The sequence below is a fragment of the Lepus europaeus genome, chromosome 3 (assembly GCF_033115175.1).
Source record: "Lepus europaeus isolate LE1 chromosome 3, mLepTim1.pri, whole genome shotgun sequence".
Lineage (NCBI taxonomy): Eukaryota > Metazoa > Chordata > Mammalia > Lagomorpha > Leporidae > Lepus > Lepus europaeus.
Genome location: NC_084829.1, coordinates 49,377,773 through 49,521,951, shown reverse-complemented (window position 1 = coordinate 49,521,951; position 144,179 = coordinate 49,377,773). Strand labels below are relative to the sequence as shown.

At 37.8% G+C, this 144,179-nt stretch overlaps 4 protein-coding genes and 1 pseudogene across 4 annotated transcripts; 3 read left to right on the top strand and 2 right to left on the bottom strand.

Moving 5' to 3' along the window:
* The first annotated feature begins 27,677 nt into the window (after nt 1-27,677).
* Nucleotides 27,678-28,931, top strand: PGK2 (phosphoglycerate kinase 2). Its single transcript, XM_062187524.1, has one exon. It carries the CDS (start codon nt 27,678-27,680, stop codon nt 28,929-28,931), a length of 1,254 nt encoding a protein of 417 aa, XP_062043508.1.
* A 6,759-nt stretch (nt 28,932-35,690) lies between these two features.
* LOC133756908 (tudor and KH domain-containing protein-like) lies at nt 35,691-37,309 on the bottom strand (annotated as a pseudogene).
* Nucleotides 37,310-49,262: 11,953 nt separating this feature from the next.
* Nucleotides 49,263-49,731, bottom strand: LOC133756907 (small ribosomal subunit protein uS15-like). The gene has a single exon (XM_062187523.1). The coding sequence runs from the start codon at nt 49,729-49,731 to the stop codon at nt 49,285-49,287; it is 447 nt and encodes a 148-aa protein (XP_062043507.1). The 3' UTR covers nt 49,263-49,284.
* A 7,484-nt stretch (nt 49,732-57,215) lies between these two features.
* LOC133756540 (cysteine-rich secretory protein 3-like) lies at nt 57,216-71,917 on the top strand. Its single transcript, XM_062187209.1, has 7 exons — nt 57,216-57,287; nt 60,687-60,803; nt 61,375-61,462; nt 63,411-63,556; nt 63,981-64,075; nt 66,632-66,720; nt 71,772-71,917. The coding sequence occupies exons 1-7, from the start codon at nt 57,216-57,218 to the stop codon at nt 71,915-71,917; spliced, it is 753 nt and encodes a 250-aa protein (XP_062043193.1).
* Nucleotides 71,918-78,501: 6,584 nt separating this feature from the next.
* LOC133756906 (cysteine-rich secretory protein 2) lies at nt 78,502-90,315 on the top strand. The gene is made up of 8 exons (XM_062187522.1): nt 78,502-78,532; nt 80,411-80,481; nt 82,020-82,136; nt 82,781-82,868; nt 84,960-85,105; nt 85,864-85,961; nt 88,733-88,821; nt 90,188-90,315. Exons 1-8 carry the CDS (start codon nt 78,520-78,522, stop codon nt 90,313-90,315), a joined length of 750 nt encoding a protein of 249 aa, XP_062043506.1. The 5' UTR covers nt 78,502-78,519.
* The last annotated feature ends 53,864 nt before the right edge of the window (nt 90,316-144,179 follow it).

The window sequence follows — 144,179 nt, the reverse complement described above, 5'->3', positions numbered from 1 at the left end:
TACAGGATAAGAGGAAAATGTCATCACCTGAACATGCTGTTGAGGAAAGAGTCCACAAAGCACAGCTTCTAGAGTCATTGTTTGGATTCAGTATTTATGCTCTCTTCCTATACCCTAAAACTGTTGACAATAACAACTTCTATACTCATATTTGAGGAAATATAGTGTTACAGTGTGTACAGTTGGAAACTGTGTTGTAATTGTAAGGAAACTGAGGGGGAAAGAGAAACTACTGATATTATGTACTTCATAGTTTTTCCACATTTGAAAAAAAGTAGGAAGCATATCATACACACAGCATTATACACACATACACATAAATTAATTAAATTAAAAGAATAACTCTGTTTTATATTTTCTTACATATGTGAATACAAATATTGGTGTTTGTTTTATATGAATAAGACAAAGAGGTGGACTTAGAGTTAATGACAGTTGAGTTTTTTTACTTAACAATGCTAACATCAGAATGTTTGTTCTGAAATCTTAACTTCCAAGGTAAAGGTATTAAGTGGGTAGATGGGGCAGGGAAGGAGTAGACTAGATCAAGAAGGTGAAGACCTTATTAATGCAAGTAGCACCTCTATAAAATAGAGTCCAAGGAGACTATTTTCCTCTTTCACTATGTAAGGACACAGAAAGGAGGCACCAACTGTGAGAGATGGGGGCCTCACCACACACAGAATCTGTTAGTACCTTAGCTTTTCAGAACTGTCTGAAATAAATATTTGTTGTTGGTAAACCACCTGAGCTATGATATTTCATTATAAAAACCAAAATGGACTGAGAAAATATCTTCAGACAAGGACTCGGTGCAAAAATCTCATTTGCAAAATGAGGTCCACATTTGTAGAAAACAGGGTAATGAGTCAAGAAGGGAAAGACACTCAGCCAAATGGGTGACAGCAAGATATCACCCACTGCAATGCACTGTCCCAAGTAAAAGGTGCTCTAATAGGACCAAAGTACTATATGCAAACCCTCTCACACAGTATCCAATGCATTAAAACTACCACTGAGAAATGGGTTCTAATAACTGAGATACCATAGATTTTAGCATGTTATATATTATTTTTATTTGATATAAACTATAGACTCTTATTGGCAATTGGCTGGCAAATAATATGCATAACAAATTCCACTTAAAATAAATAGCAAAAATTTATACTGCGCTGGTAACAGGCAAAACCAGATAGAGTTCTGTGTACCAAACTTTTAACCAAATCACCAGATGTCCAAGAAGAAAAGGTCTGTGTGCACAGCACCTTCAGGAGAGGAGTAGTTCTGTTGGGCAGCAACATGCTGGGCAACAAGGGCAACACGGGTGCTGACAACAGGAAGTTCTGTGTACTTTATTTTTAAGATTTATTTTCTTTATTTGAAAGACAGAGTTACACAGAGAGGAAGAGTCAATGAGAGAGAGGTCTTCCATTCCCCTAGCTCACTCCCCAAACGACCGCAATAGCCAGAGCTGAGCTGACCCGAAGCCAGAAGCCAGGAGCTTCCTCCTGGTCTCCCATGAGGGTCCAGGGGCCCAAGGACTTGGGCCATCCTCCACTGCTTTCCCAGGCCATAGCAGAGAGTGGAATTGGAAGTGGAGCAGCCGGGACTCAAACCGGCGCCCATATGGGCTGCTGGCACTGAGGGCTAGGGTTTTAACCCACTGTGCTACAGCACCAACCTCAGTGTGCTATTAATATAATAAAAGCTGGATGGTCACAACCAAGCTACACACAGCAGTAGAAGAAACCGAGACCCATGAAAGTGACTTTCCCACAATCATACAGTCAGAAACTGACAAAGCAACAATTCTGGCTCAGGCGGTCTAGTTCATCTGAAGTGCCCTGGGGCAGTGCTTCTCAAATTTCATGGGAAGCACAGGAAGAATTACATGTGTGGCAGTTTCCTGGACCCCATTCTCCAAGGAGCCTGGTTCTAGAGGTCCCAGCCTGTGTAGTTGCTGATAGCACACACAGCAAACAACTAACAAGTTATCCAGGCAATTCATGGCTGTCCTCATTGCCAGTAACCCAGAGGCTAAGCCACTCATCTGAGAATTCAGATGACCAGTTTCTAATCTGGTTGTTGCTTCCAGGTAAGCAAATATCGGCATGCCTCTTCAGAAGGGCCTGCATTCCATAAAACATCACATAAATTATCTTTCCACTGGAAACCTGGGTTGCTCTTCCACACTGCATATTTAGGGAAGACCCAGGCAGGCATTTGAGTGATAAGTCTCATATTTATTATCCAGCATTAACACTCAGGTGTTTGGTTAACCTCAGCCTGCTTCCATGAATCTTGGACTGGTCCACAGTAGCAAGGGTCAGAAATAGTGCAGGCTCTGGAGAAGATTCCCTTAGATGACGTTCTCTTGAAAGGATGGAGAGGAGAAAGCAAGGAAGTAGAAAATGAGGTTTTTAGCCTGGCGCCGCGGCTCAATAGGCTAATCCTCTGCCTTGCGGCGCTGGCACACCGGGTTCTAGTCCCGGTCGGGGCACCGATCCTGTCACGGTTGCCCCTCTTCCAGGCCAGCTCTCTGCTGTGGCCAGGGAGTGCAGTGGAGGATGGCCCAAGTGCTTGGGCCCTGCACCCCATGGGAGACCAGGATAAGCACCTGGCTCCTGCCATCGGATCAGCGTGGTGCGCCGGCCGCAGCGGCCATTGGAGGGTGAACCAACGGCAAAGGAAGACCCTTCTCTCTGTCTCTCTCTCACTGTCCACTCTGCCTGTCAAAAAAAAAAAAAAAAGAAAGAAAGAAAGAAAATGAGGTTTTTAAATTCGTTATTGATTTTTTTGTCTTTTTAACATTTCAAATAAAGTATAGAGAAGTCAATGAATACTGAGTCACATTTGATAATTTTTACAAATTTGATAATTTTTACAAATTTTACATATTTGCTTCATATGTAAGTATACACACACACTTTTTTGAAAGCTGAAGTAGATGCATTAAAATCATATAACATGTAATTCATGAAAAAGATCTTAAAATGAGGAATAAAGGATATGTTATTCTTCAAGGGATATAATTAGGTGAAGACAACATTTATAAGTACTTACATTTCAGGCCAGCACCATGGAGTAGTAGGTTAAGCCTCTGCCTGCAGCACTGGCATCCCATACGGGCACTGGTTCGAGTCCCAGCTGCTCCTCTTCCAATCCAGCTCTCTGTTCATGAGCCTGGGAAAGCTGTAGAAGATGGCCCAAGTGTTTGGATCCATGCACTCATCTCGGACATCTGGATGAAGCTCCTGGCTCGTTTCTTCAGTCTGACCCAGCCCTGTGACCATTTGGGGAGTGAACCAGCAGATGGAAGACTTCTCTCTCTCGGCTTCTGCTTCTTCCTCTCTGTAACTCTGGCATTCAAATAAATAAATAAATCTTTAAAAAAGGTACCTTCATATCAAAAATGGCATTTAGTTCAGTAGTTAAGATTCCACTTTAGTTCAGTAGTTAAGATTCCACACGCAGAGTCCTCCGGAGAAACAGAAGGGCTGGCCCGATGCAGGGGCCCAGAAGCCCTGGGCGCATCCCACAGAGCATCCACACGCTCAGCCACCGGCTCCCAGACATACGTGGCTGGGATCCCAGCACCAGCAGGTAGGTGCCGAGAACCAGCACCAGAGCTCCCCTGGCGCTTAGCTGCCAGCTCCTCAGGGGCCGGGCACAGCCTCTGACCTCTGGGACACGGACCAGCAAGGCCTGGGGATGCATCATCACAAATTGGAGTGCCAAGCTTTGAGTTTTGGCTTTGCTTTCTGTCAGTACACACCCTGGGAGACAGTGTAGATGGCTCAGCTAGTTAGGTCCCTGCTATGCATGAGGGAGACTGCTGGAATTCTCAGCTCCTAGCTTTATCCTGGCTCATTCCCAGTTGTTGCAGGCATTTGGAGAATGAAGCAGCTGATGGAAGATCTCTCTCTCTCTCTCTCTCTCTCTCTCTCCTTCTCTTCTCCCTTCCTCCTTCCTCCCCCCATATGCCTTTCAAAGAACTGGAAAAGTTTTACAGTATTTAAATAGAAAAATGATTTTGAAATTTGTCTCTTAGTTGCCTTATAATACAAGAAGTTACTTGAATAAAACAATAAAGCTAATAGCTTTTATAGAGATTCTCATGATATGAGTATTGTTAGTTACTTACATATGGTGCTTATTAATGACAGATGTTCTTCTACTTTCTTGTTATATCAACTTATTTCTTTCTCCCAATAACCCTGTGAACTGCGTAGCACTACTATACCTATTTAACAGATGATAACACCAAGATTCGGGCAATTTAAGTAGCATTTCGAAATTCCTAACTGCTGGAGCTCAGATCCAAAATCGATCAGGCCAGCTCCTGAGATCCTTCTTGTAATCACCTGCTTCCCTTCGCAGACAAGGTCTGAACGCCCGCCAAACGAGCAAGTCAGTGCAGCCAGTTGCTGACAACACAGCTGAAAACTATATGAAAAATACAGCCTCTCAGACAACTTCCGATTGCAGAACTAAGGCAGAAACAAAAGAAACAATAGAAAATTATGTAATAATGAATATATATATTCAAGTGCTAAGGTGTGAAGACACGCAGTAACAAGAAATATCAAGTATACCAGTAAAATTGAAAATATTTCAAAGGGAACAAAAAAATGTAGAAAGTTTACGATAAGCTTTTCTTAAAATTGGTGTTGATTTGTTTGTGGTGCAGTAAGGGTTACATACACAGAGGAGAGTTCCCTTCTACTGATTCACACCCCAAATGCCCCCAAGTGCTGAAGTATTGGTGAAGCCTTGGAGCTGACCACTAAGTCCAGGTCTCCCATGGAGGTGGCAGGAACCCACCTACCCGAGTCATCACCTCTGCCTCCCAAGATGTGCCTTATCAGGAAGCTGAAATCAGGCGATGCATCTGGGCATTGGACCAATGTACTCCGGTGTGGGACACGGACATCCTAATCAGTGGCTTAATCACTAATCCAAATGCCTGCCCCATTAAGCTGTCTTATAAGCACATGCTTGAGTGAGGCAAAACTGAAAGAATTACAGTGGGACTGAAGAGCCAAACACAACTGCTGGCAGAATGTCTGAAAAAAGAAGAAGAAGAAAAAAAAAAAAGGATCTGTACATACAGTGCGAATCTGATTCAGTGCAATCACTCCTTCAAGCCAGTCTTCATAACATTGCTGCAACGGTCATGCATACTTATGTGTTACTTTAACTGGGTGCATGCCATAGAAGGAAATACCTTACCCACATTAATCAGAGGCAGTGTCCTAGACAGCTTCCTCAAAGTGGTCTGGACTGCAGACTGTGTATACCACGTGTTGCAGGTATAGTTTCCACCAATCACATAAGCAGACCATGGGGTGGAGACGGGCAGGATGTTTGCTGCTACACCTACCTGTAGGGGCAGAGCAGGAGGAAGCCCAGGGAGAAACTGGTCTGTGATGCAATCACGGTGCAAGCCACGGCTTATCCCATGGAAAGCTATAACAGTAGGGCTGTTCTGAGTTGCCCTGATCTGTAGAACAGCAGCCTGCCCTCTGCATTCTACAGCTCTGGAATGTCGGCTGGCCAGGTAAGGGGCTGGACCCATACACCAGCGCCATTTTTCAGGGAGGGCAACAGAGCAAGATGTCTGTGGAGAAGACTCCGACCTGCCGGGAGAGTACGTCCTTCGGTGCGGAAAGAGACCGCCGCTCTCACCGCAAGTAGTCAGCTGTGATGTAGCTAGACATGCTCCAGTTTGCAGTGTTGGGTAATCTGGTCGTAGTAGTCAAATTTTCTTTACCAGTTCTTCACTAGTGAGAACAACTATATTCCTGCTTCAGGGAGAACCTATGATCTGACAGTATGTGTTAGGCTGCCTAGAATTTTTTATTGAGACATGACCATGAAATAAATGTGATTTTTTCATGCTTGAAAAACATTCAAAGTGTGTGTTTACTCAGAGGCGGTCTAATGAGTTACTTAATTCCTCTTCAGTTCAGTAAATTCCTTAGCGTAATGTGTAATTCTAGAATACTACCACGAGAGGGCAGCACATACACATCGTAGTTCTTGCTGGCTAGGAAAATACTGAACGCTAAAGTTAACCTGTCATCCTGAAGTTATTTTAAAGCCTAGCTAAACGATTCAAATGAAAATCTTTTTTAAAAAAAAGCAACCTCCACGCATATAGTGTGGTAGTCCTTTAAGAAGATGTAGAGAGAAGATGAAAGAATGCTCAGAGAGAGTATCCTATACCCACTGAAAAAGAGGTCCTACCCGTCACCTTATAGAAGAGCTGTTGTCGACATGCACCTGATAATGCATCTGTGCCTTAGTTTCCTAATTTCAAATTAGGGAAAATAATAGTATCTTCCTTGTGGAGTTGTTGTGAGGATAAAGAGAAATTGTGTACATGCTTAGATCCTCATATGTTGTGTTAGCTATTAATTTTTATTATTCATAATTTTAAATGTTGTTGCCCAACACCCTACTAGTTTCTAATTACAGCCCTCATTTATTTATTAAGAATATAGTATCCGACTTAGCATACAACAATCATAGCAGGGGTTATCACAATTAGCCTTTTCAACAAACTTTTGGTTGTGAATTATGGATCACATCTTACAGATGAAAGAACTGAGATACCATGAGATTAAGTAACATATCCTAGGCAAAATTGGGAATGAGTGACTGGTGTTTTCTATCTTGGATTGACCTAATGGAAGCATTTCCTTAGCTCATACTGTATGAGAAATAGAGGCTACATCTGAATGCTATTGTGGAATTTTGACTTTATGAATTGAAGAACTAATGCAGTAAATTGAAATTATTGTCTTATTCTTGCTTCAATAATATTTGAGAATAATCTCATTGTTTAGATTTTTAGATTAGAAGTTGAAGTATGCCAAGGCTTGAATTTTCAGAAAAAACTTAATGGAACTCTATTATGGAAAGTTCAGTAAGAATGCTTTGTTTTTACTCTTGCACAGCAGAACTGGAGTGAAGATGCTGCACAAAGTGCCAGGTGTTGTCAAAACAGAAAACAGGGAACAGCACTGGAACATACAGGTAGGTTTGCATCTCAATGGTTCATTTCTGGAGACAAAACTTCCAGGAAATTGTTAAGTAACCTGGAAAAACTAAAGACTCAAAGCTCTAATAATTTAATGGTTAAGAAATGCATTGATGGTGGGATAATCAACCAGATACTTAGGTTTTCATTCTGTGCAGCTCTCAGCTGGGAATATATTTATCTTTGGGTAATGTGTGATAAGCAATCTACTGAGCTTTTTCACAGGTAGAGTTATAGACAGTGAGAGAGAGAAACAGAGAGAAAGGTCTTCCTTCCATTGGTTCACTCCCCAAATGGCCATTATGGCCAGAACTATGCCCATCCGAAGCCAGGAGCCAGGAGCCAGGAGCTTCTTCCTGGTCTCTGATGCGGGTGCAGGGGCCCAAGCACTTGGGCCATCCTCCACTGCCTTTCCGGGCCACAGCAGAGAGCTGGACTGGAAGAGGAGCAACTGGGACTGGAAACCAGTGCCCATATGGGATGTCAACGCCGCAGGCAGAGGATTAACCAAATGAGCCACGACACTGGCCCCCCTGAGCTTCTTTTTTAATAAGAAGATTTATTTTTTACTTATTTGAAAGGCAGAGTTATGGAAAGAGAGGGAGAGACAGGGAGATAGGTCCTCCATCTGCTTGTTCACTCCCCAAATGGTCACAATGACCAGGGTGGGGCCAGGCCGAAGTCTGGAACCAGGAGCTTCTCCTGGGTCACCCATGTGGTTTCAGGGGCCCAAGCACTTGGATTATCCTCTGTTGCTCTCCCAGGCACATTAGCAGGGAGCTGGATTGGAAGTGGAGCTGCTGGGACTCAAACCAGCCTATATATGGGATACCAGCTCTGCAGACCACAGCTTAACCTGCTATGTCACAATGTGGGACCCTCTACTGAGCTTTTATAGAGAAAGTTCATGGTTTCGAAACAAATGTATCTCATGACAATATAATGACCATGTAAGTTAGGTTGTTTGCAGCTACTTTCCAGAAAAGCCATTAGTAGTCCACTACAAATAGACATCAAAAACATTTAATTGGAGCCGGCACTGCAGCGCAGTGGGTTAAAGCCCCAGCCTGCAGTGCTGGTATCCCATATGGTCGCTGGTTCAAGTCCCAGTTGCTCTACCTCCAATCCAGCTCTCTGTGGTGGCCTGGGAAAGCAGTAAAAGATGGCCCAAGTCCTTGGGCCCCTGCACCCACATAGGCATAGGAGACCTGGAGGAAGCTCCTGTCTCCTGGTTTCAGATTGGCTCAATTCCAGCCGTTGCAGCCATTTGAGGGGTGAACCAGTGGATGAAAGACCTCTCTCTCTCTCTCTCTGTATCTACCTCTCTCTGTAACTCTGTTTGTCAGATAAATAAAATAAATCTTAAAAAAATTTACAAGAATATTTTATTACAATATAAGAAAAAGTGGTGATGGCACTTCCATATCTATGGACTTTTGGCCATTTTAGACAATGGTTATTGAATATAATTTTTGCAGACAATTGAAGAAAACTAAGTTGTTTTAGTTACCCCAAAAAACTTTTGAAATGAAGATTTTCCCCATACTGAATAATTCTCAAGAAGGTAACTTGTTTAGTTTTTTATATAATATATTAATTCCAATTTTCCTCTATTTTTTTTTACCTGAAAAGAGAGAGACAGATGGAGAGCTCTTCCATCCTTTGGTTCATTTCCCAAATGTCTACACCAACCAATGATGGACAAGGTTGAGGCAAGAGAAGGACTTAATCCAAGTTTCTTATATGAGAAGCAGGAGCCCAATCACTTGCGCTATCATCCACTGTCTCCCAGAATATGCACTAGCCGGAAGCTGCATTGGATGTGGAATAGCTAGGACTCGTTCTAGGCTCTCCAATATAGGACTTGGGCATCGCAAGCAGTGACTTAATTTGAGGCTGGACCAGATGCCCACCCATGTTTCTTTTCTCAAAGTTTCATATATGAATTTCCCATTCTCCCATTTATCCACGTTACTTATAACTAGCAAGTATAAGTAACTATTAAAAGATCATTAGACAGCAGCATTGAGTGCAGGAGCAAAGAAAATTGGGGTGGTGTTTTTTGTAATTGCAGATGAGCAACAGCAGGACATGGGGCAGTTAACACAGCCAGCCTCTCCAGGTGGCTAAATGACTAGCAGTACATTGAAAAGTGTAGGGGAAATAATGACTCTTTTATCTTCTGTGAATTGATCTGACTTTCCTTACTAGTCTCTTTGCTAAATAGTGGAGAAAACACTTTTGAAACAATAATAAAAAAGCAAAAACAAATTGAAATCCAATCCAGTAACTGTGGTCTAATGTGTTACTGTATTTTTTTTAAAAGATCCTCTTTGCAAATAGAATTTTTAAATAAAATATCATTCCTTGGATTTCCTCTCCATCTTATTTATTTGCACCACACTTAGCATCTTTCTGTGCCATTTCTGGGGCACTTGGAGACTTCAGCAGTCCCAGCAACATACAAGCAGGGCATGGGTTCTAGAAAGTTGGTCTATCTGCCTAAAAGGAAGCATTGTAAGACCACTAACTCAGCTGGCACCATGGCTCACTAGGCTAATCCTCCGCCTGTGGCACCGGCACCCCGGGTTCTAGTCCCAGTTGGGGCGCCGGTTCTGTCCTGGTTGCTCCTCTTCCAGTCTAGCTCTCTGCTGTGGCCCGGGAGGGCAGTGGAGGATGGCCCAGGTCCTTGGGCCCTGCGCCTGCATGGGAGACCAGGAGGAAGCACCTGGCTCCTGGCTTCGGATTGGCGCAGTACGCCGGCCGCAACGCACCGGCCATAGCGGCCACTTCGGGGGTGAACCAAAGGATAAAGGAAGACCTTTCTCTCTGTCTGTCTCTCTCTCTCTAACTCAACACTTCTCTCAAAGTGTGATGACTCCCACTTGTTTCATTAGGGAAGCATAACAGTAGCCCCAATTTTCTATTTACCCCCCTTCCCTTCTGGATGTTTCTAAAGCTCACTATCCCATTGAGGATAGGTACTGCCATAAACAGGGAATGAACAGTTAGGGCAGGAAACCCTGAGGTTTTATTTCCTCTTCTTTATCTTCTCACTGCAATCCCTAATGAAAGGATGAGCTTATCTCAGGAGTTTGAATTACCCAATCAACACTGAATCACAGTAGAAACCTGGATGGCCTTAGTTATTGCACATTTATATTGCCTACTATAGAGAAGCATCTCTATGACATGAGTTGGGTACTATTGATGCTTGATGCATTAAAGGAAAGAAATGAATACACTTTTATATGTTTTCCTAAGCTCTATCCATTTATTTATTGTAAATAGTTAAGATATAAGTGGAGTGTTTTTGAAAGAAGAGCATCAGATACTGTGCAGAGGAAGGTGGGTGCCTTATTGAGTGTACTTCCTGGATTCAATTTCTATACACTTTGGAGCATCCTGCATTGGAAGACATGGCCACTCTATTATATGAACCTTAGATGTGGGAAGTAGATAGAGGTGGAATTTTGGATGAATGTGGAACTGGAAAATTATAATCCTGGGAGACAATGTGGGACTAGATCAATAAATTGGCAGTGCAGGTTTTTCCAAAAACAGGGAAAGTCAAATATCTTCTTTAAAAAAAAAGATTCATTTATACTTTGAAAGCAGAGTTACAGAGAAACGAAGGAGACAGAGCCAGAGTAACAGAGACAGAGCCCTTCCATCTACCGGTTTACTCCCTGAATGGCCACAACCAACTGGGGCTGGGTCAGGCAGAAGCCAAGAATCTGAAACTCAATGCTGATCTCCCACGTGCATAGCAGAGTCCGAGCATGTGGGCTATTTTCTGGTCCTTTTCCAGGCTCACTAACAGGGAGCTGGATAACAAGTGGAGTGGAGCAGCCAGGACATCAACTAGTGATAGTATAGGATGCTAGTGTCACAGGCAGCCGCTTAACCTACTATGCCACAACACTAGCCCCTAATTATCTCTTATATCCTCAACAAACCAAAAAGTACACCCAGAAACCCAATATATTAAAAAAATAGAATCCTGACAATAAAGAAAGAAAATGATGCTCTCTCATGTCAACTTCATTTTCTGTGCCTGACTTCTGTTGTTTGCCAGGCCCTGTGCACATGTATGTGTGTCATCTGGACACAGGGAACATTCCTGTTTCCTGATAACCCATACTGAAAGCATCCTAAAGACAGGTGTGTTTACTTTAATTGTGTCTAGTAATGTTGACTTTGTGTTTTTATGCAAACTATCAAATTTGTAATAAAGTCATCTTTTTATCTTTACAGATTGATTGGACCACTTCTTACCTCAGTGGTAGTTTTGTACCATGCACCAAAGAAAGTCATCTAAATGTCTCTACTTTTGTCACTTTTGTTAAATAGGCATTACAGATTCACTCAGAGCTTTTTGAAATATATTCCCATAAAGAAATATAATCTTTTTCAGAATTCTAGAATGAAAGTCAAATATTACTTCATTGAGACAAGCGTTATTGTCTTTAAAATGCCATTTAGCCAATACCTGAAAAACTACACATGCTTATTAATATTGTCTTTACATTATTATTACTAAGTATATCTGTATACCATCAGTAAAATGTCAAAATTCAGAAATATTTACCAATATTCTTTTATTAAATTTATTTATTTGAAAGTCAGAGCTATACAGAGAGAGGAGAGGCAGAGAGAGAGAGAGAGAGAAAGAGAGAGGTCTTCCATCCACTGATTCACTCCCCAGTTAGCTGCAATGGCTGGAGCTACACCGATCCGATGCCAGGAGCCAGGAGTTTCCTCCGGGTCTTCCCATGCAGGTACAGGGGCCCAAGCACCTGGGACATTTTCTACTGCTTTCCCAGGCCATAGCAGAGAGCTGGGTCAGAAGTGGAGCAGCTGAGACTTGAACTGCTGTCCATATGGGATGCCGGCACTGTAGGTGGCAGCTTTACCCACTATGCCACAGCGCCAGCCCCTACCAGTATTCTTGCCATGGCTGTAGGTTCTTCAGGCTGATACATAAGGGAAACAAACTTGAACTGGTGTGAGAAGAGAAAACACATTGTTTATTTTAATGGCATAAAAGTATTTTTTAAGAACTTAATGACAGAAAGACAAGATTTAAGAAGGAAACAAACAAGAAAATTTGTGTTTTTTTTCTATATTAACTTTGCAGTTAGTATATGTCTATCCTTAAAGTTAAATTTTACCTTTTTTAATTTAAGGCATGAGTCACAATTCCTACAAAATATCAACTGATTTCTTGGAGGAGGGGTAGATATACTCCTTTGTGCCATAATCTGTGGTTACTGAGCAAGATCAACTAAGGCGATGATGAACACATGGGACCATCCTGGGGCATCCATGTTGGCTATCGGAAAAGGAAAGATGTTTTCAGAGCTGCTCATATCTCTCTGGTAATTAACGACAAAAACAAGTCTGACATCACTTCCGCTGATAAAAGTTGATGGCAAGAAGGCACGTCTCCCTCAGCTGCATGTATTTTCTAGGTCAATACATTAGCCTTTCCTCCATATTATAAAATTCAATCATGGTTTTCAATCACTGCTTCTCACGTGTGTAGTATAATAAAATGTGTTCAATATGAAACAATGGACATGATGTATCTGATAATGTACCACCATACCTTAAATAAAGATTATATCCTTAAGAGTCTTTTTACTCAGTAAATGATTTTTTTCCTTTTTTTTTAACTTTTATTTAATAAATATAAATTTCCAAAGTACAGCTTTTGGATTACAGTGACTTCCCCCCACCATAACTTCCCTCCCACCCACAACCCTCCCCTCTCCCGCTCCCTCTCCCATCCCATTCACATCAAGATTCATTTTCAATTCTCTTTATAAACAGAAGATCAATTTAGTATATATTAAGTAAAGATTTCAACAGTTTGCACCCACACAGAAACACAAAGTGTAAAGTACTGTTTGAGTACTAGTTATACCATTAATTCACATAGTACAACACATTAAGGACAGAGATCCTACATGGGGAGTAAGTGCACAGTGACTGCTGTTGTTGAATTAACAATTGACACTCTTGTTTACAGCATCAGTAATCACCCTAGGCTCTTGTCATGAGTTGCCAAGGCTATGGAAGCCTTTTGAGTTCACCAACTCTGATCTTATTTAGACAAGGTCATAGTCAAAGTGGAAGTTCTCTCCTCCCTTCAGAGAAAGGTTCCTCCTTCTCTGATGGCCCATTCTTTCCACTGGGATCTCACTCACAGAGATCTTTCATTTAGGTGTTTTTTTTTTTTTTTTTTTTTTTTTTTTTTTGCCAGGGTGTCTTGGCTTTTCATGCCTGAAATACTCTCATGGGCTTTTTAGCTGGCTCCAAATGCCTTAAGGGCTGATTCTGAGGCTAGAGTGCTGTTTAGGACCTCTGCCATTCTATGAGTCTGCTGTGAATCCTGCTTCCAATGTTAGATGGTTCTCTCCTTTTTAATTCTTTCAGTTAGTATTAGCAGACACTAGTCTTGTTTAAATTATTCCTTTGACTCTTAATCCTTTGAGATACTGTTGCCTAACTATGCTAATTTCTTTCAACTAGCCTCTGCCCTAACACCAGTGAAATCCCTAATTACAATACTGCAACCTATGAGCTTGGATGCAATCACACAAAGTTGATACAACTTTGTAAATGTACTTGTCTCTTTTACTGAGATAAAATAACCTGTTGATTACTTGTTGTGTTGTGAAGATGGAGATGCCGGCTAGATCATGTTTTACCTTATTTTGTTTCACTAGCTCTTGATGAATTTCACTTGGTTTACCCTTACCCCAATCCAAATTTTTACTAATGAATAAGTGTTTCAGTTTACCACCCACTCCTGTCCTGATATAGCCTGAAGTAAATTGTTGTAATTTTTGCTAGTACTGAAGCTAAGTATCATGTTTAATATATTTTAATATTTAAATAATGTGATGTATAGTTTTCAGGCTAACAAAATTTAACTGAACAGCATCTTTGAGTCCTTGTGTTAGCTTAGGTCAGACAGCTCAGTTATAAGGGGCATTCCTTATAACATTCCTTGTTAAAAATGAGACTGGAACCCAAGTGTACCTCAAGGATGAAAATATTTGTATGAACCCAAATGCGATAAATACATTAAATATCTCCCAACTATGTGAGACAAAAAGAATATTCCCTGCCCCTTTTCTCAAGACCACAGCCATTTTAGCATAGAATGTTGTAGTCACAAAAGTGCAATCACTCACAATGTGAGTATTCTCATGGCAGATGCCAGAATCATTGTTGGGGAGGAGTGTCATGATTGGATGCATATGCTAAATCGCATTGTGTCATGAAAAGAGTATATGCATGTGAATGTGTGTGTATGTATAACTATGTTATGGAACAAAAATAGTAAAGAGCATTCACAATAAGCATACTAAAGAGCAACACTGAAGGTTGTTTGGTTCACAGTGGAAAGTATATAGTCTTAGAAATGGATCCAGTATACAGAGAAATTTGCAAGAACACCAAAACAAATGAGTTGGATTTGATGCTATGGGTGAACATATCACATCCTTGGTTATCAATTACAGAAGAAATGCAATAAAAGTCATGTTCTTCACAGATTAATATGGAGGCACATAAAATGGAATGATCCAAGATGGCTAGACTGATATCCACTCACCTTAGTGGTCACTGTGAATTTTCAAAATCTTCTCAGAGCCATCTCAGTTTCAGGTTTTCCCTAACTTGGAAAAAGACAATTGTTTCTTCATTGCTAAGACAATAGTGGCTCCAGGGCTCTTCTGGGACATTTTACCCCAAATACTTCTCATTAATGGGAAGCGGTTGTACATTGCCAATCGTAGGATCAGCTTGTAGTTTTCTGCATCTTTCTGTGGGATGAAGCAGATAAAACTGCACAAAATTTTTGCATGTGTAAAGTCAACGGTCTAATGTGAACTTAGCCTTCCCTCCTCCCATATTCCAGAATTCAACCATATTCCAGAATTCAACCATATTCTACCACTTTAATGCATTCTTTCAGAAAGGTTATTTGAAAATATGGCCAGAAGATGGCACAATATGTACACAGCATCTATGAAGGCTTCTGAGGAAAATAGTCACAACTACTCTTTTACTTAATCTAAATGTTGTTCTATCAAAAATTTATGTCATTCACTTTAGTTCTTCTGATGTATGTGAAAGTTCTACGTTCGTTGGCTAACGGATGCAGATAAGATCTTCTTTAAGTAGAAAAACTGACTAAAATTACAGAAAAGATGATATTAGTAGAGGATTTCTCAAAAGCATGTGTATTTTAAATAAAGCTCAATAATCTCAGCAAAAGCACTGAAATTAGTTCTCAGGTGCAACCTCCACTGAATTTAGTTTTCTGATCTGAAATTATGCCTCAGGGAAATCACTATTTCAAATAACTGCCTTCATGTGCTTAGTTTCGTGTAGAGTGCTTAGAATGCACTATGTAACCTTTATTATATTGCTTCACCTATACAATTGACATGGGATTCATTACCCCTGTTTTATGTATGAGGGTATCTAAGCTCAACAATTTTAAATGACTTTCTTATGATCATACAAAAAGAAACGAATCTTTAACAGATCTTTCATAAAGGGTATCTCCTTCCAAAGTGCAGATGCAATTAAATATTGTGCCACTAGAGGATGCACTAACAAGAAATTATGTAAAGATTCTGGGGCATACACTTGGCTTCTAATACTATATTGAATAAAAGTTGTGAAAGAGGCCTGCCTCTACTTAGTAGCAGATAAAGCTGCCTGTGATGCCAGCATTCCATATGGATGCCTGTTTGAGACCCAGCAGCTCCACTTCCAATGCAGCTCCCTGATAATGTGCCTGGAAATGCAGCAGAAGATGGCCCAAACATTTGGGATCCCTGCACCCATGTGGGAGCCCCAGCTTCTGGTTTCCATCTGGCCCAGCTCTGGCCAATGTGGACATTTGGGGAGTGGATAGTGGATCATCTAACAAAAGAGCTCTCTCTGTGTCTCTTCCTCTCTCTCTGTAACTCTGACTCTCAAATAAATAAATAAATAAATCTGCAAAGAAAAAAAAAGAGTGGTGAAAGTAGACATGCTGATCTTGTTCTGTATCTGAGGGGAAAGACTTGCATTTCCTCATTTAGCATGAAATTTCCTGTGGATTTTTTGTATGTTGCCTTTATTATTTTGAAGTATGTTACTTCATCCCTAATTTATTGAGAGTTTTCATAATGAAGAGATTTTAAATCTTATAAAATGTTTTATCTTCATCTATTAAGATGATATAGTTTTTGTTCTTTTACGTGTGGATTTATTATATATATTTTTATATTTATATATTAATATAATGTATAATTAATATATAGTATATGAATAATATATTCATAATTAATAATTAATATATGAATAATATATTATGTATTAATATGATATATTATTTTTGTGAGTATTGGATAATCATTGCATTACTGAGATAAATACTACTAGATCATGTTGTATGCTCTTTATGGTGTAATGTTGGATTCAGTTTGCTAATATTTTGTTGAGAGTTTTTGCATCTAATTCCTTCAAAGATATTGGTCTGTAGTTCTCTTTTTGTGTTCTTTGTTATGTATTTTTAAAACTTAACAACACATTGAGCTATTCTCAGATTTGTGGTTGTAGAATATCAACTGGCATTTGATAGCTAGGTTGGAGAAGTTGTCTCCCGGTGAGGAGTCTATTTCAGCCCTCAGACCAGAAGTATGGTCCCACCCTCAACACCACTCTTTTGTCTGATGCTTTCTGGACAATACATCCTTGTGTGTACCTAATTATAACTTTCTAGTTGACATTATATTAGAATAAGTCTCATTTTGTTCACACTTCAAGTTCACTATCCCATTGAACTGTCACAATCCTTCCTGAAATTCTCTGCTTCCCTCAAATGTACTTTGAAAAATTACTTACATTTTAGTCTTAATTTTCCCATCAAATTTTTATTTATTTATTTATTTTTTGACAGGCAGAGTGGACAGTGAGAGAGAGAGAGAGACAGAGAGAAAGGTCTTCCTTTGCCGTTGGTTCACCCTCCAATGGCCACCGTGGCCAGCATGCTGCGGCCGGCGCTCTGCGCTGATCCGAAGGCAGGAGCCAGGTGCTTATCCTGGTCTCCCATGGGGTACAGGGCCCAAGCACGTGGGCCATCCTCCACTGCACTCCCGGGCCACAGCAGAGAGCTGGCCTGGAAGAGGGGCAACCAGGACAGAATCTGGTGCCCCAACTGGGACTAGAACCCAGTGTGCCGGCGCCGCAGGCGGAGGATTAGCCAATTGAGCCCCGGCGCTGGCCAAATTATTTGTTTTATTTGGTTCTTATTTCCCTTGTCTCTTTCCTTGCCTTCCTCTGTGTTGTTTGAACTTCTTTTTAGTTTTCAACTTTTGTTTTATTCTATTTTAAAAGAAATCAGACTATTAGCATAGCATGGAAAATAAAGTTTTGAAAAACAAAATGGAAATAATATAAAACATCATTAAGGATTCCATCTCAATTTATTTTGAATCTTTTCATGTATATCTCTCTGTAAAATTTTCTTAGTGGCTTCTCTAGGCATTAAAGTATACAGATACACACATATATATTTTTACAATTTAGAGATGACAGTGTTTCAACATTAAGTAGAGTACAGAAAGCTCCCTCTTGTGGAAATCCCTTTACCCCTCATCCTTTAAAACAATAATTGTGTTAGGTATTTCCTCTAAACACACTAAACACCATCTCAGATAGTGTTCCAAGATTTCTTTCAAAAACCAAATTTAACTTAAGAAAATAATGAAAACTTTAGTGTATTCTGTTACCTTTATTTTATTCATTTTGAAAGATTTATTTATTTATTTGAAAGGCAGAGTTACAGAGAGGCAGAGGCTGAGAGAGAAAGAGAGATATTTTTCATCCGCTGATTCACTCCCCAAGATGGCCGCAACAGCCACAGCTACCTCCATCCAAAACCAGGAGCCACGAGTTTCTTCCAGGTCTCCCACGCTGGTGCAGGGGCCCAAGCATTTGGGCCATCTTCTACTGTTTCCCAAGCCATAGCAGAGTGCTGGACTGGATGTAGAGCAGATGGGACTTGAACCGGAGCCCATATGTTATGCCAGCACTGCAGGAGGTGGCCTTATCCACTATACCATGGCGCCAGTCCCATATTTTTATTTATTTTAATATCCTTGTTTTTGGGCACCAGTGCTATGACATAGTAGGCTAAGCTTCTGTCTGCTGCACCAACATCTGACACAGTTCGTGTCCTGGCCACACTTTTGATAGAGCTCTCTGCTTACGGACTGGAAAAGCAGTAGAAGAAGCCCCAAGTGCTTGGGCCCTGGCTCCCATATGGGAGACCCAGAAGAAACTCCTGGCTCCTGGCTTCGGATCAGCCCAGCTCTGGCCATTGTGGACACTGGGGGAGTGAACCAGTGGATAGAAGACCTTTCTCTCTGTCTCTCTGTCTCTCTGTCTCTCTCTCTGATAACTCTGCCCCAAATAAATAAATACAAATCTTTTTTTAAAAGAATCCTTATTTCTTTTCTGATATTCCAGATCTTATTTATAGATAACTTCTTTTAGTCATTCTTTAAGGGTAAGTTTACTATCAATAAATTGTTATTGTTTTCCTTCATCTGAGAATGCCTTCATTCTTTTATCAAGAATATTTTCTCTGAGTATTGCCTATCAGGAGACACTTTTTTTCTATGAACACTGGAGAAATGTTGTGTTACTTCTGTCTGGCCTCTATGGTTCAGATGATAAACTTCTTGTCATTGATTTGATGTTCCCCTTTAATTAATGTGTCACCTTTCAATACTCTTTCTTTGTCATTATTTTTATGACATTTTGTTATGATGTGTCATGGACTGCTCACTGAAACCAGGACTGAGTGTATAGTCTCTTTATTCTGAGGGCTGGTATTGGGCAGGTGTTGTCAAAATGTTTTCTGTTCAATCACTCTTACCCTGTTATTTAGTTTGGAGAATGTACTAGTCTTAGTGATTTTTTGACATCTGTTACATGATGATCTTCCTGCTTCAGGGAAGGAGGTTGGAGAATTCTTTCTATATTTTATTGTCTGGTTCTGTTATTTTCTCAAATTCCAGAATGACATATTTCCAGGAATTTCCAACTATCCCACATAGTAATCAATGAATTTCACTTTGGCTAATATTTCAGTATTTTCTACACTTGATCTTAGCCAAAAGGCAGAGAAGTGATTCAGTATTTTCTAATACAATAAGAAAGGAAGATCAATGATTAAACCTAGTAAACAGATCTTACAAATAAGTTGAAAAATGATGTAAAAACTTGAAACACTTTTATATATAAGGAAACATTAAATATGTCTGATATTAATATGTATTCAAGAATATAAGTACTTTTTTTTTGCCATGTAGTTAGATAGTGAGAGAGAAAGAGAGAGAGAGTTATAGACAGTGAGAAAGAGGCAGAGAGAAAGGTCTTCCTTCCATTGATTCACTCCCCTAATGGCCACTACGGCCAGCACTGCGCTGATCCAAAGCCAGGGCCAGGTACTTCTTCCTGGTCTCTCATGCGGGTGCAGGGACCTAAGCACATGGGCCATCCTCCACTGCCCTGCCCTCCCAGGCCACAGCAGAGAGCTGGACTGGAAGAGGAGCAACTGGGACAGAATCCGGCGCTCTGACCGGGACTAGAACCCTGTGTGCCAATGCCACAAGTGGAGGATTAGCCTAGTGAGCCACGGCGCCGGCCTGCATTTACTTTCAAATAGTTTGCTTCCTTCAGAGCATGTTGTTCTAACCTCTTATTTTTTCTTTAATGCTGGAACTACTCAGATATATTCATATTTTGTAATATCAATATATGCATTAACTTGGTTACTTATGTCCCTAGGGATAAGATGAACTAAGCTGTAGTTTGTTCTTTATGTTTTTAGGGGTTGGAAGAAAAATATAAACACAGAGAGTGTTTAAATTTGCAATCAGCAGCCACTTATTCTATAACCTCTCTCCCAACAGGTAAACGTTTCTATCTCCTTGGAGACGTCTGTATATTAAAACCTGTTACTCCTGATTGGCTGCATCCTTTCTAAATGACAAGGGTAAGAAACTGTCAGACCTATGTATTCTTTCTTCTTGGTTAGTATTATTCCAACATTACCCCCATAATTGATAAAGTAGGAAAAATACATATTTGCAATATGTTGATAACTCTTTTCATGATCCTGTTGCAGGTATATCTTTCTTTTGTTGCTTAATTCTTTTTTTATTTTGTCTCTCCTTTTCTTGGCATTGTATTTGCTGAGTTCTGAAACCAAAATCCTAAGCACAAAAGGTACATAACCTTACAAATTTCATAAATTTGCATGTATTGTACCCTCACATTACTGTTCCTATTAATTAAGCAATATTTTTGCACACACTGGCCTGATCACAAAGAGGGGTGGGGGAGAGAGAGAGAGAGAAACATGAATCCTATATAGTAGCCATAACCCAGTAGGCAACCTTTCTCCTTGGGATTTGTATATGTTCAATCCAGGGTCCACTTATTTATGTAGCCTATAAAATGCAAGAACTAAACTATATTACAGTCATATAAAAATTCTATAGGTTTTATGGTTGCTAAAAGGACTGTCTAATGTCCAGACTCACTAGTAGCACATGCATGCATAGATAAGGAACACAGAATTGGCATCTATTGCTTGGGTGATTATCGATGTCTTGCCTGTTTGTTGGAAAGTATATTCCCCTGAGAAGTTTTCTATTAAACTGGCTTATCAGAATTGAATGTAATTATCCTGTGTAATAACTCCCCTCAAAATCTCTAGTTAAGTCTTGAGGCACAAAGAAACACATTGTGAATCTTTTTCTTTCTTTTACTTAGACCAAATGCAGATAACTTTCATTTCACCAAACTTACCCACTTCTACAGTATAGAAATTTGAAGATATTGAAAATTAACCAATTGAGTGTAATTAATTATGAAATATTACCAAATCTATAAAAAATTACAAAACAATTTTTGTACACAGACTACTCTCAGATATATTACAAGTATGTTTACACAGTGTCTCTGGAATTTTAAGTTTTTTATTAAAGATTTATTTATTTACTTAAGAGGCAGAGTTACTTGAGAGACAGAGAGAGGAGTAACAGAGAAAGATCGTCTATCTGCTGGTTCACTCCCCAAATAGCCACAATGGCAGTAGAGCTGGGCTAATCCAAAGCCAGGATCCTGGAGCTTCTTCTGGATCTCCCATGTGGGTTCAGGGTCCCAAGCTCTTGGGCCATCTTCTACTGCTCTCCCAGGTCAGCTGCACTGATCTGAAGCTAGGAGCCAGGACCTTCTTCCAGGTGCCCATATGGTATGCTGGCACTGCAGCTGGGGGCATTACCCACTACGCCTCTGTGCCAGCCCCCTGTATTATTATTTAAATTAGAAAATATTTTTCATTGCTACTGCTGGATGTATCATAACTATGATTTAGCAGCCTTAAAAAATCAAAGCAAGGGAGGACATTTGGTAGAATTTCACTGCTTGGGATGGATGCCACCATCCCACACTGGACTGCCTGGTTTCAACTCTGTGCCCTCATTCCTGATTCCAGCTTCCTGCTAATGAACACCTGGAAGGCATCTGGTGATAGCTCAAGTACTTGAGTCCCTGATACTATATTAGGTAGAAGCGTGGATGACTAGATGGAGGGACAAATATGATCATATGCAAACAAATACTATAGTTTAATATCTCTGTGTAGGCAAATCTATACATATTACTGTGTGAATTGTTCAGCTTTTTCTAAATTGATTCTGCATTGTGTGAAAAGTTATACAACATTATACTGCCCTTAATTTACATTTTAGAGTAAACCTAAGTACTCATGGAAATTTTTTAGGCTGCAAAAATTAGTATTTCACTGTTAGTATCAGTAGGGAGATTTATCAATTCATAAATGATTAAAATACTCTAAAAGAGATTTTTTTTTAAATATTTTTAATGATAGAGTTACAGAGAGAGGTCTTTCATCTGCTGGTTCACTCCCCAGATGGCCGCAATGGCCAGAGCTGTGCTGATCCGAAGCCAGGAGCCAGGCGCTTCTTCCAGGTTTCCCCTGCAGTTGCAAGGGCCCAAGGACTTGGGCCATCTTCTACTGCTATCCCAGGCCATAGCAGAGAGCTGGATCAGAAGAGGAGCAGCCCAGACTAGAACTGGCACCCATATGATATGCTGGCACTTCAGGCCAGGGCTTTAACCTGCTGAGCCACAGTGCCAGCCCCAAGATTGATTTATTTTTAAGTCACAAAGGTTAGTGACTAAAATGACTGACATCACTATTTATGACTGGTCATTTTAACAACCACAACTCTATATATCACACTGGAATATATATTTTATGTTCATTGTCAACAGAAATGTGAATTAAAAGTTGTTCTATATTATTCAAAGACATTCTCATAAAAATAATAATAGATTATACCCATAGGATGCATTGATTTTAAAGGACTTCTTTCATGTATCTAAATATAATAATTTCTAGTGACATTGTCTCATCTTGGAGTTCAACCAGTCACCATTATGGGGATGGGCTAGAGAAGCAGTTGGAGGAAATTTACATAGTGAAATCTGGAATCCAGTTCAAGAACAATAGCAGGATGTAGAGGTGGCTACATTGTGGACACAGATGAAAACTGGATTTCATTAATAAGACACCTCTGGTTGCTCTATCTGTAGAGTGATACAGTAGGCTAAGACTCCACCTGGTGTGCAGGCATGCTATATGGACACCAGCTCCTCCTCTTTTGATCTAGCTGGCCTGGGAAAGCAGTAGAAGATGGCCCAAGTGCAGAAGAACTCCTGGCTCCTGGCTTCAGATTGGCCCAGCTCTGGCCATTGCAGCCATTTGGAGGGTGAATCAGTGGATGGAAGATCTTTCTGTCTGTCTGTCTGTCTCTCTCTCTCTCTCTGTAACTCTACCTCCCAAATAAATGAATAAAATCTTAAAAAGCAAAAAGGGCTTATCAAGAAATAAACATTCGTTATTCATTATAAAGTCATAAATAAAATTCAGTTTCATATTAATATTCTCTTCATTTTGTGACAAATTTTAAGATAGTGTAGAGTATGTCCATATATTCTTTACCCACATTTAACTGATATTAATTTCTTAATACATGTATCAAAACCAGAAGTCAGTTATAGTTTCTTAGTTTCCTCTGATCTGTGATGACTTCTCAGTATTTCCTTATTTTTAAAATTTTTTTAACAATTTTTAAAAACAGTGTTCATGTATTTTCAATTTCCTGTTTGGCTTGTCTGATGCTTTCTCATGATTAGACTGGTATTATAGGTTTTTTGAGGAAAAATATCACAGGAATAAAGCATAATGACATCTATCAAATTTCTCCATTGTAAACTTGCTATTACTCACCTTTCCATACTCCATACTTATTTCTACATTCAAGTCCACTAGTCCACATTCACGCATTGGATTCATTAAGCTCCATGTCCAAGAGAGGAGAGTATCTACTGAACATATACATATTACTCAGAATTCCTCTCTAAGAAATATTTGCCCTTTCTCCATCATAATTATTTATATATGCATAAACTCAAGTGAATTGATTTCATACATTGGATAATAATTCAATGCATATTTGTTTTTGCTCAGGTTCTGAGAATTTTATTTCTTTGCTTTTCTTTACTACAATATACTCTGTACTCAACTTACTTTTCCTTTCCTAGTGTTAGAAAAAGGCATTTATCTAAGGATCTTTGTTCTTTTTTTTTTTTTTTGAGAATGCTTTTTAGAAATTAAAATGTGAACACAGGGTGTATCTTTTGTGACGGAGATGGCCCTGCTTCTACGTCCTCCTATAGAAAAACTGGGGAATATTTATTTGTACACAAATCACATTTTGATAAGCAGAATAACGGTCCACCAAAAATGACTGTGCCAGGTTCCCCAATAATTTGTGAATATATTACGGAACATAGCAAAAGAGACTTTGCAAATATAATTAAGGCACATAACTTAAATAGGAGGTTCACACTATTTAGCTAATTGGGGCCAACTCATCAAATGAGTCCTTAATAGAAATTTTACTCTGGCTGAAGGTAGAAGTTCGATGCAGCACATAGGAATGTCTAGGATTCCGTGTGTAAGGAGGAGTTCATGTACTGTTGCTGGCTCTGAGCTACCAATGCTCATATGCATGAGCCTGAGAGGGATTGTAACAGATTATTAACAGTTTTCAAAGAAGCAGGAGGCTCATTGCCATAAATGCAAGGAGTCTACTAAGTAAAATACAACCACCAACACATTGAGCTTAGTCTTATAAAAACTAGAGCAGAGAAACCAGACAGGTCAACCTGGACATCCAACCTACAGTGCTGTTTAAAAGCAAAATTGTGTGAAATTAAGTCACTAAATTGTGAAAATTTGCTACAGTAGTGACAGAAAGTTAGCACAAATGTATATGCACATATCTATAACTTTTTTCCATATCTAGGTCCACATATATGTTGAACCGAATGTGACTTCATACTGATATCTCCAGCTCTAACTCCAATTTGACTCAGTTCATTCTTATCTCCTTCGTTGCTTATCTGTAATTCTTTTGATGATAAGGTGAAACCTTTTTTTTATGACTTATCATTATTTATTTCTTTGTTTATCTCTAACATACATGTAAAGTAGTTTCATAGTTGTTGACTATATGCCTGTGATTAAAAATAAACTTTCATTAGGGTATTATATGTATGTAAAATTATTATCATCTATTATCATCATTAGCCTTACAAACTGGAAGCTTAATTTTTAAAATTAGCTGTCATCTTTTCTTTTTCCATTTCAACTACAGTGATATTTTTTATATTTTATGATACTTTTAGGTTAATCCCTAATATCCTCCTTCATTTTCTTTTCTAACATCCTGCATCGTTCTGTTTTTTAGATTTATTTATTTATTTGAGGCAGCATTGCAGAGAGAAGGAGAGACAGACAAATAAAGAGAGATTGTCCATCCATTGGTTCACTCCAATATATCTGCAAGAACCGAGGCTGGACCAGGCTGAAGCCAGGAGCTAGGAACTTCTGCGTCTCCCACATGGGTGCAGGGGTTCAAGGACTTAAGCCATTCTCTGCTACTTTCCCAAGAAGCAGAGAGCAGGGAGTAGAATCAGAGGTAGAGTAGCTGGGACTTGAACCAACACCTATGGGATGCCAGTGCTGCAGGCTGTGCCTTTAACCTGTTAAGCCACAGTGTCAGCCCCCAGATCATTCTTCAAATTTGCTCTGTATAAAGTGAAACTCCATAGACTTGAGTAAATGCATAGAATCTTGTAGCCTCCACTCCTATATCATGTAGAAATATTCTATCATATTAGAAATTCCCACATGGATCTTAATTATTCTTGACCACCTACTCTTCCCCAGCATCAAAAAATTATTGATATGTTTTCCATCTATTTAATTTTATCTTCTGGGGCAGACGCTGTGGCACAGCAGGTAAAGCTGCCACCTGTGGAGTCAGCGTCCCATATTGGCACTGCTTCAAGTCCTGCTGCTCCGCTTCTGTTCCAGCTCCCTGCTAATGGCCTGGGAAAGTAGCAGAGGATGGCCCAACCAAGTTCTTGGGCCCCTGCACACATGTGGGAGACCTGGAAGAAACTCCTGGCTCCTGGCTTCAGAGCAGCCTAGCTCTGGTCATTGCAGCCATTTAGGGAGTGAAACAGCGGATGGGAAACACCCCCCTCTCTCTCTCTCTAACTCTGCCATTCAAATAAATAAATAAATCTTTAAAAAAGAAAGAAAAGTTCATGGAAAAATAGAATTAAAAGATAAGCTCATTCAAAAATTATTATTAATTTTATCTGTTTTCAAATGTGGTATAAATGGAGTTACACATAATCTGCATGTATCTGTGCCTAGTTTCTTTCAGTTAACAATGCAATTTAAGTTTCATTCAGGAGATCTATGTAGTAAATAACTTGCTCATTTTTGTGTTAGAATATTCCATTACTTGAGTTATTAATTATCCATTCATAGATTGAAGGATATCCAAGTTTTGGTAATTCTGAATAAAGTTGCTCTAGACATTTGTATACAGAATTTTGAAGGAATATTGGTTTTTGATGTACTTAAACAAATGCACAGGAGTTAGGTTGATATGTCTACATTTACATTTATAAGAAATTTCAAAGCTGTCAAATTGTCCATGGCATATCTTATTCCCAACAGCAACAAATGAGAATTTATTACTGTACATCTTAGTGACACTTGTTATTGCAAATTTTAAAAAACCCCAGCCATTACAATAAGAGTGTAGTGAAATCATTATAAAAAATGCCTAAGAGTTGGGTTGCAGGTTTATGTGAAAACTTCATTGTAAGATTTTTAGAAACTGCAAAAGTGTTTCCTAAAGTGAGTTGACAATCTTACTTTACTACCAAAAATATATGAGGATTCCAATTTTTCTACATCTTTATCAATATCTGTGGTCTTTTTTATCATGAGAATCCTTGGGTTGTCTCAAATATATTTCTCTCAAAGTTCTTATGCTAACATATTTATAGTTCATCCAATTTATAAAATGGATTGAATGAAAAAATTGCCGAACCAGTTTTCATTACTAAACCTATCAACGACATACACTTTCATTTTCAAAAAAAAATAAAATCTTTCATTCTTGTTACAATAGACATATGTTACAATAGACATATTTATGAAAACTGTAACTTTTCAATACAATTTTAAGTTACATGGGTAGTAAAATAAAGAGATAAGAAAGAAAAGGAGGCTCTTTATCAATTTGTAGACTGAAAGAAACATCAGCCTCACTTTCCGTGTTTTTTTTACCGTTGCTCTTCACAATGATCTCTATGGAATTGTCCTGAAAAAGCCACAAGCATTCTTTTATGGTAGTCTGAGAATCGGAGAAACAGGGTAATGGAAATATGACATCATCTCAACCCCACTCTTAAAATATATCTAAAGGAAAAAGCTAAAAATCAAGATATGCCTTTAACAGAATTATTTTACACAAGGGAAAAAGGAAAGAAAAAGGAAAAAAAAAAAAAAAAAAAAAAACAGAACCAGACTGCTACTTTGAATAAACAAGGTTTGCAGACCCATTATTTCAGATTTTCTCCTTTATTTGGCACCACAGAGATTTTTACATATTGCTAAGATTTGATATGGGGGCATATTATACCAGTTTGTTGGTTTTTTGTTGTTTTGATTTGCTCGTTTTGTAAGAGGAAGAGTAACTGTCAAAAGGAATGTAGGAGAAAAGGCTCAGCAGAAAGCTCCGATCTCAGGACTGTTCTTTCTCTCGCATTTCTTCACCTTCCTAACTCGCCTCAAGACGGGGACCCTGCTCCACCGCTTCCCTTTCTCCCCTGACAGTTTGAATCTGTGCCTAGCAACATAGTCCAAATCCAGAGTGACAGGACCAATGACCAATCACAGGGCGGGATTTCATACCCCACTCTAAGACTGGCTGCCAGGGTGGAGATTTCCGGCCTAAAAGGAAGGGGCGGGACAAGAAAAAAGGCGTTAAAAAATCACCACCTCCCAGCCTCCCAGCCTCCCAGCAGCAGTAAAGTGGTCCTTCAGCATCGGGATCCAGGTGTCATCCTATGTCTTTGTGTTATCAAGATGTCTCTTTCTAAGAAGTTGACTTTGGACAAAGTAGATGTTAAAGGAAAGCGAGTCATCATGAGAGTAGACTACAACGTTCCCATGAAGAAGAACCAGATCACAAACAATCAGAGAATCAAGGCTTCCATCCCAAGCATCAAGTACTGCCTGGATAACGGAGCCAAGGCGGTGATTCTTATGAGTCATCTCGGCCGGCCTGACGGTATTCCAATGCCTGACAAATACTCTTTAGAGCCGGTTGCTAGTGAGCTCAAATCCTTGCTGGGCAAAGACGTTCTGTTCCTGAAAGACTGTGTAGGTTCCGAAGTGGAGAAAGCCTGTGCCAACCCAGCTCCTGGTTCAGTCATCTTGCTGGAGAATCTGCGCTTTCATGTGGAGGAGGAAGGGAAAGGCCAGGATGCTTCTGGGAAGAAGCTGAAAGCTGAACCACATGAAATAGAAGCTTTTCGGGCATCACTCTCCAAACTAGGTGATGTCTATGTCAATGATGCTTTTGGCACTGCGCACCGGGCGCACAGTTCCATGGTGGGAGTGAATCTACCTCAGAAGGCATCTGGATTCCTGATGAAAAAGGAGCTAGAGTACTTTGCCAAAGCCTTGGAGAACCCAGAGAGACCTTTTCTGGCGATACTTGGTGGGGCCAAAGTGGCAGACAAGATACAACTCATCAAAAATATGCTGGACAAGGTCAATGAGATGATTATTGGTGGTGGAATGGCTTTCACCTTCCTGAAGGTACTCAACAACATGGAGATTGGTGCTTCCCTGTTTGACGAAGAAGGAGCCAAGATTGTCAAAGATATCATGGCCAAAGCAGATAAAAATGGTGTAAAGATTACCTTTCCTGTTGACTTTGTCACTGCTGATAAGTTTGATGAAAATGCTAATGTTGGGCAAGCCACTGTGGCATCTGGCATACCTTCTGGTTGGATGGCTTTGGACTGTGGTCCTGAGAGCAGTAAGAGGTTTGCTCAAGTGGTGGCCCAAGCAAAGTTAATTGTTTGGAATGGACCAGTAGGAGTATTTGAATGGGACTCCTTTGCTACTGGAACCAAAGCCCTCATGGATGAAATTGTAAAAGCCACGTCCAAGGGCTGCATCACTGTTATAGGGGGTGGAGATACTGCTACTTGTTGTGCCAAATGGAACACTGAAGATAAAGTCAGCCATGTGAGCACTGGAGGGGGTGCCAGTCTAGAGCTTCTGGAAGGTAAAATCCTTCCTGGAGTAGAGGCCCTCAGCAACTTATAGTTGACACAATAGTCCTACCTCCTGTTTCCTGTCTACAGTCTTTAAGTTAACTTACTGCTTTTACATCTCAACTTTCATTAAAATCTACCCACATATTAAGACCCAGGTAATGATCAAGTCGTGGGCCATCAGGAACTCTTTACATCAACCAACAATGCATATTACTTCTGTTATGCACTTGTCTACTTTCTTCAAGATCTCCTTGGAATTTCACCATTGTGCTGCATAGGGAGGATGTATTCTTAACTTGCCTATTAAAGAAAGTGAATTGAGTGAACTGAATTCCTCTCTTTTTCTATTTTTAATTCAGCTATTTGAAAAATGGAAACAGGACAAAATCCAAGTTAGGGAAGGTGGGACAGAAGTTAACAAAAAATAGTAACAGTGCCCAAACTGAGGAAAATAATTACATATAAAAATACATGAATAATGAATACAGCTCTGCTAAGATGAAATGTATTACTAAACAAAAAGAAATAGAAATCAAGGATAGCTATTAAATCCAGGAAATTTTTTAAAAGGGAAAGATACTAAGAAAAAAGAATTATTTCTGTGTTGTGGATACACAAAAGTGAGTATACAAATATCTCTGTCAGAAATCAAATTCAAATTATAAATGAAGAAGAAATTGTTTCATTTTAAGCCATTTTATTAATAAATATGTAGCTGATAAAAACTAAAACAGTTTTTGAGACATAAAAATATTTGACTTGTTTAATAAATGAGAAAATAGAAATGGAAAAACTGTACAGAAAACTGCAAAAAAATAGAAAAATACTAAGAACTGTAGAAGAAACAGAAATATTTATTGAAAAAAATTTCCCCTAACTCTATAGACAAAGAACTGTTACAGAGCACTAACATCAATAAATTAAGTTTAAAAATGTACAAATTTTCTCAGATATAATGTCCAACATCCCCAGCAGTCCAAGATTACAAATTCAATAACCTGAATAATGGAGCATCAAATATAAATTTAATGCACTCAAAATTTCAACATTTTAAGGATAATATTAATAGTTGATAATTCCAGAGAAAAGGCAGAAGTTAAGGTATAGAATTACAAGCATGTAGGGGGGAAGAGAACCAAAATTTTTATTGTTAAAATGAGTTTATGGGACCGGCGCTGTGGTGCAGCGGGTTAACTCCTTGGCCTGAAGCACCAGCATCCCATATGGGCAGTGGTTCTAGTCCTGGCTGCTTCTCTTCCGATCCAGCTCTCTGCCATGGCCTGGGATAGCAGTAGAAGATGGCCCAAGTGGTTGGGCCCCTACACCCACGTGGGAGACCTGGAGGAAGCTCTTGGCTCCTGGCTTCAGAGCAGCCTAGCTCTGGTCATTGCAGCCAGTTGGGGAGTGAACCAGCGGATGGAAGACCTCTCTCTCTCTGCCTCTACTCTCTCTGTGTAACTCTGAATTTCAAATAAATAAATAAATCTTTTTAAAAAATGAGATTAAAGCATATTGCTATCTTACAAAAAAGTGCAGGACAAAAAGATGAGCTATCATGTCATCTAGGAGATGAACCCAGTAGAATGAATCTGCTGTAATGCACAAATGGGTTCAGCCTGTGTGTGAGGTGTCTGAGGTTTTTTTACTGTGTAGCCAACCTAAAGGCGAAATCTTGTGAGACAATTTTTTCAAATAAATGACCCCAAATTTTCACTTATTCCATTAGCTGTTAGTCACATGTTGAGACTGATTTTGTGAGGAAGGCTTGGAATGCATTCTTTCTAGCTGGCTATCTTGAACCCAATTAAAAATCAAGCTAAACCCAACTAAAAAATTCAACTAAAAGGAAGTTTGAGGAAATAAGCCCTTAGGGAATATTAATGATTTCTGTTAGACTATCACTTACTCTGAGCACCCAAATAATCACTTTCAAGTATGTATCACTCCTACATATAAAAAAAAAAAATCTGTAAGAAGCTGAATCAAATGTGTTGTCCATTTTTGCATGCCATTCAAATGTGGGTATGCACAGTCCTTTTACGTGAACCTGAGAAGAGCCCAATGTTCTGGCAAACTAAAATGCACAGGCATTGTTCTCATGTTTCTTTATCTACTCCATGCACACCCATTAAGGGAACAAATAGGATAACCACCATAAAAATACTACCTTAAAAATCCATTGGTTCTTTAAAATTTTTAAATAAATCATTGCTGGATTAAAATTTCAAGGACTTTGTGACCTAGTGGTGGAAAATTTTTTTGGTTGGACTGGTTTTGTTCTGCAGGAACAATTTATTATTCCGTGCCATTTTTGGCCCTTCTTTCACACACTTAGACATCTTCCTTCTTTGCATAACTTCCATGGCATCTTCTAAAAGACATGTTGGAAAGGTGGGCCACAAGCTTGGCAGACTTCCTAAACTTCCGCTTGCTAGCAAAGTTTTAAGAAACCAAGGATGCCATTACGCATCACATAATGTAAAGCTTAGGAAAGCCAAGTTAGGGTTTTCTCAACTTTCTCAAGAATCAAGTTTTCTGTTCTTTTTAATTCCATGTAAAAGAATCTCACCCCCCAAATCTCTTTGCATTATAATTTTTAACCTCCAGATTCTTGCTTTTATTTAATTGGCTTCTTTCCTGAGCCCATTTTCTTCTCTTACATTTTTAGGTTGGGTAATAAATAGCCATCTGAAAAAGTTGGGAACATCTATAGGCTACCCTTTGCTCTGACTTCCTCGTACTTTTGGCTGAATGGTCCAAATGGGTGTTCTTTAAGAATGCCCTAGGTGATTATCTTTCTCCTGATGTTTGTGGTTTTGAGCTTTTTCAATTCTGAAAGAACTCACTTTCCAAGTCTATTAGCCAGTTGTGGGATGCCTCCCAAGAAAAGCTCTCATATGTATATCTGATTACAACTGTTCAGTTTTTCCTGGCAATGCATATTTTTTGTTATTGTATTTTGCTAAAACAGCATGTCACAACTAAAATATGCTGATATTTTGCATCTTTCAAAGCACTTGCCTTGCAGTTTCAGTTTCTGCAGGAACATATTCGGCCTATTACAATAGCACAGACAACACTTTTACTAAATGCCACTACCTTCCAGCCTTCCATATTTACTTTCTCTTACCAGACCCCTAATTGGATACTTATTTTGTGGATTTTTTAAGGGAACACCCACTACAGGGAGCAATTGCTGTGGTAATTAGTTTACAAACTTATGTCTAAGTCTGGAGACATTTTTGCTTGTCACAATCAGGGTTGCTATAGGCATCCAATAATAATGGCTAAGGACGCTACTCCACAGCCTACAATACTCCTTTGCTACCTCTCACAACAAAGAATTATGCAGCCCCAAATCTCAATTTTAAGGTCTAGAAATTTTCAACTACTCTGATCTACAGTAATAAATAGACTTAAATATATAGCTTCTCCATCAACATAGAAAGTCACTTCTTTTTCACCTAACATTCCAAGTGCGTACAGATATGTAAACATCTCTTGAGCTCATCTAAGGACCCACTGTTGCAAAATTGCTCTTTTATCACCTGTACATGGCTTGCATCTCTGAAAAGTAGAAAATCAACCAACACATGACCGCTTTCCAGACCACTGGGTAGGCAAAGAAGAATCCAGGTGGGTATCCTATCTTCAGGGAAAAGCATTGGAAGTCACACTATTTTACATTTACATATACCCCTTTGGCCTGAACTTAGTAATACGATTACAGTTTGCTGTTAGGAAATCTGAGAGATTTATCTCTGGCTGGGATATCATGGGATCAGTTAAAATCAACACTAAAATTATGAATAATAAAAGGTGAGTTTATGATATCAAAATAAGAAACATATAAAAATTTCAAACACTTTGGAAGAATCTAGAATACTAGTCTTGATGGTTTACCATAAGAGAAAGAAGGGAATTTAGAAAAGAAAACAAAAACTTCATGAAAGAAGTTAAAATAAATTAAGAAAGAAGACAATAACATGAGATGGAACATAAAATGTTAAGTGCAAGAAAATATGGCATTCTACTAACACTAGTACACAATATTAAATAGCATTAGAAGGAGAGATAAAATAATCAAAAGTTTAGCAAAAGGATCCAGTGTCTTAGATTAGAACATGGAAGGGTGTTGAGAATACAATACAGACTTAGAAAAGAAAAAGATGTCTGTGAATATATACGTGTATACATAGACACAAGAGTCTATCATTGACATGCATATATGATATAGGTGTACATTTTTATAGATATTTCATACAGTTTTAATGATGTTATAGTTATACATTATAATTGTATACATTGAAAATCTTTAGTTTTTGTCTATTAAAACCAATTGTTTTAACACATTTATAATTACGATAGTACCACAACGTTGTGGTTTTGCCTTGATGTTTTAGTTTAGAAGTATGGAGTTATTTGTTTTGCCCAAGGTTGCAATTTAGGTTACTTAATTCATGTGCTTCAACAGTGCATTTCATTCATTTTTATGTGTATTTTAATAAATATATCTGTTATGAAACAGCTAATTTCAAGTAGCATTAGCAAATAAAGCTTTGATTAAATATGTTTTAAAAGATAAGAGCAGGTGCTATTATTCATGGCTTTATGTTTCCCTTGACTTTGCTTTTATGGAATTTCAAATCTTAGCTTTTAAAAATATAGATATCATAGCATATTTTGTGTTGCCTAAATCAATGTGTGACAATGACAAATATGGAAAGGTAGAAATACCTGATAAAAATAGGAGTGATAAATGATAAATATGGAAGTCAGAGAGATGACAGATAGATGGATAGCTGGATGAGAGGGACAGAATGTTTTAATTTGCACCTTGTCATTTCAGAGCTCAGAAGATCCACCTGGGTTGCCCTTCCTTCTGTGTGGCCTGGAAACTCTCCAGACAGTAATTAGATTTGCTGTAAACTCATTTGTTTTCTAGCTCAAGTATTGTTTCAAAGATTTTATCTAGTTTTTCTGTTTTGTTTTTTTCCGAGAAGGCACCCTATCCTGTCTCTACTATTCTATCTTACTCTTAAGTGAAGAATCAAAATATATTTTTTAATTTGTATACCAACATTCTTTTTCAGATCTAGCTGGGTTGTTGCTATGTTATCTCAGTTTTAAGTTTGTCTTGTTTTCTTATATTGTTTTTAGAGTATTTTTTCACTGTATTAGAAAACCTTGCTGTGTGTGTGTGCATATGTGTTAAAAGACTTTCTTTTCTTAGAGCAGCTTGAAGTACACAGCAAATTGCGCAGAAAGTACAGAGTTTCCATATGCTCCTGTCACACTGTCCCACCCATAAAAACAACTTCAGCACTGGTATATTTAGATTGATATTTAAAGTGGTTATTTATACAATTGGATTGATATTTACCATATTTGTCACTTTTTTATTCATTATATTTTTATTCCATTTTTTTGTCTTTCATTCTGTGTCTGCATTTTTGTGGTTTTAAATGAGAGTTTTCTAAGATTTGATATTCTCCTTTCCTGGTATATAAATGTATTTTTTCTTGCTATTTTTGGTAGTTGCCTTCAAATTGTTATATATATTTAAAATTAATCAAGGTTGTTTTTCAAATAGCAAAACATCCATAATTCCTTCCATTATCCCTTATATTGTTCCTATTTTTTTCATTTCCCTTATGGGAAGGAACTTGAAAATGGCTGTGGAAAATGCAATTAAAAGATAAGAGTATTTTGATGCATTATCAGGAAACTGGAATCAAGAGTTATTGTCCAAGATTAATCTGCCAATACATATTGGCCTAGGTCTACACAAGGTCAGGATCACCAGTATCCTTGCATTTCCCATCTATATCTTCTCTCACTGGAAGGTTTCCAGAGTCAAAACCATCATGGGGCTGTCATCTACTATGATAACATTGCTTCATGGACACCTTCCAAAGACCTGCTTGAGGTTATTTTACAATTAGCTTTTTTTTTTAATAAGTAGAAAGGGTACACTCTAAAATAGTGGCAAAATAGTCTACAATAATACATAAACCAGTTATATAGTCTTTGATATTCATTATTAAATTTAATATTCATTATTAAGGTGCATGTGCTATAGTTTTTTAATCTTTCTTGGGAACTTTATTCAATAGAGAATCCCTCAAATGATTCACACAGAACTGTATGTGTCTTTTGGTACATATCTATACATATAGATATTACACTAGCAATTTATCATATTTCCTGAGTTTCCTCTCCTTTCTTTATTTTAACTAAACTAAATTTTGAAGAGAAATAACTGGACCACTCTTTCAAAGCCCCATTTCTAATAACATCAGCAACTGAGGCTTGGAGGCAGCATTCTCTTACTTCCTGAAACTTTTTCATGTATTCATGTTGCTTTTGTCTTCTGACTCAACTGCAGTATTTGAGTCCCCAGTTTTGAGTTCACTTAAATACTTCCTTTAACCAGAGTCACCTGATGAGGTGAATCAGGAATCTGCAGAATCATCACTTCTAATAACCAAACCTTGGCTGTTTCCCAACTTCAAAAAGGAAACAACCTAGCAGTAATGTGCATTATAGCTGGCAGAGGGACATAGCCTGACACTGAAGAGCCTGGTAGCAACACATTCATATTCACTGAGGGGGTGAAGAGGGGAGGAGGTATATTTGTATCCTTCCCCACACTATTTCTGGTGGTCCAATGGAAAGAGAAAATTAATTTGGTCCACAAAAAGACCATTTGTCCAATTAAGGAAGGCTGCCTGGATCTTTTTATAATAGACTTCTATTTCACCAGGAACCAAATCAAAGCTAAGCTGATGGCTGAGCCAATTGAAACTCAGACTTCATCTTCAAGTTTACCTTCACCAAACAGACAGGCAATCTCTGATAAGTTGAGGCAGAACAGAATATTGCCATCTCTCCAATGCTCTTGTTGGTCTCCATGAGCATGCCTCTTAGAGGGGCATCTGCTTCCAGGGTCCCATCCTTCAACATTTCTGAACAACTCTGATCTTTTCTGCATCATCAGGAAGTTCAATTGCAGATCCTTTCCAAACAAATGCTAGCCCAATAGCAAGTTTTTCCCATTGCTAGTCTCTTAAAGGTAGCTCTCTGGCCAAGCTGAGATTCCTGTCTGTTTATAGCCAGAGATCTTGGTCACCAGGAGCTTTCATTCAGATAAGTGAATGAGTTTGTCAAGCTCATCCGAAGCTCCTTTGTCCCATTATTCACCAGAGGGGACAATCTGTGCCAGATCATATCCTACTGTTTGGAATGGAATACTCAGGAAGTCATTTTTGAGAGCCCTGAGATCCCTCAGTTGACAGCTACCATAATTTCCTAAGTTCTCATTCTCCAAAGTACAAGATTCTGGGCTCAATGCCAGGAACCATGTTTTAGGTAAATGTGCTGTTACAATGTCTCCCACACACAGAGTCATGTCCTCAGGCCCACTGTTCTCATAGGGCTGGGTCATCTCATTGATACCCATATAAAACTGCAGGCTAAGGGAGCCAATGATTTGGATCCAGTAGTGGTGGGTCTATTCAGATGCAGAGAAATAGACTTCCAGGTACTCATAAGCATGGAAACTGAAGTCAGAACAGGAGATTTCAAACATGGACATCTCTGGACTGACCTGGACTCCAGACTTCTGAAAACTGCCATCATTATATTTCTCCCAGCTATCCCCTTTTGACCCTACGATAACCATGTCATCACTTCCTTTGTGGGGAGAAACCGCCAGGAGCACTGCTTGCTCCATGCTAGAATTGTTGCTATTCCACAAACTGACTCTCCACCTCTTCCTGTCTCTGTTACTTCCTCCCTTTTCACACTGATTGGCTGATTTCATGGGACTCTGGTTTCTTTAGAATAGACAATCCTCTTTCTAAGTTCTTTATCTTAATTTTTCTCTGGCTGGTTGCTGGCACTTCCCTCTGTGTTCCTGAGATTTTTATGTCTTGATAGTATTAACATCTCCTCTGATTCTTTGCCACAGTTAATTTTAGCTCCAGAGGCCTTCCAGACAGAACGAATGGTCTTGCCACCTCTCCCTATGACTCTGGCCACAGATCACTTGGGAACTGACAGCTGCTTAGGCATTGGGGTATTTTCTGTCAGAAACTTGTGGACTTTGGCCTTCACACCTGAAGAGGAAAACCACTGGTAAGCATCACTCGTTCATTGCTTACATCCTCTGTGTTCACATTGATCAGAGTACCTGTCTGTTTAGTATTGGCTCTTGCTTGCCAGTGATGAGCTTCATAGCCTCCTGGGGAACCTGTGTCTCAATCTCAATGTTATTCTCCCCAACAAATGTCAGCCGCTCTTCTCTGCTTTCTCTATACCTGTGGTAAAGGATGTAGGCAATTGCTGCTCTGACTGGGATCCCAAAGCCCAGGGCTATTTTCTGAATTCTGGACTGGTTGTACAGGACGTCCTTTCAGTGGGCATTTTCTGATGTACTCTGATTTACATTCTGACCTTGCCACAGTATCTCTCGTAGCTATTTTCCTCTTCTCTGAAAGACCTTCTCTTAGCTTCCCTGACGCTACACTCTCCTGGGTTTCCGCCTTCATTTCAGACTGCTCTTTCAGTCCCAGTTGCTAGTTCCTTCTTATCTTTCTAACCTCTGAATACTGGAGTGTCCAGGGATCTGTCCTTTATCCTCTGCTAGACCTTTTAAGTAACTTACTATACATAGGAATTTTTACAGCAGTGCCGTCACAAACATGAGTAATGCAATAACATTGCAAATTATGATGTCACTAGGCAATAGGAATGTTTTAGCTCCTTTATAATCTTATGTGACCACCATAAACTATGTGATCCTACCTTGACAGAAGCATAATTATATGGTGTATAACTGTAGTCAATTCCCCCAAGAGTTCAAAGATCTATGTGTATGAGAGAAAAATGAACAAATGTTGTTAATTCATTATAAGTATAAAATTCCCCCAGTATCCACAGGGGACTAGTACCAAGATCCCACAGATATCAAAATCTGAAGTTTCTCAAGTCCCTGGTATCAGATGGTATGGTATTTGCATATTACCTATATGCATCCTCTCATGTACTTTAAAACATCTTAGATCACTAACAATATTAAAACAAGGAGCTGGCATTGTGGCACCACATGTTAAACTGCCACTGGCATCCCTTATGAGTTATTGGTTTGAGCCTTAGCTGCTTTACTTCAGGTCTTGCTGAAAATAACACCTGGGAAGTCAACAGAGGATGGTCCCAGGACTTAGGCCCCTGAAAAACATACGGGAGACCCAAATGGTGTACCTGGCTCCTGGTTTTGGCCTAGTCCAGACCACGCTCTTGCGGCTTTTTTGGAGTTGAATCAACAGATGGAAGATTCTCTCTCTCTCTCTCTCTCTCTCTCTCTCTTTCTCTCTCTCTCTCTCTCTCTCTCTCTCTCCTCTGTGTATGTGTGTGTGTCACTCTTTCAAATAAATATTTAAAAATATTTCATACAATGTAAATTCTATATAGATAGTTGTTATGTTATTTAAAGAGTAATGACAAGAAAAAATTCTGTACATGTTTTGTACAGACCAATCTATTTTCAAATACATTTGACCAGCTAATAGTTGAATCTGCAGAACTCTTAGATGTGAGGGTTGACCATACTGCATAACATAGATGAGGTATGTTATGTCACGGTGACATATAATGGTCAATTTTGTGTTATTCCCTTCTTATTAGCAAAATGAGGGCCATGTAGTTCCAAAATATCTTGCTAGTTTTTTACTTTTGTAGAACCACACTTTGTTATTCTCGTTACTCTTTAAAGACTTCCATTACTCCAGCATCCTTCATTTCTCTCATATATATCATTTAACGTGCTTGATTACTAAAGATAAAAATAATGCTCCAAAGAACTGCAAAACCTTTATTCTTTAGTTCCTGCTCTGAACCCTTAGCTTCCATTCCTATGCAGATTAGAGCTTTGCAATCTTAAAAGAAACCTGAAGGTAGAGTCAACTTCATGGACATTTGACCTGTGTAGTCACACAGGTAGCATTCTAAGAAAAGCTCTGAATTTGATTTAATGCTCTATTCTTGATTCCTTGAAATAACTAATAATTTTGATTATGAGGCCTACCATTTACTGGACACTTCCTCCCACAATTAAGTAGCCAGTCCTTTTGAGGACTTCTCCACTGATCCTGGAGTTAGGAAAATAAAACCAAGCTTCAATTTTTCCCTTGGAAGTGCGCAAGTTTTGCTAACTCTTTATTTTAAAATATTGTTTTATTTATTTGAAAAACAGGGAGCAAGAGGAAGAGACAGAGAGAAAGTGATCTTCCATCTACTCATTCACTCCCCTAAAAGCCACAGCGGTTGGGACTGGACCAAGAATAAGCCAGGAGCCAAGAACTACATCTGAGTCCCCCAGTGGGTGGCAGGAGTCCAAGTACTTGGGCCATCGTCTCAGGCACATTAGTGGGGAGCTGGTTCAGAAGCAGAGAAGCCAAGATTCAAACCAGTACTCCAATATGGGGTATAGTGTCACAGGTGGCTGCTTAACTGCTATACCACAACACCAGCCCTCTCTAACTCACACCGAAGCCCTACAGACTTTCTGAAGAATTAAGGTTTTTAAAATGCTCTAAAAGATGAAACCTCCTACCCTTCACCCAAAAATTTTATTCAGAAACAAATCTGTATGAAATATGGCCCCTGAATACCTCAATAACAAAAATCATTTTTTTTTTTTTCATAATGCCTCCATGCTTGCTCAAAAAGAGGACCCATTTGGTCATTTGCTCTCTATCAAACCATGAAGAAAGGAGAGATTAAAGAAAGCATCATGGCCTTCGATATCCTGAGGTGGGTTACTTTAATACCTCATGGTGATCTTTTATTCTCTACAAGATTCTTATATCTATCCAGAGGTGAGAAAAATGGGTAGTTGATTTAGAAAAGTCTATCAAAATTGTGAATCAAATTTTGTCTAATGATAGTTATTTCCTCTAAAAATATATGTAATATTTTTAAAAGAAAGTAATGGTAATGAAAATTGAATGTTTTATTTATTGGTGATTGATTAGAAGATAGCAGTTTTAATAAAGCAAAAATGATATGTGATGTTAATTTTTTTAAACTGTAGCAATTATATTTGCTGAAAAAATTTAATGTTTATTTTGATATATTTATAAAAACTTGGAATTACTAGCCACTGTGATTTTCTTTTATTTTTAATATTTATTTATTTGAAAGGCAGAGTTACAGAGAGGCAGAGGTAGAGAGAGAGGTCTTCCATCTGCTTACCACTCCCCAGATGGTCACAACGGCCAGAGCTGGGACAATCCAAAGCCAGGACCAGGAGCTTCTTCTTTCAGGTCTCCCATGCTTGTGTAGGGGTCAAAGGACTTGGGCCGTCTTCCACTGCTTTTCTCAGGCCATAGCAGAGAGCTGGATTGTCAGTGGAGCAGCTGGGTCTCCAACCAGTGCTCATGAGGGATGCTGGCACTGCAGGGGGCAGCTTTACCTGCTACACCACAGTGCCGGTCCCATGATTTTCTTCAAAATGAGTGATTTTTTGTTAACTGTGTCTTTGGAGCTCAGCCTAGCCACAGCAGCCGTTTAAACTAGTAGATGGAAGATTCTCTCTCTCTCTCTCTCTTTCTATCTCTATCTCTATCTCTATGTCTCAATCTCTCTCCCTCTTTGACTTCCCTTCACTCTGCCTTTCAAATAAATAAATCTTTTTAACAAATCCATGCAAGTAAATACCTGGTTTGCTTTTCTTTCCCTGTTTGCTTGTTTCGACTTGTATGTTTAAAGTTGAGATTTGGTTGCTTTTGCAGATAGTAAAAAAAAAAAAAAAAAAAAAAAAGTGACCATTTGGAGAGTGAGCCATTGTGGCCATTTGGGGAGTGAACATGAAGATGGAGGATCTTTCTATCTGTCCCTTCTCCTCTCTGTCTGTAACTCTGTCTCTAAAACAAATAAATAAAATCTTAAAAAAGAAAATTAAAACAGAGAGTTAGCATCTGATAATGGAATTAGAAAGAGACAAAATTGAAATTAGCACTGTGTGTAATTTTTTAAAAAATTTGTATACAGCATGATTTACAGATTCAATGTAATCCCAATCAAAATACCAAGGAAATTCTTCACAGATCTAGGAAAAGCTATAGTAAAATTCATAGGAAACCTGAGAGACTCTGAATAGTCAAAACAATCTTGGAAAAAAAAAAAAAGCAAAGCCAGGGGCCGGCACTATGGTGTGATGGGTTAAAGCCCTGGCCTGAAGTGCTAGCATCCCATATGGGCACTGGTTCAAGACCCGGCTGCTCCTCTTCTAATCCAGCTCTCTGCATTGGCCTGGGAAAGCAGTAGAAGATTGCACCCACATGGGAGACCTGGAGGAAGCTCCTGGCTCCTGGCTTCATATCAGCACAGCTCCAGCTTTTGCAGCCATCTGGAGAATGAACCAGAGGATGGAAGACCTCTCTCTTTGTGTAACTCTGTCTTCTAAATAAATAAAATAAATCTTTAAAAAACAACAACAACAACAACAAAAGCAAAGCCAGAGGCAACACAATACCACATTTCAAGACATTCTACAAGGCCTGTTTCTGGCACAAAAATAGACATGATAGAATTGTTGGCCAATGGAACAGAGTGCAAACCCCAGAGAATAATCCAACTAATCTTTGACAAACAAGCTAAAATCACTCTATGGAGAAAGGAAAGTCTCTTCATAACATGCCGCTGGGAAAATTGAATCTCTGCATCCAGAACTGTGAAACAAGATCCCTATCTTACACCCTACACAAAAAATCAATTTATAATCATAGTTCAAGGATCTAAGCCTAATACCTGAAATCATCAAATTACTGGAGGAAACCATAAGAGAAACTCTACAAGACATTGGCCTAGTCAAAGACTTCTTGGATGGGCTGGCGCCATGGCTCACTTGGTTAATCCTCCGTCTGCAGTGCCGGCATCCCATATGGGCTCCGGGTTTTAGTCCTGGTTGCTCCTCTTCCAGTCCAGCTCTCTGCTGTGGCCCGGGAGTGCAGTGGAGGATGGCCCAAGTGCTTGGGCCCCTGTACCCGCATGGGAGACCAGGAGTAAGCACCCAGCTCCTGGCTTTGGATCAGCGTAGCTCCGGCTGTAGCTGCCATTTGGGGGGTGAACAAACGGAAGGAAGACCTTTCTCTCTGTCTTTCTCTCACTATCTATAAAATCTGTCCAATAAAAAAAATTAAAAAGACTTCTTGGATAAGACTTTAGATGCAAAATTATTAAAGACAAAAGAAGAAAAATAGGATTACATCAAGCTAAGAAGCTTCTGAAGAGCAAAGGAAGCACTTAAAGTGAAGAGGCAACTGACAGATTGGGAGAAAATATTTGCAAACTGTGCTTCTGATAAAGGGTTAATATCCAACAAAGATAAGGAGCTCAAGAAACTCAAAAACAACAAACCAGTTAATAAATGGGCAAATGACATGAACAGACTTTTTTCAAGGGAGGAAATCAAGTTAACAATAGAATCATGAAAAAAATGCTCAGGATCACTAGTCAACAAGGAAATGCAAATAAAAACCACAGTGAGTTTTTACCTCACCCCAGTTACAATGAGGATATGGAGAAAAAGGTACATACAAAATCCCTAAAGTAGGTGTGGTCTTTCACTGAGAAATATGAAAAGGCCCAGTGTGGTCGGAGAAGCATCACAAGGGAGGATGAGCATGACTGATTGAGCATCACAAGGTGCTATTAGTAGAAAAAAAAATATTTCTGGAGAGTAGTGGGTGAGTTAAAAGACAGCTCAGAACTAATGTTGAGAACCATGCTCACACATTTTGTGTTCTCCTTTCAAGTTTATCTCTGCCGAAAGGTACTATGGAAGTAGTGCAATCATGTGGATAAATAACCAGAATATATAAATATACAATGCAAGATAGAGGAGAGTTTGAAATTGGAAGTCAGCATGTGGAGGTTATATCTAAACCTTCCCCAAGCAGAAAAGAAGTGCTAATTACCCTTAGTTGATCATTACTCAATATGTAGATGAGTCAAAACATCACCTTATGCCTCATAATAAGTATAAATATTTTGTGTTGATCAAACCATTTTTAGAAAGAGAAGGTTCTTTGTACCATAAAAATAATAAATTTGCTAAGGACAATATAACTTGAATAAATAATATGATCTCACCCTACACAAACAGTTCAATACTTGTCAATCACATATACAAGTTTATCATTTGTTATGTAAACTCAGTTTTTAAAAAAAGTCTGCTTTTGTTTGAGTACAATGAAATGAACATAGGTCACTTTATTTTTGTGTACTTTGGAAGAAACAATAAACTTCTAGAATACATGTTAATAATCCAAAGAAGGCTAGCTTATTCTCACTCCATGAGTATTTTAAAGACAATTATTATCTTTAAGAAGTAGACAACTGCAGTTAATCCATAGGCTTCACATTAAAGGCAAACAAGATGTTATCTTGAAAGGCAGGCTAGACGGATTCGCAGTCACAAGAATTGGCTTATATTAAGTCATCCATAACCTTTGGACCCCAATGAATGATTAAAGCAAACATAAAAAGGTCACATATCAAAGTACAAGGAACCACAATGAGCTCTAATGACTTCCAGATAATGGATTTCTTTATTCCTTGAGTCTTAATTGGAAGAGAACTTCACATTTGGCCAAGATCTACAAGCTTTAAGAGATAATGAAGCAGGAGGCTAAAGCAGCCATCAGCTGACCTTTGAGAGAAGGAAGGCACATGCATGGAAAGATTAGGGAATACTTACCATGGATTTGCATTGTTCTGAGACACAGATGGTGCTATTGTCTGGAGCTGAAAGGAAGCCCAAAGAATAACAAAGTATCAGTTGTTACAAACCCGAGATTATAGTGAGGAACTAAAGCTTTCTTCTTACTGGTTTTAGAAGTGCAGCTCAAAACTCAACACATAGGCATAAAAGAATAAAACTGGAAGAATACTTTTCTTCCTTCTATCTCATTCACTTACTAACCCAATAATGTCATTTTCCAAGAACTAATGTATTTATTTCTTTTCCTGCGTTTTTCTTTTGCTATTACCTCATTGGGAGTATGAATCAACCTCATATTCACTCTAATCTTTCAATTTTGTTCAAAGTTCAGTTCACATTGTATCACATTCATTAACCCCATCTGACTAATCTTAACCACCTTTTTTCATAGTTATGTACTTTTTCAGAAGGTATTCACTTTTCATACAATCAATATACATACAGGAAAAGTATAAGGACCACTCATGAAAACATTTTGGCCTGGCAATCAAGAAAATAATCTAGAAGTGAGATGGACATATAAATTGAAAGCCATAATCCAAAAAATACTGAAAAGGAGAAATATGCTAAATGAAATTGAGAACAAGGAAAGCATTCAAATTGGCCTACATGAACTAGGGAAGACCATCATGAAAAAATGGAATTAAACTGAATTACAAATATTTAGCACACTCTTGGAAGAACAAAATTAAGGAAAGATAATGACCCAGGAAGCAGGTGTGAAAGGAAGGAGGTAAGGACTATACAAGAAACGTGGTAAGAAGGAGCCAAATTACAAAGCAATTGTACGTTCTAAAAAGGAGATTACTTATTCTCAAGGAAAATATTCAAAATACTACACAATCAGTGCAACATAGATATTTATTCTTAGAAAATGTTCAAATCATAGCACCTGAGCTTGTTCCAAGATGGAACTGGTATACCATGCATAGATTTATTTCTTTCCTGATTTTGGAAAAGTTCAAGGGAGTCCTGAGGGTAAGGGCCAAACTAGTTCTGCAGTAGGGGAAGGAGAGCAGTAAGGGGTGAGAGTAGTGGTAATTTGTCAACTAATATTTCTAAGACCTGTTTATAAAGTGAATATTAATGATAAAAGAACAAAGATGTTATTTAACAAGTGTGCAGCAGGTAAAGGAAGGTAATAGACATGAGACACAAGGGACCCAAACAGGAGAAAAGAGGAATATAGAGTTTCCCTGGATGAAAAAGGATAATGCTCTCTTATTCCTAAGACGGTCTCAGAACTTCAAATGACATTAAGGAGACCCCTGGGATCTCATAGTTATTGTAGAATATAGCTCTTTGTGTAACCCTGGGATTCCCTTCAGAATGATTAGAAATTAGTTGGACTAATATATACAAGCGGATGAATCTCAAACACACCACCTTGAGTAGATACTACAATACCATGCAATTCCATTTATATGAATTTAATCTTCAGATACAGAATACAATCAACACCACTTGTCTGGATCGGGAGTGAAGAAGGGAGCTTCCTGCAAAGAGGCATGAGGGAAAAATTAAGGGCAATGCAAATATTTTTTATTTTTATTGTGCTGGAATCACCAAACACATCTCAAACCTCATAGAACTGCCCAAGTAAATTTGGATCATTCTATCATGCATACATTTTACCTCAATACAATTGATTAAAAAAAAAAAGAAGTTAGTTGGATCTAAGAAGGATAAGATGGAGGTAAAAAGTCTTAACAGAAATGGCAGAATCAGGGACCTGTGCTATGGCGCAGTAGGTTAATCCTCTGCCTGAGGCGCTGGAATCCCATGTGGGCGCTGGTTGTAGTCCTGGCTTCCCCTCTTCGAATCCAGCTCTCTGCTATGGCCTGGGAAAGCAGTGGAAGACAGCCCAAGTCCTTGGGCCCCTGCACCCATATGGGAGACCAGGAAGAAGCACCTGGCTCCTGGCCTCCGATCAGCGCAGCTCCAGCTCCAGCCGTTGTGGCCATCTAGGGAGTGAATCAATGGAAGGAAGACCTTTCTATCTCTCCCTCTCACTGTCTGTAACTCTACCTCTCAAATAAATAAACAAAATCTTAAAAAAAAAAAAGAAAGAAATGGCAGAATCAAAACATCATCTCTCCTTAAAATTCTACAAAATGTGAGTATTACCCCTTGATAAAATAAGAGTATTACTCACTATAACATTTTTCTCTTATACCTCACTTTTTCTTTAAGGAAAAAGTCAATTATCTGTAATTTTTACTTTGAATAGAATTGTTTCCTGCTCTGTAGCTTTTTCCAGAAATATCTACATTATCTAATTTGAAACTACATGTTTATAAAACACCTCCTTCCCAAAGTGTTTTCCTACTTTGACAACAACCTGCTGAACTAGTTAAACTATTCATATAGGTAAATGACTCAACTAGTCAGAATCAAAGGATAAGCATGTATGTAAGTCCAATATTTTGACCCACCCACTACCCAGTGTATCTTTGTCATCCATTCTACACTAATCCACTTCCAGTAATGTGATGAATGTCTTTCTGTTGTGTATGGTATTTCAACCAAATGGAATGTCCAGTCTCAAAAAGTTAATGGATGAGTTACTTTTGAGGCCTCTGGGCCTGTCAGAGTTCTCCTGAAATCTCATCATAGAAGAAATTCTTTTATATTAGGAATGTACAAGCATGAAGGGCTTTATAAATAGATGGCTATTATGGTCTAGGAATGGATTTATATGTATAATAGAAGTTCTTTTCTTTTTTTATATACTTTTTTTTTTTTGACAGGCAGAGTGGATAGTGAGAGAGAGAGAGAGAGAAAGGTCTTCCTTTTTTTTTTTCTTTTTCTTTTTTTTTTTTTAATTTTTAGACAGGCAGAGTGGACAGAGAGAGAGAGACAGAGAGAAAGGTCTTCCTTTGCCGTTGGTTCACCCTCCAATGGCCGCCGCGGTAGGCGCACTGCAGCCGGCGCACCGCGCTGATCCGATGGCAGGAGCCAGGTGCTTCTCCTGGTCTCCCATGGGGTGCAGGGCCCAAGCACTTGGGCCATCCTCCACTGCACTCCCTGGCCACAGCAGAGAGCTGGCCTGGAAGAGGGGCAACCGGGAGAGGATCGGTGCCCCGACCGGGACTAGAACCCGGTGTGCCGGCGCCGCAAGGCGGAGGATTAGCCTAGTGAGCCGCGGCGCCGGCAAGGTCTTCCTTTTTGCCGTTGGTTCACCCTCCAATGGCCGCTGCGGCCGGCGCATCTCGCTGATCCGAAGCCAGGAGCCAGCTGCTTCTCCCGGTCTCCCACGCGGGTGCAGGGCCCAAGCACTTGGGCCATCCTCCACTGCACTCCCGGGCCATAGCAGAGAGCTGTCCTGGAAGAGGAGCAACCAGGACAGAATCTGGTGCCCCAAACGGGACTAGAACCCGGTGTGCCGGCACCACAAGGCGGAGGATTAGCCTGTTAAGCCACGGCGCTGGCCAATAGAAGTTCTTTTCTAACGTCAATAAACTTCATATTTCTCCCAATAAAATGTCATGATGAAAACAATAGGAATATGGTAAAGAAACAGAAATATAGTTCAGCAACTAGAAGATAGCATTTGAATTGTGGCTTAAGTGATAGAAAGTGATGGAGATAAAGAAATGGAACAAGCTAAAAAGAAAATAATTTAATGAAATGTGTCTATAATTCATTTAAAGAAACAAGTTGGTTTTTCACATTTATTCTGTTTAAACAAACACATCAACTTGTGACATCAAGGCTGTCTATCTATCTATATCTATAGATATAGATAGATATACATAGATATATATATCTATAGATATAAATATATCTAATATAGATATGTCTATATTAATATAAATATATAATATGGCTATATAAATATCTATATCTATATGAGATATATATAGATATAAATATATCTATATCTATATATATATCTCATATAGATATAGATATCTATAGATATAGATATCATTGCTTCTCGGCCTTTTGGCTAAGATCAAGTTTACACTTAGTGAAATAAGCAGGTCCCAAAGAGACAAATATCATATGTTCTCTTTGATCTGTGGCAACTAAGATAGTACCTAAAAGATAATCTATAGGAGTGCAATTGACACTTTGAGATATGATGATTTTGAACAGCCTTTGTCTTGACTGCTGAGGAATAATATTTTGTTGTTGTTGTTTTTGTTTTGCTTTCTTTTTCTTCATACTATCAGTTGAACTCTATGAGTATAAAGTTAACTGAAAATAGTTATTATTTTGTAAAAAATGAGAACGGAAATAGGACAGGGAAGAGGAAAAAGAGTGGGAGAGTGAGTGAGAAGGAGGGTGAGATGTGAAGAATTACTTTATTCCTAAATTTGTATATATGAAATGTATATACTTTGTATTCCTTATATAAAATAAAATTAAATACATTAATAAAAAAGAAAAAAACAAAAAGAAAAAAAAAGTCTATCCTCATTCACATACACCACCCCTAATATTTGAAGGCTAGTAATACAATTGGTTAGTATTTTCAATATAATATTTAATATTTGAATTTTTGAGAACTAGGCATGTGTAATCAGGCTTCTGAAATGATGTACAGCCAAGCTTTTAAAGAAATATTCTAATTTGCTTGTATAACTCTCATGGCATATATAAAATACTACTGATTACTCCAACAATTTTAGTTTATGGAAATAAATTAGTATTTTGTACAAATACAGAATTTGAGAATGTAATTAACATGTTTCATGATAAAAAAAATCTTGAAATGTCTAATAAAGAAGCAAAGATGAGTAAGAACAGAAAGCAACCATTTTGAGTCTCATCATTAACACAAACAGTTCTTATCCCTTGTGAGATAAAATGTATTTTCATGGTCAGGTTAATGATATTATCCTTGTTGGATAACGTTTGATTTTATACTTGGCATGATAGAAGATTGCACTAATACAAGCAGCTGTACACATTGGTTGTCCATTTACAGTCAACTTCACACTTGAAAATATTGCCAAGATTCATAGGGAAACATTACCAAAAAATATTATTTGCAAGTGATTCATTCTCAATTGTTGTCTTTATTTTTTCATACTTTTCTCACATGCAACCACTGTTCTGTTTATGCTGTACTTATTTGTGAAGGTACATATGTTGTTATTGATTATGCTACTGATCTTTTATTGCTCAAAAAATTCTCAAATTTTTTTCATCCAGCAACAAAAGATTAATCCTCCTTTCTCATAGTTTTTCCAGCAACACTGAATAATCTCTGAGATGTACAGATATATGTGTATATGTCTAAGCAAAGACACAAATACCCTTCTCCCAGATATTTGAAGATAACACAGTAGATGGTATTAATCTCTATATATCTAACCATGTGTTTCACAACTAATTCCAGTGACCCTATATCCATATCTAGATTATGGACACATTTCCTATGCAAAGGGCAAAATTAATGAAGAAATTATTAAATTAATTATCATTTGTCATAAATCTGAACTTTGGTATTTATTGCACCTCAGATGCTGCAGTTCTTAAGATTTTATTTCCAGCACTGGTTTAGTGCTAATATTTTTAAGGTTTGAATTAGAATATTGGGTGTAAATAAAATTCTAATTTTTTGTTTGTTTGTTTGTTTTATTGCTTGAGCACATAAACAAATTTATGCCACCAGGGCAGAGGCTGTGGATGACTCGTATTTCCAATTGGGGGGGAGGACCCACTTGGTTTTGTAGTATCGAGCCAACCGGTGAATTCGGCTCTCTATCAGAATCAGGCGGAATTTGGCATCTTTGTCCTTTCTGTTCCTCTCCAGGTGCTTCCGAACAGCAACAGCTTTCTTAATTAAATGATAGAGATCCTCGGGAAGGTCAGGAGCGAGCCCTTTGGACTTCAGGATCCTCAAGATCTTATTGCCGGTCACGAAGCTCACCTGCGCCAAGCCGTGGGAGTCCCTCAGGATCACACCGATCTGCGAGGGAGTCAGGCCCTTTTTGGCCAGTTTGTAAATCTGCTCCTTCACGTCGTCGGACGTCAGCTTCAGCCAGGTGGGCACGCTGCGGTGATAGGGCAGAGCCGACTGGGACAGGCCCTTCCCGGGAGCGTGCATGCGAGCATAAAATTCTAATTTTGAAAATTTCTGAAATGATGGTGTTATGGATAATAACAAAAGAAGTAACATTGAAGCAATTTTAACCCATAAAATAATTTACTGAAGAAGGAAATTGAAATAGATTGATTTGTTACAATAAATAAATAATTATTTAATAGTGAGAATAGCCAAAAAGACAGGATTTTTTTCTATTAGCCTAAGATACTTTGTGAAAATGAACTGTGTATGGAATCACATTTTTTTCATCTCAATAGATCTATTATACAACACTTATCTAATATAAGCATTTATTCAGTAGACATTGTTTCTCTTCCAAGTATGTTTGTAAAGAAACTGGAAACAAAGAGTAACTTTAGCATTAGCAATAGACCCCTCCCTGGAGAAATTAAGATAGAAAACATAAGTTGTCTTCAAAGAGTACTTTATAGTTTGTGTGTCTGTGTGGGTGCAAACTGTTGACATCTTTACTTAGTATATAGTTGGTCTTCTGTATATAAAGATAATTTAAAACAAATCTTAATGAATAATGGGGTGGGAGAGGAAGTAGGAGGTGGGAAGGGAGTATAGGGAAAGGGTGGGTGTAGGGGGAAGAATCACTATATTCCTAAAGCTGTACCTATGAAATTTATATTTATTAAATAAAAGCTTTCTAAAAAAATGGTAATAGCAATCTTGAAATCTAAAGTACCATATAGAGAACATTTTCAAAAATTATTTTAAAGCAGTATCTAGGTCTGTAACTTATGATTAACTATAATTAAATAATATATCTGTTGAGAATGTACTGGTCTGTTATTGTATATTTTGGCCAAACAAATCAAGAAAAGTAAGTATAAACATGCAAATGAACAAATATTTCCAAATAAAGCACCACAAGGTGCAAGGTGTATGCTAGCTTGGCAGTCAGAAATGTCTCCCAGTGCTATAGTTGTGCTACATGTAATTTATTAATAAATTCCCCTTTGTTTATAAGAACTAAACATTTAATATTATTGCATTTTAGAGAGAAAGTGAATATGAAATAATTGGCCTACCCCAACTTCTTTTTTTAAGAAATATAAAGAAACCTGGAATAATTAAATACTTTCATAAATTATCAGATTTAAATGATCATAATTTTGTATATAGATCAATGTTATGTTGAATTGTTACAATAAGAAAATAAAAAAACAATTCCAGGAAAACTTAAAACAGGAGACCGACAAATTACAGATCACTTGCCATTATGTTCTGAAAGCCAATATGTACTTGTATTTAAGCAGATAAAAGAACAAATTATTCTGTAAAACAAAGCACATCAAATTGTTAATAATGTATTAGAGTTACATAAGAAAACATAGTGTTCTCCAGAATTTATGTAAATCATAAGCTTAACCTTAGTCTTAAAGAATTAACTCTGAAATTTGTGATGAGAATGATTTGGTCAAGAATTTTCAAACATGAATAAATTGTAAGATTTTATGAGCTCTAAAGAACAAACATAAAATAGTAATATTAGGCATATTAGTTTAGTTTTGGAACTCTTGCAAGAAATCAACAAATAGTGTCAGAATTGCAGTTGGACAACCAGCAATGAAATATGAGATTATTAGTATGACAAATGCTGTTTCAGACCTTGTTGACCAAGATTTACTTGCACAACGAGAATTTGCCAAAACAGGAAACAGGTGTAATATATATATACTGTTCTAACCTTTTCTTTCTTCACCTTCCTTCCTTCTTCCAACAGGTAAAACAAATACTTCACTCTGATCTGAGAACCAACGGTAAGCTATAATTCTCTTATTTTAAAATGAGCATTTTATTATGCTAATATCTTTATAACTTAACAGTGGTACAATGATATATTTAGTAAATTTATGTGGATTTTCAAAACTCTATTGATAATTTTATGGAGAGTAATTATCTTAATATCTTTTTAAGCTAAAAGGGCAACATATAAATAGCCACATTACATATAAATAGCTATTACAGAAGTGCTTAATCTCATTTAATACTTAAAATTTTTGTCTATTTTAAAATAAGTAATATAGTGAATTCCTATGTTTATGTCTTTTGGAAATAATTAAAATAGAACTATCTTTAACAGAAAAATGGAAAAAAAATTGGTTATATTTGTATGCTTTTTTTTCTATCACCAATTTTTTAAAAGATTTATTTATTTATTTATTTGAAAGTCAGAGCTACATAGAGAGAGAGGTCTTCCATCTGCTGGTTCATTCCCCAGATGGCCACAACAGCAGGAGCTGTGCCAATCCAAAGGCAGGAGCCAGGGGCTTCCTCCGGGTCTCCCACGTGGGTGCAGGGGCCCAAGGACTTGGGCCATCTTCTACTGCTTTTCCAGGCCATAGCAGAGAGCTGGATGGGAAGTAGAGCAGCCAGGCCTTGAACTGGTGCCCATATGGGATGCTGGCACTGCAGGCAGCGGCTTTACCCACTATGCCACAATGCCGGCCCCTCTATCAGTAATTTTTAATAATATTAACACATATAGCTATGTGTTAACACAAACATTCTTAAAAAAAGATTAGGAGTCATTACTAACAGTTTTTAATTGGCCAAAATAAAATTCCAGCACTCACTTTGACATGAAACATATTTTATTAAGAGCATAGCATAAAAGATAATTTAACTTATGGAATGCACTCAAGTAAAAACATAAAATCTTTTAGATAAACTCAGGCAGTTATATTTATGTAGATAATTTAAATATTATATACTGTGCATATTTTATTTAAGGAAGCAATTTCCACATAGAACTGTTTATTTGGAAAAAGGAGTATGGAGAATCAGAAATTAGGAGACCAGAGAAATACCTAATGATGACATGAAAGTAACTTTCACTAGAGGGAAGATTTTACTTACAAAGAGTATTTTATTAATGCGTTTCTCCTCTGTGGCTAAATGCCAACTACTCGAGATACTTAACTCTACTGCCAGAGAAAATCCAGTGTTACCTCTTCTAGTGGTTAAACTAAATCCTAGAATTCCTGCCTGCCTGTATGACTAACTCTCTGAAGGTGGATCAAAAAAAAAAAAAAAATTAAGTTGATAACAAGTTTAAAGCCTCTATAATAGCATGTTGTGATGAGAATTGCAGTCCCAGAATAAGATCAGATTTGCAACAGGCAGGGGTAAATTGGGAAGAAGAGTGTCAGAATTCTCACATAATGTAAATCATACACAGGTAAGAAGTCCAGTGACATTGTATAGCACTTTTTAAATAAAGGAGAGGGAATTAATTCTAGGCGGAAAAAGGTGCTTTTCAGGAATTGCAATACAGCTAGTCTTATTCAGATGTCTACATAGGCTTCCTACGTGATGATGTCTAGCAGTTTCGCAAACTTGTATGTTGGCATAGGCATCATTCTGTCTTATAGGTGCATGGTGAGACGAAAGAAAGTTACTAATATGAAGATTAAATGTTACATTTTAAGTTATAAAAGCTGCATCAAATAATTTTCCAATCTGTGACTAGTTTGTGCATGTCTCTATACCTATGCTGTATATATCACACACATGTTAATGCTTTTAATTACATCTTTGCAGGTCTGTGTAAAAACATTTCTGTTGTTCCTTAAAACAACAGTGACATCAAAGAGTCTGGATTTTTTCTTTCTGTTCTACTTCTTGCAGGTTTACACTATTTTATTATTAAATCTCTGATCTAGTACTGCCCTTCTGCAAATGTAAATATTGAATCACATCATCTAATACTTAGGTTTTTATGAGTTTGAAATGAAACTCATAAAACATGACACAGTGTCTAGTACAAAACACATGGTCAACACATTTATGACATTATTATGTGTAGCTCACCTAAGGCAAAAGGGTACAGCATTGAAAGGTTGTGTGTAACTTATTTCACTTACTTATAAATTTACTCCATCTACATCCAGCTTTCTAGGCAATGCTTAAAAAGGATCGACTTTTATTTCTGCCATTCATTTCGCCAGTTTCCCAACACCACATATTAAATTATCTTTTCTTTCTCTAATACTTTTTTTAAAAGATTTATTTATTTATTTGAGAGGCAGAGTTACAGGGTGGGGAGCAGGGAGAAAGAGAGAGGGGTCTTTCATTTGCTAATTCACTCCACAAATGGCTGCAATGACCAGAGCTGGGACTATTGAAAACAGGGAGCCAAGAGCTTCTACCAGGTTTCCCACTTGAGTGCAGGGGTCCAAGCACTTGGACCATTTTCCACTACTTTCTCAAGCTATCAGCAGTGAGCTGGATCAGAAATGGAGCAGCCAGGACTTGAACCAGTGCCCAAATGGGATGCCAGAGCTGTGGAGTACCAGCCCCTCTCTAATATCTTTTAATTGAACCATGTTTGGTCTATCACTTAAACTTTCTGTTTACCTCAATCAGTCCATTTGCCTGATCCTACAATATTATCAAATTATCAAAGCTTTAAAGTCCATTTTAATAGCCAAAATAGAAAGATATCCCTATTAATTCTTGTCTTAAAAATTGGACCCATCAGAATATTTACCGAGATTGTAAATAATAAACTAATTAAAAATTCACCTTGATAACTTTGTTATCTTAATAAATACTACTTAAAAGCATTGAAAAAACTCAACTTATTCAAATATCCTATTTGTTCTTTGCTGGAATTTTAAAGCTTGCTCCCAGCTGTTGTGGTCATTAGCAGAGTGAACTAGGGGATGGAAGCCCTCTCTCTCTATTTGTCCCCACCTTTCTCTATATCTCTGCCATTGAAATAAATAAAAATAAATGTATAAACATTTTCTAAAATAGTAAAATCATAAAATTGCAGAGATAATATCTTATCACATAAAAAATGAACTCATTCTCCTTTGTTTACTCTCTCTTTTGTTCTTTGCCTGCCTGACATTTTTTAGCTTTGTGGCAGAAAGGTAAGTGGTAAGATTCTATGCTTGTCCTCCAGTAGGTTCATAATGGATGCATTCCCAGCTCTGACAGCACCCCAACTTCATCAATACCATTATGCAATAAAATGTTCTCTGTCGCCTATCTTAAAGTTGGTCCAAGATAACTATTTGATGCTTTTGTTTTGTTACATCAATGAGGAAAAAGACTGCATTGAGAGCTGGAAACTGGATGGTAGCTGGAAGTAAAGCCCCTCTCTCAGTGCCTTCCTGAACATATCTGCAAGAATATATATTGACAGCTCCAGAAGATTTCAAATGAGTACACGTTGCCAACCTTGAATCTCACTCAAACATAACCTAAGCTTCAAATATCAAATATTAGAATGTGTACTAGTTTGGCTAATCTACTAAATAAGTTATTGGAGACTGGGTAACCTGAGCAACACAAATTTATTTTCTCACAGTATTCTGAGCTAGAAATCTGAAATCATGACACCAGCATTTGTGGTTTCTGGTGAGGACTCTCTTCCTGGTTTACAAATAGTCTCATCCTACTTGCTGTTGTGTCCTCACTTCCTCACTTCGCTTCTTTGTGCATATGTAGAGGGAGATGAGGTGATAGAGATGAAAGATATAGACATACACAAAGAAATAGACATAGACAGATATGCAGATGGAGATGAAAACAGAGAGAAGAGAGAGAGGAATATGTTCTGATGTCTCTTCTAAGAACATTAATCCTATTGATTCAGAGCCCCATTCTTATGACTTCACTGCATTTTACTGCTTCTTCTGAGGCTCCATCTCCAAGTATCACCACATTGAAGGTTAAGGAATCAACATGTGAATTGGGGGGAGGGGAGAGAGGAGTGGAGGGCAGAAATATTTAATTTATAAGAGAATATTAATAATCTACCACGTGCTCTTTGATGTTCTGTTTTCATTATTTTTAAGTTTTTATTTATTTTATTTGAAGGTGACATACACAGACACAGAAAGAGATCTTTCTTGTGCTGATTCTCTTCCCATATATCCACAAAAACAAAATCTGGGGTAGGCTAAATCCAGGAGACTGCAACTCAATCTAGGTCTATCATGTGGGTGGCAGGGACCGAAGTACATGAGCAAGAAGCTGGATTAGAAGCAGAGCATATGGAAATCAAACCAGGCACCACTATATGGGGTGTAGTTATCCCAAGCAGCAACAGAACTACTGAACTACAAGGTCCCTGACCTTGTAGTTTTTTAACTTATTTTTTTTAATTATTTTATTTATTTGAAAGACAGTTACAGAGAGAAGTAGAGAGAGAGAGAGAGAGAGAGAAGTCTTCCACTGCTGGTTCACTCCCCAAATGGCCACAACAGCCGGAGCTGGGCTGATCTGAAGCCAGGAGTCAGGAGCTTCCTCTGGGTCTCCCATGTGGGCGCAGGGGCCCAAGGACTTGTGCCATCTTCTACTGCTTTTCCAGGCCGTAGCAGAGAGCTGGATCAGAAGAGGAGCAGCCAAGACTAGAACCGGCGCCCATATGGGATGCTGGCGCTTCAGACCAGGGCTTTAACCCACTGCACCACAGCGCTGGCCCCTTTACTTAAATTTTAACAGACATTTTTCTTGTTACTAAAGCACCATGGAATCATAGGAATTTTTACCTATAACATACCTCAATGGGATACAGTCTAGTCTATTTAAACATTTCCTCTCCCTATTATTGAATATGTAATTGATTTATAATATTTTATCCTCATAAATAATATGATGAAAAATTCATACCTAAATCATTCCTAATGTTTTTATTATTTTCTCTACATCCTAAGAAATTGAATTTGTGAGGCAAAGAATGTGAACAGATAGTGTTAATAGAGGTAGGGTTAGTAACTCCTTAAAAGTGAGATGTCAAACTACTGCCTTCTGTTTTAGGCTCCAGAGGGAGACTGGCTTTTTGGAATGGGAGACACGATTCTAACGATAAAGATTTGAAAGGGAATAACTGAGAAATTCGGCTGCATGACAAAGTAAAGGAGTGTGGTGTGGAGGGTTGAAAGAAAAGCAGATCTGTCTTAGAGAATTTGTCATGGGTTCTAAGAATGGCTATGAATGAGCCAGGGTCCTGACAAGAAGAAAATGGCACATGCTAATTTCTCACTTGAAGAGATGGCAATAAGTGTACATTCATAAGGGTGTAGTCTGTGCTTAAGATACCCAACCAGGGCTTATGCAAATGTACCCCAGTAATAGTAACAGTTGGAAGTCATTACTACTTCTGAGTAGATATGTGAAACCCATTCCCAGAATTACAGAGAATAGCTATATAGATAAGTTTGTGGGACCTGGGGGGGCGGGGTGGGGAGGGAAGCACAGCAGTAGGTTCTTAGCTTTTATGGATGTCTTTCAGGGCTCCAGTCCAGTGTTTTGTTTGTTTGTTTGTTTTGTTTTTGTCCCTATTGGAAGCATGCTTCCACAGCTGAGTCCACTAGCACTCTTCAGGTGTCACATGACAGTTCTTTTGTTACATCTGGGATAACAGAGATCATTATGGCCCCTCCCTGTGTTACTTGAAGTTCATGTACTAAGGATGTACTAATGTAAGTCTTCAGTGCCTGTGTTTTGTTTTCCCAGAAATGGCTTTACTCTTGGGATTGCTGTTGTTGGCTGCTGGGCTACATCCATCCTTCCCTGCAGATGGGAATCAGGTATGCATGAGGCTGAACACCATTTAATAAAGCTCTGAGAGCAACAGAAAGCTACTAGATCTGTCTTTAACAGAAAGATGTAGAGGATCTGGCACACCACAAACTCTTCATTGCCTGCTCAGGAAAGATGACACAAGTTTAAAGCAGGGTGACCAATATTATAGTACAGGAGGGTAGTACACTCTGAAAGTGTGATTTATCTGAATCAAGATGAATATACCTTTTAAATATACATAAATTTTCAGACAATGCAAAAATGGAGATAAAAGAGCTAATAATAAACTTACTATTACTAACATGATGAAATTAGAATATTTTGGGTATCTTAGTTAAATAAAATGTACTCTTAATATTAATTTCAATTATCTACTTTTTAAAGTGTTCAGAAAAAAAACAAAATTATATGTGCTGTTTTAGTTATAGTTTTATTGGACATTACACATCTACAGTTTAGATGGTGAAATTCTTCATGGCCCAAGAAATTTTTCAAAGTTATTCTCACAGAAACTACAGTATATTTATATAATCTTACACTGGTATAATTTCTTGCTGTACAGTTGCTTGTGAGAATATATCTGACTTTTAAATGAAAAATTTTCTTGAATTTGTTGGTTTTTTTTTAATACTCTCACAGTACATTCATATGCTCATTGGCCAAAACCTCTTTTTTTTTTTTTAATTATTTGACAGGTAGAGTTATAGACAGTATGAGAGAGAGACAGAGAGGAAGGTCTTACTTCCATTGGTTCACTCCCCAAATGGCCGCTATGGCCGGAACTATGCCCATCCAAAGCCAGGATCCCGGTGCTTCCTCCTGGTCTCCCATGCGGGTGCAGGGGCCCAAACACCTGGCCATCCTCCACTGCCCTCCTGGGCCACAGCAGAGAGCTGGACTGGAAGAGGAGCAATCGGGACTAGAAACTGGCACCCATATGGGATGCTGGCGCCGCAGGTGGACGATTAACCAAGTGAGCCACTGTGCCGGCCCCCAAAGGCTTTTTTTTTTTTTGGCCAGGCAGAGTGGACAATGAGAGAGAGACAGAGAGAAAGGTCTTCCTTTTCCGTTGATTCACCCCTCAATGGCCACTGTGGTCGGCGTGCTGTGGCCGGCGCACCACGCTAATCCGAAGCCAGTAGCCAGGTGCTTCTCTTGGTCTCCCATGAGGGTGCAGGGCCCAAGCACTTGGGCCATCCTCCACTGCACTCCTGGGCCACAGCAGAGAGCTGGCCTGGAAGAGGGGCAACCGGGACAGAATCCAGCGCTCCAACCAGGACTAGAACCCGGGGTGCCGGCGCCAAAGGCTGAGGATTAGCCTATTGAGCCGCAGCGCTGGCCAGGCTCTTATTTTTAACATGCCTCCTTGCTTTAATATTTTGAGTTGCAGAATATGTCACCCTCTTCAATGTTGGGGTATAACACCAACACAGAGTGCTTTATGTCCTAGCCAGGAAGCCAGTGAATACAAAAAGCTTCACATTTTGAGGTCTATTCTCAGACAGTTCTTTGGCCATAGGCCAGGAAGACTAATGTAGACTGAAGAATATTGACTCTTGATTAAAATCTCATTTGCCATTTGTAAATATAGTCTTTGTGTTACGGTAATTGAAGCAACAATCTGAAGATACTTTATTCACCACCTCAGTCTTCATTTAAGTAGTGTGTTGTTCTTACAGTTTATTTCCTACAAAGATTACATTTTGTGATCCTTTACAAAAGCTAACTCTCCCTTGAGTTTATTTACAAAATTATTAGAACCTGAGATGTCTGAGAGATTCAGAATCATTTTTTGTAAGTCTTGAGTATGAGGAAGAAAAATTGATGGAAACTCATTTTGAGTGGAGAGTTGGAGTATTTATTACAACATCTCATATAAAACTTTATCAGAGGGCCTCCTGATCTTATTTTGATAAACAAACTTCTAATTTCTCATGCCAACAATTCACACAACTCTAATCCATTCACTAGACACCCATACCCACACTCAAATACCAAAATCTAATTTAAAATCTTATCAGTTACAGTTTTGTTAATAAAAAACACAAAGTAGGGGCCAGCGTTGTAGCCTATCAGGTAAAGCCACTGCCTGCAGTGCCAGCATCCAAGTGGGCACCGGTTTCAGTCCCGGCTGGTCCACTTCTGATCCAGCTCTCTGCTATGCACTAGGAAAGCAATAGAAGATGGCCCAAGTCCTCGGGTCCCTAAACCTATGTGGGAGACCTGGAAGAAGCTCCTGACTCCTGGCTTCGGATCGGTTCAGCTCTGGCCTTTGCGGCCATCTGGGGAGTGAAACAGTGGATAGAAGACCTCTCTCTCTCTCTCTCTCTCTCTCTCTTTCTGCCTAGCTCTGCATTTCAAATACATAAATAAATCCTTAAAAAAAAAAACACAAAATAAACAGTTGTTCACAAATTGAATGACTGCTCCTTGCTAAGACCTTGCAAGTTTTTTAATATGATAGAACTATCTTTTGAGTGATCCCATAAAATTTGCTACAGAATACATACAAGTCTTCTACTGCGGTAGTGAATATCACAAATGTTCTTGGACTGAGCCTAAGCACTATTTCTTTAAATACCAGGCACTGCATCAGAGGGATGTTCTCTTTAAAGCCTAGGGTGAATCAGGTACCCATACCCTTTGTACTAACTTACTGTAGTTTACTTGAGTGTGAATATCTTAATGATTCCTGTCATGTAACTTTATCATTATATCAAAGATATCATCATAAACCACAGAGTTTATAATAATATTATAATAGCATATATAATAGCATGTATCTATAGGAATCAAATTAAGACCTTTTTCAAACCAGAAATTGGAATTTGTATGTTCAGAAGAGATTTCAATTTGTCATGCCTGAATTAAATCCCCATCTTCAAAGCTTCTCAGTCTACCATTTTTCTATTTAAATGTTGTAGCTTTGGCTCAGACTCACTGGTAATGCTAAGCAGCTAATATTGTCATGCACTAAACATACTTTTATAAATATTTATTTGAAAGTCGGAGCTACAGAGAGGGAGGGAGAGATAGAGATCTTCCTTCTGCTGGTTCACTCTCCAGACGACTGCACCATCCAGGGCTGGCCAAGCCAAAGCCAGGAGCCAGTAGGTTTTTCCAGGTTTCCCACATGGGTAACAGGGGCCCAAGCCCTTGAATCATCTTCCACTGCCCTTTCTAGTCTATTGGGGGGAGCAGGATTGAAAGTGGAAGAACCGGAACACAATCTGGTGCCCATCTGGGATGCTGGCACTGCGGGCGGCAGCTTTACTCACTACACCACATCATCAGCCCCACTGAACATATTTTTAAAATTACCTTTGTTTTCTTGAACTAACTCATTCACTACTATATATACTTTCAAATATAATAAAAATTAGACTCACTTTATTTCTCTTTAGGATCAAGCTTCTGCTGCTTTGTCAACCAGCCTAATAGAAGTCCAACAGGAGATTGTAAATAAACACAATGATCTAAGGAAGTCAGTCAATCCACCGGCCAGCAACATGCTAAAGATGGTAAGAGACAATAATGTAAGGAGAATGGCTTGCTTCAGCTATGGTAAGAACAGGAAGCTGGCAGTTAATATCTCATAACTGTGGTTTATGAAGCTCTGTCTCTATTTTGTTATTTCATTTAGCTCGTATGGTCTTAATTCTGCTTTATAATGGTTAAGTAACTTGTGAAATTTGTAGGCTTATTTAAATTGTGAAGAAAGAATTAAAACCAAATCTTTGGACATCCAGTAGATTCATCCTGTTTTTGTGCTCATGGTCCGAATCTGGATTTAAGAAGATACTTTCTCTTTAGGATCAATACCATTTAGGGTAAATAGTTGCCAACACTTCTGGGAATAGTGCCAAACACTTCACTCTCTTCTCTTCTTATCCTTTCAATTAAATTACTGTTTAATCGTTAAAAAAAAAGAAAAAGGAACATCAGTGAAATTTTTCTTTGAATATGACAAAAATCACAAGTGCCTGTACCTAACTTTATAATGATGTGAATCAACTTATCTGATGATGATATTTATTATCTTTAGAGGTTTGAATCATTAATTGAATGTCTTTTTTTCTCTCTTTATTTTAGAGATGGAACAGTGAAGCAGCAGCTAATGCCCAAAAGTGGGCAAACCAGTGCAAATATCAACACAGTAACAGAGAGGATCGAAGAATCAGTATGTAAATTAATAAACATTTTCTGAATAAATACATGAATAAAGTAATAACAGATCACATTATGGTTTGCATTAAGAAAATTTTGTAAATATTACTTCTAATGCCTATCTCAAGCTAAATTCTCTCAGTGTAAAGGGTTAATCTGAGAACCACCACTTTATATCTCTTGTTTTACATTTTTATAAAAACTGTCTCATACAGCACCACAGTTATTCCTCTCAACCAGCTTATGAGTAAAGCAAGTGATTAATCACCTCTTTTTCTACTTCAAATATTAGAAAACCAACTGTCCAGAGTAAAATGAACAGTATTTAGTGTCTCATACAGGAAATTAAAAACTAGAATTTTTGACTTTTCACCCAGTACCTTTCATGGTATTAATTAGCTTACTATCATTTCAAAAGCTTTTTTTGTATTTATAAAAACTGTCGAATTTTGTCAAATTGTCCCTGAATTCTACTGGAAAAATAACATTAGCATTTACATTGCTATTTTTTTTAATATTTTATGATCATAAGTCAAGTGCTTTGTGTGTTTTGGGTGCCTAGCATGCATACTATATTAGATTGAAAAAGAACCCATAAGACATGACCTATACATCAAAGAACATAAAGACGTAAGATAAAATACCATATGGATGAAATACTAGAGAGAATATTCATTCAATTACTAAAATGACAAAAATAAATATAGCCCAACTGGAAAGTAGCAAATAACTTACCTGTTTTGAAGATAGTCCTGCAGTTGTTATTTATATTTTCATATTATAGTTCTAATAAAATTACGGAGAATAACTGCATTAAGTGAAAGATTAGAAAAACTGGTCTTCGAAATTCTAGTCTACTGTTAAAAACTTAGCTCTTTTCTCTCCCTCTTAAAGAAGTTATCGAAAAGTAGTTTGTACTCTTCAAGCAACAAGCAGACATTACATTTAGAGCCACATAAACATAAATATTAATTTCAGAGTTTGAAGAAAGTATTAACAAGTTCATGGGCTACAAGACACTTTAATTCTCTTGGGGGAGTATGGCTTGTGATGTTCTGATTTGCTGATTACAGTTCATAACCTTAAAAAAAAAAATTGTCCCTACTAATGTCATTTGATTCCTGTTAGGCGCTCTTAAAGACTTATTGTTAGATGTTTTTCTTTTTCTTTTTTTTTTTTTTAAATTCATTTATGTGAAAGTCAGAGTTACACAGAGAGAGGAGAGGCAGAGAGAGAGAGGTCTTCCATCCAATGGCTCACTCCCCAGATGGCTGCAACAGCCGGAGCTGTGCCGATCGGAAGCCAGGAGCCAGGAGCTTCCTCCTCGTCTCCCACGTGGGTGCAGGGGCCCAAGGACTTGGGCCATCCTCCACTGCTTTTCCAGGCCACAGCAGAGAGCTGGACAAGAAGTGGAGCAGCCGGGTCTCGAACCGGCGCCCATATGGAATGCCGGTGATTTAGGCCGGGGCGTTAACCCACTGTGCCACAGCGCCAGCCCCTAGATGTTTTTCAAAGCTCACCCAAACATTATTCAGATTTTTATATATGAAAATTTCTGCTGGGTAACAGTGAAAGCAACAGAGATGACAAGAGTTGGTCTCTGCCTTCAACAAGCTTAAAATAAAAAGCTGAGTGCATATGAGGCACACAAAGGCAAAGACTTCTATGTGTAAATAAATGACTCCAGGCAGAGCAGATATTAAAGAAAGATGACTATTCCACCTGCTCAATGTTTGCATGTTGAGGCCAGAGTCAAGGTTTTGGGCACATCTAGCTTCTGCTCAGTTTATAGCTGATAAGGATCCATGGCACCTTCCTTATGTATTAGTAAAAAGTTAGCAACTATGGGTACTCTGAAGACCAAGAAATCAATGGCGTGTGCATGTGTGTTTGTCTCTGTGAGTCTGTGTGTGTGTATTTTGCCATTGCATGATTTAGTATTTGGATCTGTTTCTTTTTAGATATAAGCTGTGGTGAGAACCTTTTTATGTCAAGTGGCCCCACACGTTGGTCTCAAGCAGTCCAAACCTGGTATGATGAGAAACTTAATTTTGATTTTGGAGTAGGGCCAAAGACACCCAATGCAGTAGTTGGACATTACACTCAGGTAAGAGGAAAAATTGAATAATCGCTAACACAATTGTCCTATAAGGAACGTTTTTCTAAATTTTTACTCACTCCAATATTAAATGTGGGGGGCTATTTTAAGTGGATATAGTAGCCTGGGCATATTGTAAATATTTTGGTTCTACCAAGAGCTTTCAGGCTCTTGGTAGAAAAATAGCCACTGCATTTTTTTTAACAGGCCGAATAGATAAAATACTTAATGCTTACAGAAATATAATACTTTCACAACTTTACAGTTTGGTTCAGTAATTTAACAATATATATATATATATATATATATATATATATGACATACAGAAACAAAGTACATCAGAAACATTCTTTTGAGTTTTGGGTTTCTTACTACTTATTTTTGACACTTTCTTCTCTAATGTACTCTCATGTTTTCACTTTTCGGTGTGTAGGTTGTTTGGTTCTCATCTTACAATGTTGGGTGTGGATATGCCTACTGTCCTAATGAATATTTAAAACACTTCATGGTCTGCCAGTATTGTCCTCCGTAAGTATGTGCTTTAGAATTTACTGCTAATAATTCCAAATGCAGTTTAATATTCTTAAATTATCATATAATAAAAAGATAAAAAAATAAAGAAAAAGGAGATAAGTCTTTAGAAAAGTCTTTTGAAGATGATATACATTCTACCAACTTCTTGGTTCCAAGTACAATATTCTGAAGTTCTCTGTCTGTATGCCTAAAATATATTATGTTCCTTCTCAATGGCCACTTCCTATAATCAGAGGTACTTCAAAAGTACTTGTAGTACATGTAGTATATATTTTTCCAGATGTGTATTATAAATTTGCGGTCAGTCAACACACTAGAAGGTGAAAATTTGACATTAGGCCAGGGTAAAGGTGAAGTAGCAAATAGGAAATGACACATTTTAGTGATTCTAGCCATTTCTGTTGAAATGTTCCTATAGTTGTTTACCTAAAAGTGACATATTTTTATCATTGAGAAATGATTTAATAAGAGGTATCGAGGACTTTTCAAGAGATGCCTAATATACTCAAATAGATAATAGTTTTAAGGCTTTGCCTCTCAGAATTTATTTTTTAGTAAGTTTCAATTAGTTATGTGAAAGGCAGAGTAACAGAAAGAGACATAGAGAAAGAGACAGAGGTCTTCCATCTGCAGGTTCACGCCCTCAAATAGCCTCAACAGCCAGGAGCCAGGAACTGCACTCTGATCTCCCACAAGTACAAGCACTTGGGCCATATACTGCACCCTTCCTAGATGCAGGAAGATGGGTTGGAAGCAGAGCAGTCAGGAGTTAAGTAGCGCTCTGATTTGGGAAGCCAGCTTCACAGGTGTCAGCTTAACCCACTGTGCTACAATACCAGCCCTGCTTCTCAGAATTTACCACCAAAAACATGGAAGGAATCATCCATTGAGATTTTTATTTCTAGCCAGAAACCTACTCTTTCTTTGAATATTATGCTTGAACCATACACACACACACACACACACAATCCTATAGTTACTCTGAAGACACATTTGCAAATAATCTGTTAATTTTATTTTCTTTTTAGTATTTGAAAATTTTTAGTACCAGAGACAGAGGTTCCCACAACTAAAACTTCCTCTATCATGATTTTGGAAATTGTAGATAATTCTCATTAAATAGGGTTCCAGTTTGTGAAGCTCAATCCTCAAAATCATTTTTGAGCAAAACGTTTTTGATATTTAGTAGAGAGAATGAAAGGTCCTAGGAGAATGCATCCAAATGCCTGGTCAAGGGAATGGAACATGAAGTTAGGCATTGATAATGAAACAGTGAGTAATAATGGAAAGAAGGCAAGAGAAAACTTCCACAGCACTTTCATACATGTCATGATTTTTCCATGTTGTCACATGGAATATCTGTATTTTATACAGAAAGACTGAGCTTCAGTTACATTGCTCTATCATCTTGCCTTCTAAGTGCAATTGAGATTGATTTTTTTTTTTTTTTTTTTTTTGGACAGGCAGAGTTAGAGAGAGAGACAGAGAGAAAGGTCTTCCTTTTCCGTTGGTTCTCCCCCCAAATGGCCGCCACGGCCGGCGCATTGCGCTGGTCCGAAGCCAGGAGCCAGGTGCTTCCTCCTGGTCTCCCATGAGGGTGCAGGGCCCAAAGACTTGGGCCATCCTCCACTGCATTCCTGGGCCACAGCAGAGAGCTGGACTGGAAGAGGAGCAACTGGGACAGAATCCGATGCCCCAACTGGGACTAGAATCCGGGGTACTGGTGCCGCAGGCGGAGGATTAGCCTAGTGAGCCCCGGCACTAGCAGAGACTGAATTTTTTATGTGTATTTTCAGATAATGACCTATAGGAATAATCATAATCACTAAGTACAGACTAGTCTTTGTAGGATAAATACACTCTGGAAACTGGTGTTAGTGGAATTTTTTTGTCTTTGTCTAACTAACAAAATTATTTTTGGTAAACATACAAATTTCATTCACATACCAGTTCTTTACCTTTTTAAGCAGTCCAAGTACAACCTCCTCCCCCAAAAATATGCACACTAGAAAATCACCACCCATGCAAGAGTCAAAAAATTACACTGAGGCTTTATATACTTTCATCGACACTATGAAAATGTGTACATTTTTCAATTTTAGCTATAAAATTATAATTTACATAATTTTCTTATTTCACTCTTCTGCCCCTATCCCCACCCCAGGATCTTCTCCTTTTTCTATCACCAGTACATTGTTATAGATGGTCTTAGCAATTTGACCAAATGTTTTGGAATATGAAGAGGCTGTTACTACAGTGGAAACAGACTCTGATAACTTTAAACTCTAGTTATATTATTTAAACTCTAGTTATATTATTTCCATTGCTCAAGTTCTGAGATTTTGGTCAAGGAAATAAGTGAATATGTAGATTATCTTCTTACTTTGTATTGTCATTTGAATACACTTTGGAAGTGTTGGTTTTTCAGTTATTTACAAAATCAAAAATTTTAAATGAATATTCATATATTTTTGATGACTCAGGCTAACTTTGAAGCCAACCTACACAGAAAAAAAAATTAAAGTTGACATTTTGCATTTCAAATTTCAGTGGGAATGATGCTAGCAGACTATATTTACCTTATACAGAAGGAGAACCTTGTGGCAGTTGCCCTGATCACTGTGACAATGGACTATGCAGTAAGTCTGATGTGATTAATTTGCTGGATAATAAAATGTCATTTTTTTAGAATCCTCTTAATATAACCAACTTAAGCTATTCAAAGGCCAAAAAAAAACCTGTTTTTTAAAAGATTTTATTTTTATTCATTTGAAAGACAAAGCTAGAGGGAGGGAGGGAGGGGGAGAGAGAGAAAAAAAGAGAGAGAGAGAGGAATTCAGAGGTATCTTCTATCCACTGGTTCACTCCTTAAATGACTACAGTGGCTGGTTAGGGCTGGACCAGGTCGAAGCCAGGAGCTTGGAACTCTGTCTGGGTCTCCCACTGGGCTGCAGTGGCCCAAGAACTTATCCTAGTCTCCCAGGCAAGTTAGCAGGAAGCTGGATCAGAAGCGGAGCAACTGGGACATGAACCAGCACCCATTTGGGATGCCAGTGTTGAGGTAACAGCTGAACTCACTATGCTACAATGCTGGCCCTCACTTTGTACTTTTAAGTGAAGTTTTACACTGTTTAGTATCTATGTATTATTTAAATTAAAAACACTGGTAATGTGCATAATCTAAGAAATATCTACTATCTGTGTATACTTGTTACTACATTAAGCACACTACATATTGGCATCTATGAAAACGTTTCTGAGGAAATAATTCATTGGGGTAAATGTAAAACCTCTTTTCATCAAAATAAATGTCATTATGCCAAAGAAGCATTTTCCAAAGAGAAAAAAAACAGAAACCTAAAAGTGCAAGACCATAGATGATGATTAAGTCCAGATGGGAACATAAAATATTGCAAGTTTTTATATGCCAAGGAGTTTATCATACTAATTCTTCATCCTCTTCATGGTGTTTTTAGAACCATCAAGTTCAATTTAATAATCACTGCATTTGTGTTTGTTAGTAATCTTATGTAAAAAAAAAAAAAAAAAGAAAGAAATCCTGTTGTTGGCAACAAAATAGATGCAACTGGAAACCATTGTACTTAGTGAAAGAAGCCTGTCCCAAAAATATATATACCATATGTTCTCCCTGGTCTGTGGTAACTAATGGAGTACATAAAAGGTAATCTATAGGAATGAAATTGATACTTAAATTCAATGATTATTTATAGCCCTTGAATCAACTATTGAGGAACAGTGATTTTTTTTCTTCATACTATTTCCTGGACTCTTTACTTAGTGTAGGATTAATCTTATGAGTATAAAGTTAACTGAAAGTAGATCATTGTAATAATAAGAATGGAAATAGGAGGGGGAGAAGGAGGAATTGGGAGTGTGGGCAGCAGGGAGGGTAGGGTGGAAAGTATCACTATGTTCCTGAATCTGTATATAAGAATGCATGAAATCTGTATACCTTAAATAAAATTTAAAGAAAAATAAAGAAAGAAGAACTAATCCCAAATCTTCTCAGACTATTCAAAACAATTGAAAAGGAGGGAATCCTCCCAAGCTCCTCCCACAAGGCGAGCATCACCTTAATTCTCAAACCAGAAAAAGGAACAACTAAGAAAGAGCACCATAGAACAATATCCTTGATGAACAGTGATGCAAAAATACTCAATAAAATACTATCTAATCAAATCCAACAACACATTAGAAAGATCATTCACTTGTACTAAGTGAAATTTATCCCTGGTATGCAGGGATGGTTTAACATATGAAAATCAATAAAAATGATACATCACACTAATTGGAGGACATTGCATCTTAGCCAATGATTTTTTTTACATTTCTTGAGATGATCCCATGGTTTTTGTTCTTTACTCTGTCACTGTGATTTATTACTTATTGATTTGTGAATGTTGAGTCATATTTGCACCCCTGATATAAATCTCACTTGATAAGGATGCATGATCTTTTTAATGCAGTGTTGGATTCTGTTTGCTAGTACTGCTTTAAGAATGTTCATCGGAATATTTGTACATAGTTTTCTTTCCATGGTGTACCTTTGTTTGATTTTGGTATCAGAGTAATGCTGGCCTCATGAAAGGAAATTGGCAGAGTTTCATCCTTTTCAATATTTGTATAAAAGTTCGAGAAATACTGGATTTACTTTCTCTTTAAATGTTTTATAGAATTTAGTTATAAAGCCATTATGTACGGGATTTTTCTTTCTTTTTTCAATGAGACACTTTCACTTACTGCTTCAATCTTGCTTCTTTTATTGGTATGTTTGGATTTTCCATATTTTCTTTATTTAACCTTGGTAGGTAGATATAGGCAGGCATGTATTCATATTCGTTTCTTTGAGGTGTCTGATTTCTTAGTATAGTTGGTCATCAGGCTTTGGATTGTTCTTTTGTTTTCCAACATAAATGTAATGGATTAAGACATCTTTTTTGAAGTCCAAAGTTTACTGGAGTAATTGACCTATGGGGATGAGAGATTTTTTACCCTGGAAAGGAATTCCATTTAATTTCTCGATTTCCATGACATGTTTGCTATTGTTGTGGTTGTTGTGAACTTCATATGCTTTCATTAACTGAGATCAGCATCCAATTTTTATTACAATATATTCTAATGTGATGCATTGATAGATAATTTAATATTAAATTAGCAATTCAGATAGAATCTGAACTTGTGAAGTGTTATTTTTTACATTAGTGTTTTATTATTATTATTGTGCAATTTGTTTTGAGTTCTTCAGTCAGTATTTATATGGCATTTTTTATTTACAATGGTAGGTAAATGATCTCTAATGTTCTTTTCCTATATAAATTGAAATTCATATAAATTGCTTTAATGTAATGTAAAAAACAATCAGGTCTGCATTTAGTATTAACTCACAGAAGACTCAAAAAAATCTTGTCAAAGAAATAAAGTTACATAAATATGAAATAATGTCTCTTTCCATTGTTGCTTAAGTAAAAGGGTTGATACTTTTGTTTAAATGGGATATATTATTAAAATTATTATGTACAATGCTGTTGATTCAGCCACACAAATTTTTACCTTTCAAATGCATTCACCTGACTAAATTGTAGCATTCTATCTGAACTGTATAATTGTGCTTCAGAAAACTGATAATACATAAACTAAAAATCAACTAAGGAGTAAAATATCAAATATTACTAGCTTTGCTGAATGTTATTTTCTAAGAATTTTGAAATCTATCCTATTGATAATTTTTATTTATTTGATTTTTTAGATTTATTATTTTTAACATGATTTGTAATAATGTTTGAAGTCAAAGACTAATTCCTTTGTCTCCCTTAGTTGCTTATTTCATTTATTTGCATTAAGCATGTCTTTCCCTAATATCTTAATAACTTTGTAGAGTAGAAGTCAAACCCGTGATAACATCTATTTGCATTTAGCATATATCATTTTTATATATTACTGTTCTATGATGCAAGACTATTCCTAAACAGTAATTTGGTACCTCAAATATATTCATTTTCCAAAGTTAGCATGTTTTATTTTCAGATTCAAAGACTATCTAATACTTTAAAACAATACACTTAAAAGGCAAATTTGATAAAAAGCTCCAAGAAGCAATATAAAGAAACAATTTGGAGAGAATCAGCTAGGAGACTGTTGATAAACACAGACTTAATAACAAATGGGTATCTTTACTGAAGTGCAAAATGAATGAAAAGAAAGAGACAGATATGAGAGAAGGAAAAATAGAATAGTTTTTGTTATTTGCACTTGTTTAAGGTTGATGAAAAGTATAGAGAAACAAATTCTGGTTGATTCCCAATTTGTCCTTATAATTATTTAGTATCTGGGTGTGCCATGGACTATGTGAACTGAATGGAGAGGTTTGTGAAAATATCAACACAATGTGAAGTTTGTGCATGATAAGATGATGGATTAAATTTGGAATTTGTTGAGTCTTTGGCCACTAAGGGACATCTAAATAGAAATACTGGTGGCATTAGAGTCTAGAGCAATAGTGTCCAACAGAACTTTCTATAATAATGGAAATACATAACATTTTCACTGCCATGTATAGTAACCCATAGGGATGATGCTTATTAGCACTTGGGAGGCAACTAATGTCACTGTGACCTAAAATACTTAATTTTAATTAGTTTAACTTCAAGCTTAATCAATCCCATGTCTTGTGGCTACCACTTCAGGCAGTGCAGATATGGTGAATTAATTTAAGTTAGTTTTACTCTGCTTTTTAAAAGATTTATTTATTCATTTGAAAGGCAGTATGACAGAGAGGGAGAGAGAGAGAGAGAGAGAGAGAGAGAGAGAGAGAGAGAGAGAGAGAGTCCTTCCATCCACTAGTTCACTCCCCAAATGGCTACAATGGGAGAGTCTGAACTAGATCAAAGCCAGTAGCCAGGAACTCCTTCCATGTCTTCTGAGAGGGTGGTAGAGACCCAAGTACTTGGGTACATCATTCCCAGAAACATTAGCAGGGAGCTGAATCAGAAGTGGAGCCATTGTAACTCAAACAGGCGCTCTGATATTGGATGACAGCATTACAAGTGGAGGCTTACCCCACTCTGTACATTGCTATGTCCCGATCCTCTGTTTCTCAAGTGAAGAAAATCAGTAAATTCATCATGAAAACATGACTAAAAACTCAAATTTAAAAGAAGCAATGGGGGCAAGTGTTATAGTACAGTGATTTAAATCACTGCTTGCAACACTGGTATCCCATATGAAGGCCAGTTGCCAGCTAGACTGCTCCACTTCCAATCCAGCTCACTGCTAAAACAGCTGGGAAAGCAGTAGAGGATGACCCAAGTGTTTGAGACTCAGCCACTTATGTAGGACACCTGGATGGAGTTCCATTCTCTTGGCTTTGGCCTAGGCCATCCCTGGCCATTGAGCCATTTGAGAAGTGAGCCAATGGGATGGAAGATGTCTCTCTCTCTCTCTCTCTCTCTAACTCTGCCTTTCAATTAAATAAATTTTTAAAAAATAATGAATTATTCAAATTTTAACTTATATGTTCCTCAAGATATGAAATGGTCATCATAATGTAATGATGTATAATTGTTTGCTTAATTCTCTATTCCCTGTTTAAACATAATGTATAGTTTGTATTGTTCCTGTGTTGTTCCTGTGGAGAAATGGTATAATCAAGTATTAATTTCTTTTTTTTCAGCCAATGGTTGTGAATATGAAAATGTCTATAGTAACTGTGATGACCTGAAAAGAACACTAAGTTGTGAACATCCATTGGTTAAGGACAACTGCAAGGCCAGCTGCTATTGTACGGATAAAATTTATGGAAAGCCCCTCACAAACTGAAAAGAATATCTAGAGAAGCTACATCATCCACTTAGATTTGATGTATACTAGCAGGGAAGTTATAGGTGCGTTAGCTCCAAATTTGATTCCAAAATGTAATGAATATTTTTCTTTTGAATATACTTCTTATTTTACAGAAATTGCTTTTAGAGAAAGGATTCAAAGTAATAAAATCTATGGTAACAACTTGAAATTTCTGTATATAAATTTGTGATGTAAATTAAATTAAATCAAGTAGAAGCTTCTGAAAGTTGTATTGTTTTATAATTATGGTTATTAAACTCCTGAGTTGAAATTGAAAATCACGTTCCTAGATTAAAATGTACAGTAAGAATGGAATGTATTAGCTATGTCACATAAATGCTGGCCAACAGTCATCTTTCCTAGCACTGCTGTATCAATAAATACCTTCAAATAATCATTTACATATAATCCATTTTTTAAAGATGTACTTGAAAGTCAGAGTTAAATAGAGAGAGAGAGAGAGAGAGAGAAATATCATCCATCCACTGGTTCACTCCCCAAATGACCGCAAAAGCAGGGGCAGGGCCAGGCCAAAGATAGAAGCCAGGAGCACTTGGACTGTTTTGCACTGCTTTTCCAGGTGCATTAGCAGGGAACTGGATCAGAAGTGGAGCAGCCAGACCTTAAACCAGCCCCTGTATGGGATGCAGGCATTTCAGTTACCGGCTGTGCCGCAGTGCCAGCCCCCACATATATTGTATTTAATGCTGTTTTATTCATTCACCCTTCGTCCCACTCATTCAGCTCAACCTACAATTAAGTTGAACGTGTTCCTAAAGGAACTCAAACTGTGAGTTTGCCAAGATTAATGAAGACTTTTGATTCACTTTTAAATCATTATTTATTTATTTGGTAGGCAGAGTTGCAGAAAGACGGAAAGATAAAGACAAATCTATCCACTGATTCACTCTCAAAATGGCTGTAATGACTGGGGCTTGGCCGGCCAAAGGCAGGAGCCTAGAACTCCATCCAGGTTGACCACATGAGTAGCAGATGCCCAAACACTTGGTCCATCTTCTGCTGCTTCTCCCAAGCCACTAGCGGGGAGCTGGGTTGAAAGTGGAGCAGCTAGAACTCAAACTGGCACATGTTACATGTGGCAACTAAACCCAGCACCACAAAGCTAATTGCAATTTACACAAGTTTTCCAATAGAATATGATCAAATTTATTTTTTATACCTCTTTTCCCTTAGAAAAATTTTCTCTTAGAAAAATTCTTAAAAGAATTAAAAATAATCTCCATAAATACCCCCTCAAGAAGGCACAACTCAGTTATCTTCATTTTCAGGCTCATTGCATTTAGTGACTCACTTCCAAGAACTAAAGTGTGGAAGAAGCAAAAGAGTAACAATAAAGTTGAGGGCTGGCAAGTTCCCTGTTAACCAACAGATCCAAATTAACACCATCAGTGATTAGTTATGTGGATTTGTTCTTCATCCTCTGTGACATTCTCCCTAAGAAAATCAAAATCTCTCTCTAATCAAATGAACTAAAACATCAGACAAACCTAAACTGAGGCACACTCTACAAAATACCCCTGAAGTATTTGACAGTACTCCTCGAAACTAAAAATCATGAAAAATCAGGAAATTTGGAGAAATAGTCACAAACCAAGGGAGCATAAGGAGACATGAGAATTAAATGCAATGTGCTATCTTGGATTAGATATTGGAAGAGAAAAAACCATTAATGGGAAAATTGGTACAATCCAGGTATGGAGTATTATTAACAGTGACTCTGATTTCTTAGTTTTGATCATTGTGCTAGGGAAATGTAAAATGGTAACACTACAGAAAGTGAAACTGAATGAGAAATGCATGCAGTTCTCTCCACTATGTTAGCAAATTTTCTGTAGACCTAAAATAAAAATAAATAAATAAAAATGCATTTAAAAAGAGCAATATTTTTTTCTTACCTCCCAGAAACTTCACATTCTTCTCTAGATTATCTGATTATTGATCTTTCAGACTTTCCCTAACTTTCACTTTTTCTGTGCAATTGTTAGACAGATGATTTTGTCATCTTTTCATAACCTTTCAAATAATACCAATAATTGGACTATCAAATTTGAAACTTGCTTATCCAGTGTCTGACTTTACTGAAAATTTCAAAGATATGCATAGTCTTGAGGGAAGGGAAAGCAGGAAGCTCCAAGGCTGCTAATGTAATTCCCAGATGCTATTTTTGCAGCATCTCTTAGTCTTTAATACACTTTAAAAAAAATTTTTTTTTTTGACAGGCAGAGTGGATAGTGAGAGAGAGAGACAAAGAGAAAGGTCTTCCTTGGCCATTGGTTCACCCTCCAATGGCCACTGCGGCCGGCGCATCGTGCTGATACGAAGCCAGGAGCCAGGTTCTTTTCCTGGTCTCCCATGGGGTGCAGGGCCCAAGGACTTAGGCCATCCTCCACTGCCTTCCCGGACCATAGCAGAGAGCTGGCCTGGAAGAGGGGCAACCGGGATAGAATCCAGCACCCCAACCGGGACTAGAACCCGTGTGCCGGCGCTGCAAGGCGGAGGATTAGCCTATTAAGCTACAGCGCCGGCCTAATACATTTTCTAATTGGTTTCCATTCATAACTTTTCAATGGGATTCTTGAGTACTTAGAGAATTCACATATTCATACTCAAACCAAAATGAAAGAAACTGAATGAGTTTCTACTTTCCCCTCCAATCTCATTTCATTTTACTCTCCCTTCATATGATCCAGTGCAATGACCCCATTAAATTCTGTGAAGCACCTCAAGATCTTTGATATCTCAAGGCAGGTATGTTTGCTATTAGCTCCATTTGAAAGTGTCCTCCTTATTACTTACTGGAATAGCTAATGCAAAATAAACATTCTATCAAAGATATTTCTGTGAGAAGATAACTGAAGAATTTTTTCTTATTCTCTTGCAACTCCATGTATTTTCTTTCATAGTAAGCATCACAGTGTGTATCACTGTTTCTTGAGCTTAAGAAATATTTGTTGAAGATAATATGGAGCTCACTCTGGTAGAAAAGAGAAAAGGAAAACTATTTTGCTAATAAATTGACTGATACTAAGAAATCATATACATTATCAACTAAAATAGTTAGAGGATAAAACATGATAAGGATGAGCTTGGAGAAAGAAAGGTGGATTTAAACAACTTTTCAGATAAATCCTCTCTGAGAAAATGATATTGGGTCAGAAACACAATAGAAATGAGAGAACAACCAATTAGATTATTTAAGGGAGAAGACTTCTGACAGAAAGAAAAGTGAGTACAAATTTATTGAGATAGATAATAACTTGACATAGTTAAGTAAAGGCAAGAAGCCCAGAAGAGCTGAAGCAGAGAGAAAAGCTAAGAAAAATTGAAAAGAAGCAACAGCATTAGGCAGAAACCTGGTTACATAGTGCAAATGTCAAAACATCACCTAGTGCCCTTTAAATATATATAAGTTTCATGTTAAAATTTTTTAATAAAAACACTTTTAAATAAATTAGTATATTATTAAAAGTAAAGTGGCAAGTCATCAACATATGTTGAAAACGAGTGTGATATAATGAAATCTATTTTGTAAGGGAGCAAGAATGGAAGCAAGAAAGCAGTTAAGAAGCAACTGACTGAAAATCACTTTCAGTTAGGCTGTACGAGATTATTGGTATATATCATAAATATACATATTTTTGTATATGTGTTGTAGCCTCAGCTTATTCATAGGGTCTACATTCCAAGAATAAAAAAAAAAAACCGGAAAATGTACTGAAGTTTTTGGGCGCAATCCTAGGGACAAAAGAAGAAGCGATGGGAGGAAACCACTTAGCGAGATGGCTGTGAAGGCATAAAGCCCTGTGACGTCGCCCCCACGTGGCGCAATGGGGAAAGCTGACAATCGCCATAGCAGGGGCGAGCAGCTGCAGGTCCAGGCCCCACACCACGAAGATCTGTGCTCAGGAGGAGGTAAGTATTAGGGTAGCCTGGGAGGACGGAAACGACCAGGCACGGGAAGGTGAGTGAAGACAGAGGAGAGATACATCCATGAAGAGGGGGGATTGCTCGTCCTCATCCATGCCTGTGGGCACTGTCGAGGGTACATTGGCAGATTTGAGGGCAGATAGTTCACTGTTATTGCTTAGTACTCACCCACCAAGGACGTTCAATGTACCTCTCTGTTTAATCTATCCATATGCTTTACTTACCTTAAAAAAAACAAAACATCCTATGTACCTGAGACCTATTGATTCATAGAAGTTGGACGTCTCTAAATCTGGTCTTTCATGAAATCAAATTAAGTGCCTTAGTTTCTTATGTTTTGAATGTACTGTTATTCAAAGTTATATACAATACTTAGACTTATGGTCATTGCCTCTTCTGGATTTTATGTCATCCATTGTCTTCCATATGAAAACATGAAGTTAAAAATTTAATTCCATAAGCACCTGGCTCCTGCCTTCGGATCAGTGCAGTGTACCGGCTGCAGCGCGCCGGCTGCAGCAGCCATTGGAGGGTGAACCAACGGCAAAGGAAGACCTTTCTCTCTGTCTCTCTCTCTTCTGCCTGTCAAAAAATAAAAATAAATAAAATAAAAATTAAAAAAATTTAATTCCCAAATCCATGTAATCAGTGTTTGCTATGTCTGAAACTTCGTACTGATATTATCCTTTAGATAGCTCATGAGTTGGAGTCCTAGATAAGGGATTAGGAGTATTGAAAGTATGCTATGATTTTTCAGAGAAGCTAGTGAATCCAGAATTAGTTGAACTCTTTTAAAGAGTCTACTTTTAGGTTAGTGCTTGAAGCAAAAACTAGGACATTGAAGCACAAACTGATCTCTAGAGGAAATTATGGTCACAATGGTGACTTCATATATACTAATGAATTAGAGAACAAAACTAAATAGTTGAGTCAAGTTTTCAGTTTGTGACAGAAAATATAGATACTATCTATAAGAGTAGTCTTCTTTTATTTATTTTAAATATTCCATTTTTTAGCACATGAAACTGTACACCATGCTGCTCCTACAGACATCCTAAGACAGCTATGTCATCCTGGTCTTAGAACAGCTGCCATAAAGGGCACAGTACTTTTCCATTGGTAAGTGGCAAGGGAAAAAATGGTAACCAACTTTTCAACTATGTATGAATATAGATTTAAAGAGATAACATAAAGTTATAGTGAATGGAGAAGTATTTCATATGCTCTCACCATTGTTTTCATTGATGCAACAAAGATGATTATATGTTGGATGAGTGAAAAAGTATGGCGAAGGAGAGAAGCAGAGAAGAATGTATCATATCATGGTCTATTAAATTATGGAATAATATGTCATCTAAGGCAAGCCTATTGATTGACTGAGCTGTGCAAAATCTTCAGGCTCTTATGCATATTACCTTTCAAGGAACTGATGATGATAAGCAACACAGATGTTAGGTAGTTTTCCTAAAGTAAGCCAGAACCATGTCTTGAACACTTGAATCCCTGATTAGATTTTTCTGATCCCTCCCTAATACACATGCACCAAGGCATCTAGAAGGAAAAACAAGTCTTATAAACACTTCTGAAATCAACTACTAAATATAATATATGTTTATATAAAGATCTTATGAATCTTCACACTACCGGGTATGTCATATTATGTATGAGTATTGATTATACTAGGTGTTTTGCATATATTATGACTTCAATTTTCAAAGTTGACAGTATATGATAATCCACATTTTACATAGAGAAAATTGACACTGAAGCTCAGTGAGAGTTTCATAGACCTAATGACTTCCAAAAACTGTACTCCTAATTATTAAGCTGTAAGTAGCTGATAAGTAGGAAGTAAAAGTCAGAGAAAGCAGAGCCATGGGAGCTCTCTATGATGCTGGCTCCTTGTTCCTGGTAATAAATCTGACTTCAGTGGTGAGTATAGAAGCAGTGGGTCAAAAAAGCAACATCCAGATTTTAGTGTTCCTGAAAAGACGAGAGGAACTTTACTAGTGAGAGGGAGACATCATGGTTTATTTTCTCTTAATGCTTTGTGGGAAGCAAATAATGTCATAACATTGTTGATCAAATGGTGATAAAAATTCAGGCCAATGATTTGAAAAATATCATTTCAGAATTTTTATGACACAATTTTTTTTCATTATTTAGATTGTTTATACTTGTGGTATACAATGTCATAATTCAATACATATATTCAATGTGTGATGATCAGTCAGTTATCATTTTAAACTTACACTGTGTCAAAATCTTTGATGATAGTGGTGCAGTGTGATAGTTCAATAAATGTATACAACGGGTATTAAGCCAATCAGGAATATTAGCATTTCCCTCTTCTTGTCATTGCTTCTATATGTTCATAAAATATATAGCAGGTTATTGTAAACTACAGCCACTCCACTGTGCTGTGAAACTCTAGAACTTATTCCTTCTATCTGTATTTTGGTGCCCATTGTCCAGCCTCTGTATGCACCCCTCTATCTTCCCAGAATCTTTTAAACTTAGGTTTACTTGAAAACCAGAATTTACCAAAACAGAAATGGGTACAATATATATTTTCCTATAACTTCTCTCCACTGTCCTTTCTAGAGTTAAAACAGATATTACATCCTGCTATGAGAACCAACAGTGAGTAATAACTCATTTATTTTAAGAATATTCTACTATGCCATTTATTTTTAGGTTGCTATGGGTAAAATTATATATTTAGTAAATATATAATTTTCTAAAATTTTGATAAACTTTTATTAAGAATGATTTCAATAAAACTTTTAAAATTAAAGAGGAATATTACAAAACAAAGATGTAGTATCCAATGAATTTTTATATTCATTCTAAAAATAATTTCCTTAATTCCGGTCTGTATTGCTTTTTTATTTTTTAATAATTATATTAAAATCACCTTAAATAGATTTAAAATGTTGCTATTTGTTTATGTTATATATACTTCCATATTAATTGTTTTACTTCTATTACATATATGATTATGCAATAGTGTATGAATTATTAAAATAGGAACAGCAAAGCTCCATTGTGCTGCAACAATGATTCATTGATGGCTTTTCCCAGTTGAAATTATGTCTCTTTCAGTGTACATTGAGTTTGAATTGGATTAAGATTAATTTCTGATATTGAATAAAAAGTTAGCATTGAAAAAGGGTTAAGTGATCTAGGCCTTTATTTTTTCATCTGTAAAATAGAAGAGTAATACCCAAGAAAGCAGCAAAGTGCATTACACTTCAAGTTTTATCCTAAACCATTAACAAATGTTCATTTTCTTCGTTTAACTGGCATACCACTGAGGACCAATTGCCTCGTATTTACAAATTGGTGAAGTCTGAGATGTATCACAAATGAGTTTTTGAAGAATTTCTTTACCTCCAAGAATTTGGGAGTGCAGTCTCACACATTGGAAGCAAATCAAAGCAGACTTTAATGAACAAAATAAGCGAAGTAGATTAATGGCAGGAAGATGAGTGCTTCCTAAGTGAAATGGTCTTCCTGTTTCATCCGAAATGTCTAGGATGTTTTGATGCATTAAGAAAGAACAACATGGACAATGAAATGCTGAATGACTTTTCAAAAATTAATGAAAATATTATCTGTGTACCAAATCATGTATTGAACTTCCTTGAACAGCTAAACTTTTAATACATTGATTGTATTTGCATTTTGTTCTCCACAGGAAATTTGAGATTACACACCAGTATAAGGAAGAAAATTAACACAACTTCTAAGAGTTCCATTAGAAAAATAATTAATGAACTGGTTGCACATATATGTCTATGTGGTCACAATCCTGGAATCTTGATTGCAGTCTGATATACATAAAATGGACAAATAACTATACTTTTCATATAAAATAGCAAATCAAAAGACAGTACACGGGGGCTGGCTCTGTGACATAGAGGTTAAGCCTCCCCCTGCAGTACCGGCATCCGGAGAGTGAACCAGCAGATAGAACATTCTCTCTCTGTCTCTGTCTCTTTCTCTTTCTCTTTCTCTTTCTCTCTCTCTCTCTCTTTCTCTCCCTTTCTTCCCCCCTCTCTGTAACTCTGCCTTTCAAATAAATAAAAATAAATCTTAATAATAGTACACATTGAAAGTAAGCTTTTCCAAAACATAGAGATGAATAATAGATGCTAGTACTATGAATAACTATGAAGGAATGTGGAGTTTTTTCCATATTTTCCTTTTGATAAGATAAGGGTAACAAAACCATGATAAAGAAGGTAACATGTCCCTATCATTTATAATTGCACCTTAAAGGCATCAGTCAAATTCTTCACTTTATTCACTGCTGCCCTTAGTACAAACAGGATCAACTCCACTATGATTTTACTGGAACTGTGTCAATTATTCACTAGTTATGTTATTAGCAAATTTGCAGGTCACAGTTCCTTTGGATAAGCAAGATAATTTCATTGATTTTTCTTCCTCTTAGTCAGAAATCCATGCACTGTTTGATCTAATGCAGGCTTTTGTTTTCTTTTGCTTAATTTCTAGCAATGGCTTTATTCCCAGTGGTGTTGTTTCTGGTTACTGTGCTGCTTCCATCTTTACCCACTGAAGGAAAGGTAAGGTTGAAATTAATAATCTCAGCACTATCTGCAACTAGGTGGATAGCAAACTACTTCAAGGATGGAAGTGTCTGGTATGCTACGAGGTTCTCATTGGCTATTCAAAGGACTTGACATAGCTGACAGTCACATGTAGTGATTAAACACTTGAAATGAGGCTTGAATGAGACAAACCGTAGCGCAAGTATGATGCCATATTTCAAAGATGTATAGAAACAATAGCAATAAATTTCAATAATGATGAAATGATAGTACCTTGAATATTTAGTTTACAATTGTATTTGATTCCTAGGGCTACTGAGACACAAGATCATAAGCTTGTAACTTAGAACGACAGAAATTTATTCTTTCACAGCTATAGAGGCCAGAAATCTGAAATCAAGGTATCTTCGAGACTGGATGCTCCTGGAGGTTCCAGGAGGGATCAACACCTTGCCTTATTCCCAGCATCTGGTGGCTTCTGCCAGTCCCTGGCATTGATAAACGTGTGGCTCCATCACTCTGATCTCTGCCTTCATCTTCACACTGCTGTCTGCACTCTGTGTGTCTCTTATAAAGATATGGGTCACTGGATTAATGGCCCACTGGATAATGTAGGATGATTTCAATCTAAGACCTTTAATTGTATCATTAAAGAGTGCCTTTTTTGATTCCAAAATAAGATAACACTCACATATTCTGGGGATAAGCACATGACATGTCTTTTTGGAAATCACCACTCACCTCATTATAAATAATATACATTATTAATTCAATATCACCCATTTCTTTTTTATTTTTCTAGATTTATTTATTTATTTGAAAGTTAGAGTTACAGAGAAGCAGCAGAGACAGGGAGAGCGAGAACGAGAGCGAGAGCAAGAGAAAGAGACAGAGAGAAAAAGAGAGAGAGAGAGAGATATCTTCCTACACTGGCCGGGGCTGTGCTGAGCCAAAGCCAGGAGCCAGGAATTTTTTTAAAAACATTGCAAAGCTTCTTAAAAAACAAACAAACAAACAAACAAACAAAAAAACATAAAATCTGCCACATAGTAGGTAGAATGATTTTAGTTGAGTATTGAATGTGAGACATGCACTTCAACTGGCCCTCAACATTCTTTCTGCAAATACAAATCCTTTTCTCAGGGCAAAGAAAGTCCCAAGATGAATTTCGGGTTCCACCCTTATGCCACTTTGCTGCAGTCAAAAGAAATGGGAATGAATATGTCCTAAGGTTCTAAAATATCATATGCCCTATATGTATAAAAATCATATAAAAAATTTCTTGAAGCCAGAAATTTGCATTTGTGTCTCCAATACAGGTTGTTATTTGTTGTGCCATGAATTGCTCCCTGTTGTCAAAGCTTTTCTTTTCTCTTTTTTCTACAAAATTCATAATTTGTTTCATCTTTATTGGAAGTGCTCAAAAACTATTTGTTTTTAATAATTCTGTATCATCATAAATGAGCTAAATCTTATGCACATGATTTTTTCTATGGATTTATTCACTATTATAATTTTCAAAAGCATTAAAAATAATTCTTATTTTTCTCTAGGATCCAGCTTTTACTGCTTTGTTAACCACCCAAACACAAGTGCAAAAGGAGATTGTAAACAAACACAATGAGCTAAGGAAAGCAGTCTCTCCCTCTGCCAGCAACATGCTGAAGATGGTAAGAGGAGATAATGGATGGGTAGTGCTGTGAACCAGTGTACCAGCAGTGAAAGGGGCAGGCAGCTGGGAATCACCTCTTTTCAGTTCTTTGTGCTTTAAAAATCCAGCCCGTTTTTCTGTTCACTTTCTTTCCCACTCTCATCTCAAAGAATCTCCCTTACCTTTTTGTTTCACTTTTCGAGATCAGGGGTATTTTATATAAATAAAAGTTAACTTCCCAGGTCACAGTCCCTGAAAGTTGGTATCTCCCATATAAATGCAGTGGTATACAAAATGAGTTGGGAATAACCCAGGCCAGGATACAAGTATTAAAATATAATTCGAATTTTTCACATATGTATCCATATTTAGGTTATCAACCTGCCTAAAATCCTAGCTGTGACTGGTTAGCTCTCTTAAATAACATGGTCCTAGATATTTCACTCCTTAGATTCACCATCTATGGACTTCAATTCCTGTGGAAACTGGTGCTGTGGCAGACAAAGAAACACTAACACCCAAAATACAAAAAAAAAAAAAAATTAATAGCAGTGATAATTAGATAATATTGAAGATTTAAGATATAATCAGTCTACCAATCAGATTATAAGGCATATGCCTCATTGTGGTGAATCTGTGTATTTTTTTTCCTATGATATTTAGGAATGGAGCAGAGAAGCAACAGTAAATGCTCAAAAGTGGGCAAATAAGTGCACTTTAGAGCACAGTGACCCAGAGGACCGAAAAACCAGTAAGTAAATTAGAAATATTTGTTGAATAATTAACAGATAAAACAAAAGTGGACCTTGGTGGGATATTACATTAAAAAGATTTTGTGAATATAGATTGCTTATACAGTTATCTCTCTTCAAAACTGTATGAGATACAGAGATAGTGAAGATATGAACAATTTTGGACTTCTTTATTGCTTACATTATGCAAATAATTTCTTACATATTATTTGTTCCTCTCAACTAGCTCAGACTTAAGTCATGTGTCATCTGTGTGGGTTTTTTTTATTTTGCAATTTTAAAAGTTAGAAAATCGTGTTTATAAAGTTAAGTGACAAACCCAGAACACAATCTGAAAAGGTGTCATACCAGAAAATTTTTTATTTCTAAATCACTGTTCTTTTTATATCATTGTTCAATGTTTTGAAATCTGATTTTGTCTTCATAAATACATTAAATTATGTTGATTGTCCCTAGTATTGTTCTAAAAATATTAAACTTTTTTTTACTATTTAATCATACTAAAATACATCATATTAAAATTCACATAAAACTAATATTTTGAGTATGATCATTAATATTTTAAATCAAATAATCAAGTATTTTGTATGTACTGAGTGCCACCAATGTACAGAATATTATTTAGACTGAAAAAAGCCAATAATATATATCAAGGATTATAAAAAAACCAAAAGAGATAGAAACATGTGCTCATTAACTTTATGAAAAATACATACACTATCAAGATTGGGATCCATGTAGGCAAGCCTAATTTGAAATCAGTGGGTAATTTGCCTGTTGTTTCAAGTGAACTATTATTATTTATATTGTTGCTGTTATGATAATAATACAATTATGAAGAAAGATGACAGCATTCAGTAAAAAACTGAGACAAATGGTCTTAAGTTACAAGTCTCTGGTTAGACTCTTAATTTCACTTCTCTTTACAAAGAATCCCAAGAATATTTTAAAATCTCTGTAAACAGCCTGTAGAGTTTGAATTACAAAAGCACATATATTATATATATGATACATGTTGTAAATATAAAATAAATATATATATACGTATATATATATATATATATATATATATAGGGTGGATTGCAAAAAATAGAGAAATATTTCTGGGCTATCATGCACATGTGGAATTCTCTGAGGAGGATTTGGTCTTAAATAATATTTTGATTTCCTGATTAAGGGATGATTTATAAGTTTTGAAAGCTATTGTGGGGCTGGCGCTATGGCATAGTGGGTAAAGCCACCACCTGCAGTGCCAGCATCCCATATGGGCACTGGTTTGAATTCCAGCTGCTCCACTTTCGATCCAGCTCTCTGCTATGGCCTGGGAAAGTAGTACAAGATAGCCCAAGTCCTTGGGCTCCTGCACCAACGTGGGAGACCCGGAAGAAGCTCCTGGCTCCTGCCTTTGGATCGGCACAGATCGGCCATTGCAGCCATCTAGGGGGCGAACCAGTGGATGGAAGATCTCTCTCTCTCTCTCTGCCACTCCTCTCTCTCTCTGTGTAACTCTTACTTTCAAATAAATAAATAAATCTTTAAAAAAATAAAGAAAGAAAGCTATTTTCCCCCTGACATCAGTTGTCCCTTGATTGGGCCTCTTAAAGACTGATTATAAACATTTTCTTCAAATTTCACAAAAGTATATAAACATTTATTCAGGCTCCTGTATAGATATGAATACTCTTTGGTGAGGGTGGCACAGCAGTGGAGACAGTATAAGAGTTGGTAGCTGTCTTCCAGAAGCTCATAGTACAAAGTCAAGAGTGTGGAGCATTTACACACAAGAAAAAATTAGCATGTTAGTAAATACATGTTTGACCATCTGGAAGGAAAAATATTTTTAATGAATGAAATCCTCTCAATAAAGTTATGCATGTTCAGGTCAGCTACCATGTTTGAGGCAGTTCTGCTTTCTAATCAGTTTTATTGCTGATTTAAAAAAAAGGCATTCTTCTTGTGTATTATCAACAGTTTGCAACTTCAGTTCCTATGTTTGAATGAAGCATATTTATGCTTATGTTGTAATTTTTTTTTTCATTTCCATTGAATGATTTTTTTACTCTCCTCATGAACAATCTGCTTTTTCTTAGGTACAAAATGTGGTGAGAATCTCTACATGTCTAGTGACCCTACTTCCTGGTCAGATGCAATCCAAAACTGGTTTGATGAGAGCCAATATTTTACCTATGGTGTAGGACCAAAGAGTCCCCATGCAATTGTTGGACATTATACTCAGGTAAGAGGAATGTTTGAAAGCATCTCTACCGCAAGTGCTCAAATAGAGAAAGCTTCCCCAAATTGTTATCAGTTTACATGTTCACTTTGAGGGAACAACCTGAGTAGATGTACTATACTCTTTTTTATTTATTTTTTTTCATTTTTGACAGACAGAGTGGACAGAGAGAGAGAGACAGAGAGAAAGGTCTTCCTTTGCTGTTGGTTCACCCTCCAATGGCCTCCACGGCCGGCACGCTGTGGCCGGCACACGGCGCTGATCCAAAGGCAGGAGCCAGGTGCTTATCCTGGTCTCCCATGCGGGTGCAGGGCCCAAGCACTTGGGCCATCCTCCACTGCACTCCCGGGCCATAGCAGATAGCTGGCCTGGAAGAGCGGCAACCGGGACAGAACCCGGTGTGCCGGCGCCGCTAGGCGGAGGATTAGCCTGTTGAGCCACGGCACCGGCCGGATGTACTATACTCTTGACATTTGGCTGATGCTTCATCAAGAGCTGTCATTTTACTTCAATTCTGAAAAACTCCTCATCAGAAAGCATGCTCTATACTGTTTATATTGTAAGTGGATAGAATGGTGAATGTCCATGAAAATTTAATGTTAGAATTTTATGACATTGATTAAACATTTTAAATATTTTCTTAAGGTATATGACTACAAAATACAGCAGTAACATTTCTTCCATCTATATTTGTTATCATTTGTCTTTTAATATTTCCCTGTAATATATTCTAATATATTTCTTGCTTTGTGGATTTTTAGCTTGTTTGGTACTCATCTTACCGTGTTGGATGTGGAATTGCCTTCTGTCCCAATCAAGATAACCTCAGATATTACTACGTTTGCCAATATTGCCCTGCGTAAGTGTGCACTTTAAAGTTTAGTGCAGATAATCCCATATTCAATTTTATATTTCAAATGTTTCATCTATCATTAAAAATCTTATATACATCAGAATTAAATATATAAGAAAGACATACCTGTGATTGGAAGAAATGATTCACATCCAATATCTCAAAATAATTGGGACATGTTATTAATATAACATTTGATAAATTCAGTAAGCAAAATTTCTGTAAAGTAGAATAAAAAGTATATTTCAGTGTAGAGAGAGAATACATTTTTCAAAATGTCTTCAAGATCAAGATACTGTCAACTTCTCAGAGAATCAGAAGCTCTTGTTCCCGAGTTATAAAATGCTATCTTTTTTTTTTTTTTTTTTTTTTTTTGCCTCGGATGATTACTGACATCAATAAGAGTGTCAGTTGTTAAATCAACAACCGGAGTCACTGCACATATTCCCCATGTATGACCTCTGTCCTTAATGAGTTGTACTATGAAAATTAATGGTAAACCTAATCTTCAAACAGTACTTTATACTTTGTGTGTCTGTGTGGGTCCAGTGTTTAAAAATCTTTACGTAGTACATACTAAGTTGATCTTCTGTATATAAAGATAATTTAAAATGAATCTTAATGAAGAATGGGATGGAAAAGGGAGTAGGAGATGGGATGGTTTGCGGGTGTGAGAGTGGTTATGGGGGGAACAACCACTATAATCCAAAAGTTGTACTTTTGAAATTTATTAAATAAAAGTTTAATAAATAAATAAATTTTTGAAAAAAAATGATATCTTTCCTGTCTGTTGTCTTCCCCAAGGCTCAGGGTTAGTCCTTAAACATATGTAGTATGTATTTCTCCAATTTTGCTATCATTGTTCTTGTTGATTACACACTCTAAGAGTGTAGAAACTTGATAGTTAAGCTAGGTGTGTTGATGGATTAGCAAATTCAGTAGAAATAATGTGATTTTAGCTCAATTGGTACTATTCTTCTTTATCTAAAAAAAGAAAATGTTTATATATTATTATCCTTACAAATAAGTAATTATTTGGGGACTCAAAAATATTTTCAGGAGACTTTTAATGTATTTCGGAATCCTGAAAAAGCAATATATTAAGTCTTTGATTAGAATTTTGCAGAAAATTCCTTAACCACATTTTGAGGTCTTCATTTAAATTCTATGAATATACAAATATTGAATAAATATTCACAAGTTATCTGCTTTGATTTTCTTCATGTTTGACATTCTTTACCACTGCAAGCAGGAGTTCCCCATAAAACCCTCCTATAGTATTTGTTTTGAGACTCTGGATAAACCTGCTGATGCTGGGTTCCAGCTGGAGAATTGTCACATTCAAAGACATTTTACAGTGAGCAGATACTAAAGATCAGTAGAGAGGATCAAGTCCTCAGGAGAGTGCATCCAAACTCACTTCTTGGTTCCCTGAGTGAGGCATCTGGAGCCAGATGCTTAAAGTAAAGGTTGGAGTGAATAATGAGAGGAAGCAAGGGGGTGAATACTTGTGAACACTTCTATATCTATTTCACATTTTTGAAAGTGCCTGCACACAGAATATATATTATGCAAGGGAGATAGAGTTTCAACTGTGTTGCCTTGGACTCATGTCCCAACTCAGTTTTGAGATTTGCACTCCTATGTTGTTACAAATTAATTAAGATAATTATCATCAGTGAGTTGCAGGCTAGTGAGTATAAAGTGACTACATCCTGGATATTTATGTTTATCAAATTTGTTTTTGAACTAATTCATTTTTGTGTAAGCATAAAATTCTCACTCTCACCTTCCTATCACATATCACTAAACAAACACACTACTAACAACGTAAAGTAACTACCTCTATCTAGAATTAAAACAAAACAAAGCAAAAAAACCATACCAGGGCATCATTTTCCCCAGTTTTGAGAAATTAGGGTGCTTTTTCATTTTTCAAATACAAGATGGTACTACTACAACATTGACTATTTTTTATCTATATCCATTTTTTATATAAAGGTAACAAACTTCATGGATTTCATATAAACAGTTTTAAGAACATAATGATACTACTTCCTACTCCACCATCTCTCCTCGCCTGGCTCACACCCCCTCTCCTCCTTCTTTCTCATTTTTCTTATTATATTTGGAATCACATGCTTTCAATTTACTTTATAATAACAAGTTTAATCCTCCACTAAATAAAGAATCAATAAGTATTAAGTAGAAAAACTACTGTTCCTCAGGAATATAGACAGTTTATAGATAATAATCAAATATCAAAATGTCAATTTCACTCATATGCATTACATTTTTTGTACTCATATATTATCACAAATCAGTGAAAACATGATACTTATCTTTCTGGGAATGGTTCATTTCACTAAGCAAAAAGGTCTCCAACTGCATCCATTTAGAATATTCTTTTCCCTACTGGGACCCCTTGTCCCCAGGACCATCACCTTTCCTGTCTCAGCAATTTGACCTGGTCTACTGGAAGATGAAGATGGTGTAATCAGTTGAAATATGCTCTGACAACCCTAGAATCTAGTGATCTCAATTTTGTTGGTCATCCTGTGTAATAATGGTCAAAGATATTGATAAATGTGGGAAGCATATTATTAACTTGAATTATTATCCGAGTTATACTTGGAAATTGTAATTTTTCAGATTTGTTACATAACCCAAATATGAATGATTATTTTTGTATATATATATGGTGGCTGATGCTGCCTTTACAATGTAAGCTCAACAGCAAAGTAAAAATATTTGATATTGTAAATTTCAAATTTCAGAGGGAATAATGTGAATAGAAAGAATACTCCTTACCAACAAGGAATACCTTGTGCCAGTTGCCCTGGTCACTGTGAGAACGGCCTTTGTAGTAAGTTTGAAGTAATTAACTTGCTATTATTTTAAACAAGTCTTAATTCATTTTTTTATTAATAAATTCCCTAAAGTAAGCAATATAAAGAATGTGTTCATGCAAAAAGGAAAAGCTCATCAGTGTGTTAAATATTTTATACACTGCAGTGGTCACATTGCATTTGTAATTACTACATACAACATAATGGAGTACTTGCCATCAAGTAACATGTTGGATACATTTTAATTATTATGGATGGTAGCGTTGATTGGCTGAGAAATTTTACCTTTTAAATGTATTCACCATTGAATAGCATCCTTTCTGACCCAACTGTACTGCTGTAATTCAGAATATTGACAATATCAACACTATTAAACGAGTATAAAAGAAACAAATAATATGTATAACACTGCTGAATACTACTTGCCTAGAGTAAGAACTTCTTGAGCAAAATGTGGCTAAGTTAGAATCATGTTATTGGAAGAGCTTTCTTGCAGTAGCATGCAGAAACAATTGACTGACCTTCAGCTAGGAAACTTGAAATATGTAGATTTTGAAAAAAAAAGTATGTTATTACCATAGTAATATCAAAACAAATAACGAAAACAGTATTTGATTTGATTTGTTACCTATGCTGGTTGAGTGTTAATCCAAAGAAAAAAGTAGTTCACATAAATTCCTGTTTCTGCCTTAGATTTTTTAGTTGGAGCACCATTGCACTTAGATGTGGGAGGGTTTCAAGGAGGCTGCCCCAAGAATTGTCACTCTTATAGGTAGTATGATGAGTTCAGTTTTAGATTTGTTGATTTGGGGGCCCTTAGTGAGAATCCAACTGGAAATATTGAGGGGGAAATAGACATGTTTGCACTTGTTTACATCTGTATCCATCTTAAAGACAACTTACCAGAAAGAAAGTGTTGAAGTGTAAAACCCATGCAGTCTAATAGTGTGAGATGAGGTAAATGTTCTTTATGCACGTGTGTTAGTTTAACCTAGAATCATGTGAGGTCTCTGAACACTTTGACGTGGGTAGTAAGACTAAGAAACAATGTTTCACTTAGTATTAATAGCCGCATGTGACTATTAGCCCCCATAGGGGACTCTGAGGATGTAAAGAGATTTAATTATTCTCATTGCTGAATGAGAAAAGTGAGCCAATTCATTTTAGAAACATACCACTGAATTTGAATAAAGTGACAGAATAATCACTGAGCACAACCAAAATACTTCATCTTTTCCTCAAGTCATAGAGCCCTATTACAGTGTGAGTAATGCTACCTTGTTATTCGTTTATAGCCTTTTCTTCAATCACTTTAAATGTATGGATTGTTTTGCTTATACCAAGGAAATTAACCAGGATCTAACTTTCCTGTTTTTGTTACAGCCAATAGCTGCGAGTTTGAAGATCTCCTTAGTAACTGTGGCTCCTTGAAGAATACAGCTGGCTGTGAACATGAATTACTCAAGGAGAAATGCAAAGCTACTTGCTTATGTGAAGACAAAATTTACTAAAATGGCTTGTATGTCTTCTGCAGGACAATGTGGAGAAGGGTTGCATTAGTTACTTGACACCAGCCAGGGGGAAATTGTAGCTATGTTAGTTATGAATTTTATTCCCAACAGCTTTGCATCTTTTTTCTCCTCAATCTTCACGGAAATCTCTTTCATACAATGGTTTTCCATAGAATCCTAGTCCATGATGACCTCTGGACTTTGTTAGAAATTTTGTACTTTAAATGTAATGAATTGAGTCAAACTGAAGATGTTGAAAGTTATATAATGACAGGACTTACACCACCACCACAATGGATTAAAATGGAGAATTTTGTGTCCAGAAACACACTAAAGGAGAAAAGACTGTAACATCCTTGCATTCCTATTACGTGATTTCCACCTGTGTAAAGAATGAACTTAAAGCTTGGCATCTACATTTTTCCTATGGCATTTGTTAAAAATCAGCTTTTAGAATAAAAAACTAATCTGAGCAACCACAAAGATGTTCCAATGCAGTGTTTTTACTGTTTTAATAACTGACTTGAGCTACACTCAGTCCAGATAAATGATTACACCAAATCTATCAAATTTCAAATGAAAAAGGAATCCAGTTCTATTTATTTTGTTCTTCTTTAACATTTTCACCTTCTCCCTTCATTTTTTATTAGAAACCAAAAAGGAGATAGAATTTTCAAACACAGCCCTTAAGAAAACTTGTTACTTTGGCAACTTTTTATGACTATCATTCTGTTAGAGAGATTTATCATTGATAAGTGCTGTGTTTTCAGTATGATTTTCCTTTCACCTCATCTAAGGATTTAACCCTGAAAAATCTATGCTAATGGTATTAAGATGATAAAAATTAATCCAACAATAGTGTTTAAAGGTAGGGCAGACTTAGATAAGGCCATTAGAATGTGTCGCCTGCAACTGTGTCCTCTAAGAATAAGGAGAGAGACCAGAGACACACTTGCTCAAATCTAGATATGAGCTCTGTGGTTTGGATGCTCAGGAACCAAAACTGTGAGCCAAAACAATCCTCTTTTCTCTAAAGAATCCTGCTTCAAGTAGCTTTCTATAGTAATTAAAGGCCAACGTAATAAATCTTAGCATAAATTTTCTTTAAGTGATAACAGCAGTGTGAAGTGGGCCCATTTCAAAAATGAGAAATTGCACAAAAAATCTCAAAAAGGAAAATTTGTCAGTAGTCATAGGATAGATCTAGTCAGATGTTGAAATGGCATGAGCTATTGATGCTTCTAAGATGAAATAGATTATATGAATCATTCTACAGCTAAGAATGACCTTGAACTTATATTTCAGACGCTCCTAGGAGGGAAATTTCTAGGTTCAGATGATTTCACTGCAAAATTTCTATCAGTATTTAAAGAATGTAATAGAAGTTTTACATGCTATCTTTCAGAAAACTGAATGAGAACAAATACTTTTCCATTCATTCCTTGACGACGACAGTGATGATGATTTTAACACTAGATATTGCACAAGAAAACATTACATGTCCATAAGAACCATGAACCCAGAGGAAAAATTCTAAATATTTTAAGTTGAGCCAGCTGTATATATATATATATATATATATATATATATATATATATATACACTATGACCAAGACTTGGAACAATGTACTAGAATAAACTAAAATTAAAGTGTTATATAGGAGATATACCACCTAATGGAGAACACTCATACCTGTGTGCTTAGTACATATATAGCTATGAGAAATTTCTTTGAAAATTATTTCTAAGGGTAACCTTTCTTCATACTGACCTCAGTAAGCCAGTTGTGTTTTGAAATATTTAAGCTTATTTCAAGGAAGAAAATGAATATTTTGTTAGCTACAAGAGCACAGAAGTATAGTAACAATGTGTGAGGGAAACATCCAAGAGTGATTTTTTTCATTGTTTATGAGAGAGAGAGAGAGAGAGAGAGAGAGAGAGAGAGAGACAGAGGGGAGAGAGAGAGAGACACACACAGAGAGAGAGAATGAATGAGAATACCTACAATAGCAGGTACGTAGGCCAATCCCAGGAACACAGAACTCAGTACAGATCTCTCACAAGTTTCTGGGAAACACAGAATCAAGTACTTGAAACATCTGTGCTGCCTCCCAGAGGATACCTTAGCAGGAAAGCAGAATCATAGGCAGGGGGCCGGCACTGTGGCGCAGTGGGTAAATGCCCTGGCCTGAAGCGCTGGCATCTCATATGGGCACTGGTTCTAGTCTCAGCTGCTCCACTTCCAATCCAGTTCTCAGCAATGGCCTGGGAAAGCAGTACTAGATGGCCCAAGTCCTTGGGCTCCTGCACTCGCATGGGAGACCTGGAAGAAGCTCCTGGCTCCTGGTTTCAGATCGGTGCAGCTCCAGCCATTGCAGCCATCTGGGGAGTGAACCATCGGGTGGAAGACCTCTCTCTGCCTCTCCTTTCTCTGTGTAACTCTTTCAAATAAATAAATAAATTTTTTTTAAAAAAGAAGAATCATAGGCAGAACCAGGACTCCAACCTAAGCATCCACTATGGGAAGTAGGCAAGGTGGTGTCTTAGCCACTGTGTCAAACATCTGCCCCAACTTGAGTACTTTTCATAGGAAGTACATTCAATTTTATTTTATTTTATTTTTTTATTTTTTGACAGGCAGAATGGACAGTGAGAGAGAGACAGAGAAAAAGGTCTTCCTTTTGCCGTTGGTTCACCCTCCAATGGCCACCACGGTAGGCGCGCTGCGGCCGGCGCACCGTGCTGATCCGATGGCAGGAGCCAGGTGCTTCTCCTGGTCTCCCATGGGGTGCAGGGCCCAAGCACTTGGGCCATCCTCCACTGCCTTCCTGGGCCACAGCAGAGAGCTGGCCTGGAAGAGGGGCAACCGGGACAGGATCGGTGCCCCGACCGGGACTAGAACCCGGTGTGCCGGTGCCGCAAGGCGGAGGATTAGCCTAGTGAGCCGCGGCGCCGGCCAGTACATTCAATTTTTGAAGTGATACTTGAAAAGTTTAAAATATAGTGCATCCATTAGGCTTTTGTTATAAGATCATACTTATCTTTGTTAATGTAAGAGCTGATCTGATCCTTAATAGAATTGACGGCTCTCAGCCCTCTGCCTCTCTGCTGAGCCGCCTGCCTGGCCTGGTCAGGTGTAATCTCCCTACTCAACCATGTAACCTCGCTCCTCCCCCCTCCCCCAGTCTCTCAGGCTCTGTCTGGAGAGGCGCCCATCTGTCCTTACAGATGTCCCTTCCCTAATAAACCTTGCTATTTTACCTCCCACTACTCTCTGTCTCACGCCTGAATTCTTTCTTGCGCGAAGACAAGAACCCTGCAATTTCTCCGGTAACATTTTTGGCAACCACCAAGGGATTTTGAGAAGACATCGGAGGTCAGTATTCCTTCCCTCAAGCGGGACCGGATCTGTGGAAGTGACTGTTAAGTGTCCGGCACCCCACAGCTGTCCGAGAACACGGAGTACCCCCCATCCCTCCTCCCCCCCCCCCCGGCACGGCTTAGCCATGACCTAAACTCCAGAGGGATTGTAAGGAACGGGAGGGCAATTAGGAGGGGCAGTTGGCTGAGAGACTGGAGACCCCCTGAGCTTGCTATGGCTTCCTGGTGGCCAGTCTGCGACCCGAGGACCAGGTCTCTCTCTTGGAGGGACACCTGCTCACGCTGCGTACTGCTACGTGAGCAGGGCTTATCTTCAGTTGAGGCTAATACTGGCCCTCCAGGTAAACTCAGACAACTAGGTAGTGGGCAATCTTGAGCGATAGGAGATTTCGAACTCCATTCAGCCCCTAGATATCAGGGCCTTTCCCTATGCTCTCCTCTAGCCGAGATTCATAGGGGAAGGTGAGGGCATTCGCTCACATCTTGTCCTCTGTCACTTTCCGCCTTCCTCCTCCTCCCGGGGCTCCCTCCCCCACTCTTTTTCTCTCCTCCTCTCCATTCCTATACTGCTGGCCTGGAGAAAGGGAAAGGGAATTCCACAGGTCTCTCTACCTAGGGAAAAGCTGTTATCTGTTAACCTTTTCCAACCTGGTATTCCGTCTTTGCAACTTATGGTAGCTCTGGGGCGTCTTGAAGTTTTTGTGCGCTGTTACTATTGCTTAACTTTGATTGTCTGAGGATTGAATCTGGAAAAGAGCTAAAGTTAACTATCTATTTTAATTGATTGAGTGTTTGCAGTAGTCCTGATTGATCTGGCTTTGGTTGAATTATAGGAGGTTCCCAGCACTCTTGGTGAAATGGTGCACCTACCCAACCCCACGGCTGGTCCTGCCAGGCCCCGGTGTGCGCAGTCTTCCCTGTAAATAGGGGACCACGGCCTTTCTCTGCACTCTATTCCAGTCCACCTGCACCCAGGCAGGCATAGCCAGAAATCTCTAGGGAGAGCGCCCCAGCCTAGGACTGCTTTTTTCCTCTCCATTTCCAATTCAATACTACTGCTGGCCTTACCTAAGGGAGCAAGAACCTTAATCCATTAACCCTTTCCAACCTGATGGGTTTTTCTCTTTGCAGTTAATGGAAACCTAAGCAATGGGCTCATATGCTGATGACTAGTTCTTTTCTGTGCTGCTGTCCCTGACTTATCTTATGAGAGCGTTCACATGTCTTGAAGGTTTTGTGTTTTTCTACTGCCATTATGAGTCTTGATTGGGAAAACTGCAATGCAAAGTTGTTTATGTTGTTTATCTGTTTTTAATGTTTGAGTGATTACCCAACTGATCAGAAATGTACTAATTGTTGGCTAAACTGTTTGACTCTGACAGCTTAAATTCTAAACCGAGTCTTCCAACTTTGGGCTTCCAGTCGGATCCCTGGAACTCTCAAAGGATGAGACTCTAAAATTTGTTAAAGTAACAGCTGTTTGAGTCAATTCAGATTATGTGAAATGTATTAAAATGTTGTAAATGATGTCAGACCTATGTTGTATTCATGTTCTTGCTTTCCAGCTAGATTGGCCTTAAGAAAATGAGTAAATTTCTGTGTATACAAGCCTTTATGTTGTTAACTAAAGTAAGCCAATACAGATTGTTTCAGAGAATTAAGTTAATGCAAAAGCCCTTCGGTTTGCTTGGTAGCTCACTTGCTCGGTTTTACATGTCTTTGATATGCTTTAAACGTGTTTCTCTTAACGATGAAGATCTTTTCAAAGTTGTAAACATGTACTAGTGTCCATGTTTGCTGTCCAGGAGGAGTTATTTTTATGTTACTTAAAAGCATGGAAATGTAATTTTGACTTTTAATTCAGATAATGGTGTGGTATTCATTAATAACTCAGTGTCTTAAGTCATCTAGGCATCAATGCTAAGCAAAATGTGGGAAAATGTATTATGTGTACTTTCCACATTTTAAATTCAATGAGAGAGACTGTTTGAGTTTGTTTGCATGTATTCTCATAGGTTGTCCATACATGACAACTCAAGACTATGTAAAAGTAACTAGAGGTGTAAAGTTTCAGAAAATGTGAGCAAGTCATAAAAAGTTTTAAAAAGTTTACAATTTTAAAATTGTTTACAGAGTTTTCTTTAAGTTGAGTGCTAATGCCAAAATTACATTGACCTAAAGTTGAAGTCTGATCTTATGTTATAATAATGTTTTTTTAAATTGTGTACTAATGTTAGTAAATATCTGGAAATGGTCTCAATCGTAAATCTTAATCTGTTTTTGCAAAAACTGTAATGTCTCTTTTTAACGGTGTCTGCTTCATTGGTTGTTCTGCCATTTCTAAAGTTAGGTCCTGTAAGCTCTTTTTGACTCTGTTAAATAGTTCTGAATTATGTGAACCCTTATTTCAAGGTTTTTATTTCTGGTTTATTTGACAACAAGAGACATAGAATTCATGTTCTGCAAAAGTAATCTATTGTGTACTCTACTGTCTCTGTTAAGTTCAGATTGATGAAAAGCATTGTTAAATACCATTATGATTAGATCTGGTCTAAAAGTGTTAACATCACTCTGACTAAATGAATGGCTATCATTTCAGGATGTTAAAAAATTCTATTTTGACCAAATACTCTAAGTTCTCTTGGCACCTTTAACAGACTTTCTGAAAATCAAAGTTCTAAATTCTCTGGACTTTTGGTATCTCCAGAGGTGCCCCTGGAGATGTCAAAAGATATTTCTCTCATCTTGCAGAGATAATAACCAATTGGGCTGTTTAGATTAAAAGTGCTGCCAAGATATAAAATGATGCTAAACTTCAGCTATAAAGCTGCTCCAGTCTCTGGCTCAGAAGCCAGATCCTTTAAAGAGGGACTGACAAAGTCTCCGTCCAGCTAACGCTGAACAAACAGGCATTGCTAGTTCAAATGTATTGCTAGTTCAAATGTGGATCAAACGGGAGGTCTCTGTTCTGCAGGACCCTCCACTGTGATATAAGGTTTGATCCCCAGACCTTATGTAAGGGATGACTGACCTTTTCTGTAATAATGCCTGGCCACAGTATAGGGCACCAAACAGCATAGTCAAAAAAAGAGGTTAAACTATGAAATAATGTGACAGCTAGATTGATTTTTCGGTGTACACAGTAAATAGGCAGAACTCACCTTTTAAACCAAATTGAGGGATAGATAGGAAGTTGCACTGATGACCTCAAAGTATGCAAGCAGGTCACCACAGTTGATCTTACCTAGAAGGTCATAGTTCTCCTCATGGGCATGGTCTTAACTCGCAGGAAAATACTAAGTGTCAGAATTTTCCCGTGACCATAGTTTTTTCTAGCTCACCCTGATATTAAAAATTCTTCAAAAATCAGGGTTGGGTTGAGCACCCCCTTCACTGACATCATAGAGGCTACTTCCATGGTTGACTTTATTAGAGACCAGGAGGTCGAGGAGCAAGCTAGCAGCAGGATGTAAGGATAGGCAACAGGCCAATCAATGGCTGCTTTACACGGTGATCTGCCATCAAGGAGACCCAGCAAGGCCAGTGCGCCCCAAACGGCACCTGTTGCTGATATAAGGAGCCAGGGTATTGGGCAAGCAGCTGGTGTGACAGAAACTGCGTTCTGTCAGCTCTGCCAAGAGCACGGCCACTGGACATAGAACTGCCCTGGGTGTTCAAGAACTCCTGGTTCAGAACCACAGACCCTGTGGCCCCGAGCGAAAAAACCTTTGGTTCTGCCCAGCTTCCAGCTCCAGCCACTGCTATTGAGGGGATGGCCTAGAGTCAGTGAAACGCAAGTTGCCTATTTCTATCAGCCTCCTATTCAGCTCTCCTCCTAGTCCAGCCATGTAATGCAAGTCAACAGAGTGCCTCCCTTAAAGGAGATTTGCATCTCTTACAATTCTCTTCCAGCACCCCATGGATAGTTCTGGGCCTCACACACCCAGCCAGGCCTTAAAAGCCTATCCAAATAGTATTAAGCTTAGAAAGCCCTCCCTGCCAGTTCCTAAAAACAGGGATTTCAGTAACAGTTAACTCAGATAGTCCTGCACCTATTTGGACAGGTCCTCACTGAGGACTTAAAGGGCCTATCTCTTGAGGGGAGTGCACAATAATCCATAATATAGATGGTTAAATGTGAATGCTTTGTTAGTCTGTCTCCTTTCCCAGCCTGAGACTCTAGTCTTGTACATTGGCTTAACTTCCTAGCAAAACTAGCTACTAGGTTTCCAGAGGAAAACAAAGCATAGCTAGTCCATCAGTGTGGGGCACGAGCGCGGCCATGGCGCGGCCATGGCACGGCCATGGCACGGCCATGGCGCGGCCAGGCCAGGCCAGCCCTGGAGGGCTCCGCATGCGCAGCTGCCCCCGGGTGCCCCCGCCCGAGCTGCACTGAACGAAGCTGTGCGGAGCCAAGTAAGATGGCGCCCAGAGGAAGTAAGATGGGCGGAATTCAAAGTTGTTTACCACTAAAACTAATTGGCTGCGCAACATCAGGGGAGGTAACAAAACTAGTAACAAGTGTATAGACATAGGGCTAGTCCTATAGAAATCCTCCCATAAGGTGATTTTTTAAGTGATTGGTTGGTCCTTAGCCCTGCCCCAGTGACTGCAGTTTTGTGTTATAAAAGGTACTATTATGCAAAAGGTAAATGAGTCCTTGCTAGACTTGGCTCCCCGCTGCGTCTGATTGTCTCCGGGATCGGGAGGCTGGGGACCGGGCGAGCGGTGCACTTATCTTTCCTCGGACCCAGTCCATCCTTGTACAGGTGGACTAAGACCCAGCACATCAGAGTGTTAATTATTTAACCCTTATCCTCATCCCTGAGGAGAGAAAACCTGCCCCAGAGAGGATATGGGCCATGCAGCAAATTCCTACTTTTGTGAACTTCAGGCAGTCCCAGCTTTTCTCTATCAGGTTACAGGTTCCTAGATACAGGGAAATGGCACAGTTCCTAAACCAGGCTCTCTATAGGCAGCCAAAGCAGAGCCCCCTCCTTTGGGAGAAAGAGCAAACCACAGCCTTTGCTCAGCTAAAGGAAGTTATGACTAAAGCCCCTGTGCTAGGACTGCCAAACCCAGAGAAACCCTCCCAGCTGCATGTCACTGGGAGGCAAGGAGTCACCTTAGGAGTGTCAACTCAGGATCTGAGACCGGTTAAGCAACCTGTGGGCTACTTTTCTAAAACCTTAAACATGGTTGCACAAGGATAGCCTCACTGCCTAAGGATAATGGCAGCAGCTGCCTTGCTGACAGAGGAGGTATCTAAAATTACATTGGGGCAAAATATCGCCCTTTATACCTCACATCAAATAAATTCTCTATTAGAGCAAAAGGGCTCTCACTGGCTCACAGATAGTAGGATACTAATGTATCAGGTCCTCCTTCTAGAAAGCCCTCAGGTAAAAAATAAGACATTGCTCTACTCTAAACCCGGCTACTTTAATGCCAGTTCCAGGGGAAAGTGTTCCCCCCCACTCCTGTACTGAGATGAGCAGAAGGGACCTAAAAGACAGACTAACACAGATGAGGTTTAGTTCACAGACAGAAACAGTTTTGTCAGACAGGATCTGCTTCTCAGGGTATGCAACAGTTACAGCATAGCACATTATTGAAGCGTGCTCTGCCCCCAGGAACTTTTGCTCAGTTAGCAGAACTGATTGCCTTAACCAGAGCTCTAGATCACACAAGGGATTTGTAAGGCATCTTCACTCTGCATGGAGACCTCAGTCTTCTGGTAAGGTAGAAAGAGCCAACCAGGCTCTATGGAAAACATCACAAGTATAGAAATGTGTGCTTGGTAAGAAAGGTTTAGAAGGAAAGAGCTTTTTAAACAAGGAAAGGACATGGTTTTTAAGAATCCTGATGGCTAGTTTAGACTGGAATGGAAATGATGGAATGTTTCAAGTACGTTGAAGAAGGTGTGCGGAAGTCACAAAAGGTTATGAAAGAAAGAAATATTGGACATGCTAACTGCTGCTCCAGGAGGTATCTGTGCCATGTTCTAGGAAGAATGTTGTCTCTGGGTCAATCAGACTAGACAGGTACAAACCCAAATTCGTACTTTCCTGGACAAAGCCAAGCACCTCCAGGAACAGGCCAAGCAGGGCTGGGATTTCTGGCCTGACATCTGATCCTGGAAATCCCGGCTATTTCCTCTCCTTGGCCCAATAACTTCTGTAATCTTGATGCTTCTCTTTGCACCATGTGTTTTTAATGCCCTTGTTCGTTTTGTCTCTAATAGACTAAAAGCTGTCAAACTCCGAATGGTCGTCAGACAAGGCTTTCAGCCCATTCCATTGGATGACCTGAGCAGCCCTCTGGACCGAGCAGCACAGTCTTAACAAGGCCACTGTTGCACACCATAAGACAGATAGCAAGAGGAAATACCAAAATCCCTCTCGACTCCCATATGCTAGCTTTGAAGAAGTTATAGAAAATGGAACTCCATCCATAATCCCAAAGAAGAATTTTGGGTATTACCTCTTGAGGGGAGGAATGTTAGGTAGAAAGTCAGTTATGAGCTTACATGTGTGTGACATAAAGGCCTAAAGAAAAGACATCTATGTCCAGCATATGCTGCATCTCAAGGTCATCCCGATGGTGTTTCAGGAGCAGCCCAGTATTCACATCCTGCCCTGCCCTGCCCTCTTCCACCTGATAACCTGCCAGGTGGGGGGGTCCCCACCCCTTCTGCCTGACAAATCTTCCACAATCTCCCAGGTGCAGCCCAGTATCTGCATCTCAAACACCCTGCTCCCTTCCTCCTGTCTGATAACATTTGCATCCATAAAGTCCTTTGTTTCAGACCTTCAAGAGAAAACTCAGGGAGAAGCTTCTTAACATTTGCAAAACTCAGGGAGAAGTTTTTCTGTTTACATCCAAAAAGCCCTTTGTTCCAAGAGGAGCAGAGGTGGGAAAGCAAGACCCATCTTAAAAACCCCCGGCCTCAACTGGACTGTGTGCTCAGCCCTCTGCCTCTCTGCTGAGCAACCTCCCTGGCTGGTCAGGTGTAATCTCTCTACTCAACCATGTAACCTCGCTCCTTCCCACCCCTCCCCCAGTCTCTCAGACTCTGGAGAGGTGCCCATCCGTCCTTACAGATGTCCCTTCCCTAATAAACCTTGCTATTTTACCTCCCCCCCCCCAAAAAAAAAGGATTGACAGTAAAATAAATTCAGAAATATTTTTCCAACTTTTTTTTTCAACTTTTTTTTTTTTGACAGGCAGAGTGGACAGTGAGAGAGACAGAGAGAAAGGTCTTCCTTTGCCGTTGGTTCACCCTCCAATGGCCGCCATGGCCAGCACACTGCGGCCGGCACACTGCGCTGATCCGAAGGCAGGAGCCAGGTGCTTATCCTGGTCTCCTGTAGGGTGCAGGGCCCAAGCACTTGCGTCATCCTCCACTGCACTCCCAGGCCATAGCAGAGAGCTGGCCTGAAAGAGGGGCAACCAGGACAGAATCCGGCGCCCCGACCAGGACTAGATCCTGGTGTGCCAGTGCCGCTAGGTGGAGGATTAGCCTGTTGAGCCATGGCACCGGCCTTTTTTTTCAACTTTTATTTAAAAAATATAACTTTGGAAAGTACAACTTTTGAATTATAGCAGCTTTTCCCCCATAACCTTCCTCCCACCCTCAACCATCCCATGTCCCACTCCTTCTCCCATCCCATTCTTCATTAAGATTCATTTTCAATTATCTTTATATACAGAAGATTAACTTAGCATATACTAAGTAAAGATTTCTAAGGGTGTTTTAACATGTGGTTTACAGGTTAACATTTTATTTTATTTTATTTTTATTTTTGACAGGCAGAGTGGATAGTGAGAGAGAGAAAGAGAGAAAGGTCTTCCTTTGCCGTTGGTTCACCCTCCAGTGGCTGCCACGGCCAGCGCACCATGCTGATCCAAAGGCAGGAGCCAGGTACTTATCCTGGTCTCCCATGGGGTGCAGGGCCCAAGAACTTGGGCCATCCTCCACTGCACTTCCGGGCCATAGCAGAGAGCTGGCCTGGAAGAGGAGCAACTGGGACAGAATCCGGCACCCCGACCTGGACTAGAACCCGGTGTGCCAGTGCCTCAAGGTGGAGGATTAGCCTGTTGAGCCATGGCGCTGACCACAGGTTAACTATTATACTAAACACCTGCCCCAATTTTGTGTAAACTTTTGGACTAATGGAATCATTTTCATTTTTTTCTTAAGATTTACTGTGTTATGTGTAACTGTAACTCTCTTATTTTTTCCTGCTGTGTAATATTCTTCTGTGTGCATATACTCTAATTAAAAGTATACACACCTTTCAAAAAAAAGAAATATTTTTGAGTGTTGAAAAAGTCTTTGCTAAATTCTGTAGCCTTCTAAAATTTCATCTAACTCTCATAGCTAATAAGTCTAAAAATAAAAAATATTATAAATTGTAAAATGCAGTTAGTAAATAACAGTTAAAACACTCAAAACATCTTCTTCCAACAAACTGGAAAAAGATTTCTTTTTTAATATAAAGATTATCTTTTATTTTTTTTAATTTTATTAATTTTAACAAGTTCAGTGTGATTTGTAGATACAATTCCCCTTCTCCCTCTCTCCCTCCCTCCCACTCTCTTTCCTCATCCCTTTCTTACATATTTTTAATTTTTCAAATAACATATTTTAAAATTACATTGCAGTAAAAGGGCTTAATACTTCATCAAATAATAGTTTAACCAGCAAAAAAAAAAAGACTATAGTTTTGTGTGAATCCAGAAAACAGTTATAAACAATAATTGAGTGGAGAAATGAAAGACAACTTTATCATATACAGTAAGTTATAAAGTGATCAAGGTCATTAAAACTATAGTTGTATAACATTCTTAACCAATTTTAAAATTCTTGAATGGGTACAAGAAAAGTTTCTTTACCCAATAAAAGAAAGAAATTTTCCAAGAACAATATCACTGGAAAATAACATGATCTCACACTACTCAAAAAGATAAATGTTGATTATTTTTATATATGAATCTATAACTGTAATTTGTTTTTTAAACCCAAAGAGTTAGAAAAGAAATTTTGCTTAAGATTACAGTGAAATGCACACTGTAAATTTCTTTTTATATAATTTGTAGGAAATGATAAAATCCCAGGCTAGAAATGAGTAACTTGAGGAAGACTATATTGTGCTTCTTCTGACTGAATACTGTAGAATTAATGACCTTTAAAAGGTAGATTACCACCCTGTACCTACTAAGCAAACTTCATGTTAAAGAAAATTGACATAATTTCTTGAAAGAGGTAGAAGTGGTTTTTTTTTTTTTTTAATTTTAATTTTTGACAGGCAGAGTGGACAGTGAGAGAGAGACAGAGAGAAAGGTCTTCCTTTGCCGTTGGTTCACCCTCCAATGGCCGCTGCAGCCGGTGCACTGAACTGATCCGAAGGCAGGAGCCCGGTGCTTATCCTGGTCTCCCATGGGGTGCAGGGCCCAAGCACTTGGGCCATCATCCACTGCACTCACGGGCCACAGCAGAGAGCTGGCCTGCAAGAGGGGCAACCAGGACAGAATCCGGAGCCCTGACTGGGACTAAAACCCTGTGTGCTGGCGCCGCAAGGTGGAGGATTAGCCTGTTGAGCCATGGCACTGGCCGTAAGTGTTTTGAGTCAATAGAATTTACTTATATTGTCATACATGACCTCTAGACAATAGTAAGTTATTTAAAACAAACAAACAAACAAGAAAAGATCCATTTCTGAGTTTGAGAATCACGTGGGGCTGTAGCACCTTGTTCACTAAATGCATTTCTTTATTTCATGAACCTTATTTCAAAGAGAACTACATGCTTTAAGAGGTAACAAAGCAGGAGGCTAAAGCAGCCATCAGTTGACCTTTGAGAGAACAAGGTATGTGTTACAGAAGATTAGGGAGCACTTGGCATGGATTTCTATCTTTCTGGGACACAGATGGTGATATTGTTTGGAGTTGGAAAAAGCTCAAACAAGAACAAGCTACCAATTGTTACAAACTCAAGGTTACTGTGTGAAAATAAACTTTGGTTTACTGGGTTCAGAAACATAGGTCAAAACTACTCACACTTACATAAAGGAGTAAAAGCTATAGGATTCTTCTTTCTATATTATCCATTTACTATACTAATATTGTTCTCCAATGTATTCCTTAATTTCGCTGTGTTTTGCTTTTGCTGTTGACCTTATTGGGAATGTTAAACCTCATCTGTATTCCCGCGTTAAATATTAGCCTGAATTAAGCACAAAACATACTATAGTCATCAACCCCAATCTATTCCTAAGTTAGCCAATTTTTTAAATTTTATATACCCTGTCTGATAGACTTTCTTTGTTTATATAATAATATCAATACCAATGAAATATGAATATCAATGAAAAGTACTAACAAGTTGGAATAAATTGAAAACACATGACCTTGGAGTCAATAATATTGTTTAGAAGTGATATGAAAACATAAACAAAAAAAAAAAACACATTTCAACCATCCCAGAGATAGAGATATATACAAAACAAAATGTGAACTCAGGAAAAGCATTGACATTTGCTTACACAATCTAGGGAAGATCATCATGAACAAAAGTGTCTAGCTGAATTACAAACAATAAGTGAAAGTTTGAGAAGAAGAAGGGAAAGAGAATAGTCCTTAAAGCAGGTGCTCAAGCAGAGAGGCATGGGAGTTATTGGAAAGGGCTGAACCTTAGAACAGGTGGAATATGAAGGAGTCAAAATTCAAAGCATGTCCTGAAAAAAATTTATTCTCAGGATGAATGTCCAAACCATTTTGTAACCCATCCAACACAGACCTGTTAAAAGCTTCATAGCCCTGGAGCTGGCTTTAGGAGGGCACTGGTGTGTCAGACTTACACATGTTGTCAGACTGTGAAAAAGTCCATTTGGATCCTGAAGATAGGGATCAATGTGGTTCTGCAGAAGAACAATAACAATAACAGGTAAGAGTGGTCTTATTTTGCCAACTTGGATTTTAACCACTGATGGATAATATTAACATGAATAATAAAATGTATGATGATAAAAAGAACAAACTAAGGGGTTATTAAACTAGTATGCAGCAGCAATCAAAAGAAAGCAATAGATGTCACAAGAAGAGAGTCCAAGATCAGGGAAAATAATAGAACCTATCACTGATTTAAATCCTATAGTAAGCTGAAATCTTACTGAAATGGGGTTAGGCTGTCATGGACTAAGACAGCCTCAGAAATTTAAGTAACACTAAGGAAACTTTTATTTCTTACAGCCTATAGCACTCCATCATACTCTGGAACTGAATTAGAATGAGCAGGAGATAATTGGATATAATAAGAATAAGGTGTGGATAAGATACAACAAAAACTGTACTAAGATAGGAATGTGTAACAGTAAGTACCTGCATGAAAAATAAGAGTGAGAAAAGGAGAGGAAGAAGAAGAAGAAGAAGAAGAAGAAGAAGAAGAAGAAGAAGAAGAAGAAGAAGAAGAAGAACTTAACTATCCATCTCAAGGACCTAGAAAAGCAAGAAAAACCAATCCAAAATTAGCAGAAGAAAAGAAATAACCAAAGATCAGAACAAGAATAAATGAAACATAGAATTAAGAAATAATTCAAAGATCAGTGATGCAAAAATTGCCAATTAGAAAAGATATATAATTGAGGTCCGTCAAGATGGCGGAATAGGAAGGGAGCACACTGATAGTCAGGGAAAAGACAGTTTAATAATAGTGGAGATACTGCAAGTTCAAGGAAGAGTTGGGGAAGAAACAGCAGAGGAAACTCTCCCGGAACTAGAGATTCACAGTGGACCTGCATAGAGTGCATGGGCGCCCACGGCTCAGGACACCAGCCGCAGAATCTACGCACCAGGGCTGGAACAGGAGGTGAGCCGAGACCTCAGTAGACTGAGACACTGGCGGGAAAGTGGAAGGAAGAGCCTAGAAGAAATAAGGCTTGAAGCCCTGTGGGGGAAAGTTCACCAGGCTAGAGGAGAGAGGGGAAAAAAAAAAAGGGACACAAGTCGAGACATAAGTCTCTCTCTGCTTACCTCTCAAAGGCGAGCAAGACAAAGAGCAGGCACCATTTTGGACATACGTAAAGTGGTGCCCACCATCAGCCAAGCAGAAAAACCTGACTCTGGAGGGGTGAAATAACAGGAGGTTAGGACCTAGTGAATGTGTGGAGTTAATAAACTGAGACTGTGAAAAAAGAAACAGTGGGTGAGAGAACTCACGTGAGTACTCTCCAGAGACACTATAATTTGGTAACCTTGGTAACCTGGTGGGAAACTATAGGGGAATTTGAACCCACACTGAGAGCAGCACACATTCTTTATGTGGTCCTTGGGAAAGAGCAGACAAATGTTATACCCACAGGAGCCAGAGATCAGAAGCTGACTACATTCAATTCTGCTCAGATGTGTGGAATTACTTCCCTTCTGAATCAAAGAGAGAGAGAGAGATTTACCATGACTAACATGGGTGTGTCACTTATGACACACCCTTAACCCTGAAGAACCAAACAGAGCTCTCTGGCCACACCCATCTCAAGCCTCTAAGGCTCCATCAAAAGCAGACAGTCCACTTAATACAGTCATAGTATGACAAGAAAAAACACCACAGTGAGGGAAGAAGAACCCAAAGAATATCTCCACAATGCCAAGCAACAAATGCAGAAACCAAGGAAACAAGAACAAGCAACACATTATAATGCCCCCAAATGAACAAGACACCCCAAGCCAAGATTATGAAGATGATGAGATAGAAGAAATGCAAAATACAGATTTCAAAAAATTTATGATAAGAACATTTAGGAGTTTTTAAAAACAAATTCTTGAACTACAGAAATCCTTAATGGACAGAATAGAAAATCTCTCTCATGAAAATGAAATCTTAAGGAGGAATCAAAATCAAATGCAGAAACTAGTAGATCAGGAAAGTGTGATAGTGAAGAGAAATCAAAATGAAATGAAGAACTCAATAGATCAAATGACAAACACATTAGAGAGCCTTAAAAACAGAGTCAGTGAAGCAGTAGAAGAATATAAGACTTAGAAGACAGAGCACAGGAAAGTATACAGTCAAACCAAAGAAAAGAAAAGAAAATTAGAAATTAAAAAATATTGTTGGGAATCTACAGGATACTATTGAAAAACCCAACATTCGGGTTCTAGGAGTTCCTGAAGGCATGGAGAGAAAGAAAGGATTAGAAGGCCTTTTTAGTGAGATACTAGCAGAAAATTTCCCGGGTTTGGAGAAGGACAGAGACATCCTAGTATAGGAAGCTCATAGAACCCCTAGTAAACGTGACTAAAAGAGATCCTCACCACGACACATTGTAATCAAACTCACCACAGTGAAACATAAAGAAAAGATTCTGAAATGTGCAAGAGAGAAACATCAGATTACTCTTAGAGGACCTCCAATTAGACTCACAGCAGACTTCTCATCAGAAACCCTACAGGCTAGGAGGGAATGGCAAGACATAGCCCAGGTACTAAGAGAGAAAAACTGCCAGCCCAGAATATTATATCTAGCAAAGCTCTCATTTGTGAATGAAGGTGAAATAAAGACCTTTCATAGCAAACAGAAATTGAAAGAATTTGTCGCCACTCATCCAGCCCTGCAAAAGATGCTGAAAGATATGTTACACACAGAAATACAGAAACACGATCATCAATATTAAAGAAGGTAAAGGAAGGAAACCTCACAGCAAAAGATCACAGGAAGTTCAAAGCATATATTAGAAAATATCTTTGGGAAAATGGCAGGGCAAAGTTACTACTTTTCAATAGTCACGTTGAACATTAATGGCCTCAACTCTCCAGTTAAAAGACACAAATTGGCTGAATGGGTTAAGGAAAAAAAAACCATCTATTTGCTGCTTACAAAAAACACATCCTTCCAACAAAGATGCATGCAGACTGAAAGTGAAAGGCTGGAAAAAGATATACCATGCAAACAGAAATGAAAAAAGAGCGGGCATAGCCATCTTAATATCAGACAAAATAAACTTTAACACAAAAACTTAAGAGAGACAAAGGGGGCACTATATAATGATTAAGGGATCAATTCAACAGGAAGATATAACGATTATCAATGTATATGCACCTAATTACAGGGCACCAGTTTATTTAAAAGATATGTTCAGGGACTTAAAGGGAGACTTAGACTCCAATACAATAGTGCTGAGGGACTTCAATATTCCACTCTCAGAAATAGACAGATCAACCAGAAGATCGAAAAGGAGACAGTAGATTTAAATGACACTATAGCCCAAATGGATCTAACAGATATCTACAGAACTTTTCATCCAACACTTAAAGAATTTACATTCTTCTCAGCAGTATATGGAATCTATTCTAGGATTGACCACATACTAGGCCATAAAGCAAGTCTCAACAAATTCAAAAGAATTAGAATCATACCATGCAGCTTCTCAGACCATAGTGGAATGAAGTTAGAAATTAGCAACTCAGGAATCCCTAGAGTACATGCAAACACATGGAGATTGAACAACATGCTCATGAATGAACACTGAGTCATAGAAGAAATCCAAAGAGAAATCAAAAACTTGCTGGAAGTAAATGAGGATAACAGCACAACATAGCAAAACTTACGGGATACAGCAAAAGCAGTGTTAAGATGAAAGTTTATAACAATAGGTATCTACATCAAGAAATTGGAGAGGCACCAAATAAATGAGCTTTCAATTCATCTCAAGGATCTAGAAAATCTGCAGCAAACCAGACCCAAATCTAGTAGGAGAAGAGAAATAATTAAAATCAGAGAAGAAATCAATAGGATTGAATACAAAAAAAAAATTACAAAAAATCAGCCAAACGAGGAGCTGGTTTTTTGAAAAATAAAACAAAATTAACACCCTATTGGCTCAACTAGCTAAAAAAAGAGGAAATACCCTAATCAATAAAATCAGAGATGAAAAATGAAAGGTAATAACATGCACCACAGAAATAAAAAGAATCGGCTGGCGCCACGGCTCACTTGGATAATCCTCCGCCTGCAGTGCCAGCACCCCGGGTTCTAGTCCTGGTCGGGGCACCAGATTCTTTTCCAGTACAGCTCTCTGCTGTGGCCCAGAAAGGCAGAGGAGGATGGCCCAAGTGCTTGGGCCCTGCACCTGCATGGGAGACCAGGAGGAAACATCTGGCTCCTGGCTTCAGATCAGTGCAGCATGGCTGTCGCGGCCATTTGCAGAGTGAACCAATGGAGGGAAGACCTTTCTCTCTGTCTCTCTCTCCCACTGTCTAACTCTGCCTGTCAAAAAAAAATGAAATAAAAAGAATCATCAGAAATTACTACAAGGACTTGTATGCCAGCAAACAGGGAAATCTATCAGAAATGGATAGATTCCTGGACACATGCAACCTACCTAAATTGAACCATGAAGACATAGAAAACCTAAACAGATCCATAACTGAGTCAGAAATCGAAACAGTAATAAAGGCCCTCCCAACAAAGAAAAGCCCAGGACCAGATGGATTCACTGCTGAATTCTATCAGACATATAAAGAACTAACTCCAATTCTCCTCGAACTATTCAGAAGAATCAAAAAAGCGGGAATCCTCCCAAATTTGTTCTATGAATCCAGCATCACCTTAATTCCAAAGCCAGAAAAAGATGCAGCATTGAAAGAGAATTACAGACCAATATCCCTGATGAACACAGATGTAAAAATCCTCAATAACATTCTGGACAATAGAATGCAACAACATATCAGAAATATCATCCAGCCAGACCAAGGGAATTTACCCCTGGTATGCAGGGATGGTTCAATGTTCACAAATCAATCAATGTGATACACCACATTAACAGACTGCAGAAGAAAAACCATATGATTCTCTCAATAGATGCAGAGAAAGCATTTGATAAAATACAACACCCTTTCATGATGAAAACTCTAAGCAAACTGGTTATAGAAGGAACATTCCTCAATACAATGAAAGCAATTTATGAAAAATCCAGGGCCAGCATCTGATTGAATGGGAGAAAAGTTGGAAGCATTTCCACTGAGATCTGGTACCAGACAGGGATGCCCACTCTATTCACTGCTATTCAATATAGTTCTGGAAGTTCTAGCCAGAGCTATTAGGCAAGAAAAAGAAATTAAAGGGATACAAATTGGGAAGGAAAAACTCAAACTATTCCTCTTTGCAGATGATATGATTCTTTATTTTGGGATCCAAAGAACTCTACTAAGAGACTATTGGAACACACAGAAGAGTTTGGCAAAGAAGCAGGATATAAATTCAATGCACAAAAATCAACAGCCTTTGTATACACAGGCAATGCCACAGCTGAGGAAGAACTTCTAAGATCAATCACAATAGCTACAAAAACCATCAAATACCTTGGAATAAACTTAACTAAGGATGTTAAATATTTCTATGATGAGAAATACAAAACCTTAAATAAAGAAATAGAAGAGGATACCAAAAAATGGAAAAATCTTACATGCTCATGGATTGGAAGAATCCATATGATCAAAATGTCCATTCTCCCAAAATCAATTTATAGGTTCAATGTGATACCAATCAAAATACCAAAGACATTCTTCTCAGATCTAGAAAAAATGATGCTGAAATCTATATGGAGATGCAGGAGACCTAAAATAGCTAAAGCAAATTTGTACAACAAAAACAAAGCTGGAGGCATCACAATACCAGATTTCAGTACATACTACAGGGCAGTTGTAATCAATACAGCATGGTACTGGTACAGAAACAGATGGATAGACCAATGGAACAGAATAGAAACACCAGAAATCATTCCAAACATCTAGAGCCAACTTACATTTGATCAAGTATCCAGGACCAATCCCTGGAATAAGGACAGCCTATTCAATAAATGGTGCTGGGAAAATTGAATTTCCATGTGCAGAAGCATGAAGCAAGACATGAAGCATGAAGTAAGACCTTTCGCCTTACACAAAAATCCACTCAACATGGATTAAAGACCTAAATCTATGACCTGACACCATCAAATTATTAGAGAGCATTGGAGAAACCCTGCAAGATATAGGTACCAGCAAAGACTTCTTGGGAAAGACCCCAGAAGCACAGGCAGTCAAAATCAAAATTAACTTTTGGGATTGCATCAAATTGAGAAGTTTCTGTACTTCAAAAGAAACAGTAAGGAAAGTGAAGAGGCAACCGACAGAATGGGAAAAAATATTTGCAAACTATACTACAGATAAAGGGTTAATAACCAGAATCTACAAAGAAATCAAGAAACTCAACAATATCAAAATGGACAACCCACTTAAGAGATGGGCCAAGGACCTCAGTAGGCATTTTTCAAAAGAGGAAATCCAAATTGCCAACAGACACATGAAAAAATGTGCAGGATCACTAGCAATCAGGGAAATGCAAATCAAAACCACAATGAGGTTCCACCTCACCCCGGCTCACATTCAGAAATCTACCAACAACAAATGCTGGTGAGGATGTGGGGGAAAAGGGACACTAACCCACTGTTGGTGGGAATGCAAACTAGTAAAGCCACTATGGAAGTCAGTCTGGAGATTCCTCAGAAACCTGAATATAACCCTACCATTCAACCTAGCCATCCCACTCCTTGCCCAAAGGATATTAAATTGGCAAACAAAAAGCTGTCTGCACCTTAATGTTTATTGCAGCTCAATTCACAATAGCTAAGACCTGGAATCAACCCAAATGCCCATCAACAGTAGACTGGATAAAGAAATTATGGGACATGTACTCTATAGAACACTATACAGTAGTAAATGAAAACAAGGAAGTCTGGTCATTTGCAAAAAAAAATGGAGGAATCTGGAAAACATCATGCTGAGTGAAATAAGCCAGTCCCAAAGGGACAAATATCATATGTTCTCCCTGATCAGTGACAACTAACTGAGCACCAAAAAGGAAACCTGTTGAAGTGAAATGGACACTATGAGAAAGAGTGACTTGATCGGTCCTTGTCCCAACTGTTGATGTACAATTTAATACTTTATCCCTTTTAGTATTTTTTTTTGTTCTACTTAATACGATTGGTTGAACTCTGTAATTAACACACAATTATTCTAAGGTGTTTAAATTTAACTGAAAAGTGATCTCTGTTAAATATAAGAGTGGTAATAAGAGAGTGAGGAGATGTACAATTTGGGACATGCTCAAGCTGACTTGCCCCAAATGGTGGAGTTAGAAATGTGCCAGGGAATTCCAAATTCAATCCCATCAAGGTTGCATGTACCAATGCCATCTCACTAGCCCAGGTGATCAATTTCAGTTCACAATTGATCATACTGATAAGTCTAAGAGTCAAAGGGATCACATAAACAACAGTGTGTCTGTGAATACTAACTGATAGAATAAAAAAGGGAGAGAATAATCCAACATGGGAAGCCAGATACACAGCAGACTCATAGAATGACGGATGTCCTAAACAGCACTCTGGCCTCAGAATCAGCCCTTAAGGCATTCAGATCTGGCTAAAAAGCCCATAAGAGTATTTTAGACATGAAAGCCAAGACACTCTGAAAAAAAAAAAAAAACCCTAAATGAAAGATCTCAGCGAGTGAGATCCCAGTGGAAAGGACGGACCATCAAAGGAGGTACCTTTCTCTGAAGGGAGGAGAGAACTTCCACTTTGATCATGACCCTATCGGAATAAGATCAAAGTCAGTGAACTCAAGAGGCTTCCGTAGCCTTGGCAACTCATGACAAGAGCCTAGGGAGATTACTGATGCCATAAACAAGAGTGTCCATTTGTTAAGTCAACAACAGGAGTCACTGTGCACTTGCTCCTCATGTAGGATCTCTGTCCTTAATGTGTTGTTCAATGTGAATTAATGCTATAACTAGTACTCAAACAGTATTTTACCCTTTCTGTTCTGTGTGGGTGCAAACTGATGAAATCTTTACTTAATATATACTAAATTGATCTTCTGTATATAAATTAATTGAAAATGAATCTTGGTGTGAATGGAGTGGGAGAGGGGAGGGGTGCGGGTGGGAGGGAAGTTATGAAGGGGAAAATGCCACTGTAATCCATAAACTGTACTTTGAAAATTTATATTTACTAAATAAAAGTTTAAAAAAAAAGAAAAGATATATAATTTACAAAACTTTAATTAAATCAACCAAAAAATAAAAAGATTCAAAAATCAGAGATGAAACAGGAGGTATTACAATTCACCCCACAGAATAGCATATGACCATTAGGGACTATTATGAACAAACTATATGCCAGTATATTAGAAAATCTAGAAGAAATAGATAAATTTATAGGAAAACATTAAACCAAGAAGACACAGGAAACCTGAACAGACTAATGATAGCAATTAGATTGAATCAGTAATAAATAATCCAATTAATAAAAGAAAAACCTCAGCCATTTGTGATTCTTTTTAAAAATTGTCTATTCAGGTGTTTTGCCCATTTTTTAACTAGACTCATCGCTTTTTGTTCAGTTTTTGAGTTTCTGATATATTTAAGATATAAATACTTTGTTGGATAAATAGGCTCCAAATATTTTCTCTCTTTCTTTCAGATGTCTCATCCACTATTGATTATTTTCTGCCTGTGTGGAAGCTTCTGAGTGTTACAAAATCCTATGTTTGCTCTAGCTGCCTCTGCTTCAGGGCTCTTAGCCACGAAACCATCACTTACATCAATATTTTCCAGAGTTCCCCTTATGTTTTAATTCTAGAAATTTCAGTTTCAGGTCTTACATTTGGAATTTTTTAATAAAAATGTTATTGAATTTGTTTTGTTTAAAAGAAAATATTTTTTTATTAATTTGAAAGGCAGAGTTACAGAGACAGAGACAGAGACAGAGACAGAGTCAGAGAGGTCTTCCATCTGCTGATTCACTCCCCAAATAGCCATGACAGCCAGGACTGTGCCAGGCTGAAGACAGGAGTCAGGAACTTCTTTCGAGTCTCCCACAGGGGTGCAGAGGCCCAAACACATGAGCCATCATCCACTGCTTTCCCAGGCACATTAGTAAAGAGGTGGATGGAAAGTGGAACAGCAGGGACTTGAACTGGCACCCACAGAGGATTCTGGCAATAGAGGCAAAGGCTTAACCTGCTACACCACAGCATCGACCTCACATTTGGGTTTTTGATTTGTTCTAAGTTGATTTTTCATATGCTGAAAGATATGGAACTAAATTCATTGTCCTACAAATTTATGACCAGTTCAGCTAGCATCATTTATTAAAAGCTGTATACTTTCTCAATGTTCTTTCTTGATATCTTTGTCAAACATCAATTGGTGTAGGTACATGGATTACTTTCTGGGGTCTTTTTCTGTTCCAATGATTTATGTGCTGATTTTTATTGCTCCCAGATTAGGGAGCAAGCATGTCACAGGAAAATAAAAATAGTAATATTAATGATATCACTGTGTGCATGGGTGAGTTTTATGTTTTCAAAGTGCTTTTACATTAGTTATTTCTTTAAATGCAACAAGAATGGTATTAAGTGGCCCTATCACCCCTACCTGCAACTTGACAAGATTTTCAAGCTGAGTAAGACATCATCATCATCAACAACAAATACTCCAAATTCTTAACACTTAGAGTGCTTTTTCCTTTATGATGTTATCAATTGTCAAAGTTTTTATTTGCCAGGCATCTCTGACCTAAAAAAATTCTTATTTGTGACACTAAACTGATGTACCTTATAAAAATAGGTTCATTTTATTCAGTATTTTTCCTTTTTTGTCTTAAAAGTTTTATATTATTCTCCAACCTCTGTTTATGCTGCTAAAATACCATAAGGGTTAGCATTGTGGCAGTCAGTTAAGCTGCCACTGGCAACACAGATATCACATAACAGAGTGCTGGTTGGAGTTTCTGGCTCCTGGTTTCAACCTGATGCATACCTGGCTATGAAGGACATTTGAGAAGTGGATCAGTGAATAAAAGCATAGAAAATCAGTCTACCAATCAGATTATAAAGCATACACTTCTTTGTAGTGAATCTAAGTGTGTGTGTGTGTGTGTGTGTTTTCCTGTGATGTTTAGGAACGGATCACAGAAAAAAGAGCAAATGTTCAGGAGTGGGTTATAACAGTTAATTCTCATAGTATAAAACGTTAAGGAGTAAGTGCACAGTGACTGCCTTTGTTGATTTAACAATTGACACTCTTATTTATGACATCAGTAATCATCCCAGGCTCTTGTCATGAGCTGCAAAGGTTATGGAAGCCTCTTGAGTCCACAGACTCTGACATTGTTTAGACAGGGCCAAAATCAAAGTGGAAGTTCTCTCCTCCCTTCAGAGAAAGTTACCTCCTTCTTTGATGGCCCCTTCTTTCCACCAGGCTCTCACTCACAGAAATCTTTCATACAGGTCATTTTTTGCCACCATGAGTTGGCTTTCCATGCCAATCAGTGTACTTTAAAACACAATGATCCAGGCCGGCGCCGTGGCTTAACAGGCTAATCCTCCACCTTGCGGCGCCGGCACACCGGGTTCTAGTCCTGGTCGGGGCACCGGATTCTGTCCCGGTTGCCCCTCTTCCAGGCCAGCTCTCTGCTATGGCCCGTGAGTGCAGTGGAGGATGGCCCAAGTTCCTGGGCCCTGCACCCGCATGGGAGACCAGGAGAAGCACCTGGCTCCTGCCTTCGGATCAGTGCAATACGCCGGCCGCAGCAGCCATTGGAGGGTGAACCAACGGCAAAAAGGAAGACTTTTCTCTCTGTCTCTCTCTCTCACTATCCACTCTGCCTGTCAAAAGAAAATAAAAAATAAAAAAAACAAAAACACAATGATCCAGCCTACAAAATCAAAAGCCAGTGTGTACATTAAAAATACCTGTGAATAAATGAAAAAGCAAAATGGCAATGGACCTTGGTAAAGATATAAGATACTGCATTAAGAAGATTGTGAATAAATACTGTTCTATTTTTATGTTTTTAAAGTCACTTTTTATATGGAAAGAAATGATTACAATAAAAACAAATTTGTATATATTTATGGATTATATCATGCAAATTTATCACATAGGATCTCGTTTGCTGTTCTCAACAAGCTCAGGATTAAAGTGGATAATGTGTCATCTCTGTTTTTGTCATTTCAAATATTAGTGAATCATGATTGGAAGAAAAGTAATTAACCGCAAAACACAAGCTGAAGAGGAGACATACTAGAAACATTTAATGAAGTTTTCTTGTCTTTAACACATTGTCCATTTTATAATATTATATAGATGTTTAGTGTTTTGAAATGTATTTTTATATTCATAAAATATATTGAGTTATGTTTAATTGCTTCTTAGTTTGGTTCCAAAAGTTTTTAACTGTTTAAATATTTAACCAAAATAAATATATCAGATTAAAATTCATATAAATGTAAATTACTTTTAATCATTTATATCAAGTGATCCAGAATTGTGTATGTACTGAGTGTCAGTATTGTACAGAATACAATATAGCAAACTCCAGAAACCAATGACATATCAACAATTATAAAATACTAAGAGACAAAAAATGCATACATGAATGTTACATAAACTATTATGTACATTATCCAGAATGAAATACATATGTTTAATCACAGTTTGAAAGTAGTGGATTATTTACTTGTTATTTCAGTCAAACTATTATTACTTATATTTTTGGCACATATAATAATAAAATTGTGAGGAGAGGTGAATGCACACAGAGGAAAGTTTAATAAACAGTCTTAGATCCAATTCTATGGTTAGATTCTTAATATCTTCCCTTCCTTTTTAAAAGAGATATCCAGGGGTCTGGTGCTGTGGTGTGGCGGATTGGGCCACCACTTGCAGTGCCAGCATCCCACATGGGAACTGGTTCTGGTCCCGGCTGCTCCACTTCTGATCCAGCTCTCTGCTGTGGCCTGGGAAGGCAGTGGAAGATGGCCCAAGTCCCTGGGCCCCTACACCCACGTGGAAGACCCGGAGGAAGCTCCTGGTTCCTGGCTCCTAGCTCCTGGCTCCTGGCTCCTGGCTCCTGAATTCGGATCGGCGCAGCTCAGGCCATAGTGGCCATCTGGAGTGAACCAGCAGATGAAAGACATTCTCTCTCTTTGTCTCTGCTTCTCTGTCGGTAACTCTACCTTTCAAATAAATAAATAAAAACTTTAAAAAAAAGAATAGTTGGAAGTAATTCCCTCTTAACACAGAATTTGGGATCTAAGAATGAGATGGAAGACATTTATTCTAAAATTGGGAGACATGAGTCATGAGTCATGAAGGCCCAATAAATGTCAAAAGGACAATCTGAAAATAGAAAATAAGGGAAAGCTGTCATATTAATAGCAGTATGAGAAGAAAAAGTTCAGTCCATCCATTAAGCATATATATGTATTTATAGTAACCAAAATGAACCACGTAAATTTATTTAGTCTAAAATTAAAGGCTTTAATGTTTGACAAGAAAAATACTTTATACATCACGATGCATATAATGATCACATTGTCATTACTTTGACTATAAAATCAGAGAAAATATTTAAGAGTGAATAATTGATCAGGACTATATATCCTTTTGATAATCTTTTCTATACATTTCTTAATTTGTTATTTCTCATAGAACTGCCTACTAAGTCAAACCATCTTTCATAAAAATGAAGTATACTACCATAGTTTAAGTATGTTACAAGATTTGTCAAGATGCAGAGGAATAGGAGCAAAAAAGTAGAAGGAAACTAATAATTTCAAAAATTTATACCACATGCTATGTAGCTTATATTTTATTATAATTCATTATATGGCTTTTCACACTTAATCACAATTAAATGAAATTAAGACTTTGCTTATTTACAGTTATGGAAATTTATAACAAAAAATTAACAGGTACATAAATTTAATCCATGTTGTCAGGCCATAAATCTCAAGCTCTTCACATTATACACTATTAAATAGAAAAGGGCATGGGCTGTGGGTGTCTTTTGAGACTGATCTTGCCCATGAAACAATTTCTCCTTTGATTGCATAGAAGGCAGTTCTGCCATGATTTTTTAAATTTTACTTTATTTATTTATAAGTCAAAGAGGCTGATACATACACAGAGACAGACAAACACAGAGAAGTTTTTCATCTGTTATTTCAATTCCCAAATGCCAGCAATAATTAAGGTTGGGCCAGGCTGAAACTAGGAGCCAGGAACTCTGTCAGAATCTCCCACATGAGAGTCTCACAGATATTCAATCACTTGTGTTTTTATCATGACTATAAAAATAAGGATGAGGATTTATTACTAATAGTTTTAAATTGGTAAAACAAATTTATAGCACTATAGCCTTCATATTAAAATATTTTATTAAATATCACCAATGTTGGAGCAAGATATTGTAGTATAGCGTGTTATCACTTGGTATGCTCGCATTTTATATCAGATTGCCTGATATCCAGTCCCATCTTGCCTCCAAACCATCTTCCTACTAATTCCTAATAATTCATATCCTGGGTGATAGCAGGTGATGCCACAAGTACTTATTTAGGTTCCTGCCCCACCTGACAGAGTTCCTGGCTTCTGGTTCAGCCTGGTGAATTCCCAGATTTTGAGAGCATTTGGGGAGTAAGCAGGTGGAGGAATTATCTCTCTCTCTCTCTCCCTCCCTCCCTCTCTTCATTTCAAATATATACAAATAAACATTTCTTTTAAAAATGCACTACATAAAAAACACTTTATCCTCTTGGAATGGACTCGAGTAAAGGAAAAAAATGGCTTTTAGAAGTTTTCCAATACAAAGTCAACCTACCCAAGTGGCCGTATTTACATTGATAATTTAAATATCTACCACTTAAATTTTATATAAGGAAACAATTTCCAAATAATGTTTTATTGTTTGACAAAAGGAAGTGATCTGGATAATCAGATATTAGAACACAGAATGACACAATGATGAGATGAAAGGAGTTAATGACCAATAGAAAGAAGATTTCACTTCTAAAGAGTATTTTTCTAATGCTTTTCTCCCCACTGGCTTAATGCCATCCAAGATACTCTGGGAATACTTACACTATTTATTGTGTAATAAATACTAAATAAAATCAAATCCTTGTAATGTCTTCCTGCAAGACCAAACCTCTGAAGGCAGATCAAAAGACATTAAATCAATGGAAAGTTTCAAGCCCAGAAACAATCCTATATTGGCGTGGAGTGAGGTACATCAAAGACCCTGAGGTGATCTCAGACTTTCAACAGGCAAGGATAGATTGAGAGGTAGAGTATCAAAATTCACAAGTAATGTAAATCAGATATAGCTAAGAGTTCCAGGGATATTGTTTAGTAAATTAAAATAAAGGGTAGGGAATTTACCCTTGAAAACAAAAAATTATTTTCAGGAACTGGTAAAGCAACTTTTCTTATTTGTATATCTTGATAAATTTCCCCAATGATGAAGTATGGCAGTTTTGTAGAATGTATATGCTACCAAAGGCTACTTTTTGTCACACAGACAGGTGGCAATATGAAAGAAAATAATCAGAATGAAAATAAAATATTACATTTAAAGTTAGAAATAATTGTAGCAGATAATTTTGTGATACAATTAATATATACACATAACTATGCCTATTGTGTATACATGCATCAATGATTTTTGTAATTTTCATTTATAACTGATACTCTAAATTGTGTCTATTTATGGGTTAAAGACATTCAAAGTCCTCTCCTATCTTTTTTTTTAATATAAAGGCTTTATTATTATTTGAAAGGCACAGTTACAGAGAGAGAGGGAGAGGCAGAGAGATAAAAACATCATTCACCTGCTGGTTCACTCCCCAAAAGGTAGCAATGGCCAGGGCTGGGCCAGACCAAAGCCAGGAACCAGGAGCTTCTTCCAGGTCTCCCACATGGGTGCAGGGGCCCAAGTCCTTGGGCCATCTTCCTCTGCCTCCCCAGGCACATTAGCAGGAAGTTGGATCAAAAGTAGAGCAGCCAGGACTCAAACCAGTAGCCTGTGTGGGAAGATGGTGCTGCAGATGTTGGCTTTACCAGTTACACCACAATACCAGCCTCATTTTCTAACTCTTTTGAAAAAAAAAAAGAAGAAATATAAGTACAATGTACTTTACTATTTCACTTGTCAAACTACAGTTTTACACAATACCTTCTATCCTTTATCTAAATATAAATAGGTACCTGTTAACCTTTTCTCATTGCTTCTCTCCTTACCCTCCCCAGACTCCGGTAACAACCATCCTACTCTCACATTCTATCAGATCCAGTTTCTTAGATTGTATTTACGAGTGAGATTAGGCAACACTTTTCTTTTCTCTTCTTTTTCTTTTTCTTTTCTTTTCTTTCCTTTTCTTCTCTTCTCTTCTCTTCTCTTCTCTCTCTCTCTCTCTCTCTCTCTCTCTCTCTCTCTCTCTCCCTCCCTCTCTCTCTTTCCTCTTTCTTTCTCTCTTCTTTCCTGGTTTACTTCACACTTATTATAATGACCTTCATAATGTCACAAATGATACAATTTCATTCTTTTTTGGCTGAAAAAATATTCCATTGTGTCTGTGTATCACATTTTTCTTTAACCATTTAACAGTTTATGAACACTTAGGTTGTCTTCATTTCTTAGCAATTGTAAACAGTTCTGCAAAAACATGGAATGCAGATGTTTCTTCAATAGATTTATTTCGTTTTCTTGTATATGTACTCAGCACTGGAAATGCTGGATTATAGGGTAGTACTATTTTTACATTTTTGAGGAAAATCCATGCTGTTTTACACAATGGCTATACTAATTTACATTCTCACTAACTTCAACAAGGTTTTTATTGCATATAATTGTCAGCATTTGTTATTTTTTATTGACAATATTTTAGATTAAGTGAAGTGATGTGCTGTTTTTGTTTTGATTTGCATTTGCCTGATGATTAGCAATGTTGAGCAATTTGTCAAATACCTATTGGACGTTTGAATGTCTTCCTTTGAAAAGTGTCCATTCAGATCTGCTGCTCATTTTAATTTAGTTATTTATTCCTGCTCTATTGGATTCAGTTTCTTTAAAAACAAAAAAAAAAAAGATTGATTGACTGATTTAAAAGTCAGATTTACAGAGGGAAAGTCAGAGACAGAGAGATCTTCCATCCACTGCTTGACTCCCTAGTTGGTTACAATGGCCTTGGGCTGGGCCAGGCCAAAGCCAGGAGCCTGGAATACCTTTGAAGTCTCCCACGTTGGTAGCAGGGGGCCCAAACTTGAGTCACTTTCTGCTGTTTTTTCTAGGCCATTGGCAGTGAGCTGGATTGGAAGTGGAGCATGCAGGAACATGAACCATCACGTGCCTGTGTCACAGGCAGCAGCTTTACTTGGTGTGCCACAATGCTGGCCCTGGGTTCAATTTCTTATACATTCTTGTTATTAACCCTTTTAAATGTGTAGTCTGCAAATATTTTCACTTAATTTGTTGGTAGATTCTTCATCTGTTTTTATTTGCTATGCAGAAGCTTTTTAGTTTTAAGAAATCTCATTTGTCTATTTTAGCTGTGGGGATCTTATTCATAAAATTCTTTTTCATCCCAACGTCCTTAAATATTTTCTCTGTGTTTTCTTCCAGCAGTTTCATTGTTTCAGGTTTCACACTTGGGTCTTTAATCCACTTTGAGTTAATTTTTGTACGTGATGAAAGATTAAGATCTTGTTTCATTCTTTGGAATGTGGATATTCAATTTTCCCAAAAAGATTTATTGAAGAGGCTGACCTTGCTCCAGTTCATATTCATAGCACCTTTATTGAAGATCACTTTTCTAGTTGATGCAGGGATTTACATTTAAACTTTCTATTCCGTGAGTTTCCTAACTTTTGTCTTAATAGCCTGTCTTTCAGTTTAAAGAATTTTTTTTAGCATGCATTATAGGACATATCTGGTGGTGGTGAATTCTCTCAAAATTTGCATGTCTGGGAACTTTTATCCCCTCATTCTTATCTAAATGGTAGCTTTCTTGGGTACAATATTCATGTTGGCAAAGATTTTTTTTCTTTATAACTATGAAAGTCTCTTTCCACACTTGGCCTGTAACATTTCTGCTGAGAAGTCTATAGTCAGGTGAATTAGAACTTCATGATGTATCATTTATTCTTTTGTTGGTCTTAAAAACTTTGAGAATCCTCTATCTTTAACATTGGAGAGGTTGATTATAATATGTATTGTGATACATTTGGTTGAGTCTAATCTCATTGGTAACCTCTGATCTTACTGTATTTGTTTTATCTAGATTTTGAATATGCTTTCTATGCATTTACCTTCTAACATATCCTTTGAACTCAACAGCTAGAACATTAACTATTTTTAAAATATTTATTTATTTATTTATTTATTTGGCGAGTCGGGGAGACATCTTCTATCCACTGGCTGATTTCCCGAATGACTGCAGCAACCAGAGAAGACACAGGCCAAAGCCCAGAGATAGGAACTCCATCCTGGTCTCTCCCATGGGTGGCAGGGATCCAAGTACTTTGACCATCTTCCACTGTCTTCCCAAGCACATTAGCAGGAAGCTGGATCAGAAGTGAAGCTAGCAGGACTCAAATGGGGACTTCTATATTGAATGCTGCAGTTGCAAGCTTCAACTTAACCTGTGGCACACAATCTGAGCCTTAAGAAACTAACCTTCTAAATTCTGTCCCAAAATTGCTGAAACATTTCTTCATTTCTTCTTCATTTTTTATAGTTGTCCTCTTACTGAGTATTTTCCAATAATCTAACTCCAAGTTTGCTAGTACATCTGTTTGATCTATTCTGCCATTGATGTCTTCTAGCACATTTTTAATTTTGCTTAGGCACTTTTCTCCTGAAGAATTTATTTGTTTTAATTACTTCCACCTCTCTAAGTTTCTCATGTAGAGTATTTAATTGTTTCTGTCTATTTTTCTGAAGTTTATTGAGTTCTGTTAAAATAGATAATTTGATTTCTGCATGTAGACATATTCATATACCAGTTTTTCTATAGTCAACTGATGACATTATTTTATTCATTAAGTGAGATCATAGTTGCCTATAAGACCTTGATGTTTGTTATGTAACATTGTCTGCATATTGAAAATTTGGAATTTTTTCTAGTTTCCATAGTCTGATCTGGTGCCTATCTTCCAGAAAATCTAATCAGTATGCTTACTGTCTCTAAGCCTGTGGAGACTCCTACTATTTCAGCACTAGAGAGCACCAGAAGTTGAAGTTCTCCCCAAATCTGCTGTTGGGATGTGTTATCTTTGTTTCAACACTAGCAGGTGTCCCAAGCCCAGGTTTGTCACAAATTTGCAGTTGAGATGCTATTCAGAATGAACTGTAGGTTTAACTAAAATGAGGTACTCCACTCCTGCAAGCATCTTTTTGGGTAGGAATAGATACAGATGCCTGACTCCACTGTCATCCATTCTGCAATGCTACACTAGAGCCCACAGTCAGCCTAGACTAGGAGAGCATGTAAGACATGAATCACACTGCATGGCCGATGTGCTACTGAGGTGGACATTCAGTTGTAAGCCACTACGAAGAGCTATAGATGATACTGGCTTGAATATAAGCCCCACCATTTGTGGCTACAGGTCTGCATTATGCACCAAGGAGGACCCAGAAACTCCATCTACAGGCACTGGCCTGAGGATGGGGACCATTAAGATGAATAATTACAAATGTTGATGATTTAGTTCTATAAAATTGCAGATCTACAACAAGTACATTGTCTTTCTGAAGCATAATATTATATGGTACAATTAAATTATAACATAATGTTCCTTGTTTAAATTGATGTTAGAACCAACACATTGTTTGGAATATTTGAAAAATGAAAACATTTCCTCAAATGGTTTGATATCACTGCATATTAACTGGTATTAATTTTCTTAAAATTATGCAAGCAGGGCCATTACCACCCTCAAATGTTATCATAGCCTCTTTGTCATAAATCATCACAGCACTACAATAAAAAGTAGTAAAATATTCTGGCCTTCACATGAAATGAGCATAATCTTTACTCCCTTTTGTATGGAGTACATTTATACTCTTCTTAGGATATTAGACATCTATCAAACATAAAGTATATTTTGCATTTAATGACACACATTAATTCACCATTCCTGTGTTTGCTCACACTGAGTAGCCTATCTCATGATTATAATTTTTAGATCCTTTGACCTTTTGACTATGTAAATATTGACCAGTTCATTCAAAAGCTCTGGTAAATATGCAGTTTCTTTGAAACGTGGAAGTTTAAAGTTATTTAACATACTGTGTTCAAGAAATCAAAAGTGAGGGTGTCTTATTCTGTTCTGTGCTGATATAACAGAATTCCAAAATAACAAAATGAAAAATTAATTCTCAGAATTCTGAGGGTTGGGAAATCTAATAACAAGGCAAGGGTATTCTTGATGTATTCTCCTATGGCCAGGGACAGAGGGAGACAGAGGCAGTGGGAGACTGAACTCACCCTTTTATAACAAATCCACCGCCAAGATAACAGTAATCAATTGAAAGGGATATTGCCCACATAGTATAAACGCCTGGTCACCTCTCATTAGGATCTACTTCCTTGGGGCCCGTTCTGTGGCATAGCTGGTAAAGCTAGCACCTGCAATGTCAGCATCCTATATGGGCACCAGTTCAAGTCCCAGCAATTCCACTTTTGATCCAGCTCTCTGCTATGGCCTAGGAAAGCAGTAGAAGATGGCCCAAGTCCTTGGGCCCCTGCTCCTGCGTGGGAGACCCAGAGGAAGCTCCTAGCTTCTGGCTTCGGATTGGCGCAGCTTGGACGTTGTGGTCAACTGGGGAGTGAACCAGCAGATGGAAGACCCCTATCTACTGCCTCTCCTTCTCTCTCTCTGTAACTCTGGCTTTCAAATAAATAAATAAATCTTAAAAAATAATCCACTTCTGAACTCCATTGCTTTGGAGACTGAGTTTACAACACTAACTTTAAAATCATAGCATCCTGTGTCTGATCTGCAAAATTCATGTCCATATCACATGCAAGATGGTATTCATTCCATCCCAATAACCTCAAGTTTTAATGCATTTCAGCACCAACTCAAAAATTTGAAGTCCAGAGTTTCATATAAATCAGACATGGGTGTTACTCAAGAACATTCATCCTGGACCAAATTCACTTGTCAGGAGTCTATAAAATCAAGCCGGTGTATCTACATCCAAAATGTAATGGTGTGAAAGGCATATGATAGACACTCCTACCTTCTGGGCCTAAAAGGAAACCTGTTGAAGTGAAATAGACACCATGAGAAACAATGTCTGGACCAGCCCTTGTCCTGACTGTTGACGAACCACTTAATATTTTATTCCTTTTAGTACATTTTTGTTCTACTTAATACCATTGGTTGAACTCTTTAATTAACACACAATTGTTCTTAGGCATTTAAAATTAACTGAAAAGTGATCCCTGGTAAATATAAGAGTGGGAATAAGAGAGAGAGGAGATGTATAGTTCAGCATATGCTCACTCGGACTTATCCCTAGTAGTAGAGCTAGAAACGTGCCAGGGGATTCCAATTCAATCCCATCAAGGTTGCATGTACCAATGCCATCTTACTTGATAAAGTGACCGGTTTAAGTTCATAATTGATCATAATTCTAGCCTTAAGTGTCAAATAAGACCAGTGTCTGCAAATAATAATTGATAGAATTAAAAAGGAGAGAATGATCCTACATGGGAAGCAGGATACACAGCAGACTCATAGAAGGGCAAATGCCCTAAACAGCACTCTGTCCTCAGAATCAGCCCTTAAGGCATTTGGATCTGGCTAAAAAGCCCATGAGAGTTTCACAGGTATGGAAATCCAGGAAATAAAAAAAAAAGACCTAAATGAAAGATCTCTGTGAGTGAGATCCCAGCATTGAGAATAGTCCATCAAAGAAGGAGGTACCTTTCTCTGAAGGAAGGAGGAGGAGGAGGAGGAGGAAGAGGAGGAAGAGGAGGAAGGGGAGGAGGAGGAGAAGGAGAAGGAGAAATCTTACATCTGCTGGTTCACTCCTCAAGATGGCCAGACTGGAGGTATGCCTGGCTGAAAGCAGGAGCCAAGAGTTTTATCTGGGTCTCCCATATGAGTGCAAAGCCGAAGCACTTGGGCCATCTTCTGCTGCTTTCCCAGGTGCATTAGCAGAGAGCTGGATTGGAAGTGGAGTATCTGGGACTCAAATCAATTCCCATATGGGATGCTGGCATCACAGGAAGCAACGTCACCCTTTATGCCACAGTGCTGGCCCCAGAATAGTGGTATTTCTACCTAGTATTGTTGAATTCTTTATTTAAGTGAAGGGTTAAGCTTGTGATTATGAAGTAAATTGAAAGTATACCATTGCCAAAAAATTAAAAGTAAAATAAGAAAGGATGGAGGATGAAGGGTAGGAGCAAGGGAAGGAGGGAGGGTAGGGTGGGAAGTATCATTATGTTCTTAAATATATATATATATATATATGTATATGTATATGAAATAAAGAAATTTGTCCCCTTTATATGAATAAAAAAATTTAATAAAAACAAAACCAAAAACTACATGTGGATTTCAAATAAAAATGTACCTAAACAATCTGATCTTTTATTTTCATTTTTCAGGAACTTTTTAAAAAACCCTTGTATGTTCAGTCATCCATACTTCTGTATAATGATGGCATGGCCTACATCCTCAAAGAAACTGGGAAATTCATTGATGTTCTCAAAAAATATTGACAGAGTGATTAATTACCCATATGGTTTTACTGTGCACATTAAGCCATGTGTATTGTACTTTATGGGTAACTTAAATGATTTCCAATGTTAATATTGACTACACATCAACTACCTAAGATGTTGACGTTATCACCTGGCTTTGTACTCATACAAGGATCTAGCTGAAAGGAGATAGTTAGGAGCATATGAATTGAGAAGGTCAAGGGATATAAATATAACTTTTCAGTGTATTTAGTGTATTATTTAAAAATTTTACTTATTTGAAAAGCAAAGTGGCAGTAAGAAAGAAAGAAGCAAAGAAAAAGAGATCTTCCATACACTGGTTTACACCCTAAATACCCTCAACAACCCAATGCAGGGCCAGGTTCTGTTGTTTGTTGATTTCCTGTCTAGTTGATCTGTCCATTGATGAAAGTGGGCTGTTGAAATCCCCTAATACTATTATATTAGAGCCCATGTATCCTTTTACATCTCTTAACATTGCTTTTAAATAACCAGGGGCCCTGGAATTGAGCACATACATTTATTATGGTCACATCTTCTTGTTGATTGATCCCTTAATCATTGTGTAGTGCCATTCTTTATCTCTCTTTTTTTAAAATTTATTTATTTACTTGAAAGAGTTACACAGAGAGAAGGAGAGGCAGAGAGCAAGACAGATAGAGAGGTCTTCCATCCGCTGGTTCACTCCCTAGTTGGCTGCAACGGCTGGAGCTGTGTCTATCTGAAGCCAGGAGCCAAGAGCTTCTTCCGGTTCTTTCACGTGGGAGCAGGGGTCCATGTTGGGCATTGTGGATCTCCTCTATTGTCAGCAGTGAGGTTGGGTATTATCACATGAGCTGGTGTGACCACTGCCTCACCTCCTCCTCTCTGCCAAAGTGATCAATACCCAGGGTGAGCCCACAGTGGCTTCACACTCTGCATGCATTCACAAGAATGACACAATGGTGTCATCATCAGTTTGAGCACCGAACCCTCTGCAATGACCCACCTCAAGCACTCAATGAACTCTGAGCCTCTGAAGCCAGACACATTGATTGCCCAGAGACCCAGCTACACTCCATGCCCCATCATGCAGTCACAGAATTCCAGCTGTCATAGTGAGCAGGACTTCCACAGTCACAGGGAACAGGGGATCCACTCTCAGCCATGTGAAGCTGCTCTGTCCATGAAGACTGCTAAGGTTTTCCCAGAACCAGCTGCTGGTCTGGGTTCCACTTTGGTAGTTTGAGTACAGGTGAGAGTGATATAGAGAGGAGGAGAGCACCTCACAGGCTTAAGTGGGTGCCCAATACCCTGCCAACCCTCCAGACCAGACTCAAAGTCTATGGGGGCAGCAGATTTGCCCCTCAGATAAATTCTCCTACTTACACACGCACAAGTTGTGATAGCCTGTACTCACCTTTGAAGATGGTGCTTCTTCCCTGCTGTTTTCAGGGGGATGATCTGGAAACAAACAATGCATTCTCACTTCATGGGTTTAGGTGGGCACCCTGCCCTCTGCTTAACTCCAGGCTGGACTCAAAGTCCATGTGGTCACAATGTTCCCCCTCAGGAAATATCACCAGTGACATGGGCTGCTGTAGACTCCTCTCGTTTCTCTTTGACTGCCTTTCTTTCAAACTATTGTTTCACAGTGAAGACAATGGAAGAAGAGGGAGACAAAGAGAGAGAGAGAGAGAGAGACAGAGACAGAGAGATACAGAGAGAGAGAGAGAGAGAGGTCTTCCATCTGCTGGTTCACTCCCCAGATGGCTGCAATGGCCAGAGCAGCGCCACTATGAAGGCAGGATACAGGAGCTTCTTCTGGGTCTTCCACGTGAGTGCAAGGGCCTAAGGACTTGAGTAATTTTTTACTGCTTCCCAGGTCACAGCAGAGAGCTGGATCGAAAGTGGAGCAGCTGGGACTTCAACCAGCACCCATATGGGATGCTGGCACCGCAGGCGGTGGCTTTACCCACTATGTCACAGTGCCAGCCCCAGAGAATAATCTTGATCTGAAACATAATTTATTTAGGGGAAAATACAATGATTTTGTGACAGTTCTATAGATATAAAGAAATAATATGTGTACATATTTACTGGTATTTATGATTTGCCTTCAAGCAGAAAATAAGAAAATAGAAATTGGTTATAGCTTTTAATTTAATGTCCACAAGGAAAGGCTACTCATGCTCAAAATTTACCACATCACAGTTCAACTTTTCCCAGTTATTTTTAGTTTTGAAGAAAGCTTAGTTTTTAAAGCAGAAAAGATATTTCAAGAAAATTTAGACTTATTGGGGAAGTAACAGAAAAGAGGAAACCAGCAGATGAATCCCTCATCTTCTTTCCCTTGAATGCAATACTCTGAGATGCAATCTTCATGTGGTCCTTTTGCAGATGTCAAGCATGTGCAGTCAACTTCCCTTGCCAGCATAATGATGCATGTCTTATGTGTTTGCTTCTTCATAGATCATTATGTAACTTTCCTTTCTCCCTCACTCTGCTTCCCTGAACTTGCACTATTCCATGAAGTTAGCCTGCAAGTTCTTGTCTCAAGCTCTATTTTCAAAAATAAGATAAAAGCAAACAAAAACATGATCTATTGATCACAGAATCTGTGTAGGAAATGTGCAGTACAACCACAATGCATCTATCTTTTTTACAATAGAACAAGGACTGCATGTTTCTTAACCTTGTATTAGTCATTACCTATCTTTCAGGGATGGGAGTTCTGCAAAGCAAGCCACATTTAATTTTGAAGAGAGTGGGAGAGTTTGCTCACCAGGTAGTGAAAAATTTATGTGTGTCCCTTTGAGTGAAGGAACATTAACATCAGAGGACAAGTCGTGAGCAAATATTTGAAGGATGATGATCATTTTGTTATAGTCAGATCATAGAGTATGAGGCCAGAGATGAAATTTAAAATTTTAAACAGTTGCACATCATACCGAGCAATTTTAGTATAGCTTGTAAACAGTGCAGAGCAAATGAATGTCTTTTTCATATTGTATTTTTATAAATACACCTAAAAGTGGAACAAAAGATGAGCAAATTTGGAGATACCAGTAGAAATTTTCTGAGATTAGGGTGAGAGACAACAGTAAATAGGAGAATTTGTGATATGAAAACTATATATTGGAGAAGAGTGGGAAAAAATATGTTGTGACTTGAGGACTGAGAAGGAAGAGAAAGCAAAGATTCCCAGCTTGGGAGAATAAGAAGATGCCACTAACTCCTACTGGAAACATGGGAGCAGAATTTGGTTTGGGCATAAAATGGTGAGTTTGATTTTGGACACTAGATATAAAAAGCTGCAGAATATTGTGTGGTTTATTGGCCTTAGAAGAAATAGCAATATTAGGGTGCAGGAATTTAGCACAGCAGTTAAAACTCTACATGGGACATTGACGTCCCCTATCAAAATCCTGAGGCTGAGTTCTAGCTTTACTCCCGATTCCAATTTCTGTAAATGTACATCCTGAAAGTCAGGAAGTGATAGCTCAAGTAACTGGGTCCCTGCCACCCACAGGAGAGACCTGGAATGGGTCCTTGGCTCCTGGTTTTGAACTGATCTAGTTCCAGCTGTTGCAGGCATTGGGGGAATAAGCCAGGAATGGGATACTTCACCTCTCCCACCTCTCTCTCTCTCTCTCTCTCTCTCTCTCTCTCTCTCTCTGTCTGTCTCTCTCCCCCCTCTCTCTCAAATAAATAAATATATAAATAATTTTTAAGATTTGTTTATCTATTTGAAAGTCAGAGGTTCAAAGAGAGAAAAAGAGACAGAGAGAGAGAGCAAGGAAGAGATGATTTTCCATCCTCTGGTTCATTCCCCAGATAGCCACAATGGTAGAGTCAAAGCCAAGATCCAGGAGCTTCTTCCAAGCCTCCCATTTAATGAAGCTGAATCAATAAACAGTCACCTGTTCAATTACTTTCCCAATCAGTCACCCTTCCATGTGATCTTTTGCCTTTATTTTGTTTCAGTATTACTATGGTCAAAAATTCTACACTGATCAAAGTTTAGTTCAGTTGCTTATTTCAAATAAAATACTCACTGCATCCATATATGAATGAATTAGTATAAATGTATCCAAGTTTTCACTATATTTAGATACAATCCAGTATTAATTCTGATTTTCTAGAGTAAATTAATCTATATATTACACAGTCTTGTGTGTTTCTTTGACACACTTTACTAGAAATTTCTAGTTGAAAAACAATTAAAATGAGCATCTATTGACAATCTAGTTTGTCCCAATTGCTGTAGTAGAACCTCTTTCATTTTATCTTTTCAATGTATTCTCAATTTTAAAATGACAAAACTCACAAAAATTACCAAAATTGCCTAAGTTTTTCAAAACTAATATATTTCCACATAGATATTTTTCCAGATTATTTAAACATTTTACTTAAATACAGTACACAAATCAAAAAATGCATATAAATATACAGATAAGTGAGTGCTTTTGTCCTCTGTGCACTTTTTTTTCCCAAAGAAAATTTTTATTTAAGGGATACAAACTTCATGCATTTCATAAGTACAACTTTAGGAATATAGTAATTCTTCCCACCATATCCGCCCTCCCCTCCCCACTCCTACCCCTTCTCCTCCTCCTTCCTTTCCCATTCCCAGTCCTATTCTCCACTAAGATCCATTTCCAATTAACTTTATACACAGAAGACAAACTCTATACTAAGTAAAGGGTTCAACAATTTGCACACGCACACACACAAAAACTGTTCCTAAACAGTCGAGACAAGGGCTGTTCAAATTTATTTGCATCTCAAAGTTAATTTTGGTTCTTTTTTATTTTCAGAAACTTAATTAACTTTAGAGAAGTACTGAAGAATGATACTTATGATACATCTTTTTGTGAGCACTTAGTAGTAACTCTAACTTTGAGACATAAAAATATTCTCCACTAATACATTAAAAGAAAGTAAGTCTTTGAGAATAAGGTTTATCATTAATTAAGGAAGCACCTAAGAAAACAAACAATGGCATTGGACACTTAGGCATAACTAAAATTTATGAGACATATGAATATCCCCCATTTAGTACACTAAAACAAAATAAATCTTTGAGAACAAGTTTTACTGTTAACTCTCAATGCGACTTTTTGAAAATGGAGGTCCTGCATGGAAAGTTAGTGCATAGTGACTCCTGTTGTTAGTTTCACAATTAATACTCTTATGTATGACATCAGTGATCACCCGATGCTCTTGACATGATCTGCTTAGACTATGAAAGCCTTTTGAATCCACAAACACTGTAAGGATTTAGACAAGGCCATAAGCAAAGTGGAAGTTCTCACCTCCCCTCAGAGAAAAGTACCTCCTTTGATGATCACTTCTTTCCACTGGGGTCTCACCCACCGAAGTCCTTCATGTAGTACATTTTTTGCCACAGAATCTTGGCTTTCCATGCCTGAAATGCTCTTGTGGGCTTTTCAGCCAGGCTAGAATGCCTTAAGGTCTGATTCTGAGATCAAAGTGCTACTTAAAGCGATTGTCATTCTATGAGTCTGCTGTGTGGACTGCTTCCCATGTTGAAGCATTTACTCCTTTTTAATTCTATCTATTACTATTATCAGAAACGTAATCCTATTTATATGATTACTTTAAGGCTGTTTCTCCTCTTCATGCAATCATTATATCTTTTTAGTAAGGAAGACTAGGGACAAATTAGAGAAATGGCTTACTTTGAATAAGAAGAAGGGTCAGTATAAAAATATCTCTGACTTTTAAGATAGATAAATTTTTCTAAAAAAAAAAAAAAAGATGCCAGGATTGTATATGCGTCTAAGTCACAGGAAAAGTCACCTGTAACCATCTCACAGAATTTATTCTAAAATACAAAACTAAGATCCTATTCCATGAAGCATTCTGACACCATCCTCAGAGATTACAGAAGACAGGAAAATTGGTATGTGTAGGAAGGCATCTTTCACTCAAGCTTTCCTTTTTTCCTTCTCCCTTTATGATAGTCCAGCAAAGGACAGAATGGTTTTCCCCGACATGGTAACTCTGAAGCATCTTTTTGGCAGTACTATATGTTACCAGATCAGTTTTCCCCTGTAAGAAATAAAATTACTCAAAAACCACTTGGCATGGAAGAAATGAGAAAAAGATCAAACTTTCCCAAATCCCAGGCTATGCAGAGCCACACCTTTCTGTGTGAGGGTTCAGAACCATTAACCATCTCCCTCCAACCCCCTCATTAAACAGGCAGGAACAATAGAAACAGACAAGATGTCATTACACATTTACTCTTCTGCGATTATTCTCGTAAATAATGAAAAAGAAGTTTCTGTATATTGGAATAAAAAAAAATACAGTTAAAAATGAGCCAAAACAATCATCCATGGCCTTAAAAATTCCAATAAATATTTTGGAAATGTTCCAATGTTACTCTAAATGATGTTTTTATTTTTATATGCAGTTTCAACTCAGGAATCCCAAGTACTATAAATACACAGTTTCAAAACAGAAAATGACCAGCTCACATTAACTTTCCAGAGGATCCAAAGGAACTTTATATCAGAGATAAAGGTAACATCAATGCCATTTCAATAAGTGTAGAAGCTAATATTACAATCAAAGAAGGCTTAATATTAACTGAATAGCTCTTCAAATTTATTAACTTGTTCTATTTGCATCATAGAATTTTGGAATGACTAGGAAATTTAGTCTCCTTAAATTTTGTATTATATTATATTTTAAAGGCTATTTCTTTTGCTCTCCTATGAGATCATTTATTCAAAAGTATATTTTAAGGGTGAAATTAAAGTCATTAACTAAGTATTAAAAATTATATGAATAAATAGCTAAAACACTGCTTCAGATTATACATAAAAATTTAAATTTTTACAACCAAACACAATTTTATCAACTAAACACAGAGACCTGGAGAAAACAAGAGGGTTTTTTAAAGGCAATAACAAAATAAAAATATAGAGAAGCTGATAAATTTTGAGAGTTATTTATGACTTTATATTTCTTTTTGTTATAACAAATATACTTTATTGATTATGTACAATCTTCAAGTGAAATTACAAGATATTTTTAAGAGCAACTCTATTTCATAAGTGTTTCAGAGTTGTGGCAATACATTTTCTAAATAATACACTAAGTGCTTGTATATGACATTTTATAGAGTAAAATGCATACTATATTAATTATGTAAAAGTATCTGACTTTTAAAAATAATATTCAATTCCACTTAAAACCTCTAATATTATAATGTTCCAAAGTATAGTTACCCTACTTAGTTAAATGTCCATTTTTTCCTATGAAAACTACGCTTATCTTATTTTATAAAAAAGACAGTTGCAGAAAGGTAGAAACAAGGAAGGCAGAAAGGAAACTGCAAACAGAAGGAACAAGAAAACCACAGGCAGAAAACAGCCAAAGTGGGTACTCTTTTATGGAATGGAAACGTATATTTAAATGAGTTGTCAAAAGGATGGGACACATATAAATGACAAGTGATAATTTAGAATGTCACAATAATTACTTTACCCTGACGCAAAATAAAAATCACAAAAATTCCTTAATTTTTTTGGTTTCACACTGCTTTATTCCACTGCTGGTAAGTTCTTTCCAGTGTGCCACAGTGATGTTTTTAAAAGTTTTGCTTTCTCCAGAAAACTTTTTAAACTGAAGCCATTTAGTAAGATCAGCAGTCTGCTTCTACACATTACTTAGTGCCGATGCTACTGAAAGCTTTGAAAGACGGTAGAAGCAGAGTAGTCACTAGTAAAGTAATGATCAGATGGAATAGGAGGTGCTACATCGTGTAACCTGACACCGGCATAGTAATGTGAGGAAAATATGCTAAACTAATTATTGATAAACTGTTACAGGCTGGCGCCGAGGCTCACTAGGCTAATCCTCCGCCTGTGGCGCTGGCACCCCGGGTTCTAGTCCCGGTCAGGGCACTGGTTCTGTCCCGGTTGCTCCTCTTCCAGTCCAGCTCTCTGCTGTGACCCGGGAAGGAAGTGGAGGATGGCCCAAGTGCTTGGGCCCTGCACCCACAAGGGAGTCCAGGAGGAAGCACCTGGCTCCTGGCTTCGGATCAGTGCAGCGCCAGCCGTAGCGGCCATTTGGGGGGTGAACCAACAGAAAAAGGAGGACCTTTCTCTCTGTCTCTCCCTCTCTCACTGTCTATTTCTGCCTATCCAAAAAAATAAAAAATAAAACTGTTACAGAAGTATTTAAACCTACATTTGTACTCAGAAAATACAATCTTCAGTCATGTTGAAATCATACGGAGCAAATTATTACTTTTTATAAAAGATCTATTTGCTTTACCTGAAAGGCAGAGCTACAGGGAGGGAGAGACAAATGAGAGATCCTCCATCCACTGGTTCACTCTTCAAGTGGCCACAATGGCAAAAGCTGGGCCGGCCCAAAGTTCAGAGCCAGGAGCTTCCTCCAGGTCTCCCACATGGGTGGCAGAATCCATCCTCCACTTCCTTCCCAGGCACACCAGCAGGGAGCTGTATCGGAAGTGGAGCAGCCAAGACGTGAACTGGTGCCCATATGGAATGCTACTGTAGAAGGAGGTGGCTTAACCCAATATACCTCAACGGGGTCCCCAAGTCATTCTTTGTTAAAACAGTGATGGGGTTCCGCATTTGCTCTAGTGGTTGAGCCACTGCAAGAGATACCCACATCACGTGTCTGAGTGCTTGAGTTCCAGTTCCAGCTCTGGTTCTTGACCCCAACTTCCTGCTAATGCACACATTGAGAGGCAGCAGGTGATGGCTCAAGTAGTTGGGTATCTACCACCCATGTGTGTTGAATTCCTAGCTCCTAGCTTTAGTCTAGCCCAGCCTCACCATTGTGGGAATTTGAAGAGTGAATTAGCAAATGTTAATGTGGTCTCTCTCTCTTTGTCTCTTTCTCCTTCCCTCCCTCTCAAATTAATTGTTAGTTTTTAATTGTGGTAAATTATACAGAACATAAAATTTGATGTATAAAAAATTTTAGGCACACAGTTCAGTAGCATTATATTTGTAATTTTGTGCAACCATCACCACCAGAGCTGTTGCATCTTGTAATGCAAACTTTATAGCCATTAGAAAAGAACTCTCCTTTCTTTGTATTCTACAGCTCCTGGGTACCACTATTTACTTGCTCTCTGTGTTTGACTAGTACAGATACCTCATGAAATGGAATCATACACATACAAAATTATCCTTTAATGTGTAGCTATTTTACTCAGTACAATATCTTCAAGGTTCATTCATAATGTGACATATGTCACATTTCATTTCTTAAGATTAAATAATATTCCATTGTATGTTCATAGAAATGCTACATTTGTTTACCATTCATTCATCAATAGACATTGCTGTTTCCATCTTTCAGATGTTGTGAAGAATACTCTGTGTTGTTTTTGCACAGACTCCGGAAAAGTGAAGGCTGCCAATTCGAGTAGTACTCAAATGTGAGGAACTGCTGGTCTTGGATTTTTTTTCCATTAAATTCAGCTGATCATATTGATCAGTAGATAAACGTAAATAGCTTCAAATTTTAAAAGTCGAATTGCAGTGTTTTTTCACTTATCAAACAATGTCAGTGCTTTAGTTAATATTTCTCTCCTGTATCATGGCATTTGTCTACTTGCTTATATATTACATTGTCAATTATGCATTTGTAATTTTACATGTAATATGCATTCTTTGCCAGTTTTATTATATAGGCTATGGACCTCATGTGCATATAGAAAGACAAAAATCTAGCTCTACCACAAGTTGCACAAATGTTATCTAAACATTAAGTAATCGTAGAACATAGGACTGCTAATCTCAGTTCTCTCTGTGATGTCAAGTGCAGAATGTACAATTAACTGGTGATTTCCTCATACTTTTGAACTACTTGTACCTGTATGTCTTTTAGAAAGACATTGGTGGAGTCTGTATCCCTCTTGTATTTTTAATACAATAATTGTACATATTGGTTATATTTTTGTTGAAGATGGTAGAAATGTACTATGTTTATGCTTCTACATCCAGTTTGTGTAAGCTGGAAAATAAATAGATATAACATAAAAAAAAAGAATACTCTGAAGCCAGGAGCCTGAAGCTTCCTCCAGGTCTCTCACATGGGTGCAGGGACCCAATCACTTGGGCCATTTTCCACTGCTTTCCCAGGCCATAGTAGACAGCAGAATTGGAAGAGGTGCACCTGGGGCATGAACCAGTGCCCATATGGGATGCCAGGGCTACAGGCAGAGGCTTACTATGCCACAGTGTATAGGAAGGGAGGGTGGAGAGTAAGATTATGTGTTTAAAACTGTATATATAGAACAAATGAAATTTGTTCTCTATATATAAACAAAAAAGTAGATCTTACTAGCAAACAAAAAAAATCTATCCATTTCTTTTGGATTTTCCAATTTGTTGACATACAGTTGTTCAAAATAATCATAATTATCTTTATATTTTTATGGTGTCACTTGTAACATCTCCTTTTTCAACTCTGATTATATTAATTTGAGTCTTCTCCCTGGCCTCCAACCTTTTTTTTTAGCGATGAGCTAGAAATTTTTTGATGTCAACACTTATTGCTATAAAGTTTCTTCTTTACACTGCTTTTGTTGTGCCCCATAAATTTTGATATGTTATATTTTCAATTTCCAGGAATTTTTTTATTTCCCCTTTGATTTATTCTGTGACTCACTGCTCACTCAGGAGCATGTTGTTCAGTCTTTGATGTTTGTATAATTTCTAAAGCTTATTTTGTTGTTAATTTCAAGCTTATTCCATTGTGATAAGAAAAGATATAGGACATTATTTCATTGTTTTTTATTTTGTTGGGATTTGCTTTTCGGCCCAGCACATGAATTGAATTTTCCATGCACTGGTAAAAAGAATCTGTGTTCTGCTGCTGTGAGATGGAATGTTCTGTAGATGTCTATTAGGTCCATTAGGGCCACAGAGTAGATTAACTATGTTGTTTGTTTAATAATTTTTTGATTACTTAATTTGTCCATTGGTGAAAGTGAGGTTTTGAAGCCTCCCAGCATTATTTTATTAAAACTTATGTCTCCCTTTTTATCTATTAACATTTGTTTTACAAAACTGGTTGCCCTACCATTGAGAGCACACGCATTTACTGTTGTCACATCTTGTTAAATTGATCGCTTAATCATTATATACTGACCTTCTTTATAACTTTTACTAATTTTTATCTTAAAGTCTATTTTGTCTGATATGTATAGCTACTCTTGCTCCCTTTGATCTCCATTTGCAAGGAATATATGTTCCATCTTTTCAATTTCAGTCTGTGTATATCTTATGAAGTGTGTTTCTTTTTTTTTTTTTTTTTAGATTTATGTGTTTAATTATTTTGAAAGTCAGAGTTACAGAGAGAGGGGGAGACACAGGGAGAAAGAGCTTGTATCTGCTGGTTCACTCCCCAAATGGCTTCAACACCAGGACTGCAGCAGGCCAAAACCAGGAACCAGTAATTTCATCCAGGTCTCCCACATGGGTAGTGGGCATCCAAACACTTGGGCCATCTTCCACTGCTTTTTCCAGTCCATTATCAAGGAGCTGGGCTGGAAGTGGAGCAGCTGGGATCTGAACTTCCACCCAGTAATCTGCAATGATCAGTCAGATTGCCCAGTGTTAAACAGAATCAGTATCTTTAAAATATGCACATTTTACAGATTCAAAGCAACCTTTGTAAAAATCTCAATGACATTTTTCACAGAACTAGGAAAAAACATGACTAAAATGTCTACGGAACCACAAAAAACATGACTAAAATGTTTATGGAACCCAAATATCTACAGAAGTCTTGAGCAAAATGAATGAAGAAGGAGGCCCTACACTACCTCCCTTTAAAATATGCTAGTAAGCTACAGAAATTATAACAGCATAGTTTTGGCATAAAAGCAGATCCATGGATCAATGAAAAAGAAATGAGACCCTCAAAGTAAGCACACATCTACAACCAACTGATCTTTGACAAAGGTGCTAAGAACATGCATTGGAAAAAGGATAGACTTTTTAATAAATAATATGGATAAAATTGGATGTCCACATGCAGAATAATGAAACTAGATTCCTGTCTCTCACCATGCACAAAACTAAACTCAAAATAGATTAAAGACCTCAATGTAAGACCAGAAACTTTGAAATTTTTTGAAGGAAACAGGAAGAACACTTCAGTACATTGGAATGGGGAAGGATTTTCTAGAACGGATCTCAAAAGCACAGGGAATAAAAGCAAAAATAAACAAATGGGATTTAATCAAGCCAAACAGATCTTGCACAGATGGAACTAACTGAGAGTAAACAGACAACCTACACACTGCAAGAAAATATTTGCAAGCTGTACATTTAACAAGGATTGAATATTCAGAAAATACAAGGAGCTCAAACAACTCATTGTCAAAAAAAAAACATTAAAAATGGGCAGTAGATCTAAGCAGATATTTCTCAAAGGAAGACATACAAATGGCCAACAGGTACAGGAAAAAATGTTCAACACCACTAATTATCAGGGATATATAAATCAAAACCACAATGAGATGTTGACTCACTCCAGTAAGACTTAACTATTACCAAAGGACAAAGGCAAAGAAGATTGGTGAGGATGTGGAAAAAGTGAAACCCTTGCACACTCTTGGGGGAATGTAAGTTAGTACACCCATTGTGGAAAACCAATATGGGAAATCTTCAAAAACTTTAAAATAGAACTACCATTTGACGCGCCAATTTCACTCACAGGTATACCATCTGTCAAACAGACATCTGCACCTCATGTTCATTGCAGCACTATTCACAGTTACCAAGAAGTGAAAGCAACCTAAGCATTCATTCACAAGTGAATGAATAAAGAAGATGTGGTACACATACACAATGCGATACTACTCAGCCATAAAAAGAATGATATTTTGTCATTCGCAACAATATGAATGGAACTGGAGATCATTATGTTAAGTGAAAGAAGCCAAGCACACGATGACAAATATCATACAATCTTACTTGTTTGTGCAGTCTGAAAAAATAGGTGATCTCATAGAAGTTAAAAATGTAATGTTAGTTTCCAGAGGCTGTGGAGGGGATGTTGGGGAAAGGTTGATTGATGGGAACCAGGTCAAGATTAGATAGGTGTAAGAAGTTCTGGGGTTCCATTGCACAGTCAGGTGACTATAAATAATGTCAATGTATTGTATATCTCTCCATTTAAAAAAAAAAAAACTTAGAAGACAAGATTTTGGATGCTTTCACTGTAACAAAATGCTGAATACCTGAAAGGATAAATATATTTACACTGATTTGATATTATAGAATGAATACATGTAACAAAACATCTCATAGTACTCCAAAAATGTGCACAAATTTTGTGTCTCTAGCAGTTTTAAATTAAAAAAAAAACATATAAAAGGTGTTTCCCTCCTTAATTAGTTAATTAGTGAATTCTGGAATTTGAAGCCTACCTCCATGGAGGTTTTGTCTGCATGGATGTGTTTGTGTATGTGTGCATGTCACTAATATCTCAGTTCTGTTTCTGTGGGAAACATGAATTTTAAAGATTTTAAAGGATGTAAACAGTTAATAGAACTGTCTTAGGTTCTAATATTGTAAGTACTGCTACTTACATAATCACGTAAACTGAACTTCTTTGGTGGTACTCAAAAGTGCTTTTGCAATCTAATGGAATTTTAAAGTGAAAAAGTTTGAAAATTGATACTTTAAGGCACTCATTCTATATAATAAAGTAACTTCACTTCTGTGAGTCTAGGAATAGGGAGAATAGGAAAATATTCATTCAATCTTCTGTTTCCTTCAGAAATACAGTGCCCTTTTTTGCCAGAAGGGAGGATGAGATTTATTTCAAAAATCTGCCTAAGTAAACCATGCTTTATTAATTCTATGTCATTAACTGTACATAGGATTATATAAAATGAATAATTTAGGACATGGCTAGTGTCTAAGAAATATGTTCAAGAACAATGCATTCATTTTGAAAATAAATCAAAGAAAACAAAATCTATGTGCGAAAGAAAGCATTTCAGAACTCTTAACAGTCCAAAACATAACCCAGGTGTATTGTGTATTTATCACTGCAAGTAATATGTAAACATAATTATTCCCATGATTGAAGGAGAAGTTTGGAAGGAAAGGAATGCATTAACTTCTGAATGTATTGATTTAGTAGCTGTCAAACTTGTGTGTATACAAATATTATGAAAAGAATATGCTTAAAATTCAAATTTTTGACAATCAGTTTTGGAAATTGATTATTTAGGATATTGCCAACATAGGTTCTGTTTGGGTAATAATTGAGAAGCACTGCAGAATATTAGTAAAAAATGAGATAATGGTTTAGTAAGACCACACAAATACTTTAAAAAGTTATGCTGTGAAGAATTCCTTTTTCTATGTATAACTAAGTAGAAGTAAATATTAGACTGACGTTAAAATACTACCAAAAATAAATCAACCTACTTCTCAGTAAGAAGAATAATGAGGTGAGTTATTATGCTAGGGTTTGTGAGGTAAAAACTAAGTGATTGATAACTGCTTGTTCCCAGGAGATATCAACACAAAGTCCCTTTTGAAGACATTAAAAATAATCAGAATGTAATAAAACAATTTTTCCTCTTTTAAAGATGTATCTACTCCATTTGCTGTGGTGTCTGTTCTCTGTTCATCACTCCCTGCAACAGGTAGGAACCATAAACACAACACAGAAAAAGCAGATTGAAACCATCTCTTCATAAAGCCCTCAAACCCATGTGAAGTACCTGTGAATTCCTGTTGTCTGCTAATCCTTATGCAAACCTTTTCTTAATATGCACAGAGAGAAGTGAAATTTACACTATGAGAAGCAATGACTTGAACAGCCCCTGTCTTGACTGTCGAGGAACAGTTTATTTATTTTTTTACTATTTTCTTTTTCTACTTAATACCATTGGTTGAACACTTTACTTACACAGAATTATACATAGGTGTTTAAATTCAATTGAAAATAGATCCCAGTTAAAAATAAGAGTGGGAATAAGAGAGGAAGGAGATACAGAGTTCGGCACACATTGCCACGGACTTACCCCTAAGGTTAAAGCTAAAAACTTGCCATAGGACTCCAAATCCCCTTAAGCTGGGTGGTAACATGCCATCTTGCATGTTAAAGTGATCATATTAAGTGTGTAACTTATCATATAGATAGGAATAAGCTTCAAAGGGGTCACATAAATAAGACCAAGTTTCTGGTAATAATAATAGATAGAATTAAAAAGGAGAGAATGATCCAACAAGGAGGCAGGGAACACAGAAGACTCATAGAATGACAAATACTCTAAGCAACACTCTGACCTCTGAATCAGCCCTTAAGGCCTTTGGATCTGGCTAAAGAGCCCATGAGAGCATTACAGGAATGGAAAGCCAGGACACTGTGGCAAAAAATTATCTACATGAAGGATCTCTGTGAGTGAGATCCCAGTGGAAAGAAGGGGCCATCAAAGAAGGAGGTACTTTTCTCTCAAGGGAGGAGAGAACTTTCACTTTAATTATGGCCCTGTCTAAGTACTGATGGAGTTTGTGGACTCAAAAGACTTCTATAGCCTTTATAGCTCATGACAAGAGCCTTGGGTGATCACTGACATCATAAATAAGTGTCAATTGTTAAATAAATAACAGGAGTCACTGTGCACTTACTCCCTATGTAGGACCTCTGTCCTTAATGAGTTGTACTATGAGAATTAATGGTAAAACTTGTCTTCAAACAGTACTTTATACTTTGTGTGTCTGTGTGGGTGCAAACTGTTGAAATCTTTACTTAGTATAGAGTTGGTCTTCTGTATATAAAGATAATTAAAAATGAATCTTAATGAAGAGTGGGATGGGAGAGGAAGTAGGAGGTGTGATGAGAGTGGGGGTGGGAGGGCAGGTATTAGGGGAAGAAATGCTATATTACTAAAGCTGTACTTATGAAATTTGTATTTATTAAATCAAAGCTTTCTAAAAATATGCACAGAGAAGCAAGAAGAAAGCCATGAGTGATGAAAGTAGAATAATGCACAATTTTTTATTTAAAAGAAACAAATAAACATATACAGCAAATAAAAATATATACCAAAAACATACAACATATACATATACACACAGTATAATAAGTATATACTTGATACTACAGCTTGAAGCATATACTTTCATATTAGATTTTAAGCCATGAATTCAGAAGTTCTCACTGAAAGTAAAGATTTCACTTCTTAACTTCCTGCCTCCTTCCTTGAAACAATATTCCTGTCTGATAATCTCAATAAATTTAAATTATCAATTTTAAAGTGTGATATTTAAATATATACTGACACAATACAATATTATTCAGCCTTAAAAAATAGAAGAAAATTTTGTCACTTGTTACAGCATGGGTGAAGCTGAAGGATGTTAAATTAAGTGACATAAGCCAGACATAGGAAAAGAAATACTACCTGATCTCACTAATATGTGGAATCTGAAATAGTCAAACCCATAGAAGTGGAAAGTAGAGTCACAATTTCCAGGGAGGATGAGGAGGGGGAATTGGGGAGATGTTGATAGAAGAGCATAAAGTTGGCCGGCGCCGTGGCTCAATAGGCTAATCCTCTGCCTAGCGGCGCCAGCACACCAGGTTCTAGTCCCGGTTGGGGCACCGATTCTGTCCCGGTTGCCCCTCTTCCAAGCCAGCTCTCTGCTGTGGCCAGGGAGTGAAGTGGAGGATGGCCCAAGTGCTTGGGCCCTGCACCCCATGGGAGACCAGGAGAAGCACCTGACTCCTGCCATCGGATTAGCGCGGTGCGCCAGCCGCAGTGCGCCAGCCGCAGCGGCCATTGGAGAGTGAACCAACGGCAAAAAGGAAGACCTTTCTCTCTGTCTCTCTCTCTCACTGTCCACTCTGCCTGTCAAAAAAAAAAAAAAAAAAGAGAGAGCATAAAGTTTCAGTTAAGCAAGATGAATAACTTCTGGAGATCTAATGTATAACCCAGAGACTCATAAAAAATGTACTGTACACTTGACTATTTGTTAACAGGGTAGATCTTAAGTGTTATCACCACAAGAAATAGGAAATAAAGGGATATAAGCAATGAGGGAAGAAAAGAGAGATAGGGAGAAAGAAGAAACAAGAAAAAAGAGGGAGGCATGAGGGAGGGAGAAAGAGAAGAGAGAGATGGAGGGAGATATATAGAAAGGTAAGAAGGGAAAGAGGAACGAAGGTAGACAGGAGGGAGAAAGGAGAAAAGAGAATAAAATAGATGAGAGAAAATGGGAGAGGGCAGGCATTGTGGTACAGTTGGTTAAGCTGCCACTTGGAGTGCCCATATCACAGTACCAGTGTCCCAGCTACTCTGCTTCTGATCTAGCTTCCTGCTAATGCAGCCAGAAAGGCAGCAACTGATGGCTTAAATACTTGGGACCCTGACAACTACATGGGAGTCCTGGATGACTAAATGAAGTTCTGGATTCCTGGTCTTGGTCTGGCCCAGTACTGGCTGTTGCAAGCATTTGGGGAGTGAATCAGTAGATAGCATCTTAATCTCTCTCTGTCTCTCTGTCTCTCTGTCTCTCTCTCTTTCTCTCTCTTTCTCTCTCTCTCTGCCTTTCAAACTGTCAAAAATAAATAAATAGTTTTGGAAATAAAGAAAAGGGTGGTAGATGGTAATTAGCTTGATTATGGGTATTATTTTACAATTCATACATATATCAAAGTATCAATTTATAGTCCTCAAACAGAAGCAATCCCGACTTATTATTTCACCTCCATAAGGATGATAAAAACAAAACAAAACAAAACCAAAAAAAAAAAAAAAACCTGTTAGGAATCATTGTAGGAGCCTCATGGATGAGTCCAGGAAATGAAACTTCATTGTA

Bases quoted from the DNA above. Each gene is read 5' to 3' on its own strand.
- PGK2 (XM_062187524.1), top strand. From the start codon at position 27,678: ATGTCTCTTTCTAAGAAGTTGACTTTGGACAAAGTAGATGTTAAAGGA.
- LOC133756540 (XM_062187209.1), top strand. From the start codon at position 57,216: ATGGCTTTACTCTTGGGATTGCTGTTGTTGGCTGCTGGGCTACATCCA. The intron at 61,463-63,410 runs GTATGTAAATTA...GTTTCTTTTTAG, and splicing joins CAGAGAGGATCGAAGAATCA to ATATAAGCTGTGGTGAGAAC. The intron at 64,076-66,631 runs GTAAGTATGTGC...TTCAAATTTCAG, and splicing joins GTCTGCCAGTATTGTCCTCC to TGGGAATGATGCTAGCAGAC.
- LOC133756906 (XM_062187522.1), top strand. The intron at 85,106-85,863 runs GTAAGAGGAATG...GTGGATTTTTAG, and splicing joins TTGTTGGACATTATACTCAG to CTTGTTTGGTACTCATCTTA. The intron at 88,822-90,187 runs GTAAGTTTGAAG...TTTTTGTTACAG, and splicing joins CTGTGAGAACGGCCTTTGTA to CCAATAGCTGCGAGTTTGAA.
- LOC133756907 (XM_062187523.1), bottom strand. From the start codon at position 49,731: ATGCACGCTCCCGGGAAGGGCCTGTCCCAGTCGGCTCTGCCCTATCAC.